Raw genomic sequence first — 144179 nt, 5'->3', positions numbered from 1 at the left:
TTTGAGACATGTGAAATACATGCTTTGGATATGGATTTTCCTGCAATGCATCTGTCAAAATGACTATTTTGGGACATACAGACTAACTTATTCCCTATCATGGTATTATATACAGCACTGCTTCTGACCATGGAGATCATTTCACAGCAAATGAATTATGAAAACAGGCTCATACTCACGGAATTCACATGTCTGGCCATGTTCTCCAACATCCTGAAGCAGCTTACCCAATAGAATTAAGAAATGGCACTTTGAAGACTTAGTAAAAGTGACAGCTTTGGAACGTGGGTCATTTTTTTTGCAAGATGGAATATATGCTTTAAATTAGTGACCAATATAAGATTGTCATCTTCTCAGAGCCACAATTCATGGGTCTGGAAGTCAAGGGGTCAAAATTGGAGTGCCTCTTCTCCCTATTACCCTTAGTAAGCTTTTGAAAAATTTTTGTTTCCTATCCCTGAAACTTTGGGCTCTGGTGTTGTGGAATTCTTATTTCCACGTGGTCCACAGCAGTGGTTCCATCTATACAGATGTTGAGGCTGCCACGTTGGGTTATCCATGTTAGTCAATCAATGGACAAAGGAAATGGTTACTCTACTGGTGACTGATTTTGAAATTTAAGGCAGAATTTTGATTACTGCCAAGCAGTAGGGTAAGGAGGAGTATCTCTGGAATGTAGAAAATCTCTTAGTGTGCTACTTAGTACTCCCATTTTCTGTGACTGAAGTCAATGAAAATCTACAATTACTCAATTAGAGAGAATGTAGCTCTTGCTCTAGGGAATAATGCTTGGATCGTCTCAGCAGGCAATGAACCACAGCTAGTTGAGCTGCTTTCTAAGGGCAAAGATATAGAGAATAGACAGTGAGAGGAGTTAGTTACAAATATCATCTACCGCTATGAGAAAAGCTACAGAAACAAAAACTGCAATAGTTATGAGTAGTTATTTTCTTATTGTAATATAAATATTTTTTGCTTGTGTATGAATGTATATTTAAGAATTCCCCCTTTATTTTTCCAGTGCCAACTACAATAAAGCACATTAATAGTAGTTAACTTTGTATCTCAGTATTTAAGTTATAAAGAGGGTAATATGACTCAGGTTAAAGAATAATGAACATCAACCAGAGGCAGAAAATGGATTTATTATCTTTTTTTAGGGAAAGAGTAAGCTTGTTTTCAGTTGCATGTGCGATAGCTGCATCGTGTCTGGTGGAAACATGACTCCATAATTGTCTTTGTCTCTATTTAGAAGTTACATAGGGTTTTTACAGGCCTGTTTGGGTGCAGAGTTTATGAAAACCATATTGAGGTGGCTTTATTATACATACATATAGATATGTATTCTTGAAAACCATGAGTATAGATATATACCATGATGTGTATGTGCACACACACAAAAACACACACACGTGTGTGTGTAATGTGTATATATATGCATATACAACATGGTGTGTGTGTGTATATATATACACACACACATATACTCACATATACATACATATAGTATATATACACATGTGGCATATATATATGCACACACATATACATATACATTTACATATACATATACATGTACACACACATATATATACCTACATGTATACACATATATATACGTGTGTGTGTGTGTATATAGACATATAAAACCAGCTGAATTTCCCCATAAAAATACTATTTATACTATTTACTTATTTGTGAATAAGCATAGAAATTGACCTTCCTAGTTTTAAAACTTGGAACTTACATTTGTTTCGTGAGTTCCTTCCTCAGGAAACCAACTGTATTAGTCAGGGTTCTCTAAAGGGACAGAACTATTAGGATGCATGTATATATGAAGGGGAGTTCATTAGGAAAGTGGACTCACACAATCACAGGGTGAAGTCCTATGATAGGCCGTCTGCAACCTGAGGAGCAAGGAAGCCAGTCCGAGTCCCAAAACCTCAAAAGAAGGGAAGCCAACAGTGTAGTCTTTAGTCTGTGGCTGAAGGCCTGAGAGCCCCTGGCAAACCACTGGTGTAAGTCCAGGAGTCCAAAAGCTGAAGAACTCGGAGTTTGATGTTCGAGGGCAGGAAGCATCCAGCACAGGAGAAAGATGGAGGCTGGAAGACTCAGCAAGTCTGCTCATTCCACTTTCTTCTGCCTGCTTTATTTTTGCTGCACTGGCAACTGATTAGATGGGGCCCACCCAGATTGAGGGTGGGTCTGCCTCTCCCAGTCCACTGACTCAAATGTTAATTTCCTTTGGCAACACCCTCACAGATACATCCAGGAACAATATTTTGCATCCTTCAGTCTAATCATGTTGACACTCAATGTTAACCATCACACCAACCCTGAAGCAAGGGACTGAAACTCACCAGATCACCTCATCCAGTCAATCCAGATCACTCACTCATCCTGATTGTTTCCCTAACCCTCTCTAATTCCTGTTTTCCTGCATGTAGCTACATCCCTTCCCTACTATATAAACCCCCTAATTTAGTCAGTTGAGGAGACAGATATGAGATTGATCTCCCCTTCTCCTTGGCTGAGAATAAAACATCTTCTTCTCTAGTAATACTTGTTATCTCAGTGATTGGCTTTCTGTGTTGTGAGCAACAGGGCCTAGACGGAACCCCTAGCATTTTAGCAACATATTACATATATAATACATATACTGGGTTTTCAAGAGTACATGTGTAATTTAGCTCTAAATTATATTTATTTTAGCTCTAAATTATGTTTTCTAAAATTCCCTTTTCCATACTTTCTGGCTGAAGTTAGCCATAAGATATGTTTCATGTGAAATTTGGAATGTGAGCATGAAGCAGCACCCACCTTAATTTTATAATCAGAAGGCTGGTGAAGAAGCACCAGGTGCTGTTTCAGCTCACACATGTTGATACTCATCAGCTGACTCACCTTGTTGGCGTGGTGGAGCAGCTTGCCAGGAGCTGTTCCACCCTCCCCAACGATTGAACTAAATGCATATTTAGTCTCATAATGAAGTTTGCCAACTTTCCCCAGAGGACAGAAACATGATCAAAATTGGAAGTGGTGAGAGACTAACATGTTTTCCAATCTTTATGTAATTAATCACAATCTGCCTTTGCTCTCTCCAATTTTATATCCACTATCTACTTTTTCTTCTTCATTGCCTGACTGTCACACTATAAGGTTTAGCATGAAAAAAAAAAAAAAGACTTTTAGGGTTCTTTAAACCATCTTTCATGGTTATATGCAGTCAAATCTTTGTAATATTACACGTAAAAGTTCTGCTTCTCTGAAACCTGCATGATATGTAGGCCTGCCAGATGTTGAATGTTATTATGAAACTTCTATATTTTAAAAAGTAAATTATGGGAGTATGAACAGACATAGGAGTACAGTAGAAAACGTAGATGTGGGAACATTTCATATGGAAATTTCATGTGGGATAAAAGTAGCATCTCAAATTAGTGGAGAAATAGTGATCTAGAATATATGATGTTGAGATAACTGGAAAGTTCTTTGGGAGAAAAGATAAAATTGGATTCATATGTCATGCTGTATACAAAGCTAAATCTGAAATGGATCAGGAATCTAAATTTTAAAAATGGAATCATACAAATACTGAAAAAGGAAAATATACAAGCACTAGACAGGTGATTTCCATGAAAATATAAATTCAACTACTGATTTTAAATCACTTATTTTCTGTGTGAATGTGGGCAGTTACAATTTCCCACAGGTAAAATATGAATAATAAAAACATCTAGCACACAACATACTATAAATATGAAATATGAAAGTGCAGGTCAAATGTACATGAGCATATATCATGGCCAGAGTAAGAACAAAAAAATACTGTAATCATTATTTTTTGTTGTTGGTAATAGTAATAGCAGCAGTGGCATTGGTAAGGATACAAGCAGGTTCAGGATAATTTTAGCCTAAGGGAAATTGATGACTGATACCAAGAACATGTGAGTAAAAAAATATGGCTTGAAAACTATGACTGTAAAATATGTAAACATTTTTTGGAACGAGAAATGACTGTTATCTGATTAGTCTGGAAGGCCTGCCAAATAAAATTCAAGAGATTTAAAATAAACTGTGATAACATTTTGAAAGACACATCGAGTAGGTTTTATGAAAAGTAGTTAATTAAAGTCACTTTTAATGGAAGATCCAAAATCTTAAAAATGTTATTAAAATTTTCTAGTAATATCACAGACACTAATTAAAAGACAAGATTTATGAAAATTACTTTTGTATTTAACTCTCTTAACTATTGAAAAGAAGCCAAACATTATTTTCTTCTTTTAATTACAACAGTTTCATACACTCGTTAACAAAACAAGTTAATATGCCTTACCGCTTTTTTTCTAGTGTAACAATATGTGTACAAATTTGAAATTACCACACTTTCCTCAATAATCTTTAATGAAGATATATCACTGCTAATCTCAAACAAAGTTCTCTTCCATATCATAAAATTGTATTAAAGACTGATACACAAGGCTCTCTGATTAAAGATGCTGGTACAGTTGCAGTTTGTTTCTCCTAGACAAGCCTATTATATAATCATGCTTTATATAATGCAATAATTTATTTAAAAAGTACAATTTACTTAAGAGATATAAAGGAATATGGAAAAATGATACTTTAAGTAAAGATTAAAGTCTGGGTTAACAAAAATTCTGATGTACTGAAATAAAGCACAGAATATAGAATTGTATTTGTGATCATTTTAGTTTAGCTAAAATGTTTTAGTTTCTTTTTTTTTTTAGAGACAGTGTCTCACTTTGTCACCCATGCTGGAGTGCAGTAGTGTAATCATATCTCACTGTAGCATTGAATTCCTGAGCTCAAGTGACCCTTTCACCTCAACCTCCTGAGTAGCCAGGACTACAGGTGCACACCACTATACTTGGCTAACTTTTTAAATGCTTTTTTTTTTTTTTTTTTTTTTTGTAGTAACGAGGTCTCGCTATGTTGCCCAGGCTATTTTTTCAAATATTTAGAACTGGGATTTCCTGTTTCAAATTACCCTGATAGCAAGCCTAGAAACCTTTCTCCCCAATTTCTCTAATTGACTACCCATGGAAACACTGAAATAAATGAAAACTTCCATTTACACAAACAGCAATCAATTTTGCATCAGTGGCACCGTCTGAGGAATGTACGACAGTTGTTCCCCCTTATCTATGGGGGATATGTTCCAAGTCCCCCAGTGAATGCCTGAATCTGCAGATACTACCAAACCCTATGTTTACTATAATTTGTCTTATATATACACTGGAGCAAAATTGTATTACATTCATCATCCCCTGGCCCAGGGGATAAATATAGTTTAATTAATCAATTAGGCACAATAGGATATTAAAAGCATAACATAATAAAGTAAAATAATGTGGTACTGTAATAAAAGTTATGCAAATGTGGTATCTCTCTCTCTCTCTCAAAGCATTTCATGGTACTGCACTCACCTATTTTCACACTACAGTTGATCATGGATAACTGAAGCCCTGGAAGTGAAACCATGTGTAAAGGGGATGTATTGCATCTAGATCTTCTCTATAATGATAAAAAAAGGCACAAAGGATGTAAGTAAGTTGCCCTATTAGTAAATAGTGAATGACCAGTCAAACACAAGCAGTCAATTCTGGCATTTACAATCTGCATTGTTATACTTTAATACCTCTCCAACACGCAAAGAAGGCAGGTGGGGTTGAGAAAACTATTGTAAACATTATTCTTCTTAGCACACACATATACACATAGACACTCCCCTCTTGAAACAAAATGGGGAGATACTGTGAACCTCCCAGTTGGGCAATCTGTCAACTTGCCATACCATATGAGCCCCTTATGGCTCTCCATTTGGCATTCATACATCTATTTGAATTCTAAAATGAATAGGTTAATAAATAGGATTTATTGCAGAAGGAGAAACACAAACCAAAAGACCATTAAAAAATAGAAGGCGTAAGAGCTCCTAATCCACCCATCATATACAGGAAAGCACTGAGGTAGGCCAACTTTTAAGATGGCTCCTAAGATTCCCTTCTGCTCACAACCCGTATAATCCTCTCCACTTGCCGCTGGGCCAGGGGATGATGAATGTAATACAATTTTGCTCCAGTGATTAGGTTATGTTATAGGATAAAGGTGACAGGATTTTCACATGTAATTAAGATCGCAAATCAGTTGATTTTTGATTAATAAAAAGTAAACTTGGGGTTTACCTGACTTAATCAGGAGAAAGCCCTTTAAAGAGGGCGGGGAAAGGCACTTTAATAGTGGCCTTCAAGCAGCAAACAGCATGTTGTGAACTATTAAGGAGAGAGGTAGTCTCTAGGAGTGAAAACACAAACAAAAAGAATTCTGCCAAAGTCTCCAGGGAGGTTGGAAGTGCCTCTTAACCCTAGTCAAGCCCCCAAATGAGAGGGCAGCCTATTTGGACACCTTGGTATCACCCTCGTGAGACCTTAAGTAGAGAACACAGCTAAGCTGTGCCCAGTCTTTTGACCAATGGAAACTGTGAGATAATAAATGGGTGTTGCATTAAGCTATTAAATTTGTGAATCTGGAGCATAGAAAACGAATACAAGGATGTTGGGTTCAGGCTTTTGTTGGGGCAGTCTAGGTCTGAATTCCTATAGGGAGACCCCTTTGGGTTTTTTGTGTGTTTTTGTGTGTGTGTGCGTGTTTTTTTTTTTTTTTTTCTTTTTGAGACAGAGTCTCGCTCTGTTGCCCAGGCTGGAGTGCAGTGGTAAGATCCTGCCTCTCTGCAACCTCCACCTCCTGGGTTCATGCGATTCTCCTGCCTCAGCCTCCCCAGTAGCTGGGACTATAGGTGCCCGCCATCACGCCCGGCTAATTTTTGTATTTTTAGTAGAGACAGGGTTTCACCATATTGGCCAGCCTGGTCTCCAACACCTGACCTTGTGATCCACTTGCTTCAGCCTCCCAAAGTGCTGAGATTACAGGCGTGAGCCACCGTGCCTGGTGACCCCTTTTTTTTTCTCCCTCTTTTAATAGAATAAGCCTTGTCTGTGGTGAATGTACAGGCTGCTTGGCACCAGGCTGTCTAGAATTGATGTGCCAGCATTTTAGGGTACTGGTCTGGGACCTTGAGAACTATGAGAAGGTGCAGTTTTCCCTGATGAAGGAGGGACTTCTCATTCTGTTGAATAATTGGGGTTAGGTGAAGTTTTCTCTATGGGAGATGGAGAAAGCACATGCCAGATAGGTCATTGACTAGGAAAACCTGGATGAGTGTCTGAGTGGTTTTCACATAATCCTAGTCACTGCATTCCTTTCTCCCACTGTCTACCCCATCAGTTGTTACCCACAGTTACAGGAGTGCCCTTCACAAAATAGCATAATTATTTCTTACACAGTGCTCTTTGCTGTTTGGCCAAGTTCTATCCACTGTCTTGTCGACTAACAAAAAAAGTCAAGCTTTTAAAAAATTAAAGCCAGTTTTTATTCAGAAGTCTTACAGAGGACGAAAGACCAAGGCCTAGACCCGAGGAACAGTCCTGTACGACTGCTCCAACAAAGCATTTGAGCTCACAGTTTACATACAGGTGGTGAAGATTCAGTATGTGCAAAATCACGTCAAAGTTTGGGCGTAACAGTACATCTGCTTATAGATCACTAAAGCACATTTGGTTATATAGATTGCAGAAGCATAATCACTAACACTGGCTGTCAGATGTTATCTTATGTGCGGGGAAAGGCAAGGGCCAGTGCCATTGTCTTTTAAGGAATATAGTAATTCAGGCAAGAGACATGGGGGGGTGTAGTTCTCTATCCTGTTTTGACTTCAAAGTATCTTTCCAGAGAGTTACACATCTTCAGAGTAAGGGGCTTTATGAAATTATGCTGGAAAGCAGCAATGAGCAAACGTGGATTCTTATGTTTCCTACTTTGTCTCACAGTTTGCTCCTGAGACTCCTATATGCATTGAGAAGTAGCAATGATCCCTAAGAACAGGGAGTAAGTATAGATCTGGAGGTGGGGTGTTGTATGTACCAGCCTACAAGGAGAGACTGTGCATAGTCCCACAAATAAGTGTCATCACTCTGACTCTACACAATAGAAGGCTCATTATCACTTATTCCCACTCTTACCACAATGGATAGGATATTTTTGTCTTCTATTATCAATGCTTTGCACTTCGACAGAAAGATGTCGTTAACTTTGTCTCCAAGGTGCTACCATCTTATGCTCTGATGAATATCTCAGTCTTCACCCATGAGATACAAGAATATTCACATCTAAGTAACATAGTAAGAAATATGATTGAGAAGCAGCAATGCTCCTTAATAGCAGGGAGCAAGTACGGAGGTGGACTGGTGTATTTAAGAGCCTGCAAGGATAGTGTGCATAATCCCACTAGTAAGGGTCTGTTTTCACTATGACTTTACTCAACAGATGACTGGTTATTACTTAATCCCACTCCTACCAAATTGATGGGATATTTTTGTCTTCTCATACCACTGCTTTGCACTATGGTAGAAAATATGTTATTAGCTTTTGTTTCCCAGGTGTTACCATCTTATCTTATGGTGAATATCCCAGTCTTTACCTATGAGATACAAGAATATTCACGTCTAAGTAAAGTAGAGTTTGAGATCAATAACAGAAGAGGAACCATGAAAGTTATAAATGTAATCATATTGATTTTGAATAGAATATTTCAGGGGAAATAGTTAATGCATCTTACAACTTCTTTTCAAATTTAAATGTATGTCTATTGTGTTGTATTTCCATATGTTATCTGTGTTTTTTCATATTTGACTTTTACATATATTTTTTAAGTAACAGAAATGTTAAATTCAAAGAATGGGTATCTTTAATGCATCTCTAAATACTTTTAAAGAGCCCTGAAAATATCCTTACTTTACTACCTCTTTTCCAAATGCACATCTCATTAGCTATGTAGTTTGATTTATTTTTTCTGTCCCATAATAAGTTGAAGGTGTATGAATTAAGATTTGTATATAATCATCTAAAGTAATAAACTAAAAGTTTTTCTGAGTTGCGTCTTCAGATGTTTTTGTCAGATAAAAACCATCATAAAAACCCTGCTAAATGTAGCAAATCTATGTATTATAATCACTTCTCCTCAAAAATATTTCCTCCAGTGTTAAAAATATAAACAAACTAGAAAACTAAAACACCTATGCATTATCATTTCAATTTATAAACCTTCAACTAAAAATAGAGGAAACTCATTTATATAAATTAAAAACAAATATAATTTAATTATACATAGCAAGTATAATTTATACATGTACTTTCAACCTAAATGATTTTATTATATTTATTATATTTCATGTTTAAAACCAAGAAAATTCTTTATTTTTGATTTATGGGTTTTCATTTTTTAAATTATTTCCTAAAACATTTAAAATCCTTTTGTATATTGTTATCATATCTAACACATAGCTGCAAATGACTGTCTTTTTGTTGGTTTTTGTACACACAAACAATCTGTGTTATATTGTCAGAAGAAAATATAATTAGAGGACTAAGTTTAAAGTATATGATTTTAAGGAAATGACAATTACATAAGTATAATTTTAGAAGATGAGGCTTAAATTTGTTAAAATATTTAGTTATTTTCCCTAGGACTTGTGAACATGAGTTGTCAATTACCTAATATGTACAAAATTGGTAGTTGTTAAGGCCAATCTTTCAGATTTGTTCTGAACTCAAGAAACCTATTCTTACTAGTCTTTCCCCCAGGTTCTCCCTGTTACATTAACAGGCCCACATTGTACCTTGTTGTTACATGAAGCTACCTGCTAGCCTCCTCTTAACTGCTTGTCACCAAAATCTCTATTGTTTTGAGAGAAAACTTAGGCTGGAATTTTCTTTGCTTTGTTTCAAATAAAATCAGGTGGCTGGGGGACAACTTTAGATCTCTGTCTGTTACAGCCTCCTTCTCCCTAAGAAAAATCTCTAAGCCACTACTCTGGAGCCCGATGTAGAAACAGGGGCTGGTTGATTGATTTTTCTCATTTTCACCGGTTATTGTTGTTTTACTGGGAAGGGTCCTCAAGCCACAATTCCAGAAGTCATGTTTCTGAAAGATTTTCAGAAAAATAACTTTTAAATAAGTTCAGAGCTGGAGTAAAACAGAAGCCTGTAAAACACAGCATGGGCAGGCTGGGCATGGTGGATCACACATGTAATCCCAGAACTTTGGGAGGCTGAGGCGGGCAGATCATGAGGTCAGGAGATCGAGGCCATCCTGGCTAACACGGTGAAACCCCATCTCTACTAAAAATACAAAAACTTAGCCAGACGTGGTGGCCGGTGCCTGTAGTACCAGCTATTCGGGAGGCTGAGGCAGGAAAATCTCTTGAACCCGGGAGGCAGAGGCGGCAGTGAGCTGAGATTGCACCACTGCACTCCAGCCTGGGTGACAGAGCGAGACTCTGTCTCAAAACAACAAAAACAACAATGACAAAATAAACACAGCATGGGCAGAGTAAAGAGCATAAGCAAAGTTTCAAGAGAGATTGTACCTCCAAGCATATTTAGAGAATAGCAAATAGTCCAGTTCTGTAGAGACGTCTAAATACATAGGAGAGTATTGAAAAAGGGACTGGAAAGACTGCTGGGATCGTAGTTTCTGCTGAGGAGTCTAGAGGGATGCATATTTAATTTTGTAGACAAGGTAATATCATTGATGACATTAACATAGTAGATTAACAGTTTGCCAGGCAAGATTTCAATAGCTTCCATAAAAGATAGATAGAGTAATGTATATTATAATCAAATGTTAATTTATTTTATATATACATATATGTAATTCTGAATTCTAAGAATAACAATCGGTATAAGAAATCACCTTCTTGAAATCAGTTTCAGAATTTCAGTAAAATTAAAAGCTTGAAACGAAGAGAATTATAAACTTACATCTCAAAGAGATCTCATCTTCATAATGTGAAATAAATTCCTTAATGAACAATATTCCTCATTTAATTTTTTCATTCTCATCAACATTATGGATGTAGTGTGTGCTCATGTAGTGTGGAGGAAGGGGTTTCTTGGGTGAAAGTGCCACTCTGGGCTCAACTTAAGTAAGGAGTAGACAAGTCTGTTTCTTTACTCATCCATCTATTGAACTCAGTCTCTTTCAGTTCTCATTAGGGAAGCTTAGAAAAGAAATTAATGTCCAGACTGGACAATAAGAGTAACATCCTGCCTTACATCACGGGCTCAAAATCTGTGAACTGATACTAAATGAGGATCTGCAAAAGATACGCAGCCACTGCTCAGAAAATCGTACAGAAATGAAGCATTCCCATGAATGATTTCTTCCCACAGGAAAACGTTATTAACCATCGGATACACCTAAGTATATGCAGCACAGGGTGAGTTAAATGTTCACACTATCGTGAAGAGTGATGCAGATGTTTTCACAGTAGTTATTTAATCTGTTCACACCCACTTCGACATGGACTTCTTCTGTGAGGAGTGATGACATTCCGACTGACACAAATTTAACAACTTCCATATGGAAGTATATGAAAAAAAAACAAATAAAGTGCTGGTTTGTTTGCTATACTGTCACTGTTTTCTTTCCTTAACATGGTTGCTGACAGTCAAAATTGAAAACATGCTAGGCTTCCTCAGCACCTGATATTCAGGAGTCACTGCATATCAGAGGCAGAGATTCTGTGACAGGTGAGGAGATCGTGGCGAGGGAAATGGAAGGGTTCAAAAACATCTGAGGCCAAGGCCACTTGTCTAATGACAGAAAAATTGAGGAAAGAATGCTCAAGGTTTCACATCTCTCCTGTTATGTAGCATCGTTTAAGAATTATGCCAAATGACTGCTACATCATAAAGGAGGAAGGGATTTTCAAAGCATGATAGGACTTATATTTCTATTATGGTAAAAAAATGCTTAAAATTCACTGCATTGTAAATTGACTGCAAAAAAAAAAAACATAGAGCTATCTTTACAGAAATGAGTGATTCTAGATATGTGAGGACATGAACTACATATATGATCTTTTCATTAATGTTTACTTAGACTGCAGAGCAAGTTAACTTTTATATTTTCATTTCTTTTAAAACTGAAAATTTGGGGAGATTTCTGGTAAATTCCTTTTCGGTTTCTGATTAATGACTTAAAAATAAAACAAACTTAGTAAGAGTTGTGGGGTCTGGTTTTTTGTTTGTTCATTGGGGAAATGGAACATTTAGGTAGGAAAGGCAATAGAATAACCTGTGTTCTAACATACATCATCAGACTTTGCCTGGTACAGATATAAACATACCTTCAAACAAAGTGATAGAAATGAAAATAGGAAGCGGCAGAATCAGAAAGATTGCAACAGAAGCTAAAATGAATTTATACAACAGAACTCATGTCCCTGAATTTATTTAAGAAAGAAGATCCAATCTTTTTTTTTTTTGGGGGGGGCCAGGAAAAGAATTAAACCTACCTAAGATCAGTGACAGTTGTAGAATTAAAGATATTCTTTAACACCCAATTTACCCATCCAGATTATTTACTGTATTTCTACTGATGTAGAATGTACTACTTATATAGTACATAGATTTGTTTATATGTACATTAATCCTGTGAGCTAAAAAATTGCGTTTTTTTATTTTACCATTTAAATACATAAAAAAGAGAACACTATTTGATTGTGTACATAGTCAAATTCCCTATAGGCTTTATTGTAATGTGAATTCTTATTAATTTTGATCTATTCTCCATATTTATTGCTCATCCAAATAACTGCTAATGCATCTTTCCAATAAAATAATTTTATTAATAGTTAATAAAAATGATACATAATTTTGTTTACATATTAATTACACAAGTCAAATACCAATTGTAATTATTATATACAGATAGGTCAATATTTACAATAAATGTGAATCTTATTTTTTGAAAGTTACCTTTTTTGATATGTCCTAATTTTACCCACATTTTAAAAAGTGATTTTTTTAAAAAAAGGAAAGCATTTAAGATAGAGTTTACCATAGCATAAAACATGATTAAAATTAAACTGGTGAATTACAAATTTTGAGGCCTGTTGCTTCAGGAATTAACCTATTCTCACAAGTTTATGCTGTTAAAATCTTACTCCCCATTAATCCTTCTGTGAAATTATCACAGATTTGTAATCTTACTCCTCAGTAACTGTTCCAAACATTTATTGTACTGTGTATGTCTAGAATCCGGGGTAGGTGTAATATAGTCCTCAGGCCAAATTTGGCCCACCAGCTTTTCGTATGGTCCTTAAGCTAAGAATTGTTTTTTACATTTTTAAAATAGCGGAAGTAAAAGTCAAAATACTATCTATGGCCCACAATATTTATTGTGGCCCACTGAAATATGGCCCACTGAAATATTTATTGTCTGGTCCTTGATTAAAAAAAGTTTGCCCACCCCTGGTTTAGACTATATTCTGCCTTTGTCACTCGGTCATCTATCTTTTGAAGAAAAATCAGGAATATCAGTACTGAAAGTCTCTCGATTAACTCCTTGCATCTGCAAATTTCTTCAGATATTATATTTTAAACAATAAATATTTTCTTCTCCATCTTAGAATAATGATTCCATATTTCTGACCTCCTTTTACTTGCATCCACTGCTGGCTAGATATGTCTCACCTTGACCAGGACTACAGGACAAACAAGTTAAAACCACAGGGAGGTAGCCAATCTTCAGTGTTGACCAATATTTTTTAGTGTATTGTAACTTAAATATTAACAAATATAAAACCATATATAAAAACCAATTAAGAACACTGACATGAAGTAATATATCATTATTTTAAAAATATTGATTAGCTGAACATGGTGGTGTGCACCTGTAGTCCCAGCTACTAGGGAGGCTGAGGTGGGAGAATTGCTTGAACCCGGGAGGGGAAGTTGCAGTGAGTTGAGATCATGCCACTGCAGTCCAGCCTGGGCAACAAAGCAGGACTCTATATAAAAAAAAAATTATATATACACAAATTTTATATATAATTATATAATTTCATATTTTTATATATTTAAATGTATAATATACATATGTAAATATGCATATTATATACATATGTATAATATGTATATATGTATACAAATAAACATGTATACAAATAAAATATGTATAAAAATAATATACATATGTAAATATGTATATTATATATCAAAAATATATGTATAATATGTATAATTTTTACATAACAATTTACATATTATAAATATATAATGTACATATAGTTTATTATATAATATTTATCATAGAATATAATTATATATAATTTTATGTAATATATAAATATATATTTTACAGTACAGGGTATATATATAGCTTGCAAAATAATTGCAAGATTTTATATATGGTAGAGATTACTGGAGTGTGCCTCTACATTTCTGTATTATTTTCGGAATCAATTCTTCAACCCCATTTCTCTACTGAAATTTCTGTTAGCCTTCGGACAGCTTATTATGAAGTTACTTAGTTTTCAATTAGATTGCATAAAACAGTATACATTATTTATCTGTTTTATTTTTTGTCTGTGATAACTGAAATATTAATTACAACTAAAGCAATAGAAAACAAATATACTAAAGTAGTTTGTTTATAGCAGGAAACATGTAGCAGAATATTTGAATACTAATACATGAAACGTAGTAGTTTGAAACATGTAGCAGAATATTAAACGGTATCATTATGAGAGCTAGAATGTTTCCTATTACACGTATGGAGTATATCTGAGTGCATGCGCATTGTAAAATATTAAACCATATATATGTGCCAATTTGCAAATAATTTTTAAAAATTTATTTTGTAGAAGATAAGGAAATATTTTGATGCTGAAAATTAAAAGCCACTGAATATTGTGATTTTCTAATGAACTTATAAAACCTGCTCATTAAATATGTAAGATAACATATACTTCTAAGAACAACGGGCAGGAAGGGCAATAAAGAGATACAAAGTTAATTAAAACGGCCAATATAAAGCCTCTGGCAAATGCAGCCAAATGGCAAACGCAGCAAAATGGAACTTGCTGAAGTTGTATCATAAATAACTTGAATGTTTAATTTTTTCTGTATGTGGGCACTGGGCACGTTTGGTGAAAAGCAAGATTTGATGTGCCTGGACTACTTACTCTAACTCAAAGCACCACAGGACTTAAGCTCCCACCTTCTTTTACCTTTGAATGGGAGCATCACTGCTGACATTAATTAACACATTTTATTAACTGAAAAAAGGCACATAACCTCGCTCTCTTGTAAATTGATTACTGAACCCTAAAGTACTAGGATTTTTACTTAATCTAAGCTTTTGTATTCCTTTCATCAATGAATCCTATTAGTTCCTATACCAATTCATGACAGTCTCAGAAAGTCTATATTCATGAACAACACTTTGTTCATTTTATAAATATGAACAAAGAGTCATAAGTAATACGTCCATCAAAAATGTGCATGGTGATGAGAGGGAAATGCTAGCAGAAATTTTAAAATACACTTAACTTTAGAAGGAAGAAATATACTTTATATATCTAAACAAAAGCAGAAAACGTCTATTTTTTTCTCACTCTTCTCCTTCACTATCTTCCTCTCTTACACACACACACAAACATGCACGCGCGTGCGCGCGCACACACACACACAATCACATAGCATTGGAAGAATCCATCATAAAGACTAAGAACACAGAACAATGGAATAATAGAGTAGTGCAATTAAGATTGATACTTGAAAAACAATTATGCAATTTCCAATAACTATCCATTTTTATGTTGCTGCTAGATTGTGAATCTTGCTAGTGATGTTTTTGCTAGTATTGTTACTAGCAAAAAAAAAGATAGTATTGTTACTGTCTTTTATTAGGAAAGCTGAGATAATGAGATGAAGTACATTGAGAAAAATTGTAGAGCTGGTACATTTTGACCCATAATTCAAACAGGTAAGTTTGATCCAAAATAAACACACAATCTGGCTTATTGAACAGCAGAAAAACATGAACTTTTTATTTAGAAGATACTGAGAGAAAAATGTTTTCTAGGCATTAAACCTATGCATAATAACAAATAAAACTCAGTAAATTTAAAAATTGGATACTGGAAATGTAAGCCACATGAAGAAACGACTGTGCATTTGTGCAGGGTAAATCCACAACATATTCTTTTTCCTTCACATAGGTTCCTTTTTGTCAGAGAACAAAATATAGGCAATATCTGCCTATTCTAATAGATGAAGGAAAGGCAAAGAAATGCAATAAATTATTGTAAAAATATATATATATAATATTATTTTCATATATAATAGTCAATGTCAATTTAGAGGTCATTCTATTATTAATCCTTATGCTAGGTTCTTTGTAAATGCTATTCATACAACAATGAAAATTTGACATTATTTACATTATTATATAAATTAGAATTCAAATTCACATAAGCAATTGACTTAATACTGAGATATTTTGTCTCTGAAGGGCCATGTAATTGATCCTTTTGATCAGTGTTTTTAGCCAGAAGTATTAAATTCTTATCTCTGCCATCTCCCTCACTTTTATAAATATTCTTTTTCTTTCTTTCATCCTCACATTCACTTCCCCTCACACTCTCCATCTCTCTCTCCAGTAAGTATTCACAAAACATCTATTTGCATACACTCCAATACAGTACCTACGAGCCACTTATGTCTGCTGAGCCTGTCAAGTGTGGATTATTTAGATTGCAAGCTGTCATAAATCTAATATACACACTGCATTTCAAAGACATACAAAAAATAGAATGAATTAGAATATTAATAATTTTAACTATTCATATTCTGGATATATTGGATTAAAATATGTATTATTAAAATGATTTTCATCTGTTTTTGTTATACTTTTAAAAATATATGGATTTTAGAAAATTTAAAATTATATATATGGCTTATATTACATTTCTATAGGGCAACTTTGATCTATTTTGTAACTAGATATCATTCTAGACATCAGAAGAGAGAGTATAAAATCAATATGTGCCTGCATTCAAACAACTTACAGTCTAATGGAGAAGCTAGATATATAGAAATATGTAAGAATAATTTTTTCAAATACAAGGGAAGATAACAGAGTTTTATGAGGGTATATAGATAGAAGGATATGTAATAAATTAGATGGCTATGGAAGTACCTCTGGGAAATTGATTTGTGGGTTTAATCCAAATGCTCAAAATCAACAAGCTTTTCAGAGAGGGGTAGCAAGTTTGTATTTCCTTGCTTCTTTTATTTCTCACTCCTTTATTTTATTTGTTCCTTTGCTTTTCTTTAAAAATGGTTAAGGTACAGAAATTTTTAAAAATAATTTAGTAATGCAGTTGTTATACATAACACAGAGAGGTCCTGTGTACCCTTTTTTCCAGGTTCCTATAATGGTAACATCTCAGTAAACTGAAGTACAATATCACAATCAAGGTATGACATTGAAATAATCAAGACAGCGAACACTTTCATCACTACAAAAATTTTCCATTTGCCCTTTTATAGCCACATTTACTTCTCTTCCTACACTCCAACTTAATTCCTGACAACTACTAGTTTGTTCTGCATTTCTATAATTTATCATTTTAAGAGCATTATCTATCTGTCTATCTATCTCATCTATCTATGTGTCTATCTAGCTATCTATCCATCTATCCATCCATCCATCCATCCATCCATCCATCCATCCATCCATCCATTTGTCAGGGACTTTAAAAATAATTGCTTAGCATAGTTCCTTGGAGATGTTTCCAGGTTGATGCATGTATAAATAGTGCATTGCAGCAGGGTGTGGTGGCTCACGCCTGTAATCCCAGCACTTTGGGAGGCCTAGGCGGGTGGATCACAATGTCAGGAGATTGAGACCATTCTGGCCAACATGGTGAAACCCAGCCTCTGCTAAAAAAAAAAAAAAAAAAAAAAAATATATATATATATATATATATATATATATATATACACAAAAATTAGCTGGGTGTGGTGGCATGTGCCTGTAATCCCAGCTACTCGGGAGGCTGAGGCAGAAGAATGGCTTGAACCAGGGCATAGTAAGTTGTGGTGAGCCGAGATCGCGCCAATGCACTCCAGCCTGGCGACAGAGTGAGACCCAGTCTCCAAAAAAAAAAAAAGAAAAAAATTCCATTGCTTTTTACTGTTAAATACTACACATTGTGGCTGGCTGCGGTGGCTCACACCCCTTTGGGAGGCTGAGGCGGGTGGATCACGTGGTCAGGAGTTCAAGACCAGCCTGACCAACATGGTGAAACCCTGTCTCTACGAAAAATACAAAAATTAGCTGGGCATGGTGGCGCACTCCTGTAATCCCAACTACTTGGTAGTCTGAGGAAGGAAAATCGCTTGAATCGGGAGGCAGAGGTTGCAGTGAGCTGAGATCACACCGTTGCCCTCCAGCCTAGGCAACAGAGTGAGAATCTGCCTCAAAAAAAAAAAAAAAAATCACTCATTGCTATAAATATAGCACTTTATTTAACCGTTAACCTGTTTAAGTACACCAGACTCTTTAACAAGTTTTGCCGTTATAAGCAAACAGCTACAAACATTTGTATGAAGGTTTTTGAGTGAACCTAAGTCTTCACTCTTCTTTGATAGATGTCCAGTAATGCAATTGTTAGGCCCTCTGGTAAGCAAACAATAAACAAACCTGTCAAATTGTTTTGGGGTGAGTTGTACGCTTTTGCCTTCACAACAGCGATAGAGGAGTGATCCAGTTTCTCCACATCTTCCACAGCAATTGGTAGTGTCATTTTTTTTTGACATACAAATAGGTTTATTATCTCATTGTGGTTCTAATTTGAACTCTCCTAATGGCTAATGATATAGATCATCTTTCCATAAGTTTATTTGCCATCTGTTTATCCTCTTCAGAAAAATTTCTGTCTGTTCCCCATTTTAAAATTGAATTATTTTTTACTATTGAGTTTTGAGGATTCCTTACATGTTTTAGATACAAGTCTGTTACTGGATGTGTGGTTGGCAAATATTTTCTCCCACTCTGTAGCTTGTCTTTCCAGCCCCTTAGTACAATTTTTTACATAACAAAATATTAGATTTTGATTAAGTCCACTTTATGAATTTTTTCTTCTCCGATAATATTTTTGATGTCATCTCTGAACTCCTTGCCTACCCCTGGAACTCTGTAGATTTTGTCCCATATTAGTTTTTAAAACGCGTGGTTTTACATTTTGTATTTAAGTCCATGATCTAATTTGTGTTCATTTTTGCATTTGGTATAAGACTTATGTCTATTTTAAAAATACTTTTAATATTATAAAATATGACTATATTTTTAATTATAGACTTTTGATGCATATTTCTATGTTTTCTTGGTATATTGACCCTTTTATTATTACCGAATTTCCCAATCTGTGTCTAGTATTTTTATTTGCACTGTGGTCTACTTCATCTGATATGATATAGCCATTCCTGTTTTAATTAATATTTTGGTGATGTATCTTTTTCCATGGTTTTATTTTTAAACTTCCTATATCATATTTGAAATGAGTTTCTTATATACAGCATATAGTCGGATCATAACTCTTAATAGCCTCTGCCAATTTGTCTTTTAATTTTTGCATTTAGCCATTTACATTTAATGCATTTAATAATCTCTTAGGGCTTACGTCTTTAATTTTATTTTCTAGTTTCTGTTGGTTCTTCTCACATTTTTTGCTCTCTGCTTTCATTTTTCTGCCTTCCAGTGAGTTACCTGAAATATTTGGCATTTTGTTTTCATTTAGCTATGATAATTTTGTGTGTGTGTGTGTGTGTGGTCACTGTAGATATTGTATATCACAGTTTACTGGTGGGGTTATTTTACTGGTGTGAGTAAGCTATACAGACTTTATGTTACGTTTCTTCACTATCCTCCTTTTAGAATATAATTAGCTTAACTGCATCAGACAGTGTTAACATTGTTGTTTCAAATCAGCAACCTATTGTAAGAAAAGCCTATTGTATTTATTCATATTTTTTTCTTACCATGTTCTGTCTTCCATCTTGAGATTCCAATAGACCTTTTTTTTTATTTTTTTTTTAAATAATAATGCTCTTTCTGTTTGGAGAACTTCCTGAAGCCATTCTTTCAGGATAGGTCAAACTGGTAACTGGTGTTAAATACTTCATCTGCGGATATGTTGATTTCTCCTTTATTTCTGGAGTACTTTTATTTTTTCTGAGTATAAGATTCTGAGTTAACAGTCTTGTCATCCTCCTTGAAAAATGTTTTTCCAACTCCTTCCGGTATCCTTGGTTTTTGATGATAAATCTGTTGTCTTTCAAAATGTTTTCCCCTTATAGGTAAGTTGTCAAATTCTGGCTACCTTTCAGATATTTTTGTCTTCAGACTTCAAAAACTAGACTAATATGAATCTTGATGATGTAATTTCTTGTGTGTGTGTGTTTTTTTTAAATTGGTATTCTTCCAGTTTCCTATAATTGTAGGTTTATAACATTGCCAAATTTTGGAAGTTTTTAGCCATAGTTTTTTTTTTTTTTTTTTGAGATGGAGTCTCACTCTGTCACCCAGGCTGGAGTGCAGTGGTGTGATCTCAGCTCACTGCAAGCTCTGCCTCCCAGGTTCATGCCATTCTCCTGCCTCAGCCTCCAGAGTAGCTGGGATTACAGGAGCCCGCCACCATGCCCGGCTAATTTTTGTATTTTTAATAGAGATGGGGTTTCACCATGTTAGCCAGGATGGTCTTGATTTCCTGACCTCGTGATCTGCCCGCCTCGACCACCATAAATTTTAAAGTACTTTTTCAAGCTTACACTTTCTTTTCCCCTTCTGATATTACAATGACAGAAAAGTTGGACCTATTTTCACAGGTTCTCAAGGCTCTGTCCATTATTTCTATTCTATTTTCTCCATGTTGTCCATATTGAGTCATTTCTCTTTTATTATCTTCCCATTCACTTGTTCTTTCCAATATCCCTTATGATTTCCTGTTCATCTTATTTATTTTTATGATTATTATTTTGATAATTATATTTTTCAGTTCAAAACTTCCTGTTTGCTTCTTCTTTATACTGCATATTTCTTTGCTGATACTTTCAAATTTTTGTTGTTTCAATTTAGGTTCATAATTGTTCATTGAAAACATTTTTATCACGATAGCTTTAATTCTAGAATATCTGCCATCTTGGATTTTACATCTATTGGTTGTTGTTTTTCATTTGGTTTGAGTATGACTAGTGATTTTGATTGACACTTGGACTTTTTATATAATGTTATGAGATGCTGAATTTCATTTAATGCTGTTTTAACTGGACTTCTGTGATATCATTCCTTCAGAGAAGAAAAGTAGCAAAAAACACTGATGAAAAGCAATGAGGGTTGTTGATGGGGCATGATGATTACGGAGTTTCAGAGGCCAAAAAAGAATGAGGAATTCATTGTGAAAAATAAGAAATAAAGGTTAACAATATGAAGACTGAACTATAGCCATTGACTTTGGCAACATGGAAATCAATATTTTTGTTGGAAAGAGACATTATTGTTTGAAGGTCTTTTGACAATCATGAGAGGAGATGATTTGGGGGTAACATGGGGAGTGAAAGACAAGTGAGAATGCATGCATCATATGTAGACAGCTCTCTAAATGATCATATGAAGACAACCCAGGAATAGGATCATAGCTTGAATGAAGGAAGGTGAGTTTTTAAGGTGAGTTGACTTATTTTAAAAATGATAGCATATGTGATTGTAGAAATAATTCAGTAGAGAGAGTTTAAAATGCATGAGAGAAAGTGTTTGCTGAAGGTGTCACATATGTGAGAAGATAGAAAAAAGTCTAATCTCTAGCACTGGAAGTACAAGCCTTTGGCAGGAGCAACATTTTCCTGTTTTATCAGGAGGGAATTAGGATAAAATAATATAGGAATGTATAGATATTTAATGATGGCTAGATACACAGTTTTTAAACTGCCATAATTTATTTTCTCAATGAATAAGATTGTTCATTTTCTGAAAGGAAGAGCAAATGAGAAAGCATATTTGTAGATGTGATAAAAATAAAAAAGGCAGGAGATAGTGCCTGCAGGTAAATGAATATGAGTTTATTAAGGAAACTCAGTGAGACACTCAGACATGTTCAGGGCCTATTTTTATCTCAAAGCATTTGGGAAAAGTTATTGACTATGATTTATCAATTGTACACTAAAAAGCTTTTTAATTTTCTGAACTTATTTTTATTATATTGCTTTCTAGTATATCCTGACTCTTGCTTAGGAAATATGCCTAAGTCAAGGGAGAACAGAAAACATTAAATAAATTTCTTAAATATTTAAGCATAGTAACACTTTCATATATTTGGAATAGATACAAGTAACTAGAAAATATATAAATATAATTTTTTGATTAAGATTATTGTAGCATCTGATTCATGGTTTATAAAGAGTCAGAATAGAAATAATATAACATGATAATAAATGATACAATATGCTACTTTGAACTATATTAATAAACCTCTAAATATTATTTTATAAATCTTTGTGCACACAAAATCTTACTGTTTTAAAAAATCTCTTCTTACTCAGAGTAGTAATATGTAGTAAAATAAGAAAAAAAAACTTTGCATTCAATACAGGAAGTTTGTTATTTTAAGTTCTTGCTTGACCACCTATATAATATGTGTTATGTATGCAGCTTTGTGTTTTTCATGAGATTTTCTATTCCAATAAGAATTGCTGGTGAAATTAAGGTTACTGTCCTAAATTTCAATTAGAAGCCATTGGTGTAAAGCGATTTTAAGGATCATTTACTTGACTATGGAATAAATTCCTTTTAGTTGTTAGAAATTTAATTTTATTTACTAATGATCGCATCTTGGATGGATATCACCACAGCTCTGAAAAGTGAATTTACATTGTGTGGATAAAAGGTACACAGTAGACTTTTTCATTAATTTGGTCCATACAATTTTAGATAACAAAAACTCTGTCGTTATTGTCTATTAAAATGTGATCTGTTATTTTTATTTTTATTATTTGTATTCATTTACTTAATAGTTACAAGAAAGAATTTCATTGATATTTATAAAGGACTTCAGAATTAAAAAGAAACCCTATGGCTATCTGGTCTGACCCTATCATTTTCCAAATAAAGTTCTTATGAAACATACTAATCAAAAACCATAAATTATATATGCCAAATGTCAATGTTACATGATGACAGATCCTACACTAGAACTCAGGTGTTTACATCTCTTACATTTTCCAATATACTTACTAGTTGTGCATTCTTAGAATAGAAGAGATTACAGGAAAATCAAAACAAAACAGATTTTCTGCTCTACAATTAAATGTTATGTGTTGGAATTTTGAGGGTTTTATAAATAATGCCCATCTTCCTTGTCCTCTGTCTAGATTTGAAACTGAGTGATAAATAAAAGGAACAGTTAGAAATGAAAACAGCACTTCATGATAATAACAATACTTTTAAATTGTGGCTTAGGTCTGTGGATATACACAAATTACAATTATATCCCCAGTCACTAGCTAATCCCACTTGTTGAACATAATCTGCAAAAACTGAAGTGTAGAATTACAGAATTGTTTTTAGTAGACAGATCACAAAGGGAATCAGGAGAGCTTGAACACTAATTCTTTGTTAATCTTACTGAATATATCTGTCAGATAGTTTGTTTCTTTCCCATTTGCAATGGCTTGAATATGACTTTTCCCTGCCAAAACTGACATTGGAGATTGGTCCCCAAAATAATGGTGTTAAGAGGTGCTGAGACCTTTAAGAGGCATTTGGGGGCCAGATGTGGTGGCTCAAGCCTGTAATCCCAGAACTTTGAGAGGCTGAGGCGGGTGGATCACCTGAGGTCAGGAGTTCGAGACCAGCCTGACCAACATGGAGAATCCCTGTCTCTACTAAAAATACAAAATTAGCTGGGCGTGGTGGCACACGCCTGTAGTCCCAGCTACTTGGGAGGCTGAGGCAGGAATATCGCTTGAACCTGGGAGGCGGAGGTTGCAGTGAGCCGAAATCATGCCATTGTACTCCAGCCTGGGCAACAAGAGCAAAATTGTCTCAAAAAAAAAAAAAAAAAGGCATTTAGGTCATGAGGGATGCTTCATGATGAAGGGGATAGTGCCATCTTCTGGGAGTGTGTGAGTTCTCGAGCTTATGGAACTGGCTTAGATACCACAAGATTGGGTTAGAAAACACAGTTGCCCCTCGTGTTTTGTCTGTTTGCATGCACTCCTTCCAAGTGATGCCATCCACCATGTTAGGATGCAGCATGGGGCCCTCACCAGATGCAGCTGCCTGATCTTGGACTTACTAGCTTCGGGAACCCTGTGCCAAATAAACCTTTATTTTATAAATTACCCAGTCTCAGGTATTTTGTTATAACAGAAACAGACTAAGACACCTAATGGAGGTCAGTGAGGAGGTAGGACAATGACCAGGACAATATTCTAATGGAAGCTCCTTTCCATGCAAAAGTGAAGAATAGAGAAGAAATATTCCAAACATACCAGATATTGTGTGTGGGGTGTTGGGGTGATGGTGGGGGAGGTCTTGTTACTTGAGTCTCCCTAAATTCGAACAGTATTGTGCTAGGCATGATGTGGTTGTGGTGAATATTTTAGAAGTGCAATTCCTATACATTCTGAACAACTATTAGATTGGGGACTTAAGGAAATAATCTCATCACATACATAAACATACACATACATGCGCACAGACACAAACACACACACACAAACACACACACAAAATCTCATTCATTTTCTATCTTCACCAAACATGGGATTTATTTTAGACATGATAGAAATTAGGCCATGGTTAATAATCTGCCAATACCAACTAATAATTTGTTAAGTAATATACAATCAGCAATATTTCACAACCAAGTAACTAATATTATTAAGTTGAAAAATATTTTGAAAACCTATATTATGGACGATATTAAAATACATTATAAAAATAAAATTTGGGACAAAATTATACTTTATTACTTGAATAATGTATATTCTGAAAGATTCTCTCAATCATTGATAATTTTGTTAAATGATTATTTAACTCTCAAAATATGCCCTTTTGTCTTTATAAAAATAATTAAAGAATCTGTTACCAGAATTTGGTCTGTTCCTTGAACTTCCAGATATGTTTACTTTCCATGATCTGTCACCCAGAGTAACCATGGTGCAATTCATGCACTTCATAAGTCTTTGGACTATTTTTTTACATAATGTTATGAATTTCATAGCATTCTAAATATGCTTTTGATAGTATGTTCATGAATAGATTTATCCTAAAAATAATGACTGAAGAGTCAAATAATGACATTTAATATAGAATTTTATGATTTGATTCCACATATATCATTTAGAATTTAAAAAACATGTTATTATGAATATCTCTTTAATTTCCCATATTCAATTAATCACAATATTTTACAAATTACTAGTGCATTTTCTCCTTCCATTTCTCACAGCCACCATTTTTGTCCTGGTCTTCATTTTCTGGATTAATACTATATGACCTAACAGAATTTCTGCCTGTGTTGTTTCCACTCTCCAATCTACCACACTTCTGCCAGTGTAATTTTTTTTTTGAAGTCTGGTATGATTAAGTCATGTCCATAGTCAAAAATCTTCAAAGACTTGAAATAACTTTCATTATAACATTTGCCCTCAGCTTCACACATAAGTTCCTTTAAGATCTGATCTCATTTTACCTGTTTAGACATTCTTGTCATACTTTGACACAGTACTTTAAATCTCTGTATTGCACTGCTTGCAGTTCTTCTTCCTGAAAAAGTCTTTTGATCGGTTCATGCCCCATCTTTGATTCCTGTTGAAATGCTTATTGTTCCTTAGTAATTAATGTAAGCATACCACTGGCTGAAAAATGTGGTTGGGTCTTTCCAACACATTTCAGTTTAATTTATATTTTTCCTCTTTTGTTCTTTTTTTTTTCTTCCACAATACTTCCTTCACCACCGGCTAAATTACCACTTTTCATTCTGGAAGTTGAGTTCACTTGTTTGTCTCCTTTCTCTATATTTAACCTTTCAAAGTACATGGCTCAGGAAAAGTTTATGTTTGTATTCTTAGTACATAGTTGCTGTGTCTGGCATATACGTAGATAACCTTCTGTTTCCCTATTTACTCTAATTAAGAAAACTAATATATGTCAATTTTCATAAGTCTGTTTATATTGGGTTTGTCATACTACACAATTCACCCTATTATTCCTTTTACTCAATAGAATTTTTGAACATAAAAATATTGCTTTTCTATTATTTAAATAAGAATTAGTGTGTATATTCAATAATTTCAAAGTATTGTTATAAAAAAGTGACAAAATACTGATGAATTTCATAAAGAAAAGCTTTTACATTGTTCCTAAACTTTCCATTTTGTTTCCATTTATAACTTGCATAATATATCTCTTTTTCATTCTAGGTATATCCAAAGATGTGAAGTAGGAAATTCGATATTTTTCTTATTAAATATTTATTAGGAAATTTATGATTTATGAATCTTACCCATTTATACAAGAACTGGCTGAAGTTAAAAAGACAAAATTAAAATTATAAAAACATCATCTATCTAAAAATACCATGTTCAAAGTATATGTTAAATGCAACAAATATATCAGCACTGGCAGGATAGATAGAGATGCAGGTGTATTGACAAGGTGTTTCCTTAAAATACCTCTCTTGAAATTGTGACTTTGCATTTAACTAAACTATTATTATTTTTTAAAATAGTGTTAGCTAATTTTACTGAAGACTTATTAAATAACAGAATCATTTCCAAGCATTTTAAAAAATTTACTCTTACAAAAATTTCACTTGGTAAATATGATATACACATTTTGCCAACAGAAAAACTGAGGCTGAGGACAGTTAAATAATGAGTACAAATGATACATCTTATAAGTAGAAGATTCAAAAATTGAGCCAAGATATGTCTGATTCCATATCCTGACTCCACAGAAAGCTCTAGATCAGAAGCCATTTAATATAATTGCCTCCGACATTTTTGTTGTCTAATACATAGTTGCCCCCAGCCATATGCCACTTGATATGTGGCTAATGTGAACGAGGAACTGAATTTTCACCTTATTTAATTTTTAAAAAAATTAAGCCTTAATTTGAATATCTATTTATTAGTGGCTACCATCCTAGACATTGTTCAGCTTCACTCAAATGATCCACTGCAATTGATACAGGAGCTTTTCTGGGGACATAATGTTACAGATTAGCTTTCTATGTTCTTTCTGGTGAATGCCATCAACATTCTCAAGCAGATAGAATCATCTGTTGGATAATTGAAGAATATGAGGTTATTTGGCAAAGGGTGCTAATCCTAATCTTGCTATTGTCCTTTGGTTGTTGTTTACCAGAGAACACACAGTACTGGGATTCCTTACTGATGCCAAGTTGACTTTGGGTATTGAGAATATGTTAAGTAAAGTGAGGTTGCTGGTATTTTGGCTTTCTATTGAAGGAAATCAAGCTGGTCAAAAATGGACTAACGTCTGGGCTGGGCGCTGTGGCTCATGCCTGTAGTCCCAGCACTTTTGGAGGCTGAGGTGGGTGGATAACCAGAGGTCAGGAGTTCGAGATCAGCCAGGCCAACATGGTGATAGCCTGTCTCTACTGAAAATACAAAAATTAACCGGGCGTGGTGGCAGGTGCCTGTAATCCCAGCTACTCGGGAGGCTGAGGCAGGAGAACCTCTTGAACCCATGATGGGGAGGTTGCAGTGAGACAAGATTGCACCATTGCACTCCAGCCTGGGCAACAAGAGCAAAACTCTGAAAACAAATGAACAAACAAACAAACAAACAAAAAACCTAACATTCAACATTTATACATCAGTAACAAACATGAAAAATGAATAGAAGTCCAGGCACAGTGGCTCACACCTGTAATCTTAGCACTTTGGGAGGCCAAGGTGGGCAGATCACTTGAGGTTAGGAGTTCCAGACAAGCCTGGCCAACATAGTGAAACCCCATCTCTACTAAAAATACAAAAGATAGCTGGGCATTGTGTCACCTGCCTGTAATACCTGTAATCCCAGCTACTCAGGAGGCTGAGTCAGGAGAATCGTTTGAACCCCAGAGGTGAAGGTTGCAGTGATCCAAGATTGTGCCACTGCACTCCAGCCTGGGCGACAGAGTGAGACTCCATCCAAAAAAAAAAAAAAAAAAAAAAAAAGGTTTGTGCTTTTCCTCTAAGGTGCATCTGACTGTACTTGCATCACTTTTCTTGAATGTTTTCAGATCTCCAGTTGGTGATAGTGGAAATATAACAATTCTAAAATGTCCTTACTTCTTTCATTCATACTTGAAAGATTAAAGCAGGTCTCCTCAACCCCCAGCATAAAGCATTTTACCTCTAAAGAGTTAAACCTAAAAAGGTATAAATATAAGTAAACAAAGTGATTGTTACCTATGTGAAAATGTTTTGGATTACAAATTGAGAACAACTCATTCAGAATGACATCAGTATAGAAACTTTACTCACATTCTACTATCTCCTAAAAATACTGAAGGTGGCAGGAGAAATACACACGAGAAAACAATAAAATAGACCATAAACTAAAATAAGAAATTGGGAAAAAGCCCTAGTAACCTCAATGTATACTAAACAGGATTAATAAAAGACACACCAACACAAAATAAACTAATTACCATATTTTGTCTAATGCTATTATGATGTCAAAACTCAAAAACGTGGATCAGAGAAACGTCAGAAAAACATCTCATATCTTTCCAACTGAATCTGTGTACTCAAAGACAGGGTTTATATTAGAAAATTGAACCTGGTTCCTCTCAAAATATCACCCAACATTCAAAAGAGAAAAAGAGTAAAGGAAATAGGGAGATAGCCATGTTAGCTGTGACTTCTATCCAGGAAGATGTAATCGCTATGAAAAATAGAGGCAGTAATGAGCAAAGAAAGGGAAAATCTTTCAGCAGAACGTGCTGTAGATTTTTTGTTCATGTTTGTCTTCAGTTCAAACTGCTGGATAAAAATACAGTGGGAGTCTAATAAGCCATTAACTTTTTTTTTTTCCCCCCCAAGGACAGTACACTGGGTAACGTCCTCTGGAAGGTGGGAGTTTAAATGAAGTATTAGACATCAATCTGATCTCTGCCTCAACTGGGACTCTAAAATACAAACCATATGGAGCAGCAGGGCAGGGTAATTCATTTCAACAAGTCATTAGACAAACCTAGAAGTCTGAATGATATTAAACGTGGTAAATGTTGGTTAAAAAAAATCAAACATAAGACATAATGCTGGTTGAATCCAACACATTTCAAAGGAAAGGCAAATAAAGGAAGGACAGAAACATGAAGATAAACAAAAGTAAAGCAGAAATCTAAAAAGATTTATTGACCGATACGTAAGAGAATTCCACAAATTTTTAGCATCAACTAGAGTTTGAGAAACAATTTGTCCCTATGAAACAGGAGCATATAGCCATAAGAACAAAGTTTAGATAACAAAATAGGAAAATATGAAAGTGCAATTTAAAATAAAATTAAAATTAAGTGGAAATGGATGAGGTATGGCAGATTTCTAATGAAACTAAATGTGTTGTATAACATTGATTCAGTGAAATAGACAACAGATTTAATTATTCAAAGGGAAATACAAAAGCATAAAGAACCTTACATTGAAGATATTAAAAAAGATAATAGATAATAAAAAACAAAGAACCCTAAATTTGTTGAAAAATTGCAGACAGAACAAGTTGAGCAGAAGCAATAATTTCATTAAAGATAAAATTTCTATTTGGAAGAAAGACCAATGTGTATGTAGATGGAAAGCAACTGCCACATTCTTGGCAAAATATAATTTTTCTAAATTGAGCTTATACGGTTTTAAGAAAATATATTGAAAACAATAATATTTCTATTTGTTAATAAAAGTTTTACTTTGAAATGTATTGAAGTTTCTTATATTGGAATATATATGATTCCCACAGCAAAAAAAAAATCTAGTATTTTTTGAATATTTCAAATATTCAAACTTAAGTACTCTGTGGATATAGAGGGTACGAGGGGCCAAGATGGCTGATGAGAAGCAGCTGCCGTCTGTGCCACTAACAGAGAGGAATGAAAGCAGCGAGTGAATTCAGCACCTTAGACTGAAATATCCAGGTTCTCACATTGGGACTGACTAGGCAGACAACTCAACACATGGAGAACAACAAAAAGCAGGAGGGGCTGACAGCCCAGCTGGGAGTGGCATGGAGCTAAAGAACTCCCACCCCTAGCCAAGGGAAGTGGTGATTGATTGTGCGACCCTGACCGGGAAACCACACTTCTCCCACGGATCCTTGCAACCCATGGACCAGGAGATCCTCTTGTGAGCCCACGCTACCAGGGCCTTGGGTCTGACATGCAGAGCTGTGTGGAGTCCCAGCAGAGCAGCCACTTAGGCACACACAGAGACTCAGGAGTTTTATACACTCTGGCCCCAGGATCCCCAGCAGGGCCAGAGGTCTGTCTGTACATTTCCCTAGGAAGGTGGCTGAATCCAAAGAGCCAAGCAGCATTGTTCTGTGGGCCCCATTTCCATAGCACCTCAAAAGGTAAGATCCACTGGCTTGGAACTCCAGCCAGCCAACACAACTGGCTGAGTCTGTCTGAGACGGGAGGGCATTCCCTGGGTGGAAGGGGTGGCCGCCATTTCTGTGGTTGGGTCAACTCAGCATTCCAGGTCTGCTGGCTCTGGAGAGTCCAGGTGGTTCAGATGAGTCGGATGAGGTGGGGTGTCCCCCAATGTAGCAGCACACCTGCTTTGCCAGATTATGGCCAGAATTTTTTTTTTTTTTTTTTTTTTTTTTGGAGGCAGAGTCTTACTCTGTCCCCAGGCTGGAGTGCAGTGGCGCGATCTCGGCTCACTGCAATCTCCGCCTCCCCAGTTCAAGCAATTCTCCTGCCTCAGCCTCCCAAGTAGCTGGGACTGCAGGTGCCCGTTGCCACACCTGGCTAATTTTTTTTTTTTTTTTTTTTTTGTATTTTACTAGAAACGGAGTTTCACCGTGTTGCCCAGGCTGGACTGGAACTCCTGAGCTCAGGCAATCCGACTGCCTCGGCCTCCCAAAGTGCTAGGATTACAGGTGTGAGCCACCACGCCCAGCCCATACTGCTTATTTTCAAACAGGACCTTGATACATTCTTCCTCACTGGGCAGGACCTCCCAGTGGGGGGACTTCAGTCACTCCAGCCAGGCTTATATGGGCAGAATTCTGATCTCTCCCCTAGGATGGAGCTCCTGAGGGGGAGTGGTGGCCACCATCTCTGAAGTTTGTCAACTCAGCTGTTCCAGCCTGCCAGCTCTGGAGAGTCTGGGTGGTCCAAATAAAGAAGGTTCCCCACCAATGCAGCACACCTGCCCTACCATAAAGTAGCCAGACTGCTTCGGTAAGCAGGTCCCTGATCCCGTTCCTCCTGACTGGGCGATAACTCCGGAAAGGGGTCTAAAGATACTTCCTATAGAAGTGTCTGGGCCGGCACCATGTCAGTACCTCCCTGGGATGGAGCTTCTAGAGGAAGGAGCAGGCCACCATCTTTACTGTTTCACAGCCTTCATTGGTGATACCTCCAGGTATGGGAAAAAAACAAGGCAACTAGAGCCTGGAGCAGACCCTCAGCAAATCACAGCAGCCCTGTGGTTGCTAACAGTCAGTGGCCTAAATGTTAAAAGAAAAGCAAACAGAAAACAATAACATGAACAAAAAAGACCCCACAAAATCACAATTCAAAGGTCAGCAACCTCAAAGATGAGAAAAAAAGAACAACGCAAAAATGCTGAAAACTCGAAAAGCCAGAGAGCCTCTTCTTCCCCAAATGATGGCAACACCTCTCCAGCAAGGGCACAGAAATGGGCTGAGGCTGAGATGGCTAAATTGACAGAAGTAGGCTTCTGATGGGGAGTAATAACTAACTTTGCTGAGCTAAGGGAGCATGTTGCAACTCAATGCAAAGAAGCTAAGAATCATGATAAAACAATACAGGAGATGGTATGCAGAATAGGCAGTTTAGAGAAGAACATAACTGACCCGGATGGAGCTGAAAACACATGAGAACTTCACAATGTAATCACAAGTACAAACAGAAGAATGGACCAAATGGAGGAAAGAATATCAGAGCCTGAAGACTATCTTTCTGAATGAAGACAGGCAGACAAGAATAGAAAAAAAATGAGTGAAAAGGAATGCACAAAACCTCCAAAAAATATGGAATTATGTAAAAAGATTGAACCTATGACTGACTGAAGTACCTGAAAGAGATGTGAGAATGGAAATAAGTTGGAAAACATACTTCAGGATATCATCCAGCAGAACTTCCTCACCCCAGCAAGACAGGCTAACATTCAAATTCAGGAAATGCAGAAAAGATATTTCCTAGTAAGTATCTTACTAAAGATACTCCCCAATAAGATACTCCACAAGAAAATCAACTGAAGATACATAATCATCGGATCCTTCAAAGTTGAAATGAAAGGAAAAATGTTAAGGGTAGCCAGAGAGAAAGGCCAGGTAACCTACAAAGAAGCCTATCAGACTAACAGTGAACCTCTCAGTGGAAACCCTGTAAGCCAGAAGAGATTGGCAGCTAATATTCAACATTCTTAAAGAAAATAATTTCCAACCCAGAATTGCATATCTGGCCAAACTAAGCTTCATAAGAGAAAGATAACTAAGATTCTTTTCAGACAAGCAAATGTTGAGGGAATTCATCACCACTAGGCCTGTCTTGCAAGAGATTTTGAAAAAAGCACTAAATATTGAAAGGGAAAACTGTTACCAGCCACTACAAAAACATGCTGAAGTACACAGACGAGTGACACTATGAAGCAACCACATAAACAAGTCTGCAAAATAACCAGTTAGCATCATGACGGCAGGATCTAATTCACACAAATCCATACTAACCTTAAATGTAAATGGGCTAAATGCCCCGATTAAAAGAACAGAATGGCAAGCTGGATGAAGAGCCAAGACCCACTGGCCTTTTCTCTTCAAGAGACCCCTCTCACATGCAAAGACACACATAGACTCAGAATAAAGGGATAGAAGAAAATTTGCCAAGCAAATGGAAAACAGAAAAAAGCAGGGGTTACAATCCTAGTTTCTGACAAAACAGACTTTAAACCAATAAAGATCAAAAAAGACAAAGAAGGGGATTACATAATGGCAAAGGGTTCAATTCAACAAGAAGATCTTACTATCCTAAATACATATCGTAATCAGTCAGAAGATCACCTCACTTCTGCCAAGGAGTTTAGCAGGGCTCCCCGGTGGAGAGAGGTCTCTAAGGAATGTATAAAATTTCTTCAATCTTTAATGAACGTTTCATTATTTCTCCAAATGTCTCCCTGTTCTTGCACCTTTTTATAAGTCTATGGTGGCCAGCAAAACTATTTTTTACTATTTGTATTTTTCTTTATGCCTAATTCCTATTTCTATTTTTACTTTTTTTCCATGAGCTTAAGAAGGAAGAAACCCTTTAACACCCCAACCTCTGGCTTCAAGCCCTCATTCCCCTCTTACAAGGAACAAAATGGTAAACGTTTACAGCACTGAATTCCCAACAGCAAATGACTAGTTCAGAATCCAGAGCAATGTTAGTTTAGTTTTCATGTGTGGCAGAGGGAAAGATTGAATACCCAATGGCTGGCTACAAGAGAGGAAGGAAAGAAATAAAAAGATCAGGACATGAATGGATTTCAAATGTACTGCCTTACTTGTCCTAAAATGATACTATTTTTTAAAAGGCTCCTAAGTCATACAATTTAAGGGTAAGGCTGTGCTTTGCATATTATATCTATGGCTATGTTTTCAAGACTAGAGTTACTGAGCATGGTGGCTCATGCCTGTAGTACCAACATTTTGGGAGGCTGAAGAAGGAGGATCACTTGAGCCCAGGGGTTTGAGATCAGCCTGGGTAACAGGCAACATAGCAAGACACTGTCTCTAAATAATAATAATAATAATAATAATAATAATAATAATAATAGGAAGAAGAAGAAGAAGCTAGCCAGGTATGGTGGCTTGTGCCTGTAGTCCTAGCTACTAGAGAGGCTGAGGTGGGAGGATTGCTTGAGCCTGGGAGGTCAAAGCCACAGTGAGCCATGACAATGCAATTGCACCCCAGCCTAGGTGACAGAGCAAGAGAGTGAGACTATGCCTCAAAAAAAAAGTCACCACTAATCATCTTTGCAAATAACTGTATGGTGATGAATAATGACATACTAATGATGTATGTAAAATTTAGTGGCTCTATTTTGTTTCAGAAATTATGCCTTATTCTGTATAATTCAGTCTATTTCTCACAATTCCTGTTCTCATCTTTCTATCACGGTATTCTCTCCACTGGCTTCATCCTTTTACCTCTCTTTTATGACTTCTGGCTTCTCTTCTGATGTTCCTGAGCTCTACGTTATTTTGAAGGGTGTGCCTGTATCAGTGCTTGATGTTGAGCCAGTTCACTAAATCCAAAAGGGTAAAACACCAAGGTGTTAAGTTAGGTAAATTACATTCTAAGGGAACTGATGCATACATGAACAAAGCTCAACTAGGGCTGTTGTTTTGTTTTCCGCTTTTTTCTAGTTGTGTTTTGTTTTTCTGGATGGGATATTCTAAGTTAAAAGTTTCAATAAAAAGTAGATAATACCTGAGCAAATCTCCACTTCTCAGCCTGAATTTTTATACATATTGTTGTTTTTAGATGATAAAATATGATACATTTCATCTTCAAAAGTATTTTTTCTCTCTAAAGGAATTCATTTTGCTAAGGTTGCATATACTCATGTCTGAAAAGGTGGTTTATTGGACTTAGATTGTATGTTTCAATAGGAAATATGGAAGTACAAATACTTTGGTTAAAAAAACTTTCTTAAACTCTGTGATTTTCACTTATTGTTGCCTTTGTGTCTGCCAATCCTGACAGAGGAGCAGCACAGTCACCTTTGTGCTAGCAATGCATTAGAGGAGAGGTCCCAAAGATGCTTTGTCATTACGTAACAGTACACAATCCAGGAGACAATCCGTTCTCCATGAAAAAGGGGATGCTATTGGAAGTAGTAAACCTCAGTGTCCTGTGATTCCAAAGAAATGAGTATCTGCTCCTCTTTTGAGGTTGCAGCTTTTCAGATAGAATGGATTTTAGCCTGAGCATCAAAATTAATAACTGTCTTGGGAGGCCAAGGAGGGCAGATCACCTGAGGTCAGGAGACCAGCCTGGCCAACACGGTGAAACCCCGTCTCTGCTAAAAATACAAAAATTAGCTGGGTGTGGTAGTGGGCAACTGTAATCCCAGCTACTTGGGAGGCTGAGGCAGGAGGATCACTTGAACCCAGGAGACGGAGGTTGCAAAGAGCTGAGAGTGTGCCACTGCACTCCAGCCGGGGCGACAAGAGCGAGACTGCCTCAAAAAAAAAAAAAAATTAATAACTATCATTTGATTGTTGTTCCGCCTATGCCTGGTAGCTTTTAAATAATTATCATGAAGATAATCTTTATTTTCCTTCTTTTGCAGATAGTATTTTCATATGCTACAATATTACTACTATATATTATGTAATAATAATTACTACTCATATTAGCTAATAACACCTATATTTTGGAATGATTCAGACTCCTTCTCAGGAATTACCTCATTTAAATCTTAATAATATATCAGTGAATTTCTCATCCCCAATTTTAAATATGGAAATGGGCTCGGGAAGACCAAATAACATATTTTAGCACCAAAATGCTAGTTTGTGATCAAGCCCAGACATAAGTGTAGATTGTCTGCATTAAGAGCTTTTGTTATTTATCAGTAGTCCTGTTGTTTCTTATATATAAAATGCAAATCTTTGAGTTAAAAAAAAAATTGTTAGTGCCAATTGTAAGACACTCTATTTTGATGCTTTGTCCTTATGTGAACCTAAACTATGTATATATATAGGGAAGAACGAGGGTATCTAACACTGAATGAGCACTCCCTGTGTGGGAAAAACTTCCTAGTTACTTTTGCATACATCACCTCAATTCTTTTTTTTCACAACAAACTTTGGAGTTACATATTACCATCTATTTTTACTTATGAGAAAACCAAAGCACACAGAGGTTAATAGAAAATTTTATCTTTCAAAAAGCCTGTGATGCTCATCTGCAAAGGATGGTGAATAACTTCTTATTTAGTGGAAAGACACAAGAAGGGGATTTCCTTGAAAAAGAAGTTAAAAATGTTATCAAAAGCAGTCTTGTATTAGGGAATTTTATTATTAAACACTCTGACTCCTCCTCAATAGCATAATGTTGATTGCAATTCATTCTAGGTTTCTGATATATTCTGCTTATCCATACATTTTTGTTTTTTGTTACTGTTAATGCATTCTATAAATATGTAAATATTATTTATTTATTGTTGAGGTGGAGTCTCACTCTGTTGCCCAGGCTGGAGTGCAATGGTGCGATCTCAGCTCACTGCAACTTCCACCTTCTGTGTTCAAGCGATTCTCCTGACTCAGCTCCCTGAATAGCTGGGATTGGTGGTGCCTGCCACCATGCCTGGCTAATTTTGTATTTCAGTAGAGACAGGGTTTTACCATGTTGGCCAGGCTGGTCTCGAACTCCTGACCTAAGATGATCCACCCGCCTCGGCCTCCCAAAAATATCCTTTAATAATGGTACTTTTTCTGCATCTATACCCATGTTCATCAAGATTTTATTTCTAGTTCTTATGTTATATGACACCACCTGTTTTATGTCAGATTAAGGCAGATTCTGAAATCTGGCAATAGTTAGCAAAATGAAGCAATAATTTGTTATTACACTTAAAATATTAATAGATGAGTTTTAATCAATTAATTTTATTAATAATTAAGCTATGTCTTCAATAAATAGACTGTAGTTATTTTCAAACTTATTTACTTTTTACAGGAAGTATTATTTTCCCAGATCTGTGTCTTAATTCTTATACATATATTGACAATATTTAGCCTTATACATTTTTGCTGTAAGCTGTTCTAAAATGTTGTGACAGCAGAGATATACACACATTCAAATATGTGTAGACATGTATCTGTATCCATGCCTTTGCCACACTTAAAAGTGGATTCTTCTCTTTAATTCTTTTCTTAAATTCTTGCTTCTTCAGGAAAGTGCTACTATAATAGCTAAGTATTAGAAAATGTGCATATTTAAAAATAATAAAAAAAATCAATGATTACCATGTTGAATTTCAAAATGTACAAGGCATGGCATCAAATGTCTAAAAATAAAAAAAATTAATGTTGTGGATCTGAATCTCCACTTTTATTTTTTAACTTGAAGTTGCATATAACTCTGCAACTTCCATTGTTTATATTCCATTGTTGTTTATATTCCATTGGCCAGCATCACACTAAGATTGAACAGTGTCTGTAGAGGGGATGAAGCATTGTGCATTACTGCATTCTGAACTAAGCATTGGAATTTCGATTTCTTTATAATAATATGAGACAGATTTTCATTGACTCATCCTATTTCTGCCAGAAAACCAAACTAATTAATAAATACTAGTAAAGAAAATTGTTACTAGAGTTTTAGTTAGTGCTAATTCTAAGGCTATAACAGCCAGGAATTTGTTTTATATGATTAGCTACAAGATATTTTCTAGATATGTGGTTAATTATGACACAAGGTTGAAAAAAAGCCTTGCTTAAAAATTACTAGCTACTTCATTAAACTAGAGCATTATATCTGGCAATCTTAACATTGTCATTTAAATTTGTACATTTCAATAATGAAGTTTTTAAAGTCATAAATGTCATTACATTTTACATTTACACAATTTCCAAGTTGTGTAAATATTTATTTATTAAAGTGACTCTTCACCAATAACTTAATCTCCTGAGAAGATTGTTATATTTACTGTGATCTTATAAAAACCCCACAAAGCAATATAATTGCCATCCAGATGGAATAATAAAAATAATTTAAGGATTCATCACATTTTCCCACTAAATTTTCTGCTTTATCTGTAGTTAGTCTTGATTTAACTGTGCACTAGGAGTCAAAATGACTAATGCAAACAGATGTAACAAATGGCAGCTCAATGCACAAGCATGGGGAATTAGAGTTGCAGTGCCTGGCCTAATCATTTCACATGCGGATTAACCTCAGAATAAAAAGGGATTTGTTACTATATATTAATGGATTATTATTATTATTATTTTTTTTTGAGACGGAGTCTCGCTCTGTCGCCCAGGCTGGAGTGCAGTGGCGCGATCTCGGCTCACTGCAAGCTCCGCCTCCCGGGTTCACGCCATTCTCCTGCCTCAGCCTCCCGAGTAGCTGGGACTACAGGCGCCCGCTACCACGCCCGGCTAGTTTTTTGTATTTTTAGTAGAGACGGGGTTTCACCGTGTTAGCCAGGATGATCTCGATCTCCTGACCTCGTGATCCGCCCGCCTCGGCCTCCCAAAGTGCTGGGATTACAGGCGTGAGCCACCGCGCCCGGCCTGGATTATTTTTAAAATATATTATTTTTCTGTGTAAATTTTCACTAGCTATTCAGAACAGTAACTTATTTTTATCACATCGTTTTCTAGAATAAAGAACATGAGAAAAATAATGAAAAATGAAAAAAATTCTTGGTTTAATTCTCTCATAGATTAACTATGCACAAGATGAATCTCCTTATATTAATTATGTATCATAAACACTAATAATTGTTAATAAAATATCACTAATTCTGATCTCTCCTGTGCTAAGTTATACCTGGTTGTCATTACTGAGACACTTTACTTCCAGCCTCTGTATAGTACAATTTCTGTGCTGATCCTGTCTGAGACAGGCTTTTACTTTAGAAATTTGATCACTGCAAATTCAAAAAGCCTACAGCTTAGCCTTGTGTTACTCTGTGCTCCACCTTTGGAATAAGCATTAGTTCCCATATGACTAATGATTAGCAGCCTGCAGTGGATGCCTATTTAACACAATCCATATACACCTCCTTTATCTTGGCACATGGTCCTATTGACAGTTATTTTTGGACTTGCTATGAAATAACATGTATTATATTAAATTTCCAGGTCAAGACCCAAGAAGCTTTGCCTCCTCCATGTTTTCTGTTCTTATTTTACATGTGCATTGAACAGATAAATACCAGTACAACGTCAAAGTTGTTGGCAGAGACATTGGACAGAAAGAGCCTCAGCACCTGAACTACCCATGGAAAAGACTAACCAACTACCCTGTAACAGGATTATCAATAGAGTGGAAATGTACTTCACTATGCCTAGTGTTTGTACTATCTCATTCTGTTTGTTACTGCAATCTAATCTACTCTCCCTAGTACATAGCCAAATTCATTCTCTTTAAGGTTAACCTTTTATTTCAACATTCTTTTTGAATACTCCAAATGCATTTGGTTCATTCCAAATGGACCAAAGTGTGTTTTTCTGAGAACAGAGATGACATGATTAAAATAAATTAAAAATAAATATTTCTAGTGTAAAGACATAAAAATATAGGATTAATTAATGAATATTTATCTTTTAACTACTTGCATTAACATATAAACATAACATGTTAATGGTTTGAATGTTTTCCTACACATTTAAGGGCTTTAAAAAAACTAATAAATTTTTAATGAAGTTAAAATATGTGCAGCACCATAGCAAGTATTTAGAAATTTTTGTCTTGCTAATTTTTAAATCATCACTGAATTAAAATAAGTAAAATATTTATAAAAATACAACTATTTTTAGTATAGATTAGGAGAAAATTTTTAGAATTTGTTTTCAATATAATATTCAAAAAATGAATTATCTGCATACAGAATAAGGGTCTCTTCTTGAAATTTCCCCTTTCTTGTCACTTATAGATTGATATTTTATAGAAAATATCATTTTTGTAATAATGGTTGTCTCATCGGTAACATTGTATTTGGTTCTATCTTTTCCAAAAATATATTGAGAAGTTGACAAGCAATTAAGATCAGAAAATTGGAAATAAGTTATATCATGAGTGATTTCTTCTTATCAAAACATATATTGAAATGGTAGTCACCAAAAGGTAAAGAAAACTCAGAATAAATTGGGTGCAGATTGCAATGCTGTACTTGGTGCATTTGTTTTTCTCAGTAAAATGTTTCAAACCGTAAGGTATATTAAATTAGTAACTACACTTCTTTCTGTACTAACTTGTACTTAGAAATCTATTCAATCATGGTATCTATTTGCATTTGACTAACCCATAAAATTAATCTATAACTAAGAACACTTTTATACATTGCAAGTGAAAGTCTTTCTGTTATTTACACGGCTTGTTTTAATGTATGGGTGGTGTAGAAAAGTCTGACTCCATTTCTGATGTCTGCCGACAGATTTAGAGCCTCTGTCCCTGTTCCCCCTCTTCCTCGCATTTGGGATAGTCAGTAAGTCTGTTGCTCTTTCCTTTGACACCAGCAGGAAGTTCAACCCACATAAACCTGGCCAGTGGAGGAACACTCTTCCTGCCCTATTCTGTAACTGCAAAAAAGGTCAAACCCAGTTGCTCTCCCTGGGTCTCTCCAGTCATTTTAGACCTTGTGGGATGTTGCCCTGTTCTTTCCAGGACATTTCATGATAGGAGTCATACCAATTTTTCTTACTTTCTTGGAGTGGATGTATTGTCATCGGGCTCAAATCCAACCTACTAAGTGGGAGGGGCTCCATCCTATATCCATGAGGTGATCACAGAACAACGTATTTTTATGTTACCTATAAAGATGTGTCTCCAATACCTAAAGTAGTCCCCAGATTGATTGTACCCTCTGGATACCAGCATATATGGCATCCCTAAATCGCCCTATTCTCATTTTCCTGGCTGTCTTAGTAACATCGAACTTTATCAACCAGCTTATACAACACAAGTAAACCATAACTTCAGAAAAATCATAACAGCAGGATTAAGCATAATATTTAACTCTTACCATTGTGTCTAATAAATATAAAATTTAAAAGTATGTTAAAAATGACTGTTGCCCACATATACTGCTACTTCTTTCACTGAAGTTGGATTATACTTTATCTATCATAGAAAAAATTTTTTCTAACTCAGTCTGCCAACAGGTCCTAGGGGCAATGCTATTCCAGCGGCAGTGAGCATTTCCTATGCCCTGATCTTGGTTGTAAATACTATTCTCTCATTAAAGGAATTCAACCTTCTTGGAGAAACAACTGATTTTAGAGCTGGAAGAGGAAAAATACAAGATGAGCCTGGAACATCTTCTAGGGCCAAAAATCAAGGAAGTGGTCAAAAAACAAAAGGATGGGGAATGCCAAAGGGGCACAGGTGCCAATTGAAATAGCTTCAAATAGTCAATTTGGGAATAATTTGAGCCACGATCTCTTCTAGAAAACTAGTCAAATTCACCACACATGTGATGCCTGTCCTCCATCCTTTCTTCCAGCAAGAGCAATGGACATGACATCTAGGATGGCCATTTGAGGATTTGATTTAAGAAATAAAATTATAGTGTTCTAAGAAGCCACAACTCTATTAGTTGGAAAGAGACTATATAACAGAATGCAGAGACAAAGATCGCAGGTAGGCGGAAATTGATTTTGTAACCTAGTGGTGAGCTCGCCTTTGCTGAGCGACTTCAAAACTAATTCAGATGTAACAAAACTTCAGATGTAACAAAACTTCAGATAAAACAAAACTTCAGATGTAATTTTTGCATCTGATAATTTGCACTTAATTTTCTCCATCTGAGAATAACATTGATCACCTGGTGAACTAGATGAAGCTCTAACATAACTTCATCTGTTAATATTTCCAAACCTTAGCTGAATGGATCCTCCATCTTTTCTGCTTCTATAGGACCTAAAATAGTTGGTGTGTTATAATTATTCATGTTTTCAACTAATATCTAGAATCTTTGAGAGAAGGATTTGTGACATATTCACCTTTATAAGCCAACTCAATGTGTGGAACATAGAAGCCTATTGATGAGTGCTGAAAAAATCAAATTACAGTCTTTTCTTAATGAACATATGTCTGCCACGGATCCAGATCAAAGATTTTATGTACATTTCAATCAGTAGATCATAGTAAAATGAGCTAGTTAGCCTCAGAACAGGACCAGAATTGAGCTTCAGAATTACTGGTAATTTGCTGTAGGAAATTCTCCTTAAGTAAACTGTCAACTGGCTGTCAGTGTTTATATCATTTTGTAACTTACAGTTTTGTTGCTCTAGATAATATTCCACATTAAAGAAATTGTTTGATTACTGCTAAAAACAAGATCCACAATGCTCAGACGAGACAACCAAGAAAGCGTTTTTTATGAAAGAATGACTGGCTTCTTTGTATGTATGCACATCCTTAGAGTTTCAGGAAACCGTCCTTCTACTTATCTTCATAATAACCTCACAAATAGAGCACATTCTAAATTTCAATTATCTTTTTAAATGTTGAAAGTGATTTTAAATGATATATCTTACTTTACAAGTGTCGAAAATGAGGTCCAGAACAACTGAAATCTGCCCCAAATCACATATTAAATAGATTTAGCTGAGATTCAGAACAAAGGTGACTGACATTAATTTGGTTGTTTTCATCTCAAATATGTAGCATTACTTATATTTCTTTAATACAATAAGTATAACTATGTATAAGATAAATAATCCCTGAGTACTTACAACTAAATAAAACATTACTAATAAAATATATATTGAGCAAGTGTCACATTATAGACAGTGCACATACATTCATATATATAAGCAATTTAAACAATAGCTACAATCAGCTGCTCTTTTCTGAGTTACTGATTTTTTTTTTTCCATTCATGAGAGCTAGAATCTTAATAAAACTTAGGCATTGTATTTAGCACAGGGTCTAATTTCTAATTTCATGGTTTTATTTATTGAAAATGAAGAGCATAGGTTAGGGACTTATTTGATCACTGGTTGGTGTTAGGGCGATGTGGATGTGTGATTTGGAGGTTAGGCATCACTTTTATTTTTGGACTTTCAGCCAGCATGCCCTCTGAGCATAAGAAGCACAGGGCTATGTGTAGGGATCATCAATAGAAGGCAATTAAGTCACACGGAGCCAAATAGAAGTCTAGAGATCTTGCTAATGTTTTCCTGTGTAACTACATGCGCCCTATGGCTAATTACCATAGTATCCTTGCCTTAGAGTGCGATAATTCCTCCTTTTTCTATAGGAGAGGATCATTATAGCATCTGCTTTGTCTACACGCTTTACTTATGCACAAATTTGTGCTGTTTCAGGTTGAGGTTGCTCAAATAGGAGAAAAGGAAAGCTCCCAGGAGCTGCAGTGTCATACTCCTGCTGATAAAGTTTCTTGACTATAGCTCAGCTGAGATTTTTAGTTTCCACAGCATAGGTTATGTAACTGAGGGTAGAAAACGGCTACAGAATTTGCTTTGCTTAACATACACATTTTTTGATAAGTGAACTTAAATGTGTGTAAAGCAAACCTAACAGTATGTAAAATGGGCATCATCATTAACGTTAGGTTTTTAAAGAAGATAGCATAAACATTTAAAGTTATACACTCTAGGAATATCCACTCATATTTTAGTAAATATTAATTTTTCTTCCATATAGTACATTGGTATTCATCCTGATATTCATGTGTTGTAATGCTAAAATGTGTGTGTATTTATGTAATTTTCATAATATAATTTTAGAACCAGCTTACTGAACTCTCGAGAAAAATAGCACCTTCTCATCACCATCAATTACTATAAATTACATATAAATCATTCAAATATTCTCTTACCTCAACTTCTTAGATCTTAAGCCTTCCTGTGAGAAGCTCTGAAACTGAAATAGCAGCACTTCCGGGTTTCTCAAAATGGAGGTAAGGTAGTTAGTCTTTGTATCACAGATTAGATAATCATTGGATTCAGGACACCTGAGACCAAGTTCTATCTTGATTGAGACAATTGCCTGCAGACAAGAGCAAGTCTCTGAGGTAGATGCAGCTGTGAAGTACTGGCAGCTAATACGCCCAGCAACTAAGACAGGCACACATCAGCCCAGAGGAAGAGATCTGGACAGAACCTGACATTATGTACTATATTCTCCACTTTGTCCCACTCACACCCATTTGCTTATTCTTATCTTTGAATAAAATTCTAGTTGGTGGTGTTACTGCGAAACTTACAAGGAAACAGTTTATGAGAAAAACCATAGCCAATATTGCAATTGATTTAAAGGTAATAATTACAATTTACTATCCCCTTATTCCATCATCTATTCTAGATTTCTCTCCCTCTTAGCTAGCACTTATATGGTCTAGGTAGAATGCTTTGTGACAGGATTCAGGCACATAACCTTGAGGATTTAGCCTCTGGCTACCTTCATTTCATCATGCCATGATGACTGCATTTCTGTGTGAATTCACAGTTGAAATTGGGCATGTGAACCCAAAGTATGCCCTAGTAGATCACCTGAGCACCCATAACATTCCTCCCTTCCCCTGTTGTGTAACAGCAGCCCTGCTTTCCCTAGTGATGAGAAACACTTACCCTTCCTGTTATGGTGACCTGTTAGAGTAGGTAGCTAGGCAGACATGAGCAGGGTGGGAGAGACCCCAACCAAAGAATGTCAGGTGACCATCAGGTGATGCTCTGGAGTTTGTTAAACTGTCCCTCTAAAACAATGATTGGTTGCAGCTGATGCCAAGGAAAGACAGTCTCCCAAAAGATAGAAAACACCTGAAGCTGGTGATCAGCAGCTTCTTGATCAGATCTCAAGAGTTGGGTGAACGGGCTCAAGCATGTGCACTAAGAGACAAAATGGCAGAGTTTAACTGATATATGATCTTCTTCTAGGAACACTCGACTTGTAAGGGAAAATCACCTCAAATAAACATGCACACAATTTCAATAAACACACCGCACGTGCAGTCCTTCCTACATACTAGAAGACCACTGCACATGCGGACAGCCTGCCCCAAGAAAAAATCAAGGGAGAAGAAATGCAAACTTCAGAAAGATGCCAATGTATAAAACCCCAAATCAAAGGTCAGACAGGGTACTTGGATCTTTCAATTTGCCTGTTTGGCCCTCTTCCAAATGTATTTTACTTCCTTTTGTTCCTGCTCTAAAACTTTTAAATAAACTTTCATTCCTGCTCTAAAACCTGCCTGGGTCTCTCACTCTGTCTTATGTTCCTTGGCCAAATTCACTCCTTCTAGGAGGCAAGAATCGAGTTGCTGCAGACCCGTACAGACTTGCCACTGGTAATATCACTATACCTCCCAGTAAAAGCATTTCCCCTTTGGGAAGTAGGACATCTAGAAGTATATTGCTTTACGCTTGGGGAATGGAAAGTACAATCCTCCAATGGGTCACCAGAAGGACGGTGCATGATTAATCCTATTTCTACTTCCACTCCATTGGTTCTCAGACACATGGAGAGGCAAATGAAAAGTTGAATTCTATCCTGCCCACAGCTCAGACAAAATCAGTCCATCAAGGCCATGACATTGCAGGAAAGAAAGAGTTTAATTGACAAGAGGCTGTCCGCACCATGCAGGAGAGGGAGTTAAGCCTCAAATCAATCTCATGGAAGGCTCAAAGGTTAGGGGTTTTTCAAAGACAGTTTTCTGAGGAGGGAGATAGGGTATGAGTGCTGATGATTAGCTGGGGATGCAATCTTAGGGGTGGAAAATGGTCCTTCTGCACTGAATCTGTTCTTGGGTGGGATTGACAGGACTGGTTGAATCACAGGTCTCGGTGGGGCCACCCAACTGTCAGAATTGAAAAAGCCTGAAAAGACATCTCCAAGGCCAATCTTTGTTTTTACAATAGTGATGTTATCTATAGGAGTAATTGGGGAAGTTGCAGATCTTGTGACCTCCAGAATAGCGGCTGGTAATCATTTAACTATGCCTACATCTTAGTAGAGTTCAGGCCCTTCTCATTCTCATAACCTGGTGGCATTTCATTAGTTTTTCAAGACTGGTATAGTTTTGGGGAAGGGCTATTATCATTTAAACTATAAACTAAATTTCACTCAAAGTTAGCTTGGCCCATACCCAGGAATGACTAAAGGCAGTTTGGAGGTTAAAAGCAAGATGGGGTTGGTTAGATCAGATCTCTTACACTGTCATAATTTTCTTCGTCTTATAATTTTTGCAAAGGTGGTTTCATCCTCATCAGCATCAGATACTTAATGAAGATGAATGGGATCTTAAGACTCAGAGCTTAAGATAACTCTGCCAAGATGCAAAGAAATAGGCCCTTTTCTCAATTGAGAAAATGTGACCTAAATTGAGAAAGGGGGCTATTCCTTTGCATCTGTGCATGAAAAAGTTATTGTTCACCACCATCTCCAGAAGCTGATAGGTGGGTATTTAAGCTCTTAGGATATTTCAATAGAGCATCACGGCACCCCTACAGTAGTAATATTTAATTGTGATTTTTAGTTTGCATTTCCTTATTGACATGAATTTCAGCATCTTATCAAAAATTTCATTGTATTTTTAAGATTCTCTACATGCATACTTATTGTTTCTATTCTTATTAGCTATTTTATTGATATATGAATGATTAAACTAGGATTATGAATTTGTATTTTTAGTCCTTAATTCGTTTGAATTTTGCTTTGTACAATTTTAAACTATATTTTGAAAGCAAATAGTCTCAGAATTGTTAATATTCTTGTTGAATTGATGCCTTTTAAATATATTAATGTCATATAACTATACTTATCTACGTAGTTTTGAACTTTGTTTTATAATGTAGAGCTGCAGTGAATATGCAGAGGGAAATGAAGCTAGACAGATTTTATATTAATTTGAACAGGGAGCTATAATTTTGGAATTGTAAATGTAAATTTTATATCTACGTCAAACAATTCAAATGCTAAGTAGGACAGTAAAAAAAAAAGTAGTAGGGCAAAATGCAATTTCAACAGTTAAATTTCAGTGATTTAAAAAATATCCCCCTCACTCCCCTCCAAAATACAACTACTCTATTTTGCTTCCTGCCAGCAGCTAAGCTTCTTAAATTGACACCAGTTTTTTGGGTTTTTTTTGAAAATGCAGAAAGGGGAATAAAAATTTTCCTGAAGACTAAGTAAATAGAAAACAGTTCTACACCTTAATTTAGAAATCAGTTAAACACTTTTATCTGTGTTTTTGCAATGTGTACATACTGGTTCAAAGTAGGTAATTGTGTATTCTGTGAGTAATCAGTGAGAGAAAATATAGGATAGAAATGTTTGTTCAGTGCTCAAATTAAAATGATGGAGATGGAACTATGGTTTTCATCAGTGTTCATTTTAATTACCATCTCCTTAAAAAAACCATTACCACACTACAAACTTCAAATGTTCCATCTTTCTCCTATTAGAGACATTATAAAATATTTTCTGTGCTTTCAGGTTTTTTTTTGTTTTTTTGTTTTTTTTTTTGAGACGGAGTCTCGCTGTCGCCCAGGCTGGAGTGCAGTGGCGCGATTTCGGCTCACTGCAGGCTCCACCCCGCGGCTTTCAATATTTTTATGTGGTTAGATTCCACGTATAAAAACCAGGTTTAACAAGGAGAAAGAAACCATTGGCATTAAGTTAGAATTCCAAATAGCTGGTTGTATATAATTTGTTTCATGGAAAATTAATATCAAATTAACTTAATATATCTACCACATATTTTATTTTGATACAAGTTTACTGTTTACTGCTTTCTTGTTAAAAGAGTAATAGAAGAAAATTATAAAATATTAAATAATTAGATCTGCCTGAAAGTCATGTCAACAATCTGTAACATTTGAAGGATTTCTGAAATGCACTGTGGCAAAGACCTGGAAGTACACTGCTCAGATCTCTCTTGCAGAAAAAAAAGCTGCTGCGTGGAGTGGAATCAGCTGACAGCCCCAGCTCCTGTGCCTTTGTATGTAAAATTTATATCAAAAAGGTAAACTGAGGCACGATAAAAATTTTAAGAAAGTTTATTTGAACAAGTAGCAATTCATGAATTGAGCAGCTTTGAACTGGAAGTGGTTTAGGACCTCTGCCAAAGGAAGGCAAGTGGAAAGCTTTTGTAGCGGAAACAATGCAAAAAACAATTTAAAAAAGTATTTATACAGTTTTTTTATTTGGTCTACTCTACTAGAAAGTTCCTAGTTATATATGTTGGTGTCTCATAAACTTGTTTTTTTTTTTTTTTAGTTTGTTTTCTGTTGCTTATACAGAATACCTGAGACTGAGTAATTTATTAAGAAAATAAATTGATTTCTTACAATTATGGAGACTGAGAGGTTCAAGGTCAACGGTCCACATCTGGCCGGAGACTTCTTGCTCTGGTGGGTTGAGGACTTTCTGCAGAGTCCCAAGGCAGCTCAGGGCATCACATGTGAGGAGGCTGACTGTGATAGCTCAGGTCTCTCTTCCTGACTTCTTATAAAGCCACTAGTCTCCCTCCCATGATAACCTATTAATTCATTAACCCATTGATATATTAACCCATTAAAGAATAATCGACTCATCAGGGCAGAGTTCTAATGATCCAATCACCTCTTAAAGACCCACCTCCAAATACTGCCACAATGGAGATTAAGTTTCAACATGAGTTCAGGAGGAGACAAACATCCAAACCATAGCACCATTCAAAACAGACAAGAGGCCTGTAAAGTCCGTAAATGGGCACTTCATATATCTCCACTAATTCATAAGCATAAAGTTTCTAATAATTCCATAATGGAATGAACTTCAGTAAGACCTACAAAAAACTCAGAATGTTTAAGAAATTTATATCACTGGGAACACAATTACTCGGACTACAAAGGAAGAGACAGCACAACATAAAAAATACTTTGGACCCCCAAACTACTACTTGCAGGAAGGAAGCTGAGAAAATTATTTGGCTGCAGACATGCGCTACATTTTATGTTAAAGGAAGGTGAATTTAAAGGCTAGAACCCAAAGCCCAGAGAGTAGAGTAAAGATTAAAGGAGAACATCCCCAGAAAAGAGTGGGTACTAATTAAGAGATTGCCAACACGTGCCCAGCTGGGTTTCAGAATTGCTACCAGTGACTGCTTTGTGCCTCTTTTCCCCCTTTAAGAATGCTAGGGTCCAAGGTGGTTTCTTTATACTGACGGCATTATTGGATGTTGAGATCACCAGCGGTAGATACCTTGACAGGACTTCCAATGAAGAGAAATGACATTCGAGAAACAGTATCCCAAATATAGTACACAAGAAGCCTCATCTGTCCCTAAATCTGAAATACATGACAGGATCCTGAAGCTCAAACCTAAGATTAATGATGTAATAGACAATAAATTATCTATTACATTATACCAATGATGTAATAGATAACACTTCTGAGGATCTTGGGAGAGTCTGAGTCTATTAAGCATGTGGATAAGTATAAATAATTTGTGGTCAGAAAGCAAACTGTGATTGTTTAAAAATAATTGGTAAATCTACTGATGTTCTTTCTCTCAAGATGGGGTTTATCTCCCCTTGAAAATAAGCTGGCCTAGTGACTCACTTTACCCAATGGCAGGTAGCAGAACTGACATGGTGTGACTTGCAAGTCTGTGTTGGAAAGAGTGAAACAGTTTCCATCTTTCTATTGAGATGGAAAAGTTTCCATCTTTCTATTGAGAGAGTTTTCCTTTTTTTTTTTTATTTTCAAGTGGCCACATATTATTCATCTAATTATCCATCCAATTATCCTTATTTTATACCACAATAAAAAGTTCAATAAATTCTAACAGTTCAAAATAGCAGATATCACATTCTCTGAGGTTCAATGAATTAAAACCAAAAATGTATATTTTGAAAATACACATATGTTGTTTACAATTAATTGATATAATATGAATGTGGTAAAGGTGATGTTAGATATGAATTCTTAACTAAATATGGAGACTAATGTGCCTGCTACTTTGGAGGCAAATAGTCAATAAAGATTTGCTGAATAAATCAATGCATGCATGCTTGATGGAGACATGAAAGCATTTGAGGTGGTATAAGCTTAAATAAATAAGAAATGAGCTGGGAATGCCTATGCCATTACCATGCCGAAATATAAAGAAGTTCATATTCTGAAAAGAAACATTTTTAAAGAGTTTTCTTCTTCTTTGACCGTATTAATTAACAAATCAAAGCACAGATATAGAATCAGAATGTGCTACTAACTGACCTAATATAATATTTATTTGACTGACCAATTTTAACTTAATGAAATTTGTAAGAGTGTTCACAATTTTGGGTCTAATACAACCAAATATGAATAAATAAATGTTATTTAACCCAAAGCCCTAAACAAGTACGAAATAAAAAAAAATACTTTGGACCCCCAAACTCCTATGGTCAGAAAGTAAAGTGCCACAAATCTATCTTTTTACATATTCTTCTCACCCCATTTTCTCACAAAAGGGATAATACATCCTAATTCAGAAGAGCCAGCACATTTACATGTTGTCTAAGTATCTTTCGTATGTCTTCATATTCATATCTGGAGATACTTCAAACAAAGTATTTCAAATAAAGTGTATGTAACATCTCCACACAAAAATAATATATAATCTAATTGTTTTGCTCACAAGCTTCCTATCTGAAGAAAGATTCTATTTAAACAAAACAAGAACCTCTTTTCCTGTTTTAGATTACATAAAAATAAAATAAAATGGGCAAAACTGTACCCATGTTCATTTTATCTGTTAATGTTCTCAAATAGAAACTGCTTTCTCCAGTTTTGATTGTTTCCCCGTCTGTGGAGACATAATACTTCAAAGAAATGAAAAGATTTCTAGCACAAAATACACAGCATGAGTCCATTCAACTGACCACAGGATGCTGCTACGTCTCTGCTGGATTGAAACTTCAAACCCATTAAACAGAGTGGAAGCATTATAACTTCTGAAGTCCAAAGTTCAGCAGGGAGTGTTTCAAGATGCTTCCTACCTCTAATTTTCTCTAATAACACAGAGGCCGTTGTCATCTCGTAGGGCACAGTGGTCAATAACTGCCGAGATTCTCTGCCTGTAGTCAGTCAGATAATAACTTATTTGCTTCATTAATTGGTGAAACAGCAGCGACTTTTAGTGGGGATGGAAAAAGAAAGAAATATTGCTTTGAAATATAAAGTTATATGTTTTTATTTTGAAGTCAGAAAAGATTATGTTAGGAAGTTTTGTATGATAGTGTCACCTTTCAACCCCTGCTTTTCCCTGCTGATTGTAGATAGCTCTAAGGTGGGACAAAATAAATCAGTCACATTTTGTGAAACTGACCCTTTCTTCTCTTGCCACGTAGGATAACTGAAGTAACGAGGGAGTGCTTTCTTTCCAGTTTTCCAGCTGTGTTTCTAGCAAGCAACCTTCCAAATGCATTCATATTTGAAGACATTAGAATGATCACATTTTCGGAATAATCTGTATTACAGAGGCAATGGTTTAAAAAAATGTTTTTTTTATCTCTGTCCCCAATTTCAGTGTCTATATATTATTAATTTATATGTATGTATATATGTTTCTGTGTGTATATATGTGCATGTGCGTTCTATCTACCCAATGAAAACACTGATTTTTAATTACTGGTAAGGCCACTGCATAGTCCCTAAGTATCTGATAGTTGAATTACTTAAGCAGATTAATATTGCCGCTTTTATTTGGCACTAGATTTAGAGATAGACAGTGTATAAAGATATATACTTTTTGGTGAATACTCAATCCAAAGTCAAACAATACTTCCTTGTTCTGATTTGGATAAAAAATATTCACCTGTGAAAATAAGTTCAAAGGGTATATATATCTATCCATATATACATATATAGTCAGGCCTCTGAGCCTAAGCTAAGCCATCGCATCCCCTGTGACCTGCACCTATACGCCCAGATGGCCTGAAGTAACTGAAGAATCACAAAAGAAGTGAAAATGGCCTGTTCCTGCCTTAACTGATGACATTCCACCACAAAAGAAGTGAAAATGTCCTCTCCTTGCCTTAACTGATGACATTACCTTGTGAAATTCCTTTTCCTGGCTCATCCTGGCTCAAAAAAGCTCCCCCACTAAGCACCTTGTGACCCCCACTCCTGACCGCCAGAGAACAACTCCCCTTTGACTGTAATTTTCCTTTACCTACCCAAATCTTATAAAACGGCCCCACCCCTGTCTCCCTTCACTGACTCTCTTTTCGGACTCAGCCCGCCTGCACCCAGGTGAAATAAAGATGAGTTAGTGGGTGCAGTGCACTAGCATGTCACATGTATACATATGTAACTAACCTGCACATTGTGCACATGTACCCTAAAACTTAAAGTATAATAATAAAAAAAAAAAAGAAAAGAAATAAACAGCCTTGTTGCTCACACAAAGCCTGTTTGGTGGTCTCTTCACATGCACGCAAGTGAAATATATATATATATGGATATATATAAAACCACTTGTATATTTTTGTTAGTTTTTTTCTAATTATATTCTTGTTTGCTTTTTTTATCATGACAAAATACATATGATAGGAAATTTACCATATTATTTATTTCTAACTATATTCCTCATTGTTACAATAAGACCCTCAGAAACAGAAGGTGTGATCTTTGGAAAGGCATCTTTTCTTTGTACAGTTAAAGTATTCACCAATAAAACCAAATTAATCTTATGGAGTAGTATGCAAATTTTAAAAGCAAAGTGTTGGAGGGTAGTAAAATAATACATGTTCTTGAATTTTAAATTTAGGTTAAAAATCAAGTTTTTCTCAATTTACATACATAGATAAGATACCAAATATACCTAAAGGCATTAATAAAAATTTGATTCCCATCTACTCCTCCCTCATATCATTCAAACATTTGCCAGAGGCAAATTAAACTCTTCTTTATTTATAAATATATAAACTTGCAAAACCATTTATTGGTTTATAAATTTTAGATTATTTTCTAAGGAATGTCTCCAATGAAAGTTGAAAATTTACTTCTGAAATCCCTACTCTCTACTTCCTCCCTATCCCCTCCCCCAAAAATATTTTATTAAATAATTAGACTTCACATCATTTAGGTTGAGTAGTCAACTATGACCTGAGAGCCTTCATGAGTAATGTTTGCTTTTCCTGAGGTTAATAATGATTAGGTTTACATTTTTTCTACTTTTTCATTCAATTATTACTAATTTTCCCAAATGCACCAACATTTAATCATAAGGTAATAAAAATATTTTCATATTCGCACACGTTAGTTGTGTGATTCTCCAATGAGAATATGCTATGGAGCCTTTCAGTTTCCCTGTCCTGCAGATTGTTTCCCCTCTTATTCTTTTATGCAAAACTTGTTCTGGGATTTCATTTTCCTGCTTTTCATTGACCTATTCTCTGTTTTATTGATCACTTATTTATCTTTCTTGAATACATGTGAATATAATATCTGCAATAACTTCCTAACTAAGGGTGTTTGCAAGGCACAGTTTTTGCATGCTAATTCAACAATATTTTCATTCTCCTCTTACACTTATTATACAGCAGTCCCTGCTGTATGTGAAATGAATACGTTCCAAAACCCCCAGTGGAGGCCTGAAACTACCAATTGATTTTCATCAGTGGGAACATGCTTCTGTTTATGTCTTCCATCCACAAATTTAATGTCTTTTCCATCTTAACTAAGCACTTATCATACACCATAGCCATAATTTTTGCAGTTTGAGGTATGATAGAAAAACTGGCATGAATTTCTTTTTCTTTTCTTCACAAATTAACCGATAGAAATTTCATTCTTACTGTAGATCTTGGCAAACGCGGCATATATTTTTTCTTTCTTAAGTAGAGAACTTTCCCCTTTTCAGTTAAAATAAGAACTTGATGGCTTCTCTTTGGTAGATCTGAATTGCCAGCATCACTACTCTTGCTCCTTTAAGCCATTATTGAGTAAAATAAAGGTCACCTGAACAACAGCACTGCATACTGTGACAATCTGAGAACCAACATGGCCACTCAATGACTAACAGGGTTAATACGCTGGACAAAGGGATGATTCCTATCCTGGGTGAAATGAAGCAAAACGATGTGGGATTTATCACGCTATTCAAAACAACAGGCAATTTAAAATGTATGAATTGTTTATTTCTGGATTTTTTCATTTAATATTTTCAGACCACAGTTGACCAAGGGAAACTGAAACCGCAGAAATGGAAACTGTGGATAAAGGCTACTACTCTTTATACTTAGCATAGATTACTAACATAAAAATCATTTTCACCAATAATTTTAGTACATTTGAGTTATCTTCTAGCTTGTGATGTTAAGAAATTTTACCATATTTTGATTTTTGGTGTTTTGTATGTGGCTCAGAAAATATCGATATCTAAATACTTTCCTTCTCTCCATATTTTTGGCCCCTCTGTCTTCTTTGATTACCCTCATTTCTAATTGTTTGTCTCCCCAACCTCATGACATGTACTAAAGCTTTACTGACTTCTTTGACCCTTGATAACAGCTCACTACTTTTATTTACACCAAGAAGAACTAAATGTCCTGAGTGAAAACCCAACTGAGATGCTCTCTCCTGTGTCTTTTCTCTACATAATCTTGGCCTCTAATGTTCTGACTATCTTAACATATCTCTAAACCCTCAAATAGATATACATATTTTTAAACATGTTTTTATACTTTCTAGATCTTTTTTTTTTTGTCAGAAATTAGTTTGTTAAAAGCTGTACCAGCAAACCTTTAGGCATTGATTAATGTTGGAATGAGGCAACAAGAACAAATTCATGCACTCTGATCCAGGTTAAGATTATTCCTCTTCCAATATTCATTTATTTAATAACTGTTTTTAAAAAATGCTCCAAGTAGCACCAGGAGTTTCAATTATATCTTACAGACCTTTTCCTTTCATCTTATTATTTATTTAGTTTTTCTAAATATTTACAGAACAAAAAATATGCACATTGATTTTTTTTAACTGTGTTAAGCTGTGTTTTTGTATTTATAAAACCAGAAAATGTACTATTTGGATTATGTATACAGGTTAGTCATTGAGACTCTTTGGCTAAATTTACCTAAGTTGCGACAGAAGACACATGACAAAAAATTGAAATGCATTTTTCCTGGTCACATTAATCAGGGTGCAAATGACAATATCATTTTAAAGACATAAAATGGCAGATAATTCAGTCATCCCATCATTTAGAAATATTTTAATAATTTGCCTCTAAAATATTTCAGACTATATTAAGTATATTATTACATATATTAAATATATTTTATGTGATTCTGTCACTGTTTATATAGACTGAATAAAATGACAAGCACACAGGAATGAAAAACATTGTAAGTAATTATATTTTTTATTTATGGAGAAAATACTTTTTAATAATTGAACTTTGTTGATCATGCTTAATATCATCAGCATCCAATTTTATAACAAAATTTTACAATTTGATAACATTTCAAATATTATACCATTGTCATTTCAAATGGTATATATATATATCTATATGTGTGTATATATATTTCAATTCACAATGTCAGCAAATGTACCTTTATAATAGAGCAAGCAAATAGAAGTCTTTAAATGGAAATTGGCTCTACTGAATAAATTCCACTTATAGAGTCATTCAGAAGAGTATTTCTATTATAATTTCCCATATGATTCTCACCTCAAGAAGAATAATGAATTGTAATACTAACGTATTAAAAAATAAAATTCTAGTTTTAAGTATTTAAACCATAGCTATATTAATCCATTCTCATACTGCTATAAATAAATACCTGGAACTAAGTAATTTATAAAGAAAAGAGGTGTAATTGACTCTTCGTGCCACAGTTACAGGAAGCATAGGTGGAGAGACCTCAGGAAACTTACAATCATGGTGGAAGGTGAAGGGGAAGCAGTCACATCTTCACATGGCCACAGCAGGACAGAGAGAGAAGGCGGAGATGTTACACATTTTTAAACAACCAGATCTCCTGAAAACTCATTTACTATTATGAGAGCAGCAAGGGCAAAGTCCACCCCCATGATCAAATCACCCCTCACCAGGCCCCTCCTCCAACACTGGGGATTACAATTCAACATGAGATTTGGGCAGGAACACACATCCAAATCATATCAATAGCAATGTAACACACTTTCAAATTTTGTTCAAGTTTCACATAAATAATTCTCCAGATATCACCCTTTCCAAATCCTGATAATCTGATGATACTTAGTTCCTCACCTTCAAGAGAAACTAACACTGCTACACAGGATCTTCATCAGTCAACATATTAAAAATGTGTGTATGTGAGATTTAGAGAAAACACTAATAATGGTATAGAGGTGCATAAAAATTACCAGTAGAGCTTTGTAAAATAGTAATAAAGTTTCACGTTAAACATTTGAACCCATGTGTGTATTTTCATACCTTCTGGAAACCCACTAAAGTTGTATTAAGGGATAGGAAAAAATATGTACAAGGACATATAGAGACACAGTGAAGAAAAAACAATGATTGACTAGTGATACTGACCACATTTTGAAGGATGAAAATAAGGAAGGGAAGCAAATCACCCCACAAAATCTAGAACCCTGTAAGTTTCATGGCTAGGAAGCCCAAGGAAGCATAAATCATGATTTTAAAGTTTGGAAGGGAATAGAGTTAATGCTGTACGATGAGCAGCTTGGATCCTCATGTTCCTTCTCCATCCTTATGCTGGAGATAAAAGAGTATGTATCATGAGCAACTTAAACAAGAGCCTTCCACCTACATACAGTGTATGCAGCAGAGAAAGTGGGTGAACTGCATGTTGCTTCATGGAAATCCTCCATCTCATTCTGTATTCCACTGCAATCTGGAATTCTGGCAGTTGAGTTTACATGAGCATTTATGCATGTACACATATTTGGGAATAAACAAATTGGCATTCCCCTCACTCACCTCCCTCAGAGAATCAGAATTGCCCATGAAAAAAGACCTATATCTATTGTCATTTGGGAATTTCCTTAACGAAAGCAATTTTCTGCCCAGTCATTTTGCTGAGTCACACCACTCTATAATTCTCAATATTATGCAATACACTCCAGTTTCTTTTTAATGAATTTCCTTGAATGTCTGCTGGCAGCAGAGAAGCACCGAATGTTAGAGTAAAGATTAACACATGAAAAAGAGACCAAAATAAATGAAACAGAAATTTGGCATAATCATAGACAATTCAGGAAGCCAACAAAACAAACAATCCAAAAACACCTTTAACAATTTTATCAGTATACCAGAGATATGAAAGAAGGTTCATTTACAAAACAAGAGCATATGCCTATTTTTGTTATTTTTTTAAGGCAATGCTAGAATGACATTTGGATAATGGGAAAAAAATGATTAAAATGAGGGTCAAAAGGAAGTCCAGAAAATTTCTTTCTCCTAGAAACTAGACCAAAATATCAAAAAAGCTAGAAAGTTATACAAAAGAAAAGTGGAGAATTTATTCAGAAAGTTTCCAAAATAGAGAACAGAAAATTCAGAGTAATATATCATTCAGATAAGTCAATTAAAAATATTTTTCTCAGGTGAAGACATGAGTTTCAGAACTAAACTGATACACTGAGTTTCCAGTATATTGAAAGAAAATAGACATAAAATAAGGTATGTAATGGGGCACTGCCCAGGTCAGCAATCTCTTCAAGACTGAATTGAACATTTCTCCCAGTCGCTATGTGCCTTGACAGCTCACAGCTTGTAGAATTCCAATATCTGGCAATTACCTTTGGCCAAAGGGGGCCACCTTACTGAAATGTCCACTACCTCCACCCCACCCTGCTTCCTGGAGACAGCACTCACTTAATGCTGGTCAATATAGAAGTTATAAAGAATTTTTCCTCTTGTCACAATTGGGAAACACTGTGCAGGTCTAATTGCCTTGAAGATAATATTTTTTCCATTTTTTTCGCTTTCTTTTGCTCCCCACAATGTGTTAATCCAGAAAGCATTCCTCAATATACTTTATGCAAACAAATTCTGCTGTTATAGTCTGCTTTCTAGAGCACTTACCTTGCAACTAACATAGTATAATTTTAGCAACAAATGGTAGAGAGCCTGATATTTTTATTGTCAAATGCAATGTTAACTCTTATTCAATAATAAGAATAAGAGCAAGAACACTAGGAACTAGAAAACAATTTAAAATGACCCTAGAGTTCCTGGTGAACTTGACTTTCAAGCTCGAGATATATACCCAGTTTATATATCAATTCAATGAGAAAGTAAAAATATTTTCAAATCAAGATTCAAAATTTTATCTTCCACACACTGATATTAGAAACTTATTTGTATGCATACACACACAGATAAATAAAAAATACAGAGGGAGATAGAGAATCAGCATAACAAAGAATATACCACAGAATAATTGAAAATAGATTTCCATAGATTTCCATATTCAGTGATTTTTTTTCCCTAAAGTCAATTGCTGAATTTTTAAGGGTATGGCATCCAGCTGGAGAAAAACCAAAACAAAGAACTAAAAAAACAAACCTCAATAGATAAGTAGCTTTCATAAATTCTTGTTTATTATGAAAACGAAAAGATAAGACTCAGAATAGGAAAAAAATATTTTAGATCAAGTTGTAACAAGAAATGGAACGCATACTGTATATAAAGAATACTCCAGTTTCTGCAGTAAGAGGAAAAACAACAAAACTGAAAATGCGCAAAGAAACAGAAGCTTCACTAAAGAAGGTACATGTATAGTAAATAAGTACATAAAAGATTTTTCAACATTAGTCATATGACATATGCAAATTAAAATCAGGAGATACTACCACATATCTATTAGCATGGCTAAAATCAAAACAATGACCATGCTAAATTATGGCAACAATGTGGTGCAACTGAATTTCTAATGTATTGCTGGCATGAATATAAAAATGTGCAACTACTCTTAAAACAGTTTGACATTTCCTTACAAATCAAATATATAATTAAAATTACTGTCTAATCTAAAAATTCCACTCCTGATTGTTTACCCTAGAGAAACACAAATGTATGTTAATCAACAACCTATACTGAAATATTTAAAAGGAAACATTTCTTCATAATCTCACCAAACTGGAAACAAATCAGAAACAAACGTGGTCATCCATTTAATGCAATACTGTTCAGCAATAATAAGGAATGAATGGTTGATACACACAATAACTTAAATGCATCATAAAGATATTACACAGCGTAAAATATGTCAGTAGGAAAGGTTTATAATTTGTGTGATTCCATATATGTGACATTCTCAATCTTCCCCAGAAGATAAAACCAGGGTGATGGAGAACAGAGCAGTGGTTATTGCTGGGGGTTAGGGATGAGGAAGGGTGTTACTATAGAAGGGTGACATGGGGCATGGGGGTGGTTTGTGGAGTAATAAAATTGTTCTATATTCTAAGTGTGGCAGTCGTTACACAAATCTATTGATGTGTAAAATGTATAGAACTCTATACCAAAAAGTCAATTTTATTAGTGTGATACAAAAAAGTTAAATTAATGGCAACGAAAATAAAGAATAAAGAGGAACAAAAGTAAAGAAAAGAAGGAGATAAACAAAATAGATACTAAATAGCAAGGTGGAAGATTGAATCCAAACTACTTATGTTATGTTGAAAAAAATGAAATACTGTCATTTTTTTGAAGAGATTAATTATATACATTTTATAAAGGAGACCTTGGAATAGAAGAAAACTAAAAAGTGTAATTAATATCATTAAACACTAAAGAAAAGAAAGCTGAAATATCTTTTTAAATATCATATGTGGCACACTGACCAAGGCTAGAAACATAGAGGGATATTTCATAATGATAAAAAAAAGTAATTCAACTAGAAAATTGTACTGGTAACTTCAATATATATGAAACAAAGTTTAGCAAAAATAAAAATAGGAATACATGTATTTACAACCACATTGGCAAAATTTAAGTATCTCTGTCAATCGTTGGTTGATCAAGCTGACAAAAAGATCAATGGAAACATAGATCTGAACGATTCAATTAATAACAACTGTTAGATTCAACCAATAAATTTTCCTGATTGAGACAAAGTCAACACTACAGCAAATGAAAAAGTATACATTGTTTCAAGTTTACCTAGACGATTTATAAATATCAGTATGAGGAAGTCCTAGCTAGAGCAATCAGATAAGAGAAAGAAATAAAGGGGATCCCAGTTGGAAATGTAGAATTCAAATTATCCTTTTATGTAGATGATACAATCTTATATTTGAAAACAACTAAAGACTACACCAACAAACTGTTAGAACTGATAAACAAATTCAGTAAAATTGCAGAGTCCAAAATTAACATACAAAAATTAGTAGAATTTTTTGATGCCAACAGCAAACAGCTATTTGCAATAGCTACAAATAAAATTAAATATATGGGAATTAACAACCAAAGATGTAAAAGATCTCTACAATAAAAACTATAAAATATTGATGCAAGAAATTGAAGAACATACCAAAAAATGAAAAGGTATTCCATGTTCATGGATTGGAAGAATCAATATTGTTAAAATGTCCATAAGACCAAAAGCAATCTACAGGATCAATGCAATTCCTATCAAAATAGCAATGACATACTTCACAGAAATAGAAAAAAAAATAAATGTATATGCAAGCAAAAAAGACCCAGAATAGCCAAATCTATCCTAGGTAAAAAGAACAAAACTGCAGCAATCACAATATCTGACCTCAAATTATACTACAGAGCCTTAGTAATCAAAATAGCATGGTACTGGCATAAAAACAGATACGTAGACCAATGGAACAGAATAGAGAGCCCAGAAATAAATACAGATATCTATGGGGAATTAATTTTCAACAAAGGTGAGAAAAACCTACATTGGGGAAAGGGCAATCGCTTTAATAAGTGGTGCTGGGAAAACTGGATATCCACATGAAGAACAATTAAACTAGACCCCTATCTCTTGTCATGTAAAACAATAAAATCAAATGGATTAAAACTTAAATCTAAGACCTCAAGCTATAAAACTACTAAAACAAAACACTGGGAAACTCTCCAGGACATTGGTCTGGACAAAAATTCCCCACAAACACAGGCAACCTAAGCAAAAATAGACAAGTGGGATACACCAAGTTTAAAAGCTTCTGCACAGCAAAGGAGACAATCAATAATGTAAAGAGACAACCTACAGAACAGGAGAAAATATTTGCTAACTATTCATCTGACAAGAGATTAGTAACCAGAATATATAAGGAGCACACAGAACTCAATAGGAAAAATTCCAATTAAAAATAGGCAAATAATCCAATTTAGTAATAGGCAAAAGTTCTGAATAGACATTTCTCAAAGGAAGACATACCAGTGGCATGCAGGTATATGAAAAGGTACTCAACATCATTGATCATCAGAGAAATGCAAATCAAGACTACAATGAGCTATCATGTCATCCCAGTTAAAATGGCTTTCACTCAAATTACAGGAAATAACAAATGCTGGTGAAATATGGAGAAAAGGGGAACTTCATACACTGTTGGTGAGAAAGTTAGGACAACCACTATGGAAAACAATTTAGAAAACAATTGTCTTCAAAAAAACTAAAAATAGAACAACTATATAATACAGAAATCTCACTGTTAGGTACATACCCAAAAGAAAGAAAATCAGTATATGGAAGAGAGATCTATACTCCCATGTGTATTACAGCACTGTTCACAACAGCCAAGGTTTGGAAGCAACCTAAATGTCCATCAACAGATAAATGGATAAAAAAAATGTGGTACATATGTACATTTCTTACTTTTCAGCCATAAAAAGAATGATATCCTGTCTTTTGCAAAAACATGGATGGAACTGGAAGTCATTATGTTAAGTGAAATCAAGCAGACACAGAAAGACAAACTTCACATGTTCTCACTTACTTGTGGGATGCAAAAATCAAAACAATTGAACTCATGGATATAAAGTAGAAGGATGATTACCAGATGCTGGGAAGGGTAGTTGGTGGGAGTGGGAGGGATGCGTATGGTTTATGGGCACAAAAATGTAGTTAGATACAATGATTAAGATCTAGTATTTCAGAACACAACAGGGCAACTATAGTCAACGATAACTTATCATACATTTTAAAACTAAAAGAGTATAAATGGATTGTTTGTAACACAAGGAAAGGATAAATGCTTGAGGGAATGGATTCCCCATTTACACTAATGCTATTATTGCATGTTGTATTTCTGTATCAAAGTATCTCATGCATGCCATAAATGTATACATCTATTATGTACCCACTAATTGCTTTTTTAAAAAAGTATGAGCATGACAGGGCATAGGAAGTAAATCTCAGCAAATTACAAAATATGGTAATCGATTAGAAATTATCCATCCACAGTGGAATTAACCTATTCATCAATAACAGGCAAACAACATAAAAAATCATCAATGATTAGAGTAAAGCAGCATACTTCAAAATAATCTAAGTGGCAAAGAAACCACAATGGAAGAGATAATATTTGGAATTGAATAATAAAGAAAATACAGTGTTTTAAAATTTGTTAATTAATTATTAGAGGAAAATTTTTGCCTTGAATGCCTATAACAGAAAGCCTGAAAATCATTACTATAAATATGTAACTTACGATGCTACAAAAGTTAAACAGAAAAAAGTATTAGGAAAATAAAGATATATAGAAATATGTTCATAACCACCTTACTATATGCTTCTCATAACCATTAGCAGAAATAAAGACCAAATGGCCATTAAGGCTACATTAATATGTTGTGGTGTATTCTTTTTTTTTTTTTCTTTTCTTTCTTTCTTTCTTCTTCTTTTTTTTTTTTTTCTGAGGCAGAGTTTCACTCTTGTCACCCAGGCTGGAATACAAAGGCACAATCTCAGCTCACCGCAGCCTCCACCTCTCAGGTTCAACCAATTCTCCTGCCTCAGCCTGCCAATTAGCTGGGATTACAGGTGCCCACCACCATGCCCAGCTAATTTTTGTATTTTAAGTAGAGACGAGGTTTCACCATGTTGGCCAGGCTGGTCTTGTACTCCTCAACTCAGCTAATCCACCCACCTCAGCCTCCCAAAGTGCTCAGATTACAGGCGTGAGCCACCGCGCCTGGCCTGTTGTGGTGTATTCTTGCAATGAATTGTAGAAAGAAATGAGAATTAATATACTGATGCTATACATAACAATTGGATGAATCATGCAAATGATAAAGGTGAATAAAACATAAAAGCACACTCAAATTGCTCTAACTCAGCTTACATCGTGTTAAATGTAGCCAAAACTAATGTGTGGTAACAAATCAGTTTATTAACTAGCTCCGAAGCCTTAATAACTGAGGAGCTGGGCTTCTGTTATGTTTGGAAATATAATTCTTGATCCTTCTGTTTACATAAAATACTCATGAAGTTGTCCAATTATAGTTTACTTGTGCATTATTTTGCATATATTTTATACTTCAATCAAATAAACATGTACATACTATAATTCAATAAAAATGCTTCCTTAAAGCGAACACTAATAATTTTCACTATTCTCATGGATCTGTATTTCAAATACTGTATTTTAAGGCAGATAATGTCAAACAGATCCTCTAAATCTGGGAAAAAATCTCTGTAGCTCTTTGTTGGTTACACAATAGGACATGAAAAGAAACTTATTTGTATTATATAGTCTACTCATGTAGTTGTATAATAAATAAGGACTATATAATTTACTGAATTACTTTGAAATCAAGTTAATGATTATCCCAATGTGTTCTATTTACAATGAGGTCCAATATTTCCAATTAGGTTGAGTAGCTCTCATGATGTGAAAAAAAGCACTGCAACTTTCAGACATTTAGTTTGCTCCTCTATCCTTTAACAATTAGTACTGTTTTGAGGGTGAGAAAGCGCTTAACAATTCTCTAACCTTCTACACCAAAGAATATATACATAAAATATTTTTCTATGTAGGAGCAAGCACCATTTCAAGGGACACAAAACAGGCTATTTCAGCATCGCCTCTGCCTTCACAGCCCTTGCCGATCAAGTAAGTGGAGCCTGCTGTTTACATTGGTTTATTCACTACAGGGAGGGGTGGTTTCCAGTTGATGTGTGTGATTGCTTTTCTGTATACAATGTAAACCCTGGAATTTTGCAGCTTTTAAACGGCAACCTGAGGTAGATTATGTCTTCCCCAGTAAGCCTGCCAATTTCAGTCTTTTTCAGAGGATAAGAGATAAGACACAGGGGTGAGAACCAGGGGGAAATCATCAAAGAAGTGTAAAGAGAGCCAGGGCAGAGAAAAGAGGAGTGAAAAATAGAGATCACAGGGAAAATATTCTTGTTATGCATCAGCTCTTTCTTAAGTGGGTAAGTATGTTTTCAACTTCAAATCCTGTGTTGAATCAAATACTCTTCTCAGAGCTGTGTTTCCTGCTGATGATATTCTTGTTCCAGACTCCTGTTCCTGCTGAGTGAGTTTTGCATTTTTATAAGGGCTGATTATAAAATGAGTGGCCTTAAATCTGTTGCTACCAAGGGATGCCTGCTAACGGGTTTAGTCTGAATTATTGAAATAGTAGGATAAATAGGTCCACTCAACCATGTGTTTATACCTTTCTTCGTTTCATTTTATATCTTATTGACAAAACGGTGCCAGATTGTCAGGATTCACAGCAAATTATTTGGTATTTAGGATTCTCTAGTCCTACATGTTAATACCCAAAATTTCAGGAGCATGTTATTTTTCTGAACAAGTGAAAATATGTCTAAAAACAAGGTATTTCAGAAAATGTGGAATTACTTTTTTCCTTTAAAGCGCTCAGCTAAAATGATTTAATGTTCTTTGTGGCTGATGTGCTCTCTTAAATCTGCCTTTTATTTCTATGGAAGGTGTCACATAGCAAAGTGATAGATACAGTTACTGAGATGTTAACTGCACAGTAATTCACAACTCGAAGAAAATAATTAGTTAAAATAGTAAAGGATGAACAATGGACCAGGTAGGCTTCAAGATGGGTAATGAGTACAATTTGGATTGATTTTCGAATTGGTGGCCGCGTACACCAATCTCTCCAACAATGGTTAGTGATAATAAGATTAGCCTTCCCATATTTTTTTCTGCATGATAGTGTTTGTCACAGTGCTTATTTCAATTGGAATGTGGAGAAACATCAATGTCCTGCTACATTACTGCCAAGGCAAGGGTGAAAAATGGGCAGAAGATTCTTGTCCCCTTCCTCTCTTCTTGTATCAGCAGGTAAAATTTCACATAGCACATTGCAGAATTAATGATCTTAATAACATTTTAAAATTAAAATCTTAATGTGAAAAAAATCACTTTCTTAAAATGTATTAGTATTTCTTACTCTATGATATAGCATATATCCCTTACCATATTAGGACACATTCATTCGTCTCTGTATTTTATTCTCGTCTCATCACCTGCTGCAAAGCCAAAATATTCCACAGGTTCCAACTTCTCCATGTTCTTGAAAATGGCATAATTTCCACTTTTCTCCTATGTTGAGTACCCCTAAACACTTCTAAAAACTTGGCTTAACTGTATTCTCCCATTTAACAAAGCCAAAATATTTCCACGTAGTATTTCTATTCACTCTAACCATTGAATTGATTTCATTAGTTTCCATTATATCGTTCATTTTTTCAATGTCCTGTAATGTAATTTTTGTCATAAATCAGTTGTTCATCTATGTGAGAAACTACATCTCAAATATCTTTATTGTTCCATTGCTATATTTCCTTGGGCTTTTATTAACACTCTAACCTTTATTTGAGAAAAAAAAAAAGCCCTTTTATTTGAAAATTCAGAATAAAATTTCCAACTGTTGTTCTTCATGACTTTCATGGCTCTTCTTGGCTGGCATATACTTTGCATTCTACATGTTTTAGAAACAATGTGTATATTTTTCGATATATTCAGATTTTCTTTGAGATTAAATTGACACTAGGTCAATTTAAGGAAGATTGATGTCTTTATAGTATTGCGTCTTTCAAATAATTAATGTAGAAAATATATGTATCTTTCTTAATAAAGGAATTAGACTGTGTATTTTGTATAAGTATACTACAGAGGTTTTGCACATTTATTAGGTGCATTTTATTAAATGATTTTTTTCTAGCAATATTTCTTGCTTTAAAGCCTTCTCATATATTATGATAGCTACATCAACTTTAGTCAGTGTGGGTGTGCCATACTTTTCAATTTTTTGACTTTCTTGCATGTAAAATATGTTTCTTATAAGTGAAAATTTTTAATGTAAGATGAAAGCCTTTGTCCTTGAGTACTTAATACTTATGCATGATTTATATTTCTGACATATTTATATTCAAATCTATTATTTCAGTATATTATTTTTATTTCTTTATGTCCTATGTACTTTTATTTCTTACCTTTCCTGATTTCATTATTTTTTATTCCATCTATCTCTCATAGTTTTTTGTTTAGTGACTATTTAATTGATACTATTTACTTGCTTTATATATTAAAATATAATTAGTTCCTTTGCCACTTCTCTATTTTTTTTTTTGCAACCCCTCAGCTTAGGTACTTCTTCTAACACATATTTTCTGTGTGTTATAATCCAAAACATATTATTGTTTCAATTATTACACGTTTTTGTTGTCACTGATACAATTTTTATTTAGATATACCCACACATTTATATTTCCTCTTGCTCTGCATCCCTTTATCTCACATCTAAAATTCTATCTGGATTATTTTTCTTCTGATTAAAAAATAAAAAACGCTTTGAAATTTCCTTCAGCATAGATCTATTGAAGAAAAAGTTATTGCTCTTATCTGTGTGAAAATGTATTTTATTTATTTCATCTCCTTGTCTTTTTAAGCATATTTTCTCAATATATTGCATTCTGTTAGTGGTTATTTTCATTCAGCATTGAAAAATTTTCATTATACGGTTTTCCAGCTTCCATTGTTTCTGCTGAGAGATCAGATCAGACGTTGTTCTTATTACAGGCCTTAGGTGGACCATTGATCCTGTGAAGGCAATATATGTTTTCTATTTGGCTAATCTTAACACTTTATATTCTCTTTGTTTTTGTGTGCTTATAATTTGATATGCCAAGGTGTGATTTTTTGCTTTAATTTGCTTCAGATTTATGGTTACTCTTGATTCTCGATTATCTTCAGTGTATTTTAAAATATTTTCAGCTACTGTTTTTGTTTCAAAAAGTTGAGAGACTGCCCCATTGTCTCTCAGGTTTCATTATGGCAATGCAGTTACAGATATTTTAAATTTAACTGTAGTATACACCAGTTTTGAACATGCAGGCTTCATTATGGATATTCCTTCCAGCCTATCTTCTAGGTCACTAATCATCTCTTCCATTGTTTAATCTCTTATTCCAGTTTTTATTTTTTCTTCATTTGCTTATTGTATTTTTCAATTCCAAAATTTATGTGATTCTTCACTCTAATTGTCATCTTTCCAAAATACTCCCCTAACACTTAATTTTTTGACCCTATCAATTAGAAATATAATAATTTTATATATGTGTGTATATATATATAATTATAATTATTATTATTTTTTGAGATGGAGTCTCACTCTGTCATCCAGGCTTGAGTGCAGTGGCGCAATCTCAGCTCACTGCAACCTCCACCTCCCGAATTCAAGTGATTCTCCTGTCTCATCCTCCACAGTAGCTGGGAATAGAGGTGAGTGCCACCGCACCTGGCTAATTTTTTGTATTTTTAGTAGAGACAGGGTTTCACCATGTTAGCCTGGATGGTCTCCATCTCCTGATCTCATGATCCTGCTGCCTTGACCTCCCAAAATGCTGGGATTACAGGCATAAGCCACTGCGCCCGGCAAATATTTATATTTAATACCTGTATTATCTGCTTTTATATGGATATCTTCTATTGTTTGGTATTTGTTCTTGTTTCTTTTTCGATTATACCTTGTCATTACACAATTCTACTTATTTTTAAAGCAGTACCAGATATACAATCTGACACATTATAAAGATATTTTAAGACTCTGAATAATGCCATCTCCCTTCAAAAATGATTTTTGTTTTGGGCAGGAAGCTGGGCTCCAGTTGGTTCACTTCAGGGGTGCTCAGTCTTTTGGCTTTCCTGGGCCACATTGGAAGAAGAATTGTCTTGGGCCACATATTAAATACACTAACACTAATGACAGTTTATGAGCTTAAAAAAAGTTGCCAAAAAAAAATCTCATAAGTGCTTTAAGAAAGTTTACAAATTTGTGTTGGGCCACATTCAAAGGCATCCTGATCCACATGTGGCCTGCAGGCTGCAGGTTGGACAAGCTTGCTTTAAACCAATAAATGATTGAGTGTTTTAAGCTAGGTTATTAACAGTTCACCTTATTAGTAGGCTTTACCCCTTTAAGGCTCTAACTAAAGTCATGGATTCTTACCAATTCCTTACTTTTCTTAGGTCCTGTGAACTTCAGGGTTTTTTTATTTTTTAATTTTCTTAGTTTTTTTGAAATTGATAAAAGCCAACTGAATTTCTATAAAACAATTTTTTAAATACATAGTACTATAGAGTGAAAAATGCAATGATTTCTCGGTTCCTTACTATTGTTATACCTTCACTTCTAAATCTGAGCCCTGCCAGTTCTCTCTGCCTTGGTATCCTTTCCAATAACTTTTAAAAAGTGCTTACACACAAAGAGACACATTTTATTCATTTAAGCCTATTGTCCTCAGTTTAGTGGGGTTTTCAAAAAGAACATAGTCCAACATTACCAAAAGTGAAATCTTATCAAATGTGGTCAATATGTTGCTTCATGATTCTGCTATTGACTAACTTTCATTGAATTGTTTTTTAATTAATTTCTTTACTTATTTTATTGTTAGCTGATCTTCAGAGATGACTTTTAAATTTTTATTATATTTTTAAAAAGAGTATTATATGTGGTGGCATGGTTTTAGAAGCTTTATTAGTATGTTTAATAATTTTTAATAATAAATCATTATTAATTACTGAAGTGATGTATTTTTTCCTAGTCATGCTTTCCAAGTGTACAATCAATCTCAAAGGAATATTTACATTCATTTATGGCCTGTGGATTCTGATCTACTGTGAATGGGTCTAATCTAACTCTTAATAGTTAAAAGAGACTGTGGAATTGGATTTTGATATCCCTCAGAAGACATTAACCCATCAAAACAGAGACTTTGCTTCCTTGTTCTTTCTCTGAGATGGTGGTAGAGTTTTAAGTCTGTTAAACTGAGAATTAAGATCTCTGATTTTCTCAGTTTTCTCAAGCATTTACATTTCCACTGCCAATAGGAAACTAATAGATAACTTAATAGAGCTGTGTTGGGAGATGTCCCAAAAGTTCATATAACCTGAACTGAGTAAGGGTTAATAGTTTGGGCTTTGATAGGCTGTTTCCTGAAGCATGGCAACTGTGCTGAACTCCACAACCTGTGAAATTAAAATTTAACTGGGAAAACTCTTCTATCATGAGATTAATTTTTAATTCTCTAAAAATGAACTGTTATTACTTAAGTAACAAGAATATTTTAAGAACAATTTTAAAGGTTAGTTTTTATACTAAGTTGCAGTACCCTGACACAAGAAGCTATCATGTAAACCTTTTTTTCTTTTCGAATGTGGCATTTAAGTGTTCTGTTTTCTGCATATTTTGAACATTTTAGGCTTGTCACTTCTAAATATTAGACATTTCTGAATGGACACTCTCTTCTTTAGTGTACATTTTCTATATTTGAAACTTCTGGTTCTTTTTCCATTCATCTTCTTTTCTTAGTAATATAATCCTAAATTGAATATGTGCTTATCCAGTATATCACCCAATGTTTCTTCCAAACAGAACCCTAGAGGATTAAAAAAATCGATAACCAAACAATCAAGTGAACAATGTTTATGCTTCAGTACTGCCATTCTTTTGTCTCTGTAGTTTTTTTTAATTGCAACAAGATCTCTAGATTACTTAGCTGCAAGGATTGGCTAGTAACGGTGCTATCCAAGTTTCTTTTTCAGAATCCCAATGAAAAATAATATATTATCTCTCTATGCACATCTGAGTATCCTCTACTTTTTGCAGTTTTTAAATACTGCAAACACAAGTATCCCTTTCTGCCACCAGCTTTCCTGCTCCATGTAGGAATGATTCTTTCATCTGGGTTAATATGCTAGTCACTCAGCTCCAGATGAGAAACATGATAAATTGGAAGTGTCCCTGGAAGAACAAATTCAATACTATTCACGAGTTCAAGAGCCTTCATGTTAGTGCTCTGTCTAGTTTAAGGCGAGCTTGATCTTATTCCAAAAATGTCCCCATATCCCCAATAAAACCAGCTCCTCCTTGCTTCATTCTGCCCAACAGGCCTATAAATTCATTTGTGATATGTGGTCTTAAACAAGACCAATTATGATTGTCCTGCATGAACTTGCCTCACATATGTCATCCCCTTTTAAAAAGGCTTCCTTTTCTGCAAAATAAAATGAAGTGCTAGATATAACGGATTTAAACAAATTTAAAGCATTATTATGAATTCTTAAAGTAAATGTTGCTAACGAGCTAGTCACATAGCACCAGAAAAAATAGGAGCAAGGGATAATGGTTTCCAGGAAATAATGCAATTTAAAATAATACATAGAGTACAAAATTTAGAACTCTGTGTATTTATAGTTTTCAAATTTAGAACTTAGAGAACTCAATGTCTAGAAATAAAACTGATTTTCTATTAATAATTATTTTATTTCTTGATGTTGAGTACAAGATAATAATCACATATAGTGAAAGTAACTGATTTTCTGTTTATTTTTAATTTCTCTATTTTCTTTTACTGGTAACTAGAAAGTGTTAGATGCATTCACACAGAAGATAAAATCTATGTGGAAATAAATGAACAGTCATTTTAAAACAGTATGCTCTAGGGCTGATTTATGGCAATTTAAGATGTTTATCACTCTTTCTTAGTTCTTATTCTCTTTTCATTTTTATATTGTGACAATACAGACCACACAGCTTCTGGGTAGGCATGTCAAAATGCTGGAAGCCCAGACAATATTAGTAATTTATCCTTGGTAATCAGCTTCACACATTCTGCTGAATTCAGTTCACTATAGACTGACTGGTACACAGTGTACCTTGTTATTGCATGTACAATTCGAAAAATTACTTAGCAGAAATAGTCTTTCTCTTGCTGAAAATGTTGGTTTAGTTTGCACTATAAGACATAGTCTATTTGGTTGAAGGAGAATTATTTAATTTTCCTGTAATTAGAATTTATGAAAACCTAAATTTACTGGCATACTATATGTAAATTATCAAAGTGATGTATAGATTGTTGTCAGGTAGCTGACTGGCTAGCTGCCCTGAACCCAACATGGCTACCCTAACACTACCTTTCCTGCTGGACTTCAGGCAAAATCACTCAATATTAATAGCTCAACAGTTCTACAAATCTGTATTTGATTTTGTGCTTTATGAGTCCAGCTGGTTGTTAAAAGTTGAAATAAATAATTTTGCCTAAATTAACAGCATTCTTGACAATCTGTTTTATGATATTTACCCTTGAATCCCACTATGACTTATAAATTGGAGAGGGTTGATTTACTCTGACAGGGGAAGGGAGAGAAGGAAGTGGTAAGAAGGTAACTCGCTAGCTCCAAAGAAAGGAGCATGACTAATCAAAGCCCAAAGTTGATGTTATTGGCCATGTTTTCAGAAACCCTTGATTTACCTAACTACTTATTTCAGCATTTCTTATATATTTTGTGCTTCATAATATGTACTCAAGTTAAAACAAATGTCATGAAATACAGATATATCTGTGTGGAAGGAGATAAAATGAAGAAAGGAACTTAAACAAACAAGAGCCAGAACTTAATGGTTTTGAGAATTCTATCCTCCTCAGAGAACGACTTATGCTAAAATTAAGTAATGGCTTGAACAAAGATCAAATCCAGAATACTGCCAGGAGAATGTGGTTTAAAAAGAAATCTATATCCAGGTGTGGCGACTTATGTCTGTAATCTCAGCACTTTGGGAGGCCAAAGCAGGAGGATCGCTTGAGGCCAGGAGTACCAGACCAGCCTGGGCAACAAAACAAGACACTGTCTCTACAAATTCTTTTTTCTTTTAAATTAGCCAGACATTGTGATGCACACCTGTAGCCCTAGCTACTGGGGAGGCTAAGATGGGAGGATCTCTTCAGCCCAGAAGTTGAGACTGCTGTGAGCTATGATTGCACCACAGTTCTCTAGCCTGAAAGAGACCCTGTCTCAAAAAAAAGAAAGACAGAAAGAAAGAAGGAAGGAAAGAAAGAAAGAAAGAAAGAAAGAAAGAAAGAAAGAAAGAAAAAGAAAGAAAGGAAAGCAAGCAAGCTAAGTGTGTAAGTGCAACTCCTTTTTTTCAAACACCTCAAAATGATTACAGGTGGAGTCTTGTGCCTCAGGATCTTCTCAAAGCATGAAACTTGAGAAAGGTTTACCTTGAAGAGATTTGAAGGATGGGGAAGCTGGATTTTGTATAATGGGTAGAATCCCAAGCTCATGATCAAGAAACACTGCTTAAAAGTGCTGTATACTCAGGAACATTCCCAGTTCGGGCTGAAGAATAACAGTCAGTGTGGAATAAGGAGAGGCCTTTGGACCCCGTAATGCTACATGCAGGGAGCCAGCCTGTCTCACCATTATATTTTTGATGTCTAGAGGCAGGTAATGTACTCCTTAGTTTTACAAGTACAGACTAAAAGGATCTGTACTTACCGTGTTATAATTCGGGAACTAGAATAGAGGCAAATTATTCCCATTTGGATCTGATGAATGGAAAGATTCTGAGCTTTCAGATGATGGTATAATGAGAAGAGGTTTTGGGGGACCTGAAGTAGAGGAGTGTATAGTTTCTTTGTGGAAGGAATGTGTCATTAGGAGTTAGAGGGATGACTATGGTAGGTAGCTTCTAACACAGCCCTGTGATCCTTGCCTCCTAGTATTCATGCCCTTGAGAGCCCTGGATTCTATACCTCTGTCTAATCAATAAAATAAGGCAGAAATGATGAATGTCACTCTTAAGATTAGATTATCAAAAGACTGTGGATTCTGTCTTTGGCACTCTTAAATTTTCTTGAGTTGCTTGCCCTGAGAGAAACCAGTTTCAATGCCACATGAAGAAGCTGATGTGAAGGACAGAGAACTGAATAATTAATTAAATAACTAATATTGCTGAATGTTCATGTAAGCCAAAATGATCTATAGATTAACTGTGGTCCCTAACAAAATCCAATGTAATTTTACACAGAAATAGAAAAAACCATCCTACTGTTTGTATGGAACCAGAAAAGACGCCAAGTAGCAAAAGCAATCTTGAGCAAAAAGAAGAAAGCTGGAGGTATCACATTCCCTGATGTCAAAATGTATTATAAAGCTAATGTAATAGAAACAGCATGGTACTAGCATTAACAAGAGACATTTCAACCAATGAAATGGAATAGAAAGCCCAGAAATAAACCTAGTTATCTTCTATCAATTGATTTTCAACAAAGGTGTCAGAAACTCTCACTGGCAAAATGACAGTCTCTTCAATAAGTGATGTTGGGAAAACTGGATATGCACATGAAAAATAACTGGACCTTTATCTTTTTTTTTTTGAAACAAAGTCTCACTTTGTTACCCACGCTGCAGTGCAATGGTGTGATCTTGACTCATTGCAACCTCCACCTCCCAGATCCAAGGGATTCTCCTACCTCAGCCTCCTGAGTAGCTGGGATTACAGGCACCCGCAACCATGCTCACCTAATTTGTGTGTGTGTGTGTGTGTGTGTGTGTGTGTGTGTGTGTTTAGTGGAGACAGGGTTTCACCATGTTGGCCAGGCTGGCCTTGAACTCCTAACCTCACTGGATCTGTCCACTTTGGCCTCCCAAAGTGCTGGGATTATAGGCGTGAGCCACCTTGCCCAGCCGGGACCTTTATCTTATGCCATAGACAAAAATCAAATAAAAATGGATAAAATACTTGTGATAGTTTGGATGTTTATCCTCCTTAAACCTCATATTGAAATTTGACCTATTTATTACCACTGAACTGTACACTTAAAAATGGCAAAGATGGTACATTTTATTTTTTTTAATAGCATGTTGCCTTCACTAACAAATTATTTTTAAAAAGAAATTTGATCCCCAATTTTGGAAGTGGGACCTAATGGAAAGTATTTGGATCATGGAGATGGATCCCTCATGAATGGCTTGGTGCAGTCCTCTTGATAATGAATGAGTTCTTGCTCTTTTAGCTCCTGTGAGAGCCAGTTGTTAAAAAAAAGCCTCGCAGCTCTGCCCTTGCTCTCTTGCCAGCTCTTTTACCATAAGAACTCTGCATACTTTGGCTCCCCTTTGCCTTCTGCCAAGTGGAAGCAGCCTGAAATTCTCACCAGGAGCAGATGCTGGTGCCATTCTTCTTGTACAGCCTGCAGAACTATGAGCCAAATAAACATCTTTTGTTTATAAATTACCCACTTTCCTTTATAGCAACACAAATTGACTAAGAAAACACTTAAATGTAATACTTGAAACTATAAAGTTGGTAGTAGGAAACATAGAGGAAAAGTTCACAACATTGGCCTGGGCGATGATTTCTTGAATAGAACTCCAAAACTACAGGCAACAAAAGCAAAAATAAACAAATAAGAGTGCATCAAACCAAAAAGCTTCTGCATGGAAAAGGAAACAAAAGACTGAAGAGACAACCTACAGATAGGGAGAAAATATTGACAAACCATGATTCTGTTAATGAGCTAATATCCAAAATGTTTAAGAAATTTCAACTGAATAGAAAGAAAACAAATAACCCTATTAAAAATGGGCAAAGGATCTGAACAGACATTTCTCAGAAGAGGAGATGTGAATAGCCAATGGATACTTGAAAAATCCTCAACACTTCTAATCATAAAGCAAATGTAAATTAAAGACAAAATGAAATATTGCCTCATACCTGTTAGAATGGCTATGATATAAAAGGAATAGTGACACATTGGTGAGGATGTGGAGAAAGAGAACTTTTGTATACAGTTGGTGGGAATGAAAATTAATTTATTTTGGAAAATGGCATAGAAGTTCTTCAAAAAACTAGAAATAGAATTACTATGTGATTCAGCAATTCCACTTCTAGATATATATTCAAATGAACTGAAGTCAGTATGTTGAAGAGAAATCTGCACTCTCTAGCCAAGTGTGGCGGTGCGTGACTGGAGTCCAGATGCTTGAGAAGCTGTTGTAGGAAGATCACTTGAGCCCAGGAGTTTGAGGTTGCTGTGAACTGTGATCATGCCACTGCTCTCCAGCCTGGGCGAAAGAGTGAGTGAGATCCTTTCTCAAAAAAAAATAATAATAAATAATATATATATATATATGTATATATATATACTCTCATGTTTATTTTAGCATTATTCACAACACGAAGACATGGAACCCACCAGACTGTCCTTCATTTCTTTCATTTATTCATGTCTGGCAATGAATAAATGAATGAAAAAAATGATATATTATATATATACATATACACGATAAAATTCTATATAGTCTTAAAATATAAGAAAATCTGTCATTCAGAACAATATAGATAAAACTGGAAGACATTAAATTAAATGAAATATGCCAGGCACAGGAAGACAAATACCATATGATTTTACTTATATGTGGAATCTAAAAAAAAGTCAACCTCATAAAACCAAAGAGTAGAAAGATGGTTACCAGTGGTTGGGGTGGGGCAGGGGAAGAAATGGGGAAAGGGGATATGCTGTTCAAAGGGTGCAAAGTTTCAGTTATACTGGAGGAATAAGTTCTACTGATCTACTGCACTGCATGGTGACCACCATTAATAATAATGGTTTGTATATTTCAAAATTGCAAAAAGAATATATTTTTAACTTTCTCACCACATAAAAATAATTTGATGGAGTGACAGATATGTTAGTTAGCTTAAGTGAATCTTTCTACAGTGTATACATAGATCCAAACATCACATTGTACCCCATAAATATGCATAATATTTGTCGATTAAAAAATAAAAATACATAAATAAGTAAATTAAAAGAAAAATCGTATATTTATTTGCTACTTAAAATATATTATAAAATTAATTTTGCATGTTTATTTGTGCTTCTTTTAAATATGGCCACTATAGTGTGCTAAATTGTAACTGTTCTTTGTTTAATATTTCTACTGAACTACCTTGGTCTAAAGCATACATTTCCATAAAGTTTAAAAGGGAAAGAATGGAAGTGATGACTTAGTAACAGAAGCTTGCACTTTGTCCAGAAAGCAAGAAAGAAATAGAGGACTAGGGCTGTGGCAAAGAGAGGCTAATACAGTGCTTCCTGATACTAATTCATCTTGGCTGTATAGATAACATACAGATTCCTAGATCTCACGCTAGACCTATGAAATCAGCTTATATAAACTCTTCCCTGTTATTCATCTGATTATATTATATTAATCAGCAAGACTTAATAATTAGCAGAGTGTTCCAAATCCAATATTTTATGAACCAAATCTTTTTGAGGTGCTTCAGTGCATATTAGTCTGCTAAACCTGTGAAAACAAAAAACCACAGATCAGGTGGCTTATACAACAGACATTTATTTTATCACAGTTCTGGATGCTCAGTATCCAAGATCACAAGTGTCTTCAGGTTAGGTTTCTCTTAGGACCTCTTTCCTTGGCTTGCATATGTCCGCCTGCTTGCTGTGTTCTTACAGTGCCTTTCCTCTGTGTGAGAGCAGCCCTGGTGTTTCTTGATCGTCTTAGAGTGGTATCAGTGATATTAATTTAGAATTTCACCCTTATGACACCACTTAAACCTATTAGGTTGTTGCAAACATAACTGTGGTTTTGCCATTAAAAGTAATGGCAAAACCACAGTTATGTTTGCACCAACTTAATAATTATCTGTTTAATAGTTCTGTCTCCAAATACAGTTGTATTGGGGCTTAGGTCTTCAGCATATGACTGTTGAGGGGACAGAATTTGATCCATAACCACATGTATTTAAAAAGATGTCTTACAAATAACAAACCAAACCAAAAAAGCAAACAAAATCTGACTCTCTCTTCTAATTATTCCATCTGTACAGTGCTTATCATTTACTAAATTTTGCACTAGCTCCATTGTCAATAAGGAAAGACACTTACATTCACTTTTCTACTTACCAGTCATAACTATACTTACTGAATTTTCAATTAATAATGCCTAGTCTCAGGCTGTAAAATGTAGAGTCAAATGAACTTGTCCTACAACCAGCTAATACCTGAGGTTTCTAATCTTTAAATTAACATATTTTCTTTCCTTTTTCTTAAATCAAATGAAATAATACTAGTAAAAGTGCCTTGGAAATATTGCTTCACCTAGAAAGAATTATTGCTAAAATAAGTCAATACAAATTTTCAGAAAATGGCTTTGTCATAAGTATATTGCTGTACATTTACTGTTAGAATTGTGTATTAGACTCTGCTATGCATTGCTTTGAAGAAATACCTAAAGCTGGGTAATTTATTTTTAAAAAAATGGTTTAATTGCATCACAGTTCTGAAGGCTACACAGGTAGCATAGCTCCGGCATGTACTCAGCTTCTGGTGAGGCCTTTGACTGCTTACAATCATGGCAAAAGGTGAAGGAGGAGCTGGCATCTCACACATAGAGAGTGGAATCAAGGGAGGGGAAGATGTCACACTCTTAAACAACCGGATCTTGAAAGAACTCACTATCAGGAGGACAGCACCAAGCCATGGGAAATCTGCCCTCATGACCCAAACACCTCCCTCCAGGCCCCACCTCTAACATTAGAAATTACAATGCAACATGAGATTTGTCAGGGGCACATATTCAAACTATATCACATTGTATTGCTATGTGTGTACATGCATGCATGCATGTGCCCATGATTGCTTGTGAAATGAAGAAGCCTCTTAGGTTGAGTTCTCCACAATCATGTCCCAAATAAGAATTTGCCTTTAAAGGACTTCTTAAGAAACTGCTAGAGGCAAAACTGATAAGTAGGTGAAGGAAATAGGACAGAAAATGAGAAATAGCTGAGCAAATTTGTGGTTTGGCAAAGTCCCAACCTTAGGTACTTCCTGCTTATTGCACTTGCAGGCACAGCAGGTTAGTAGTTAATGGGTAATCCAGAGAGAAGAATAGAGACAATTAGTAGTAAAATACTTAGAAACCAGAGGATGAGTACACAAAAAGAAAAAGAGGGATTAATGTGGATGTGGGTGGAGGACTGAGGTTGGCTTAACTTTGTAGATGACAGTGGAGAATATCTTTCTAGACTTGGAACGGCACTAACTAATCATGCCCTTCCCACTTAGCAATGCAGCATTGTTCTTTACTCAAATCTAGATGAAAAGGTTTAAATACAAATATTCTCAAAGAAAGATGAGAAGCTGACTAGAATATTGGTGCAAATTTTCCTTCTACCAGATTCTTTTAGATTCTTTCTTCACATACACAAAAGATGGAGACTGAAAAAGAGAGGAACATTAAAGGAGTAAGGCTTTCCCAAGCAGCAGTGTCTTCACAATTTGCCTGGAATTTTTTGGTCTCATTTATCATTAATTATGGATATGGAAGTATTTTATTTATGTTGTTGGTTGTCTTTGCTGTTTCACACCACAGTTGACTTTTAGTGTGCATTTTGCACTAAAATTCTTTGCTAAGAAGAAATTCAGAGGAAGTTTAAAATGCACACTCAAATTAAGTCATATTATTCATGATAGAGTCAATAATTAAAGGAATTGCAAGGTAGATTATAGTCTTAGGTTTTCTTTAAAATCTAAATGCTAAATTCAATAAAATGTCTTCATTTTGATATGATCTGTTTTCCACAAAGTATCCATAGTCTGCTAAGCATAGAATGTTAGCGTTGAGGCTTTTTCGTTTCCGTAATTTGGCAAGTGGGAGGGACTGGTGCCCAGCAGTTTCTTCACTCCTGTAGCTTGGTGAGTGGAAAAGAGTGTTACAGCTCTTTTACTCCCACCACCTGCAGTTCAATGAGTGAGAGCGTTACAGCTCTTTTACTCCTGTAGTTTGGCAAGTTCCAGGTTCTTGTCCTGCAACCAAGAGGAATAAGGTAGGTGGACACCAGAGAGTGAGTAAGGCAAAGTAGAATTTTATTGAGTGACAGAAAGAAAGCTCTCAGCAGCAAGAGGGGGCCCAAAAGTGGGTTGTCGTCTGTGAGGCTGAGTCCAGGATTTTGATGGGCTTGGGATGGGGGAAAGTGTGCTGATTGGTCCAGGGGTGGGCTTGGATAAGGCAACATTTAACTGGTTAAAAGACATCATTCAGAAGGAACCATCTGAGAGAGAGTGATTAAGACAAGTATAAAAGTTCTCACTCTGGTCATGGACTTTATCTGAAACTAGCAGATTGGCTTTCAGGCTTTCGTGTTTGGCCTGAAGGTCAAGTTTCTGGACCTGCCCTGTCTGCCTAGGAATTTGTCTGTCTCCTGTCACTATCATTAGTCAACTCATAAATGAACAAAATGGCTGAGTTTTTGTAAAGTCAAGAATAACCCACAATGGACTAAATAGGTTTCTGCCAAATTCATTGGTTGAAATCCTAACTACCGCTGTGATGGTATTAGGAGGTAGGGCATTTGGGAGGTAATTAGATCATGAGTGTGGAGCTCTCATGAATGGGATTAGTGTTCTCATACAACAGGGCCCAGAGTTCTCTCTAGCTCTTTTTTTTGTTCTTTTGTTTTTGTTTTTTTTTGTTGTTGTTTTTTTTTGCCTTGTGAGGGCACAACAAGAATGCACCAGTTGGCATCTTGGAATAAGGTCCTTACTAGATCATGACCATGCTGGTGCCCTGATCTCCAACTTCCAGCCTCCAGAATGTAAGAAATAAATTTCTGTTGTTCATAAGCCACCCAGTCTATAGTTACATTGTTATAGCTGCAGGAGCTTACTAAGACAATATGATAAACTTATTTTTAACCATTATCTTAGTTACACATTCAAATAATAAAGTCAATATTTTTCTTTTAACCTCCAGACACTTTTTCAGTGGGGGATCTTTTAAAATATAAAACAATGGGCTCAATTGTTAACCTGAAAAGAACTAAACTTTTTAATTGTGTGTCCAGAATTTTTGTAATTTTCATGTTCAGATTTAGTTGAAATGGTATTGTGATTTATTAACTAAAATAATTTCATTCATAAAATTAGAAAAATATATTAAAGAATATTCTAGTTGATTATGTTGGTTGATATAAATGGAAATCCACTGAAATCTTTCTCAAAAAAAGAAAGATTTCATGTATATGAAAACTCATCTCCTGAACTTCAAAGTACAGGTCTCAGAGATTAGAGCTGGAAAGTAGGAACTGAGTGACTCCAACTTTCAGTGTCTAAGTGGTTTCTCTTATTTTTTTTTTCTATCTGCATTAGCCTTGTATATTGCCCAATATTGTCCCTTATCCTGACTTTACATAATCATTGTTTCCCTTGAATAGTCATTTTCTATCAGCAGTCATTGCTGTGTCTCAGTACAAATACTAAAGAATGAGGAATTTTACATCTTGACTCTGAATAAAATGTCCCTCATTGGTTCTATCAGGTAAGCTGGAGGCATAGATTTGGCCACATAGCCCTAACACTCCTTAATTTATTTTTTATTTCCCCTTGATACAAAAAGATGTGAAAGATTACCATGGATCAACAGTCACACAAAGCTATAGATTCATTTCTGACCCAGAGAGACCTGAAAGACATATCTAACTACAGGAAGGGTACAGAGTCAATTCTTTCTTAAGTAAAAGCCTAACTGCAGTTGTCCTTAATGTACTTTTTTATATTTCACTTTTTAAATAATTTGGAAAATACATTTTTAATTCCTATGTCAAGTACCCAGCAGTTATTATTATTGGTACATTATTCTCTTAAAGTGCATTGAAAGCCAGTGAACTAATATCTGTCCTAGCTTTCTATAATACCTGCTCCATTTCAGTCTGATGGAATGTAAAGCTACACCCTGAATTTTTATAGCATAAGCTTCAATTGATACAAATATCAATAACATATAACTGAAATATAGATAATGAAGACTTTTTATATTTTCTCTTATAATGTCAAAAGACACATGAATTGATATAGTCTTACAACAAAAAGATCTATTTCATTATCTCCTAGAAACATGTTAATATCTTTGTCTGTTGTTTCAAATATAAAGAAAGAAGTTTAGCTTTGGTGAACAGCTTTCCTTATAGAGTGCTTTAAATCATACAGTGTTAATTAAATTTATATTTGCTACTTTTATTTAAAGAACTCCATAGCAGTAGTAAAGGGTAGTTGGATTTTTATACTTTTTTTTTTAACTGGCCTCAAAACTTTCTTGAGAAGATGGTGAGCTTTTATCAGGACTTTTTAAAGAAACTGTATAATTTATTTTCCTACTTTTGATTATATTGGCTAATATAATACAAGCCTGTAAAATAAGAGTATTTGGGCTTCTTGGTAAAATGGAATAGAATTATATTACTTTTCTTTAGTACAGGATGAGATTTAATTGTGTTCACTTCGTAAAGATTTGCAATTTGAAGATAAAATCAAGGACAAAGACATAGTAAGTTTCAGAAAATACATTTTATTTAATTTATTTAATTCATTGAGCTACATAGTCATGTATTCTCTGATAATCTTAACAAAATTTAAACTGCCTCTTCTCTAACGGCCTAAAAAAAGTTTCAAGAACAATATTTCAAAAATGGATATTTGGATAAATGTCCATTTTAAACAGTCAACATCTTGTGTTTGAGATGATAAATTACTTATATGACTGATGGCTTACTTCTTCCTTGTAAATTTATACTCAGCTGTTACTTTATTGATTTGTTTAAGGAATGCTTAAATATTAATGCCTTTATGTTCAATTCTGATAGAACTTGCAATGCTCTTGTATCTATTTCAAATTAACAAGGAACTTTTTTCCCAAATTTCACACAAAGAGCCTAAGTGACTACTTTCTATTTTTTCTGAAAGAATAACTACTAATTAAATGGGGGGAAAATCCTCACAACTTATCCCAGTTAAAACCATTTCTTTTTAAATTTAAATATTTACTTACTAGGCAGGTTTTACAAGATCGTGAGGCTATATCAAGCCATATGCCTGGGAGAACTATACAGTTGGGTATTTCTCAGATTGGTTTTATACTGGGAGATAAATACAGACTATATTGGATTCTCTGAAAGTCATGATGCAGCTTAGATGAACATTACATGATACTACTATTCTTTTTCCCCTGAGTCAGCCTCTCCGGAAATTTCAACAAGCTGTTCTACTGGCCTCTATACAGAACTTGGCAGGGGTTACAGCTAGCAGTATGCAGCAGCTGAAGTCATTTCTGTTTGATAGAATCCATAAAGCCAAACACTGTAATAGCTTTCCTGATGGAATTTTAGTGGGAAGCTCTTTGTCTTGTTACCATTGCCATTTACACTCAAGCTGGACCTTCACCTGTGGGGAATGATCATGATGCTCTGTGGTCTCTGTTTCCACCTGTGACCCCTGATCAACTGTAGAGTGGCAATTTTTCCTCAAAGTGAATTTGATACTGGGCAAAAATGCTGTCAGAGAAAGTTCTCATTCTCTAAGGACCTCTCTGAATTGTAGCAGTGGCCTTCTAGAGTAACAAAAGGCAAGCTCCTAAGTTACGGGATGCTTTTTTCCCTGCTCTAACCTTTAGGGTAGGCCATTGGGATGAGTGTATAATCTACAGTGGCCACCTACAACTTCAGAATAACATGCTAGAGCAGAAAAGAACATAACATTGGAATAATTTGGATCTTCTCTTTCCTTCCTAGGCTTGATTTTAGCTTTATATATGTTCTTCTTGTAATTGAACCAAAGGTAATGTTCAGCAGTGTTTTGGGAAGTTTTATTCTGAAAATTTAAAATTGTTCCCTGAGAAATCCTTGTGACTACTTTAAGTTCAGAAGCATTCAAAAAACATTAGCTTAGACTACATTCCATTTGAATAACTGATTACCCCAATGTAAAATAAAATTAAATACGATAGTATTTAATAATATGAACCTTCAAGGCATGTATTTCTAAGTTCACAATGTTGTTTTGAGGCTTTAAATCACATCTGATATTGCAATGATGCCCAGGTCCAAGAAGCTCTGTGAACTGGGTCATGCCAAACCACGTTAAAAAAAATGGTTTAAGTAGAACATGCTTTATTTTCTAAAAGGTTTACATATAATTATATATATAAAATATTTAAATATATATAATAAATTATATGTGTGTGTGTATGTGTTTGCATACTTTTTTTAAAAGGAGTTTATTCCTGGTCACCATGAAATCAGTTTTAATGTTACCACATTTCACTTAATATTTTATTAGGGCAAATTCAATGAGCAAAGTTTAGATCTGGCAATGCTGTTTGATATTATAAATATTGGCTTGACTTAATTGAAAGTTATATGTGCATATCCAAAAAAGTAGAATTCAACCCAGTTTTATTACACTGGCAGTAGAGTAATGGATCAAATATAATAGCATAAAATCTGAGTTTTGCGTGGGTGGCAAATTGGCTATGCAATTAATGGATAAAAGTTCTAAAATACAACAAAATTGATCAATATGATAACTGACCATTGGACCAACTATTATATTTATAAAGTTAAATGAAGAAATACTGATAACATGTCACAGAAGTGCAGGAAAATTTAGTATACTTACGTAATTTTAGAAGAAAAATAAAGCTGAAATTTCATGTTAAATCTAAATAATTGAAAATCGATTAAATTATTCAAATCAAAGACAACTGATAATAAAACTGAAATATTGGCCGTGGGCAGTGACTCACGTTTGTAATCCTAGCACTTTGGGAAGCCGAGGCGGGCGGATCACGAGATCAGGAGATCGAGACTATCCTGGCTAACACGGTGAAACCCCGTCTCTACTAAAAATACAAAAAATTAGCCGGGTGTGGTGGCGGTTGCCTCTAGTCCCAGCTACGCAGGAGGCTGAGGCAGGAGAATGGAGTGAACCCGGGAGGCGGAGCTTGCAGTGAGCGGAGATCTCGCCACTGCCCTCCAGCCTGGGCTACAGAGAGGGACTCCGTCTCAAAAAAACAAAACGAAACAAAACAAAACAAAAAAAACTCTGAAATATCAGCATGAGAGATAAGTCTATTTTATGTTTTAAACAAAAAGCCCAAAATTAAAAAATTTAAATATGAACCTGAACATTTGCTAGTTCATTTTATAAATGCTAGTTACTAAATTATAATTATTGAAATTAAATATAAGTTAAACTTATGCCTGAGTATTATATTGTAGATTTACCAAAAAAAGTTCTACCACTACTTAGAATAAATATAGAACTATAACAATGATGCTATATTTGTTATGAAACAGCAAGTAATAGTAAAACATAAATTACTTTAAAAATGTGTAAAAACTCATTGTTCAAGGTTTAACCCAACTTTACCTTACTTTAAGCTGCTTGTCACTAGGGGAGAATGATAATTAGAGGGAAATATTATTAAAATAATTTTACTAATATTAGTGAATGTAGTAACAATAAAAGTCTGTCTCCTAACATGACTATCTCTATATTCTTTTTTTCATCATCTCCAATCACCCCTCTTTTATCTCACAGAAAATGACAATACTGCAAAAGCTTAAAATCCTTCTTTTGAGTTACTTAGAGCTACATTCTCAATCTCTCAGTCTTTCCAAATCCCAAAGACATATTTCTACCCTCATATGCATTTCAATAACTACTTGCTAAAGTCCCATCTTTCATAATTTAAGAATCTATGCCAGGAATTACGTTGAATATAGAAAATGCTCCCATCTCTCCCTTCTTAAATATTTTGAGTTTTAAAGAATGGGAAAAACTAGAATTTGCCCCTAATCCACAGAAATATCATATAATAATATTCTTCCATTCAATTTGTATCCTCTGAATCCTTTCCTGAGTAAAAGCGGGTGTATATGGTAGCTTCATAGCATTTGTGAAGCTATTCTTTTTACATTTCATTTACTTTGAACATTAAATATCGAGAAAAAATTTTCATATTGCTAGCTTGAGGAAGGCGTGGGAAGAGTCCAGGGAAATCACATTATTTATTCTTCTCTTGTTTCTTTCAAGATAAACTCTTAAGCTTTGGTTTGAAGCCTGTGGGCTATCATACACCTGACCACACTTATGTCTGAATTTACCCTGTTTCAGATTCCCTAAGATTCTTGAATCTATAAATATAAGTCCCTCACTAAATATGGAAACATTTCAGCTATTATTCCTTACATGTGTTTTTTTTTTCTGCCCCATTCTCTTTCTTCCCCTCTGAAACTCAAATTCCATGGATGTTAGATATTTTGAAATTATTTCATCTATCTTTGAGGTTCTGTTAATTATTTTTCTTCAATCATGATTCTCCGTTTTCTTTATATTGGATGTTTTCTGTTGACTTATCTGGAAGTTAACTTTCTTCAGTCATATCCGTTCTACTACTAAGCATGCCCAGTGATTTTTTTTTAATTTCAAATATTTTATTTTTTGGTGTAGAATTTCATTTTTAAACTGTTCCGCTTTTCTTTTGTTTTTGTTTCATTTTATAAGTGTCTCTGTTTGCTCAATCATTCTTTCTCTTTACTTAGTGTGAAAGTATATTTCTTCACCTCATTGAGTATAGAAATAGTAGCTGCTTTAAAATTCCTAATAGTTCCATGTAATGGGTATAATGTGTAATTTTGTGGTTGTCTTCTATTGATTTTTTTCCCTTGATCATAAGTCACATTTTTCAGGTTTCAATTTTGACTTTTATCTAGAAACTGTAAATATTATTTTGTGTAAACTCTGTACTCTGTAGGAACTTTCTAAAATACTGTTGACATTTTTGATTCAGCACCCATTTAATTTGATTAAATTCAATTTTCAGCCTGCCACACTTGAGGCAGGCACTGGTTCATATTACTAGACTGTTTTTATTCTTAGCTCCTACGTGCTTTCAGTTTCCTGCACACAGGTAGATTAGAGTCAATGAGATACGGTGAGTTTTAAACATTTGTAGTTGCTGTTTCCTGACCTGTTTTCATGTGGCATTTCTGGTAGCCTTGGTTCCCTAGATCCCTCTCTCAATCTCCGCCCGGAGAAAGGAATTGTTTCTTTTCATAGTGTTAGATAGTTTATTATTGTCTGTCTTTATTTTTTTAAGCCTCTTTAAATTATTTTGTTTTAAGTGTGCCTCTTGTATATTGTTTATATTTGAGTAATGCTTTGTAAACCAAATAGAAATTCATTTTTAAGAGACGAATTAAAATATGACTTCTAATGTCTCAACTCTCAACTCTGTCATATTACTTTTTATCACAGTTACTGTATTTTATATAATATTACCTCTGTTTCTTTTTCTATATAATATTTCCTCTGTTTCTATGGAATTGGTTTCTTGTCTTTTTATTTTATTTACTATTTTAGAAATTCTGTATTTTTTTCATGGTAGTTAACTTTGAATTTAGGACATTTTGTAGTGTTCTCATTTTTCTATATTTCACTTAAGATTTCATATCTGTTATTTCAGGTTTTGCTGGAATCTACATACTGCCTATAGAAGAGTGTTAATCAACTTATTCCCCTTTCCTCTTTTCCTCTTCATTCTTCTGCCATTTTTAGTGTTATTTCTATTTATTTCGGACCATAAAATATTTACATGTTATTCTTTCACCCCATCCCTTCCTTTATTTTAGGCTATTATTAGTTCAGAGTTTCTTTCTTTGAAATTGTTGAAAATGCAATGACATGGCTCTTTTCATTTGTATGCGTTTGAGAACTGTGATATTCAAATATCTTGTCTTTTTATGTTACTGGATTTTTTTTCTTTGGATACCTAAGGTTTTTTCTTTTTGTTTTGTTTTTAGTAGCTTAGTAGTTCTTTGTTTTTGTTGCTTTGACTTTCTAGTAGTTTGACTAAAATGTATTTCAAATTGATTGTTGTGAAACAATTTTCTCAGGTACCCCGTGGACTAATTAATTTGTTAACTCAGGTCTTCTTCTTCCTCCTCCTTATCTTTTGTTACCTCCTCCTCTTTCTCCCCCTTCTTTATCCGCGTTCTTGTCTTAATTTTCCTCTTCACTTTTTAATCATTGTGGTGTTTTCATGGATTAGGGTGTCAACTAATATTTGTGTCATGTATTTTATCTTTTTTCAGGAAGTTATGTTATATACATATTGGCTCTTTTTCTGACTGCCTTCATCTATACTTGCTCAAAACACATTTACTTGTTTTTCTATCTTATTTGCATAGTTGCTTCCCTGCTTTTCTCCATTGTCCCTAAGATTTAGGTGTTTTTTTTTTTTTTTTTGGTTATATAATCTCCTAGGTTACCTTGTAATTGAATATTTAATTCTTATACCAAATATTTTTTCAAAATTAATCTTTTTAAAAATTTTGTCTTTAATTTTATTTCTTACTCTTCTTTTTCTATTTCTTTTCTTAGTGTTTGAGTTGTTGATCTACATTTTTTTCATATCACAAAATACTTGTTTGAGCATATTTAACTCATCAGAGAGTTTTTATATTTTTTCTATAATTTTTTGAGAAATTTATATGTATACATCTGACATTACATTGGCAACCTACTTTTTGTTTAATTAGTTTTAAGTATAATAATATAATTATGAATTTGCATAATTATATAAAGGTTTTGAGAATGTTTGCTGTAACCATGGCATCTCAGCAGTAAATGACATTTAAAAGAGGCACAAATAGTCACCAAACTGTGGGAAGGAACGAAATAAAGGAATAGGAACAAAATTAAGAGATCAGTAAATTTATAAGGTGTGCTAGTATCTGCTTTATTATCTCAATATTAGATGTTTTAATTAGTATAATGTTTACTAAATATACATGGACATCATAGCAGAGATATTTACCAAAGTATGCTAAAATATCTAAGTAAAATGAACAACTTTCATTAGCTGAGACTATTTAATGCTGTTACTTCAATCTGATATGACATATTGTATAATAGGCATGAGTCTTTACAGTGATAGAGATTTTGGCTTCATGCTTATATTTCACCTCTAATTTTGCAAACTGACAAAGTGTCTCTCTTTAGACATCAAAATGTAAATGGTATTTGTACTTTCCTCAGAGCTCTTCCATATTTTACAGCTGTTTCTGAGAAATATGCTCAGGGTTTAATCACTTGCTTCAGAATGGATGAAGAGACAGGTGCTCTGAAAGTTATAGGTATTTAAAATAGAGCTTATGCTGGGCTATGTGTGAGCATATTTTAACTCTTATGCCTTCATGAGACAACAACTTTCTTTTAATCTCTCACCAAATACAACTGGATACACTTAATTTTTTATTCTCCCTGCTCAATTTCACATTATGTTCCTAGTCCCTGACATAACAAAATACACAAAATGATTCTTGAATACTAAATAAATACAAGTTTATTGTTTGATATATGACAGACTAAAACACTGTGGAAAATAAACTTCATATATAGTATGACTTGAGCATCACTCGTTCTTCCTAAATGTGCTAACCTTAACAGTCATCAAGATTCTTGCAACCAAAACATCATCAAAATATCAAGTAAACATTGGAGTATTCATTGATCACTTAATAAGAACAAGCTTATATATGAAATGTTTAGCTATGCATTTGATATATAAACATCTTTCTGTTATTCATTTTATTTTGTAGAGATTTTTCTGAAATATTTCAATTGACTTATTTGAAATAAAAAATACACGTTAAAATAATAATTAAATTTGAAGTTATATACAATGGAACTCTTTTTCATCAATGTTATAAAAGCAACTAATATCTACATGTTAGAAGTTATAGTTTTAATAATGCATTGATGAAGCAATGTATATTCCAATTATTTGTCATCCCTCTTGGAGAAGAATTTTATTTTGGCATTGGGCAGGGAATATATTTTTGTTGCAGGAAGTATGGACATGTTCAAAGAATGACGGTAGCATATCAAATGAACAAAGAGGATTTTAGAAGGGACTTCTGCTAAGAAATTTTGGAACAATTTGAGCATCAATCTTAAGAAAGGTATTGATAGATTATTACCTATCAATAGCTTTTCAATATCAAAAGCCCGTAGTCCAAAATGATGAAATAAGTAAATGAACAAATAAATGAGGAATAATGGAAAACTCTTTTTAACAGAATAATGACATATAATAAATATAGAATAGATAATTGGAGTTAAAATTCATCCATGGCTGCTAAAACTAGTGGATGAAAATTTGAAGAGAAATGGAAAATTTACATAGCGTCAAATTATTATGTTATAAATTACTTAAAAATTATAAGCAGAAGAGTGATCATTTTACAGAACAGAAAAATTGGAGACACTGTCCTAAGCAAGAGGTTGAAACTACTATGATAAATATTATGTAAAACGAATATTGTGTGACACGATGTAAAAAAATACAGCATTGCTTTTGTGGCATTTATTGCAAAAGTACAAAAATGAATATAATAAATCCAATTTGAAAAACGTTTTAAACAATACTGATTTGTATTTTTCAACCATGAAAAAGGCTAACAATGGACAAAATAAGATTAAACGAAAAAGGTCAGATAATCGTTTCAGATGATAGTAGACTGAAGAGACATGGAAACTAAATGCTTTGTGTGACCTTGCTTTGCATGATCCTACATAAATAAAACAGTAATTTGGGTCATTATACAGATAATACATGAAATGTGATTATTTTATCTGGAGTAGAAGAAATTATTATATCAATGTTAATTTTCTTAATTAAAAAAGCGTATATATGTGTACCCATATATGTACACAATATATAGATATTACCTCAGAGAGAGAGGGAGACAAATTGAGAGAATGATAAAGCAAATAGGAAAAATGTTAACAATTGGTAAATCTGAGTAAATAGTATTCAGGATCTCTAGTGCCATTCTTGCAACAGTTTCATAAGTTTTAGCATACATAAAAACGATATGTGCACAAAGTTTTTATCAATTAACATTTTATATTATTTTTGTTAATGACAACTGTATCTATAGACATTTGACAAGTAATACATAGATCTGATAATTCCTTACCTAGATGATATGGTTTGGCTGTGTCCCCACCCATATATCACCTTGAATTGTAGCTCCCACAATTACCACATACTGTGGGAGGAACCCAGTGGGAAATGATTGAATTACGAGGGCAGGTCTTTCCTGCACTGCTCTCATGATACTGAATGAGACTCACAAGATCTGATGGTTGTAAAAACGGAAGTTTTCCTGCCCAATCTCACTCTTTGCCTACTGCCATCCATGTAAGATATGATTTGCTCCTCCTTGTCTTCTCCCATGGTTGTGAGGCTTCCCCAGCCACGTGGAACTGTAAGTCCAATTAAACCTCTTTCATTTGTAAATTGCCCAGTCTTGGGTATGTCTTTATCAGGAGCATGAAAATGGACTAACACAATAAAATATTATTTTATATGTATATCTATTCTACTTTGTTTAATAAATTATAAATTCAACTAGTTTAAATGCAAAACTGTTTATTGAAAACAATTCATGATGGGTATTTGTGCTTAACTGGCATATGGACACTTGGCGTTCTTATAGATCAATTTAATGGGAATTGTGGTCTCCCAAAAATCATTTGCAAAGTTTATTGTATACTGAATTTGTCTGTGGAGATATTTTTTACATTTATATTACATTGTTAAAAAGTATATTACATTTTTCAAGAAGTATTGGAACAATTGTTAGCCCAACTTTCTTTAACCACTACCCCAAGTTACTTTTTTTCCTGGTACAATGGAAAAAACTTATTTTTGTCATTATACTTTGCACACTCTCTATGTAAATTTACTACGTATCATAACATATGTATGTGTTTGTATGTCTGTGTTGGTTTGGTTCTTTTCATCCTTAAGATCATATATCTGGTGTTGTTATTTCTTTCTAACTCATTGTGTTAGGCTGCTCTTGTATTGCTGTAAAGAAATATCTGAGGCTGGGTAATTTACAAAGAGTTTTAACTGGCCCACATTTCTGCAGGTTGCACAGGAAGCGTGACACTGACATCTGCTTGGGTTCTGGGGAGGCCTCAGAAAGGTTTTACTCATGGAAGAAAGCAGAGTGGGAGCTTACACATCACTTGGCAAAGGCAGGAGCAAGAAGGAGTTGTGAGGGAGGTGCCACACACTTTTAAATAACTGGATCTGAGGTGAACTCACCCATCACCAAGGGGGTGGAGGTTAGCCATTCATGAGGGATACACCTCCATAATCCAAACACCTCCCACCAGGCCCCACTTCCAACACTGCAGATTACATTTTAACATGAAATTTGGCAAGGACATAGATCCAAATCACATCACTCACCAATACCTGTTTTTTAACAATAAACTTGAGTCATCAAAACTCACAAGTTTGTACCACCAGTTGATATTTCAGCTATTGACTTTGAGAATTATGCATTGTAAGGAAGGAGAAATTGAGATGAATGCCCATGTAGTAGCATATACAATATTGTATTTTGGATCAGCTCTGTGCTAGTGGAATATAGAGATGCATTAAAACAAAAGATGTGATAGCACTGCAAAAACATTTTTTTACTTTAATATTCCTAATTTGGGCCAATTATTATACTGTAAAACAAAAATCCATTTGCATTTTATCTCGTTAACTGTTAATACAAAATATTCTCTTTTATGTCAATTTTTAAATCTAAAATAGTGCACATAGGCAAGGCATAGTGGCTCACGCCTGTAATTCCAGCATTAGGGAGGCCAAGTGGGTGGATCGTTTGAGCTCAGGGGTTAGAGACCAGCCTGGGCAACATGGCAAAACCTCATCTCTACCAAACAAACAAACAAACAAACAAACAAAAAAACAGGCGTGGTGTTGTGCCCCTGTAGTCCCAACTCCTTGGGAGGTTGAGGTGGGAGGATATTTGAGCCTGGGAAGTTGAGTCTGCAGTGAGCCATGATCGAGCCTGGGCAACAGAGTGAGAACCTGTCTCAAAAAAATAAATGAATAAATAAAAATAAAGTAGCGCACATAGCAGCTGGTTCTCCACACAAACTCTGAGAAGTAGGTTTTGTGAAATATTCATAGAAAGATAAATCATCTACTAGATAAAAATTACATTGCAAGCATTAAAACAAAATGTATATTCTGAAAAATTTAGAATATTACTTTATGTAAAATTATTTTTTACATTTTAAAAAATGTAAAATGTAATTCCAAGCACATAGTAAGGATACAGAAACATCTATTCATTGACTGTTCATTTATGGTTTGGTGGAGTTCTATGTAAATATAGAATACATGCTTTTCAACTCATATTTTCAACTAATCTTTTAAAAGTATTTCCATTGCATATTAAGGATAGTATATCAATTCAAAAAATATCATTTCAATCCCATTAAATAATAATGGCATTAATATATAAAATAAGTTATCATTTCAATCACTTTAAAATATTTCAAAATGCTAATCTATTATCTGAAAAGAGCAGTACACAAACATTAGTTTCACATATTTATATTAATATGAGATCTAAAAATGTGGTTTGTTTTTAATTAAAGATGTTGACTATCTCCATGTGTATTTGTGTCTTTGTATGTGTGTAAGCTTTTCCTCTATGCTTATTTTGCTTTAAGTGTTCAACCTGCAAGTTAAAATGTTTAATATAATGTTATATTAATTAATATTTAATAATGTTAATTAACTCTCACTTTAATAAATAGCTTTCCTTGTTTGTTATTCCTCTAATTTTCCGTTAAAATCTAAATTTTCATAAAGAAAATTATACATAGTTTCAATGCTACTAACAAGTTCGGACAGCTTATGTTCATGATAACCTGCCTTGTTATTTTCGTTAAGTGAAGTTCTGTAAGAATGTGATCATCGACAATCTCTAGTAACTGGGCAAATAGCATAGCTTACTGGAAGAATGCATAAAATATGTTTGAATCATAGCCATTATTGTTTTGCCAAACAAAATATTAAGGAGCATTTATCTTACTACCTTGAAACATGCAGATAAATATTTCTTTTGTGTACTTTATCATCTTTCTTTTTTCCTCCATTCCTCCCTGTCCTGTACTTTTTATTATTTATGGAAACAAATCACTGACATTTTCAAGATACACATGGTTCTGATTAATAATTTGATCAATATCAGACAGAATGATACATGCAAGAGAAATAAATTTTGATTTAATCTCTGCCTTTTTTTTTGTTTTTTTTGGTACAGCAGCTTAACCTTTCGCCTAACATATGAGTATCCTAATTTTATAAGTTGGAAAATGACAGGCATGTAAAATAACTTTGCCAATATTTTCCAGCAACTAGCAGGTGGTTACTACCTACTAGTGGTGCTTTGAACACATCTGTCTGGCTGAAAACCCATGTTGTGAGATACTGCCTCTCATGTGATATCTATGAAAACAATTAAAAAGGTTAAGTTTACACCTCGTCAAACTCTTGGGCTGACTGCTATCCTATTTTTTGTGATATGGTAGTAATGTATGAAAAGAAAAACAGGCTTGTATGAGTAGTTCACTTATGCTATTGCAAGGTATCAAGTTGCAAAGAATTCTTATCTTTCACTCTTCTCTACTTATTATTCAGTACTACAAGTCTATTTCAAAAAGAAATGCTGAGTGGCCACTCTTCTTTGGTAGTAGTTTTAATATCTTTGTTTATTCCTAGTATTCCATAGGAATTCCATACCTCAAACCCACAATGGCTTGCAAGAATTTCTGAGCACCAGGCAATGTTGAGATCCTTGTGTAACCCTGATGAGAAAATTTACATGTAAAAGCCTGAATGTCAGTTAGCTGAGAGGCAAATTGTATCTTTTTATCCATTTTTATATTAACTACTTAACAACCAATTCATACTCAATTTTAGCTTAATAGAAATGTTTAATATGAGCCAAATGTGAAAAAAAAATTATATTTATTAAGGTATGATAATCTTTACCACTCTCCAAATTAAAACAACTAAAAAACCAATTTCCTCAAAGAAGATGCTATAGTTAAATTATATATATTTAATTTCTCAATGAAAATAACAATATATTTCAGAAAACATTATCTTCTCAAATTTGTCAACAAATTTAATTTGTAATTCCTGCATAAAAGAGTTACATGTGTTCAACTTCTTCTCTCTTATTTCACTCTAAAAAATGACCTTCAGAGTGTAATGAATAATGGATTACTTTTTAAGAAATTGTTCAATGATTACTTATTTTCCTCTTATAGGCCATTATACATTGACTAATTTATTTTGGCAATAATTTAAAATATTTCATATATATTACAACTAATTATATATATAAAATAAATAAATATATAAAAAGAATATATATATATATACATATACATTCTTCCTCCAAAACTCACATTAGCAATTTTAATGTTTGAGAAAATTAAAGCCATCATTTGCCTTAGTTTAAAAATGATACAACGCTTTTTTTTTTTTTTTTTTTTTTTAGACGAAGTCTTGTTCTGTCGCCAGGCTGGAGTGCAGTGGCGCCATCTCAGCTCACTGAAAACTCCGCCTCCCGGGTTCAAGCGATTCTCCTGCCTCAGCCTCCCGAGTAGCTGGGATTACAGGTACCTGCCACCACGCCCGGCTAATTTTTGTATTTTTACAAGAGACGAGGTTTCACAGTGTTGGCCAGGATGGTCTCGAACTCTTGACCTCATGATCCGCCCTCCTCGGCCTCCCAAAGTGCTGGGATTACAGGCGTGAGCCACTGCGCCCAGCCGTTCAGTTTTATAAATATCCCCAAATGTTTACTATTATTTCATGATTAATCATTTACATAATTTTTCTTTCTCTCTCCTATATTGGTTTGTTAAATTAATTGAAAACATAACAGAGGCGTCCTCCCGGGGATGGGTAGCCGGCGCCCACCTGCCCGCGGACCAGGGAGCCGGGGTGCCTGCGAGCGGGGGACGCCAGGCGGGGCCGGTGGCGGGACGAGGAGGAGGAGAGCGCGGGCCGGCGTTCCCCCCGGGCGCAGCCGACGGGGACCCAGTCGCACTTCCTGTGTGAGCGGCGGCCCAGCCCTAACCGCCACCCATCCCCTTGTCTCCCTCTCTGAACCCGCCCATCGTGGGTAGGACACTCAGCCGTCACCGCCTGCTCTGCTGGCCGCTACCTGCAGCAAGATAGGGCCGCCATCGCCTGGCGACGACAAGGAGGAGGTGGCTGCTGGAGCCGGGGCACCCGCCGCTGCTGGAGCGACAGGTGATTTGGCTTCTGCACTGTTAGGAGGAGCACCAAACTGATGGGAGGTTTTGTCAGCCACACCTACAACTATAAAAGATGAAGCTGGTAATCTAGTACAGATTCCAGGTGCTGCTACTTCAAGTGGGCAGTATGTTCTCCCCCTTTAGAATCTGCAGAATGAGCAAACATTTTCAGACGCAGCAGGATCAGATTCATCAAATGGTACATAGTCCAATCAACAGATGGTCGGCAGGTTCAAACTGGTTTCACAGGCTTTTCAGATAATGGAGGTATAAATCAAGAAGGCAGTCAAATTCAGATCATTCCTGGCTCTAATCAAACCTTACTTGCCTCTGGAACACCTGCTAACATCCAGAATCTCCTACCACGGACTGGTCAAGTCCAGGTTCAGGGAGTTGCAATTGGTGGTTCATCTTTTGCTGGTCCAACCCAAGTAGTTGCTAATGTGCCTCTTGGTCTGCCAGGAAATATTACGTTTGTACCAATCAACAGTGTCGATCTAGATTCTTTGGGACTCTCCGGCAGTTCTCAGACAATGACTGCAGGCATTAATGCCTATGGACATTTGATAAACACAGGACAAGGTACGGATAGTTCAGACAATTCAGAAAAGACTGGTGAGAGAGTTTCTCCTGATATTAATTAAACTAATACTGATACAGATTTATTTGTGCCAACATCTTCATCACAGTTGGCTGTTAGGATACATAGTATAGGTATATTACAACAAAACACAAATAACTTGACTACTTCTAGTGGGCAAGTTCATTCTTCAGATCTTCAGGGAAATTATATCCAGTCACCTGTTTCTGAAGAGACACAGACACAGAATATTCAGATTTCTCCAGCACAGCCTGTTGTACATCTACAACTTCAAGAGTCTCGGCCGCCAACCAGTGAAGTCCAAATTGTGCAAGGTATTACACCAAAGACAATCCATAGTGTGCAAGCCAATGGTCAAAATATATCACAACAGGCTTCGCAAAATCTTCAGTTGCAGCTGAATCCTGGAAACTTTTTAATTCGGGCACAGACAGTGACCCCTTCTGGACAGATAACTTGGCAAACGTTTCAAATACAAGGTGTCCAGAACTTGCAGAATTTGCAAATACAGAAAACTGCTGCCCAACAACTAACTTTGACACCTGTTCAGACACTCACACTTGGTCAATTTGCGGCAGGTGGAGCCTTCACTTCAACTCCAGTTAGTCTAAGCACTGGTCAGTTGTCAAATCTACAGTTACAGTAAACTCTATATATTCTACTGGTATACAGCTACATCCAGGAGAGAATGCTGACAGTCCTGTAGATACTAGGATCAAGGAAGAAGAACCTGATCCTGAAGAGTGGCACAACTGTGTTGTGACCACAGTTAAGAGTACACGTGGCAGATGAAGAAGGGGACCAACAACCTCAAGAAGGAAAAGGACTTCAGAGGGTAGCGTGCACCTGCCCCAACTGTAAAGCAGGTGGTGGGAGAAGTACCAATCTTGGGAAAAAGAAGCAACACATTTGTCGTATACCGGGGTGTGGTAAAGTCTATAGGAAGACCTCACATCTGAGAGCTCATGTGCATTGGCATTCTGGACCACGCCCTTTTGTTTGTAACTGGATGTATTGTGGTAAAAGATATACTCGAAGTGATGAATTACAGAGGCACAGAAGAACACATACAGGTGAGAAGAAATTTGTTTGTTCAGAATGTTCAAAATGCTTTGTGAGAAGTGACCATCTTGCCAAACATACTAAAACACAGCAGAATAAAAAAGGTATTCACTCTAGCAGTACCGTGCTGGCATCCGTGGAAGCTGTGCAAGATGATACTTTGATTACTGCAGGAGGAACAAAATTTATCCTTGCAAATATTCAACAAGCTTCTGTTTCAGGAATAGGAACGGTTAATACCTCTGCCACCAGCAATCCAGATACCCTTACCAACACTGAAATACCTTTGCGGCTTGTCACAGTTTCTGGAAATGAGACAATGGAGTAAATATTACACAAACACATATTCATTGTGGTTATTTTTATACAGTACTGAGAAGAATATTGTTCCTAAGTTCTTAGATATCTTTGTATTGATGTGCAAAAATTTTTGGATTGACAGTAACTTGGTTATACATGACACTGAAATGCCTTACTTTGTATGATATTCCATAGTATATTAAAATGGTACAATTGCATGGATTTTGTAGATACTTTTGGAATCTAGAAGAAATGAAATTTTACCACGTTATATAAAGAGAAAATTGAATTTAACAATACGAATGGTAGTCTAACCAAATGCATCAATCCTGTGTGGTTTAGTGTAAAAATGAGAACATGTTAGTATTTATCTATTGTAAGATAAAGCTGGTGGGTGAAAGAAATCATGTTATGATAAAAATTTTGTAATTTTCTTGATGACTGGAATTTTTATTATGCATAACTGACAAATCAAGTGTCCACACAAATGTTACATAGTGTAAGTTTTACTTAGCTTATCAATTTGTTGTTTCGAAGCTAATTATTTTAATTAGGTTAACTATCTACAAATTTTAAGCATTACTCTGGTAAGATTTTGAAAACTACGTTTTAACATGGAACTCTAGGGATAGTCACCTTTTAAATCCTGTTGAAAAGCCATGTTTAAGATTTAACTTGCCAAAACAATGTCTTGTTAATGTTATTTCAATAACAAAATTGGGCAACATAACCAATGTTTAAGGAAGTTTAAAATGTATAGCTTGAGGCATTTGGATGGTAAGAAAATGTTATAGTGAATTATCCCTTTTCTTCAATATTGGGGGACCAAAACAATAAGGCGTATCGCATCTTAGCAGTGATTTTTATCCAATTTTGTTTTCAAAAACCATATGTCTGCCAGCGCCTTAAAAGCCATCATGTAAATTACCAGTAAATTATAACGTATGCAAACATAACCAAATCACTTTCTTAGTGACGATATTCCAACCATTTGGATATTAGTCATAGAAAAACTAGAGGTTTTATCATTGTTTTGTCTTTTTTTTTTTTGTCCAGGTAGTCAGTCTGCACTTAAATATCAATCATTTTCCTTTTTTGCTTCTTCCCTTAAAATTTACATGTATCTAGTACATTTAATTGAGAACGTATTTTTTATTATGCTCTATTTTCTTTTTATTTTTAAATTAGTTTATATTTTCAATTAAAAAAATGTACAAAATAAAGCTACAATGCTGGTCATGGAAGAGCTATACAATTTTCCTAAATGTATACCTGTAACTGCAGCAGTTAACCTATTGCAAAAATTTGGAATTCTGTTCATTTGTTATTCTCGAGACCATCTCAAATTTAAAGGCGACCTTAATGTACGTTTAAAGTGTATTATAACAGTGTGATAGTTAATAAAACACTATTCCTTTTTCTTTTGAAAAAAATAACAGAGGGATATGGAGTTCAATATTTATTTTAATTGTGTACTTTTCTGTTATTCAGCAATAAATAATAAATAAGCAATAAATATGTTTTATATAGGCGAATGCAATTTGCAAAAACTTAGACCAGACATTCACCGTATTAGAAAAAGGCAGGATAATTTTATATTGTTGTAGAAATATACTTTATGGAATACCCTATTGAATCTAAGCATTAGTGGCTATTGCTGCTTCTTAAATTTTCATGCCATGAATTCAAAAATACCTTATATATTTCCTTAGTTTAGTGTTCCAGTAGTTGATAAAAGATCCAATGAAATGAAACTAGGTTGGGTATCAAAAATTTAAAAGTTTTATTGACAGAATGGTATTATTCTACAATAGATAATTTCCCCACTGAAACTGATAGTGATTTTTTAAAATCTTATTTGAAGTATTACAGTGTACAAATAAATTCTGGTGACTTTTTTCATTGAGAGTAAAATCATGCTATTTGATAAATATAATTTTTTTTTTTTTGAAGTGGAGTCTCGCTCTGTCACCAGGCTGGAGGGCAATGGTGCGATCTCGGCTCACCACAAACTCCGCCTCCCAGGTTCAAGCAATTCCCCTGCCTCAGCCTCCTGAGTAGCTGGGACTACAGGTGCACACCACCACGCCTGGCTAATTTTTTGTATTTTAGTAGAGACGGGGTTTCAACATGTTGTCCAGGATGGTCTTGATCTCCTGACCTTGTGATCTGCCTACCAGTTTTTATAATTATGTCAGTGAATAAATTAAATCCAAGGGTTTAAAAAAATTGTAGATGCTCATATACACTTAGTTATATATACATTTCTGTACATCAGTTCTATATGTTACACCCATCATTTGAGTCTCATATTTAATCTTTAGATGTTTCATTCTTTCAGATGTTTGAAATATGAAGGAGAGTAGATAACACCGTTAAATGATTAAATTAGCCATAACTACTGAGAGGTTTGTGTATAACCTGGGTGTAATTTGCAACTCACATATGTCTTTTGCCAAAATCCCTTGGTAAAATAAATGTAAACTAGGATCAGAAGGATCAGGGCTTGGGTAAGATGAGACCATTAAGGTGCAAAGTTTAAGGCACAAGATTCAACCGAATGCAAAAACATCTGTCATCAAAATAATGACTTTTCAGAGGATGGGCTGACCAGATGTCTCCAATCTGGAATTTGCCTCTTAGCCTGTTGTGCAGATGTGGGTTGATTACACGGGATTGGGCAATAGCAGATGGGGCTTCATATTCAGTAAAGAGCCTGAGCATTAGAATGGATCTGGATACAGGCTTTTGAGGTGGTGCATCTGTGCAAGGTGGGAGAGTTGGTCAGGACCTTGAGGGCAGGTGGAAGCAGAATGTCTGTACAATGTTTCTTATTGATACTGTTCTAAATAAAGAAAAAGATGCTAACCTTACTGCCAAATCCTCGAGAAAGAAGTGTACTCTTTAGGTGAGGACTTCTCTGATAACAGAGAGTGTAAACCTAAGTTAATGGTCAGCCCACATGAAGTTCCTCTTGTCAAATTTTATGATTCATTACACCTGAAAAGAGAGTATTTCGATAGCAAAGAGAAAATGAAACTAATGTTGAATTATTGAATGTATCTAATTAAGCAGTCTGCCAGTTGTTGGACATTTAGGTCATTCCAGGTTTTCCTTGCTATAAACAGCCTAAGGATGAGAGAACCAAAAGCTTAACTCCAATACAGTCAGAAGTAAAATTCTTTCAGTTGAAGGAATGAACATTTTTATTCCCATCATAACATGTAACAAATTTTAGTTCTATATCAAAAATGGAAAATTGGAGTTCTTTACTGATGATGGGAAAGAACAAAAAGACAACATCCCCTTGTGGTTCAGAGTGATAGTGAAACCTGAAAAGGGAAGGAGAATCCCCTAAACACGGGTGCAGGAATCCCTACTCTCCCTTTCTCGCCTCTTGTTAATTTTCCTTCTCGCCCTGCTCTGCCTAAGCTGGAGTCATGGACTTGTGTGTTCCCCACACAGACTTGCACCAGGCTGCCATCTGGTCCTGGCCCTGGCCCTGGCCCAGTGGGCACTAACTATCCTCAGTTAGCAGATCTGGCAAGTCCTTCTTGGCATGTGTCCTCTCAGTCCATGCATGGTATTTAATGATATGAACCTCACTTTTCTGAAATTGCACCCTCCTCTTCTGGCTTCTAGGATAACTCTGTCTAAGACCACTCTCTGTTCTTCCCATCATCAAATGCTGCTGTTCACCACGGTGCTTTCTCTGACTTTCCTGACAAATTCTGTCTTTCACAGGGCGAAAGCTTAGCCACGTGATGATGACTCCGACTGAATTCTCTATAGAGTCCCAGGACAAAATTTTCAGTTTCTAATTGTATGTTCTCCATCTTGCATTTAAAAAATTTAAATACATTCCTTTCTCTCCTGATTCAACTAAAAAGAAAAAAAAAATTGATCCCTTTGCCAAGTTCTTTCAATTAATGTTATATTATCCCATTCATTTGGGTTTGAAATCTCATAGCTGTCTTTAACTCTTCTTTATTCCTATATCTAATCAGCCACCATCTCCTGTCAGTTCTATTTCCCAAAAAGGGTTACATTTTGGTTATTTGAGGCTGAATTATACATGGTTGAGGCTGAGCAGTGAGCTGGGACCCCTTTACCTCTCCAGCTGAGAGCATTTATTGGCCAACTGTCAAGCGGGAAAGCAAGAACCCAGGAAGCAGAAGAGCTGCCTTTGATGTAAGCAGAGAAGAGAGATCAGAACTCTGTTTGGTCTCCTTTTCTCAGCCTCCTGCCTCCACCTAAAGTCACATATACTCCCAAGGCTTGACCCATTCCCAAAGTGAATGATCAGCATTCATCCACTAACCAGAAGCATGTCCCAGCTCTCTTCTGTGTCCCACCATTAGAAAATCAAAAGCTGACTTTAGATTTGATTTAGTTGTAGTTAGGAATTAACAACTTCTTTGTCACTACCAATTTCTCCTAGTTAATGGAATATGAGTGGTAATTCTAGAATCTTTTATCTCCTTTCTTACTATCATAGCCCCTATTCAAATCTTCAGATTCTCATATCTAGATGATTGTAGAAATAGCCTACTGGTCTTCTCTGCTTAGAGTCACATTCCAATTCAGCTCCCATCTTGCATTATTCTAACATACACCTTTGATCATACTGTTTCTCCACCAAAAGCTTCAATGGTCAAGTACTGAACCTTGCTTATGTATCATTTACATTGCTAGTATCCCTGCTATAACAAGTTCTTACTTACTCAGAATCAGTTTAAAATGTAGTACAAAACACACATAAACTGACAGTAGCTCAAGTGCCCACCAATAAGGAATTGCTAAATAAATTCTAGTATATTCATGACATGGGATAATAGGAAGTCGTCCATGATATGTAATAATAGGAAGTCATTTGAAAGAATGAGATGATGGCTTACAAATATATCTACCACATATCTTCCTTGTTTTTATGTTTTATAGGAAAACAAAAATTTAGGAAGAACACACACCAAACAGTTATAACCCGTAGCTACCCGAGGAGTGAGATTAAGAGGAAAAGAAGGCTTCTATGTTAATTGTTTTATAAGCGTCTGTGTTCTTAAAATGTGTTATAGCTTGCAGGTATTATTTTAAATATCAAAAGCCAATAAGGGTTTATAAATTCATTTGTTATCTGAGAGCTTCATTTAGAAATTGTTATCATTATATTTTTATTTGGGATACATTAACATACGTGCATGTATAAACCTAAGATTTAATAATATAATGTACTCACTAGACTGTGCTCATTAAAGCCAGAGTTTACATAATCCAAAAAAATAAAAGGGGACAATAATATTGCAAGGATTTGGGATGTCTAAAGTGGCCTATAGAAATACTTAGATTTGAATCTCAAGTTTAGAAAGCCCTGAACCCCATATTGAGATCATCTGGAGACTTGCTCAATTAGGAGAGGCCATCTCACTGCGTGTGTCACTGAGGCAAAGATGGCCTCAAAAGCGTCCAGCCTGTGCAGTTGCCCTGGGCTCCATGCTCAGCAGTGCCGCATGCTTGATTTAAAGCTCTGCTGTCAATGTCTTGACATTCTTATTGGATCCGAAAAAGGAGCCCCACGTTTTTGTTTTGCACTGTGCACTATGCATTACATAACTGGTCCTGCATAGAGATGGGTTGTGGTACCTGTGCAGGAAGGTGAAATAGGAAAGATGATTTTCTAAGTATGCAGCAAACATGGAATCATACTAAGTGATACCTTATGCTATTAAAATTAATAATGTGAGAAAAATACACTTAAAGTTTTGAAGCTAATTTTTATTGTTTGAGAGCAACATCCTCTGAGATGTGGTGAAGGTGATAATGTAGTCAAGTGGATATAAATCCTGCATATTTACCTAGAGATCATACATTAAGATATGAGGCCATGCAACATAGTTAAAAGGGAATATGGAATTAGATGATATTTCTCTAAAATACTAGCTCAAGCACTTACATGCTTCTTGACCTCAGGCAAGTTCTGTGTTCCCTCTTGATCCACTGAAAAATTGAGTACTAATGCCCATTTATGAGGCAGCAAACAGGTAGCCATCAAAAATGTGTCCTATGATGGTGGCCCCATAAGTGTCTTAAATTATTTAATTTTTTTCTAACATTAAGCAGAAGTAGATTTTAATCCCAAATACAGATTACTGGCTTTACTGAAAAGAAAGAAATTTTGACACAATTGGGCCAGCATGACAGGAATCCCCTGAAGCTAATGCCTGCTTGCTTTACAGAAGATTGTCTCCTCCACTTTGAAACTTTTCCAACATTCCGTATTACCGCCCCTGTCCTCTTCATCCAGGTGCCGGGTTATTGTAGACATCTATGTTTTATTCCTGACCTACTTTAGACGTTTTGAGAGAGAATTAACGAGATAGCAAAAGGGACATGCTCAGCACATATTTAATGCTAAACAAAGGAAAGCATAGAAAATTGTGAAGGCAATGCTGCTGCTGCTGCCGCTATTTGATAATGACATCCTGGTTGACTAATATTATATAATCTTCATAACAACTCTAAGAATTAGACACTAATAGTGTCACCTTTGTAACAATATGTAAAACGATTTTTAAAAGAGGTCATAAAAACGATTTTTAAAAGAGGTCATATAAATTTCCCAAACCCACAGAGCTAGTAAGTGCCAGAGTTAAGATGAAAACTGAGAAAGTCTGATTTGAGAGTTTTTCATTCAAGTGCTGCTGTTACTACCCCTACTCTAATTTAGTAGTTATGGACGTATACTTTCAAATTCTGCACAATGGTAGAATATTCTGATTTTAAATGAGTATTAAGCTGAGTCTTATTAATTTAAAGCAAACAAATAAGTGTAAATGCAAGGGTATTTATTATTGAATACTTAATTTTTATCCCACATAACTTATATGCAAATTATAGGCAAAAATGTATGTTATTGAATAGAGGTGAGAGAATATCCAGTTTAAACCCCTGAAATCTTAATATGTATATATCTCAGATCATCATAATAGTTTCACACAGCTTTTGCATGTAATTGTGCATAAAAATGCAACAAGTAGCTTATTGCAGGTTCTGTTAAACTAATTTTCAATAATTGTTCTGTTCTTCTAATATTTCTCTCGTCTGCACCCCTTCCTCTGCTGTCTTTCATTATGATTAAAGAAATAGTTTTAATTATAATTTTAATCTGCTTTAATATAAGACTCCATGCCAAGCTATTAAAAACTTGTTAACAAATACAGATGATAATGAAGAAAATATTTGCAAAATTTAATGTAAAAAGTTTAAGAAGTAAAAGCTTAATAGCCTGATATAGAATGGAAACCATAGTATTTTTGTATGCGGCAATATTAAAGTAATCCTCAAAATCATAACAGGCTGGTCTCTATGGTTTGCTCCCTTCCTGCATGAGCCAATTGTTTTCATAAATGTCAATAGTGATATGGCTGAAATACTGTAGCAGTCCAAGTGTCTCAGTTTTCTCTGCATTGACTTGATTTTTCTATTTGCTTTTTCCCTTTGTTATCTGATCATCAGATAGCAGGAATGATTCCTGTATAATATTCATTATTGGATTCTGACCGTATCCTGTGGTGCAGGTCAAAGTCAATCAATACATTGTATCTTGAATACCTCAAAGGATTTCAGCTTTAATTAGCACATTTCATAATTTATAAAGAATTGAAGCATTAGCAAGTTCATAGTAGTGGTCAAGAAATATAGGCAAATAATTTGACCTTGATGATATCACAGAAAATTATAATAATAACAAAGTTTAGTCAAGGCCAAAGGAGAAAACTGGGCCTTCAGAGTTTAGTATAGTCTTATTTACAACATATCGCACTAATGATTGCACATATAGTAAAAGCGTTTTTTTTTCCCCTTGCATAAGGAAAGGAAGATGTGTTTTTTTCATGAATACATTTTAATGCAAAAATCCTGTTGTATACAATCTTGTAATTGATTACTTCACTTACTGAATTATTAGCACATAATTCTGGATTAACAGTGAAACTCCAAACAAGTTTTATATGTATTTACACATTAATGTAGTGTTTCTATTGTCTCTTTTGAACAACTAATGCCTTAATCAACCCAAGCTATGAAAAATAAAAGACACTATATTCAAATGTAAGGGGTGTTGCATATGTGTAAAAACATTAATTAGCTAATTCTTCAATAGGAAAACTTTTGATAGAGAAAAAGTATCAGAACCAACCAACCAAATAATAAACACAAAAACAACTGTGCTGTTTATTTTTCTGCCTAAAACTTTTGTTATAGAAAGGTTTAGTTTGGAGTTTTCAGCCAGAATAAACTCGAATCAGCTCCCTAACCTTTTTTTTTCTTCATTTTATCCCATTAAATGCAATGGGGCCCACTACGCTCGTTATAGTTACTACTCTAGAATGAGAATACAAGAAACAAAAAGCAACCTTTAATGGGTTCTTGTGCCCTAGGAATTGATAAAAATAATCAGTCAGCTGCTGATTCTCTTACCGTTTTTTCTTCTGATGTTGGCAAGTTTGCTTTGATTTGGCCTTTTCTTGCATCAGAGACTCACATTTGAGCACTGAAAATGGAGAACAGGAGGGCAAAGGTTGGCAATGGAGAGCGGGAAGGCAAAGGTTGGCAATGGAGAGTGGGAGGGCAAAGGTTGGCAAAGAAGGCCCGAGTGTCTGCTATGGTTTTAGACCAGCCAAGCCCATTGGGATTAGAGAGCCTTTCTCATGGTGCTGACTGAGTTACTGCAGTTCTGGGTTAGACTGAGAAACAACACCATGTTAAATAGTAAAGTAATATTATTTATTTTAGCATCTTTGGTGTCTGTTTTTTCCTTAGTTTTACTCCTGTTCAAGCGGTAATCATGCTTCTGAATTCCAAGGCTAAATATTACTTCAATATTTACTCTTCTTTCATTATTACTTTGTAATAGGTTAAATAAATTCTGATATCTTGAAAATAACCAATTAAATGAGTACTTTTTACATGCAATGGTCAAAATAAGATCCTTTGTTTTAATCCTAGAATGATACTAAATTACTCATCAGAATCACACGAAATAATAAGATCAAGTATTTTCCCTTACACATAGGCAAAAAATTTGGAAAACTGTTACAATTTAAATGCACTCTAATATATTCTAGCTTTGAGGGATACCTGAGTGATAGAAATATTACTTTATCCACCATATACAAAAACAAAAAACAGGTAAATTTTGTAGTAGTTAAAATTTACCTGTCATTCTGAAAGTAATTAAATCAACCAAGAGGAACATTTTTGTTTCAAGGTCACAATTTTGATTTTGTCGATTAAGAGACAAACTCTGTAAAATATTTGAAAAGATTTATTCTGAGTGAAATGTGAGTGATTATGGCCTATGACACCACCCTCAGGAGACTCTGAGAATGTGTGCCCAAAGTGGTCTGGTGCAGCTTGGTTTTATACATTTTAGGGACACATGAGACTTCAATCAAATACATACAAGGAATACATTGGTTAAGTCCAGAAAGGTGGGACAACTTGAAGTGGGCTTATAGGTACTCCAGCTTACAATTAGGTCTAAAAATTTTCTGGTTGACAATTGGTTGAGTTTATCAAAAGACATGGGATTAATAGAAAGAAACGTCTGGCTTAAGATAAGAGATTATAGAGAAATTTTAATCATGCAGATGACACCTCCAGGTAGCAGGCTTCAGAGAGAATAGATTGCAAATGTTTGTTAATGCTTCTTAAAGGTCTCTGTTGATGTTAGTGCTGCAGAGGTATAATGAGGCATATCTGACCCCCCACTTCCTGTCACGGCCTCAAAGTCTCTCAGGTTAGATTTTAAAAGAGTGCCCTGGCCAAGAGGAGAAAGTCCATTCAGATGGTTGGGGCAGGGCAGGGGCGCTTAGAATTTCATTTTTGGTTTACAATTTCCGTACACCTTTGGCTTTTAAAAGTAATGAGCCATGTGTCAAAGAAATAAGAAAACATTGACTTGAAGAAGCAGTAACAACATAATTAGCTTCTAGAGATCCAGAATTAAAATATTAAAATTTAAAAACAATATATGACTGTGTTACCTGTGGGAGAGATCAGAGTTACCCTGAGTTACCAGCGGCATATCCGCATGGGTCTGCAGCAACTTCAGTCCTTGCCTCCTCAGAAGAAAGAATTTGACTGAGGTGTGTCAAGCAGAAAAAGAGACCAAGACGAGTTTCATAGCAGGAGTGGAAGTTTATTTAAAAAGGCTTCAGAACAGGAAAGAAAGGAGAGATCACTTGGAAGATATCCAAGAGGGCGCCTGAAGGTCACAGAGAGAAACAAAAGGGTGTTTAACATTGATCATGCGGCTTTATGGGCTTGCCTGTTTCCCAGGGTTCTTCCCTTATGGTGGGCTTCCCGCATGCGCAGTGCCTTCCTTAGCCTTGGGAAATGAGCACGCTCAGTGTGTTTACGATGTTTATGCATATCCATTTGAGGTTTTCTTCCCTTTTTTTGGTGGAGTGTACCCAGAAGCTCGTATTTCACCGTTTTGTCTCAGTGCGCATGCTCAGTTTCTTCTCCCTGGCATCTGCATTCAGTTAACACTTTTAATGTTAATAGCTGTTAATCATCAGGAGACAGCCTCTCCCTGGCACTCTGGGTGGGCTGCTGAATTATCATTTTTAGAGAGTCAGTGTGATAATTGTCAAACAATCACCTGATATTCCTATTGAGTCCGGGGAGAGCCCCCTCTTACCCTGCTCATACCTATCTAGCTACCTGTAACAACTGGGCTTTAAGTTGACTGTTAGGACCTAATTTATTCACTTATTTATTAGGACCTTATTATTCACTTATTTATTTAGATGTCACTTTTTTTTTTTTTTTTTTTTTTTTTGAGACAGTCTTACTCTGCTGCCCAGGCTGGAGTACGGTGTTGTGATCTTGGATAATGCAACCTCCACCTCCCGGGTTCAAGTGATTCTCCTGCCTCAGCTTCACCAGTAGCTGGGGTTATAGGTGTCCACCACCATGCCCGGCTATATATATAAATATATATACCTGTATTTTGGCAGAGATGGGGTTTCACCATGTTGGCCAGGCTGGTCTTGAACTCCTGATCTCAAGTGATCCACCTGCCTTGGCCTCCCAAAGTGCTGGGATTACAGGCATGAGCCACCCTACCTGGCCAGATGATACTTTCTAAATCCTATTATTAGGATTACATTGAGTTATTAGATTACATTTGTAAAATTAACTGCTTAACAATATTAGATCTTTCAATCCATGATCACTGTATATATCTTCATTTTTAAGAGTGTCTTTGTTTCTTGCATCAACATTTTATACTTTCAGTGTGGTGATCCTGGTCATATTTTATTAAATTAATTTCTAGTATTTTAAAGTGATATTTGATGTTATTGTAATTTATTTTTATTTTTATTTTTATTTTCAATTGTTTTCTGCTAGCAAGTAACTATGAAATTTAGGCCTGTATGTGAATCTCATAGTCCATTACTTTGTCCAATTGACTTATTAGTTCTTGTAACTGTTTTGCAACTTTTTGTAAGATTTTGTATGGACAGAATCATGTCATTTGCAAATACAGAGAGTTTTCCTTCTTTCTCTTTGATGTTTACATACTTTATTTATTTATTTATTTATTTATTTATTATTTTTATTTTTATATTCCTGACTAGAAACTGCAGAACAAACCTGAACAGAATTGGTGAGAGCCTGCCAATATCTTGTGCTTCATCCGAGAGGGAAAGAAGTGAACAGTTTATTGTTGACTATGTGCTATAAATTGTTCATAGATCTTGCTAGATAAAGAAAGTTCTCTTATATTCCTAGCTTGTCGGTATTTTTAAAAATCATGAATGGATGGTATTGTTTTCAAATTATCTATATGCATCTATTAAAATGATTGTATGGGTTATACTTTATTTTGGTATAGTGGTGAAATGCTCTGATTCCATTTCGTATGTCAAATTGATCTGAATTTCTAAGAAAAACCTTACTGTGTTTTAATATAGGGTTCTTTTTATGTATATCTGAGTTTGATTTGCTAATATCCTGTTCAGTATTTCTGAATCTGTATTCACAAGCGACATTGCTCTGCATTTTTGTCTCTATCAGATTTTATTACTAGGGTTATGATGAACTAATAAAACAAGTTAGAAAGTTATTCTTCTATTTCCTGAAAAGTTTTATATAGGATAATCTTTCAGTATTTTCTAAAAGGAATTGTATAAGAATTATGACAATTCTTTATTAATGGTCTGACAGAATTTAAGGAGAAAGCCATGTAGTTCTGAAGTATTTTTTTAGAAAAAGATTTTTGATAACAAATTTAATTTATATAAGGTGTACATTTGTAGGAATGGTGTGTGTATGTGTGTGCACATTTATGCATACGTGTGGCTATACAGATGGTCCGTGGCTTGCAAGGGTATGACTTCCGATTTTTCAACTTTATGATGCTGAGAAAGCGATATGCATTTAGTAGAAACTGTACTTTACCTCCTATATGACCATCCTGTTTCTCACTTTCAGTGAAATTAATAAGTTACATAAGTTTAATAATAAGTTACATAAGATATTCAGCACTTTATTATAAGATAGGCTTTGTGGTAGATAATTTTGCCCATCTGTAGGCTAATGTAAGTGTTCTAACCATGTTAAGGTAGGCTAGGCTAAGCTATGATGTTTGGTAGGTGATTGATACAGTCTGGCTCTGTGTCCCCACCCAAATCTCATTTTGAATTTGTAATCTGAATTGTAATCCCCGTGTGTTAGGGGAGGAACCTTGTGGGAGGTGATTAGATTTATCGAGGTGTTTCTCTCATGCTGTTCTAGTGATAGTGAGTGAATTCTCATGAGATCTGATAGTTTTATAAGGGGTCTTTTACTTCTTCACTCTGCACTTCTCTCCTGCCATGTGAAGAAGGACATGTTGGTTTCTCCTTCTACCTTGACTGTAAGTATCCTGAGGCCTCCCCAGCCATGCAGAACTGTGAGTCAGCTAAACCGCCTTCCTTTATAAATTATGCAGTCTTGGGTATTTATTCATAGCAACATGAGAAGAGACTAATACAGTAGGTTAGGAATACTAAAGGCATTTTCAACTTATGATGTTCATAATTTAGAATGGGTTTATTGATAAGTAGCAACATCATAGGTTGAGGACTATTTGTATAGAGATTTTTTTCTTCTTGCATCATTTTTGATAAATTATATATTTTTAAAAGTACGTATGTCATCTAATTTGCTAGATTGCTGTCATAAATTTATTCATAATAATCTATCACTTTCAACTTCTGTAGAATCTGTAACGATAACCCTTCTTTCATTTCCAATACTGATAATTATGTTGTTTGCTTTCTATTTTTTAGTATATCGATTTTGTTAATTACTATAAAATTGTTTTTGTTGTTTATAGATTATTTGCTGTTTTTTTATATTTTGTTGATTTTCCCTTTTATGTTATAATTTACCTTTCTTTAACTTACCTTGCTGTTTCTTTTCATACCTTTTAAAGTGAAAGCTAGGTAGGATCATCGAAATTTAGATATATCACTATTTCTAAAACAGGCATTTAAAGCTGTACTTTGTCCTTTATACAATTCTCTTGTTGCATACTACAATTTTCATGTTATATTTCAATTAGCGTTTATTTCAGTATAGTTCTATTTATCACTCAAATCATCAACCTCTTTACTTTTTTGCAGTTTCTCTATCACTTGATGACTAGTTTTTAAGTCAATTTTTGCTTAATATATTTTGAAACACTATTATTAGGAGCATACTCATTTATAGTTGTCTTTTTCTTAAATTTATTTTGGTATCATTGTGAAATATCCTTCTTTATTTCTGATAATACTTTTTTTGATATTAATATTCCAGTCTACCTTTCTAATAATTATTGTTTGCATGCTTTATCTTTTTCTAACTAGTTATTTTTCAAATGTCTGTCTCTTTACATTAAATAGCATATTTTATTGACAGCATATAGTTGAGTTTCACTATTTTGTCCATTCAGATAACATGAAACTTTTTATTCCAGTGTATAATGTAGTAATGAGACAGGAGGCAGTTGGGGGCTGGTTAGGTAGATTGAGAAGGAGGGTCTCAGGAAAAGGGCAGAGATGGACAATGTTCACAGGAACAACCATGGGACAGTACCTACAGTACCTACCTTCTTCTTGTGCCAGGACATTGCTCAGAAGAGACTGTCCCAACTTAGGCACAGATGCAATAAATGAACCTAAATGTCCTTAACTTAACCCAGCTTATTATAATGTCATTAACATGACAATAACATTGTGGTTTTAGCCCCCACCATGGGTTTTGCTTAGGCAAAATAACCGAGATGTAATCATTCTGGCCAACTCCAGGCTTGCACAAATACAACACCCCTAGGAGGGAATTTGCCTCTCTCATTCCGGCAAAACCCACAGAAAACTAACTGGCTTCTGCCATATAAAAGACCCAGAAATCAGTCCCATTTCTGGCAACCTGCCTTCAGGCCCCTTCTATTTGCTGAGAATTTTCCTTTTGCTTAATAAATCCTACTCTACTCACTCTCCAGTGTCCATGTGCTGTATTTTTCTTGGTTGTGGGACAAGAACTTGGACATAGCTAAACTAGGGACTAAGTAGACTGTAACAGTGATATTTACTGTAATTATTCATGTAATTGGATTTAGTTATACTTAAAAAATTGTTTTGTCCCTTACGTTTTTATTCTTATATATCTCTTTTCCTGCGTCATCAGAAATTCCTTTAAAATTTTTTATTAGCTTTCGATCTATATGTCTTTGCATTGTTTTTAATATTTAGTCTGGAATTTGTATCATACAATCATTACTTTTCACATTTTAATTGGGGTTCATATTGTACAACTTTTAAAAAAGGGAGCAAATGAAATACACACAAACACATGCATAAGATGTATATACATTCTCTCTCTCTCGATATATATACACATAAGAGATACACATAAGTATATCTGTGTATAAGTATATATATACTTATATAGATACATAGGTCTATGTAGATCTATATATTATTGATATAGATATCTACAGATACACCTATATAGATACATCTATAGATATATACAGATACACCTATCTATAGCTATCTATAGATACATCTACTTATAGATGAACCTAAATGTCCTTAACTTAACCCAGCTTACTATCATGTCATTAACATGACAATAACATTGTGGTTTTAGCCCCCATCGTGGGTTTATAGATGTATCTATAAATATATCTATCTATATATAATTTATTTCCCCCTTCAAGTAACACATCCATTCTTGAAAAATGTATATATCTATGAATCTCTATAGATATAGATATATAGTTATAATTATAAACACACTATTAGAAGAAGAAAAAATGCTACTCCAAATATATAATAATTTTACTTTGAAATCAATTTCTATTTTAATTATATATGTTTTACAATTTTACTCATATATTTAGAAAGATAGCTATAGATCTATACGTTTTTCAAGAATGGGTGTGTTACTTGAAGGGGGATAATAAATTTTTCTGTAATATATTGACTTATTTTTAAACATGGATATGCAGTTTTGTGATTTATAGCAAGCTAGTAATATGTGAGAAAAATGTAAAAACTATCCAATAAAATATAAATTGATTTCGAAATAATAGTATTATATATTTGGAGTAGCATTCTTTTCTTCTGCTAATAGTGTGTTTCTAAAATTATATTCTTTATTTGGGAGTATTTTACTTGCCTATATTTAATTATTTTAAACCTTTTATTAACTGTTATGAATATTGTATTAATTATCTTTAATTGTCCACATAATAGTGAATCAAGATTTTAAAATATAACAGCATTGTAACAAAATTGGATATACCAATGACTATTTTCTGACAGTAGCATATTGATATAATTTTTATATACATTATTATGCAATAAAAAGTCAAGTTAATTGCAAGTAGAAGTTGAAAATCAAGTTTAAATTAATCAAAAATTTAATTAAACTAAATGATCTTTGACTAGCAGCAGTTTTCTTGGCTGAGGGTTAAAAAATAAAACCGCAATAGAGAATTTTTTTTAAGATGGAATCTAGCTGTGTTGACCAGGCTGGAGTGCAGTGGTGTAATTACAGCTCACTGCAGCCTCGACCTGCCAAATTCATGCCATCCTCCCACCTCAGCCTCCTGTATAGTTGGGACCACAGGTGAATGTCACCATGCCCAGCTAATTTGTACAGAAACTGAGTTTTGCCATGTTGCCCAGACTGGTCTCAAACTCCTGGGCTCAAACAATCCCCTCGCCTTGGCCTCCCAAAGTGCTGGGATTACTGGTGTAGGCAAGGATGCCTGGCCTAATAGAGAACATTTTTTTCTGTACTATATAGCTTTCAATATAGTGGGAGTAATAGACAAGTATAAAATAATCAATTTGATATAGGGAAGATTAGGTTAAACATGAGAAGAATATGTAAATTAGACTGAAGGAATAAGTATATTTTGTATTATGTTTAAAACTTTGTGTAAGGAGATATGAATAGTTGAATAAATTACTTGTACAGGAATTACTATCATATCCTGCATAATGAATTCTCAACAGATAGAGACATATTCCAAAGTGCCTCTGTCTTAATCTTAATAATTAGTGGGATTCTAGACTTCCACAGGTCAATTCTACAACTAGCCCATTATTTCTGCGGTTTTATAATTTTTAAATATAAATACGTAAGACTTTTCTTTGTTGTGTAGATTATGAAAGAAAACTTGAGAAAATTAATTCTTAATACAAACAAAAACAACAAAATGCATTTCTGTATTTATATTTAACAATAGTCATTTCAAAAAATCTGTTATGATTTGTTTTAAAAATAAATTCAATGCATGAACTAAAATAGTGCTTATTAATATAGTATTAATATCCAACAACACTGACATAAATATATTTTTCCTTAGGGATTATATGTTATTATTCTGAGATCTAATTTCTAATTTTTTTTAGTGCTTAAGTTTTGAAATTGTGCTTGTGATGCTTCTTGCTTTTCCTTGTTCATTTTGTTTTATTGATATTTGTTAAGAAGCATATTGGATTGGCTACTTTAGCATAAGTTTTCTTCTTCTTACCTAGCAAACATCTTAAAATAACTTATATTCTCATCACTCAAATCAATATTAAAGTTATTTTATGAAATTTACATGCTACAGACCCTTTTTAACCCTGGTCCTATTCATATAACATTTACAAGTCCTTCCTACAAAAAAATTGCTAGGCCTTTACCCTGAAAAGAAAGTGATATTTTTAGCAGCTGAAAATAACAGGCTTTGCCTTATGATTTGATTTCATCTTTTGTTTCTTATATAAAACTGTACTACCCTATTTTCATAATGTTTTGATCAACCTATATAGAACAATGAGCACTAATTGACTAATCTCGTCTTCAGGACTTCTGTTATTATATGCTCAACAGAGACTGTTTTATAGATAATTTCATCTCCAACAGTTTTTTTTTTTTTTTTTTGTAAAAACCTCTGCTTTATACCTCCTGTATCAGTAGATCTCAGTCCTTCTGAAATAATGTCTCCTTGTAATTATAACAACTGTGTAGTTTTATTTAGTGACATGAAATCCATGTGTTCTAATGAAGGGATAATGAAAAAAAAAGGCCCTCATTTAATAATACCACAAGGCTAGCACTCTTGCAATATTTGTTATTATAATATATATGGTATATATTTTTTTACAATATATTAATGATATCAGCGTTTCAGGTATCAGGTATCTGCATCTCCCACTGCATTCTTTGATCATCTTGAAACAGATATCTGTTATGAATAAATTGACTTCAGTTCTCAGAACATGACAGATAACTTTGTTATTACTCATAGTTTCAGTGTTCCCCACCTACTTTTTTGTCTAGTGCATATCTACTCATGCTTTAATATTATGCTCAAGGGCAGCCCTCTTTATATTTTATTTAAATCCCAGATAGATTTTACTGCCACATTATTTTTTATTTCTCCTGGATTTTACACAGTGGGGTTCTGAATGGCCAGTAACTATCACCCTTTAATTTCTTTCTGTCATTCACAAATATCTGAGAACAAACACATGAAAAAGATACCAAAGAGAGAAGATAATACTAATTGAGCAGATTAGAGTCATAGCTTTGGATACAGAGATGGCTAATATTTCCATCCCTTCTCTCAAAGGGTTGCTGACACAGCTGGACATACACAATGCCCTTGTGAGGGAGAGTCAGCAAGGTGAAATTGACACAAAGGGTGAGCCAATATATTCTATGCCAAACACACACCTTTTTGTTTCCAAACTCAACAATCAGTTAAGTCAAAATGGAGAAAGAAATGCTAAGTCAGAAAGACACCAGTGAAAATTAAAAAAAGTGAGGAATGAGGAATATATGTTCACGGTAAAATTTCATGCCATTGATAAGGTGGAGAGAGAATTTAGATAAAGAGAGGGTTATGATCAACTTTCTCCAAGATACATAGTTTAAAAATGCAGCAGTCTTTCAGCCAGTAGAACAGAGTAGAGCTGACCTTGGCCAGCTGACCTGGGCAGAATGAAGCAACTCCTGCCACAGAATAGCATTTCATCCTTGCATCCTACACTGGGACCATCACATGCTTTTGATGAAAGTCAAGAATAAATCCTAATCTCAGCTCATACAAGACATTAGAAATGCCTTTTTCTGCTATTCCTACTCCCATTTAATTGTGTCTTTTGATGTTTGGCTGGGAGCTTTGGCCTGGATCCCTGTGGAATTTGCCTGATTCGTTCACTATATCATCCAAAGCTGGACACACACCACACACACACACAGATACACAGACACACACATGTACATAGACAGACACAGAGAGAGAGAGAGACTCTAAGCACACACTCTGTTTATTCCACAGGTCGTTGTGCCTGCCCTGCCTGGGTGTTTTTTCAAAATCTTGTGGATATGAAACTATAGATGGTGTTGTGACCTCTGCTGCAGTGGCTTGGAAATTCACTGGCAGCGGGAACAGGTGAGGTTGGGGGAGGGAAAAAGCAGCTTAGAGATCAGAGCATCCTGAGTAGCATATTTGGACATCTGGAATTACTTCATAAACTGTTTTTTGGTGAAGTCCGTATTACTGAAATCAAAACAAATTAATTAATAGTTGGCCCTAGTAAATTATTTGGTAGAGAAGTAGAAGATTGGGTGTATATGACACTGACAAAACGGACATTCTGCATTCAGGCATTTTTGAGCACAAAATATGAAATCCCAATGGCACGTGCATGTGTATAAATAATATACTCCAATTCATTTGTGGTATAAATATTTGTAAACCGTTTACAGTGTTAAAATATTAGATATGTGTGACTAAATTATAAAGATCTTTGCCAACCTTGAAGAATTTTAGGGTACAAAAGAAAAGAGTTAAACATTATTTCCTCAATAATATTTGAGTTTAGGCATACTTGTTTTCGGAGTATGTTCTTTAAAAGGAAAGAAAACATTTGTTCAATTGTTTCTATGAATTATTTTCAGTAATTGTCTTTGAACACTGTGTATAATTCAGCTCTGTGGTAGACATGGATACACTATAGAAAAGAAAACCGTGCCTTTAGGGATTTATAGTCAAGTGAGGGAAATCAATATTAAAAGTAATCTCTCTCTCTGTCTCTGTTTCTCTCTTGCATATACACACTCACTCTCACCGGTGTCAATTTCATAAAAAATATGAAGTGATGCAGAGAAAATATTGAAGGGGACCAATTCAGTGTGGAATTCAGAGAAGGCCACTCTGGAAAATTACTTCATATGCTAACATATGAGGTGTGAATGGAGGTCCGTCAGTCTATGATAGAGCTTCATCACTCTAGAACAACTCTCTTCTGGAGATGAAATAGGAGGCTCAGTAATGCAGTTATGGAAGGGACATAGGCAAGTGTCAGTTATCTTGGTAGATTTCTTCAAATAATTATTGGTCATAAAACTCCAAAGATGATAGATTGCTCCAAAGGTCTGTGTAAGCAGAGATAGGGCAAAGAATTGAGAGTAGGATAGCCAAAGACAATGATGTGTCCCAGAATAGAAATGGAAAGAAATTAGACGCTTTGGTAATATGAAAGAAAAAGACATTATTATCCAATAAGAATTTGAAAGACATGAATAAAAAGAGTTAAAAATGTGTGACATAAAGCAAATTCATAATTTTAAAAATGCTTCTGGGTGTAAGATACATTGAATATCGCCAAGCAATTAATAGATGTTAGGTCAAGACTTTCAAATAATTAATTTATACTTTAAGCAAATTCTTTCTTCTGAAAAGTTCTCCAAAAAATAGTAATGTGACATTTGGAGAATTATGTTTAAGATATTATTGTAGAAATGATAAACTGAGATTTTGGTCAGCAAAACAATTGCAAGGGTAACAAAAATACAATAAGTCTTCTGAAGAAGTCAGTGTTCCTAAAATAATTGGTCTTCATATTGAATTTTCATAAAGTAGATATATCGATTACTTACATAAATTTTGACAGAGTTATTCAATGTACATTTACAGAGAAATGAAATATAAATCTCTATTAAATAAATAAGTGAATTAGTTTGAAATTACTCCATTGTTTTGGTAGCATAATTTTTAAAAATTGACAACTAGAATATAACACATTTCTAAATTTCTTAGATTTACTTCGTAAACTTAACAGTATACAGAAACATTATTGATTATTAATAATTAAATGGGAAAATTTTTGAGAAAATAAATCATCTTTTTTTGATCTTTTTGAGACCATTGGCTTACAAAGCAAATCTAATTTTGCTTACATAGAAAATAAAGAAGGGAACAAGCTTTCAATGCCACAGGTTTTGGATCTGGAGCTTTTTTAAACAGAGGTGATTGTGGACACAGGGAAACGTAAAATGTCTAAGGCTGGCTCCAGCATTTGTCATTGGAGGATTGTGATATTAAGATTTTATAACTCTATATGATTGACATAAGGTTATCAGGTAGAAAACATGAATTTATAGCATGTCATGATTAGCAACAGAGGCAAATAAAAACAGCAATATTATCTCTTTGAAGGAGAATATTTTTCTGTTTTTCTTAAGTTTTAGAGTAAGAAATATAAAACTTTTGGCCTGTAGATTGGCACAGTATTCAGAGCTATAGTAATCCCTGCTGGTTAAGATTGTTTAGCTGCCCCAAATTCTTCCCTTCTGGTCTCAATGAGATGACAAGGTAGTTGAATATGCACTTCATTGCCCTTCTTCAGGGATGAAATTGATGAGCAATAGATGGAATATGCTCCACTTCAGAAGTAAACGTATCAGTTAAGCTTGTTCAGAAATGCTCATGTTTGAGAAACAATTCCAAATAAGCAATCTGAAAATATGAATTTGTGTGTATAAAATATACATATATATGTATATATATTGTGTGTGTGTGCAGTTTAACCTCATTATTCATGAATTCTATATTGGTGAATTTGCCTATGTAGTAAAATTTATTTGTAATCCCAAAATCAATACTTGCAATGTTTTCGTGGCCATTTGTGGACACGTGCTAAACAGAAAAAATTGTCTCAGAAGACACACAAGTCTTGTAACATTGCTGAGAAGAGGCTAAATTGTTACAAACACTGTGGCAAGCTTCTTGGCAACATTTACTAAATATGTATATATGAATATTCCTGCAATATTCTCCTGGAAGATACTCAGCAGGCATGCATATCTGTATATAATAAATGACATTTATAAGAATTTTTATATATGCATTAATTATAAAAGTCTCAAATTAAAAAAAAACCATCCACCAATAGATGAATAAATACATGTAGTTAGGTATAATATATTAGTAATGCAGAATAAAATATCACAGTAAAAAATAAACTGCTACTGCACAAATTTTCACTGCTATATTTTATTCCATATTATTAATATACCAAGATGTCACAGCTACACTTGGGAGTGTCTTTTGATGAATATCAAATGTTCTTAATTTTATTATAACCCACATTATCAATCTGTTTTTTAGGATAGGTTCATTTGTACCCCATTTAAGTGTTTTATGATGCCAGTGTCCTGACAATATTCTATGTTTTCCTATAGAAACTTTAATGTTTTATGTTTTACATCTAGATAGTATTGCATCTGAGGTTAATGGAAATAAGATTAATTTTCACTCATGGTCCTATTGACCTGGCTCTGTTCACTGAAGGCTTGTTTATTCCCATGACTGTTCAATATCCATTTGTTCTAAGTCAAGACTCTGTTCGTCTGGGCTTGTTATTGATCCTATATTATATTGTGTTGGCCTTTTTTTAATATTTCTGCAAAAAGTGATTTGTTAATTAAAGCAGGTTTTCATGGGTCTTGTTATCTGGAACTTGAATTCCTCCTGCTTAATCTCTTTGTGTTATATTTTCTAGGCCTTTTAATTCTCTAATAAATTTTGGACTCACCCTCTCAGTTTTCACATACACAAAACTATTGAGATTTGGATTGAGATTATATTCTATATATGGATCAAATCATAGAGAATTAACCTTATAATATGAAGTCTTATAACCCATAATTTTTATATATCTCTCAACTGTTTTGCTCTTTTAATATTTTTAATAATATAAGTTTTCCATGTAGAAGTCTTATACATTTTTATTGGATTTATTTTCAAGCATTTTATATTTTATGTTGTCATTTCAACTTAATTGAATTTAGTTTTTGAATTGTTTATTATGTACAATGGATTTCTGTATATTGAACTTTAATCAAGTTATGTTGCTGATCTCACTTTTAATTCTTTTTTATGTACAAAATTATGCCTGCAAACCATAGCAATTTTGTTACTTTTAGCTTCTCATAAATTATATTTACTTTAATGTATTATTGAAATAGCTAAAATCTCTGGAAAAATGTCAACATTGAATAGGAATTGCAGTTAATATTTTCTCCTTTTTTATTCCTAATATCAGTAATTTCTACTTTCTCACATTCTAAATCTTCCTCAAAATTTGGGCTTAGTTAACTTTTATTCTTTGCTTCCTAGTATACACACACATTTCCCAAGCATTCAATGAAACACTAATTTTCTGCTGTTGTGAAGGAATTTTGCATTTGTAAGTAAAGTCCAAAGTCAGTTGATTTAAGACAGAGAGGTTATCCTCAGTCTCTCTGATCTAGTCAGTGATCATTTTAAGAGTACCCTATTTTTCCCAGAAAAAGATATGTATTATGAGAGAGATTTGATGTGAGATTCTCCACTGCTGACTTTGAAAATGGAAGAGGCCTCACATGGCAAGGACCTGAAGTAGCCTCTGGGAGCTAAGAGTGATTGACCATTGTCCTGTGGCCTCAAGAAAATCAGGAGTTCAGTCTGCAACTACAAGGAGCTGAACTCTGCCAACAACCTCAATGACACTGGAAGAACACACTGAACTCCAGAGAACACAGGCCAGGCCAATACACTGATTTAGCTGTGTGAAACCTATTGTAGATAACCCAGTTGTGCTGTGCTTAGACTTTTTTTTTTTTTTTTTTTTTTTGAGATGAAGTATTGCTCTGTCGCCCAGGCTGAAGTGCAGCGACACGATCTTGGCTCACTGCAAGGGATAATCAAACGATTATCCTGCCTCAGCCCCCTGTGTAGCTGGGATTACAGGCACCCGTCACCATGCCCGGCTAATTTTTGTATTTTTAGTAGAGACAGGGTTTCACCATGTTGGCCAGGCTGGTTTCGAACTCCTGACCTCAAGTGACTGCCCGCCTTGGCCTCCCAAAGTGCTGGGATTACAGGCGTGAGCCACCGCGTTCTGCCACTGTGCTCAGACTTCTGACATAGAGAACTGCGAACTAATAAATGGCTTTTACAGCACTAATTTTTTGTTAGTTTATTACACAGCAATATAGAAAACTAATAAAGATCAAGTGATAATGAATTGTTTGCTTCTAAGCACTTGATTTAGATAAATCCCACAGGTTTGTTCATGTAATTAAAAATATGTGTAATTTCCACTGTAAGTTCTTTATTCTTTTTTAGTGATTACTCGAGATGATAGTATGCATTTTTAAACTGATATTGATAACATTCTTTACTATTTCCTTGATAATGCTAAGCTCTTAGTAACTGCATTGCACATCCTTTTGTCTGTATGCCATTGTTGACATGCATTTAAATTCTGTATATATTTTAAATACAATAGCTATAATTATTATTTTTATTTCACCAATTAGCATACATTTAGATATTTCCAAATCTTTAAGCATTATGTTAGTCTTCAGTCATTTCTGCCTTTCTATTATTTGTTCAGTATCAGCTTTCTTAGGATAGGTTCTTATTTACTAGTACTTATTAGTATTATTTTTTGTTAGCATATTCTCTCTAATATTGTTTGAATGGAATAATTTTTTTTACCTTCACTTTGAAAATATATTTATTTTCTATATAATGAATTATCATTTGATAGATTCTCTGTCAATACTTTTAAAATGTTATTCCACTCTTTACTTTTTCCAACATATCTGTTGACAGCTCCCAGTCTTCCTGCTTCTCCTTTAAAGGCACCTATGTGTTTTCTCTGGCTCGTTTTAAAATCCTTCCCTCCCCTCTTTCTTGAAATTATTAGCTTTTTTTTTTTTTTTTTTAACAATCTATCCCTCCTTCTTGGAATTATTAGTTTTAAACTGTTCTTTAATAACTCTAATGAATTTTGAAAAATTCCTGTCCCAAATCCCTCTCAATATTGCCTCCGCATCATTCTTCCTTTCTTTTCTTCTACTGCAAAAATAATTACACAAATGCTATTTTTTAATTATTTTTTTATTTTTTTATTTTTTAGATGGAGTCTCGCTCACTCTGTCGCCCGGGCTGGAGTACAGTGGCGCCATCTTGGCTCACTGCAAGCTCTGCCTCCTGGGTTCATGCCATTCTCCTGCCTCAGCCTCCCTAGTAGCAGGGACTACAGGTGCCTGCCACCATGCCTGGCTAATTTTTTGTATTTTTAGTAGAGACGGGGTTTCACCATGTCAGCCAGGAAGGTCACGATCTCCTGACCTAGTGATCCACCCACCTCAGCCTCCCAAAGTCCCGGGATTACAGGTGTGAGTCACTGCGCCCGGCCAACAAATGCTATTTTTGCTTTGACCCTTTTCCTACTTATATTCATTTTTGCTTTTTACTTTCCACCTTTTGTTTTGAACTTATCTCCAAATTCACTCTCTCTTATGCATGCCTAGTCTACTGTTCAGCCTATTTGTTTTTTTATTTCACTCATTTTACTTTTCATTTATTTATGTTTTAAAATAAATGCATAATAAATTTATGTATTAAATAAAAATTCTCTATGAAAGTTTATATCCTATAATATTTCTTTTTCTTTTAATAGCTAAACTTTATTTTGTAAAGATACAACCCCTGTCCTTGTAGACAAATACAACCTCCCCAACTATCAACATCCCATACCACAGTGGTACACTTCTTACTATTGATGAGCCTACCTTGACACATCATTATTACCCAAAGTCTGTAGTTCACATTAGGACCCACTCTTGGAGATGTACATTCTGTGGGTTTTGACAATGACATATATCACCATCACAGTATCATACAAAATAGTTTTCTTGCTCTAAAAATCCTCCATGCTCTTCTTATTCACCTTTACTGCCCTCTACAAGCACCTGCAACCCAACATCTGCAACCATTGATCTTTCACTCTCTCCTTTGCTGTCCTTTTCCAAGATGTGATATAGTTGGAATCACACTATGTACTCTTTTCAGACTGGCTTCTTTCCCTTAGTAATGTACACTTAATTTCCTTCCATGTCTTTTCATGGCATTTAGCTCATTCTTTTTAGCACCAAATAATATTCCACTGTCCATTTGTACCATTCATCTACTGAAAATAGAAAAACATATTTTCTTCCAAGTTTGGCAATTGTGAACAAAGGTGCTATAAACTTCTATGTGCAAGTTTTTAAGTAGACATAAGTTTTTGATTTCTCTGGGTAAGTACTAAGGAGCATGACTGCTGCATTCTTTTTCTTTTTTTTAATTTGTTTTTCGACAGAGTCTTGCTCTGTCCCCCAGGCTGGAGTGCAGTGGCACCATCTCGGCTCACTGCAACCTCTGCCTCCCAGGTTCAAGCGATTCTCCTGCCTCAGCCTCCAAAGTAGCTGGGAGTACAGGTGCCCGTCACCACGCCCGGCTAATTTTTTCCATTTTTAGTGGAGATGGGGTTTCACCGTTTTAGCCAGGATGGCTTCCATCTTCTGACCTTGTGATCCACCCACCTCGGCCTCCCAAAGTGCTGGGATTACAGGCATGAGCCACTGCACCTGGCCGACTGCTGCATTCTATAGTAAGTGTATGTTTAGTTTTATGAGAAAATATGAAACTGTCTTCCAAAGTGGGTATACCATCTCGCGTTCCCACTAGAAATGAACGAGAGTTTCTGTTGCTCTGCATCCTTGTCAGCCTGAAGTGTCAGGGTTCTGGATTTTAGCTGTTCTAATATGTGTGCTGTAGTATCTTGTTTAATTTGCGGTCAAAGACGATCCCGCAGTAGTGGTGTGACATTCTCTTATCATCCACATTGGTGACATGGTCTTCTTTTTCTTTGTTTTAAAGTGCTATTTTGGGTTCAGGGGTACATGTGCATGTTTGTTATATAGGTAAACTCATGTCCAGGGGGTTTTGTATACAGAATATTCCACTGTGTGATCGATTCAATATCTAGACCACCTGTCCATCTTTGTCTGTAGTCCATATGACTTATTACTTTCTGTTCATTAATTTCTAATTATAGGTGTGTCAAGTAACAATTGCTTAGTCTAATTGGTGTGTTTGAAAAACTGGTAATTTAAGGTTTTCTCTGGTATGTTCTTTCTCCAGAGAAAATTTATTTTTACTCTCTACCATATACTTAGGCCATTTTATTCAAACTTGATAATGAGCTTGTTTGATGTTACCTATCATTTGTTCCTAAGTGGTCACACATTTCTAGTATTCGATTTCACTGAGAGCCTCAACTCTTTAGCCTGGGCTTTCTATTAAGACTCTTCCTCATTGATAGGCACTGTATGCTCATTCTTGTCCTCCCACATCGTAACGCTGTTGCAATATTTTATAGGATTTCTAAGTTCTTAATTTTCCTTATTTTCTCTTTGCATTCTTACAGTTCGGTCTCCCATTAGTGAAACAAACAAGCAAGCAAACTGTAAACATTTCAAAGAATAAAGCACCAAAGATGACACCTACTTTCAAATGACTTTTATTTTTTTCTGAAATCTTCGGCTGCCTTGTTTACTCTCTGGTGCATTCAAATAGATATTTATGCTGCTGGTATTCAGTTTATTTCTCAAAGAAATATTGATATGAAATAGGCATAATTTTCTTTTTTAAAGAATTGATTCTCTTTTCTCCCCTCACCATCCATCTCTGATTTCTGGGGAAAGGTGATACACAAGACCTACTTCAGGCAAAATACTTTTGGATAAAGCTGATCAGGGTTCACTCAGAAATATCTGAGTTGTAAATTTCTTGTGTTATCTTTTGTATACTGGAAGGGAAAAAAGAGAACATTGATGGCAATAAAACTAAAATACAGGCTTGTTATCTACGTCAAAGAAAATGGTCTAATTATAACAAGAAAGAAAAAAACTTGATAGAAACATTCAAAAGGGGAAGGTTAATTAACCAATCAATATTAAAATGACATCCAACTTAAAAAGAAAAATCTACTGTCAGTTAATTGTCTTTTTCTTTCATTTGAAAGCATTATTTAAAATGGTCTGATTCCATATAAAATTCTTTGCTACTGTTTAGAATCTGGGAATCTCACACATGGTATTTGTTTCTATAAATAACATTTATTATAACAAACATTTCTAGTTTGTATTTACATTAAACAAATGTATTCGAGTAGAAGCTAAGTCAACAGTTTACCCAAGTTTCATAATGGAGAATACCTATGCTCTGAAAATATTGTCAATAGGATCCTGAAGGCATAGACTGAAACATGCAAGAAAAGAATCTAGGAGTTCTATTATTTATACTGACAGTGTTTATACCTGAGTATTTTTCATTTGGGTCAGGCATTTAATTTTTCTGGGCCACGTATTTTCACATCTATTTTATAATTCAAAAAACTGAACCAGATAATTGTACAGTCTCATTCAGTTCACACATTCCATTGCTTCCTGGATTGATGCCTAATTCAATAATATATTAATCACCACACCCCAAGCCATCAGGGAGTGCTAACTAATGGATGAAGGAGAAGCTGAAAAGTATAGTTTCCAAAAGCATAATTTTATACAGTAAAGAATTCACTGTCTCCTTAGCTTTGGTGTAGAAAATGAAAAGCCCACATTGAAGGGCTGCCAAAATATTTATACATAAAAACAAAACCCAGACACTTTGATTCTGTATCTACACAGAATCTGTTATAAGCTAATATGGAATATAGTTATTTCTTGATACAAAATATTAAAAAATCTATTTTAATCAGAATTCTTGGTTATGTGATAAATACCATGAAACTTCATGGTACTGCATATATAAATTATATTTAATCTTTTTTTAATAGTGTGACTTTTACTTTCTCATATTTCTTTTAGCATCCCCTTTAAAATATTTTTATTTATATTTTGTGACTGATAATGTGTTTCTGCTAAAGTTGGGTTCTTATTAGGAGACTCATTCAACATTTTCGTTATCTACTCAAATTAAATGATGTTTTGGTGACTTTCTATCAAAATACTGGCATAAATTACAACAGCATCAATAGAAATACCTAATGAAAGAATCGTTATGCACAGCTTTATATATTTTATTCAGATTAATTAGATATCTTGGAACAAATAATATATATTATCTAATGATTCATATATATGAAATTATAGTTACTTTTTAAACTAAACATTTGTCAATATTTTAAAGTCTATGATCAAAATTAATATTTATTATAAAAGGGTTGTATAATAGTTACAATTTTTGCTCTTAATATCATCTAATAATTAAAATATCTGCATATTTTTGGTGACTTAGTCATTGGAGATATATTGTTATTTTTAAATAATAGCATTCTCTTTCTTTCCCTTGTTAATTAAAACATTCATGGTTTCCTCTGATTAAATCCACCTTTTATATACTTAAACATAGAAGGCATAGCTCTTTGGGGAAACAAATAAACAAGGTTGATTAATATTGTCTTCATCTAGATTCTCAAGCACATTCCTTCTTTGCCTATTGAACTGACTTTTTAAAGACTCTAGGAGAAGATACAGGATGACTGTTTTTGTCTTTTGCATTTTGAGGCAGTATATTTATATAAACATGAGCATATATATGTAGAGCCTGATTGTTTCAAACTGAACAAATCCATTACCTAGATAAAAAACAAGACATAATTAGCATTGAAGGAACCTGGCATTACATCCAAGGGTTAACATTATATTGCTGACATAGACTAGACTTTTGTTTCCCTGTTTATGCTTTACATAAACAGAGCCACATGCTATGTACACTTTTGTGTGTCCCTTTTGTGCTCAATATTATGTTTCTAATCATGTAGTTGTAATTTACATTTTCATTGCATTCCATTATGAAAATATATCACAACTTATCCATTCTACTGTTGATGTGTATTTGGGTCATTTTCAAGTTTGTGTTACTATAGTAGTAGTACTATGAGCATTTTAGAGCACTTGTTTTGGTGAAAGTGAGTCACACGGCCAAAACTAGAGTTGATGTTACAAATTAAATACTGAGAGGCATGATTCATTGAAAGCCATCCAAACATCGATCAACAATATATCATGCTATTTTTTTCTTTTTTCTTTTTAGAGACAGGGTCTCACTCTGTTACCCAGGCTGGAGTGCAGTGGCACAATCATAGCTCACCGTAACCTTGAACTCCTGGGTTCATGGGATTCTCCCACCTTGACCTCCCAAAGTGGTAGGATTACAGACATGAGACATCACGTTCAGACCTACAGTGCTTTTGATTGACAAGAGTGAGAAAACAGCATTTCTGAAACTGGTCATCTAAATATCTACATTCCAAGATTTTTCTATTACAAAATATAATGAGAAACACATTTATAATAGCAACAAGAATATTTAAATAACTTAGAATTATTCTAAAATGCAAAGGAAAATACAATGCACAATATAAATTTATAAAAGGCAATGAATATGTATGTATGCATATGCATACATACATACATTATGTATACATATATCCATGCAGTGTGTGTATGTGTCTGTGTGTATATATATACATATCATATACCTATATCATACATCTGAGGTACATATGATATATACACCACATACATATATATCACATACATATATAAAATATATACATATCATATATATGTGTGTTTACATAAATATATATGATATGGTTTGGATCTGTGTTCCCACCCAAATCTCATGTTCAATTTTAGTCCCTAATGTTGGAGGTGAGGCCTGATGGGAGACGATTGGATCATGGGGACGGGTTCTCCTGAATGGTTTAACACCATGCCCTTGATGGCTGTCCTTGAGATGGTGAGTGAGTTTTCATGAGATCTGGTTGTTTCAAAGTGTGTAGCACCTCCCACCTCCTTCTCTCTCTTGCTGCTGCTCCTGCCACGTAAGATGCTTGCTCCTGTTTTTCCTTACATTGTGAGTAAAAGCTCCCTGAGGCCTCACTAGAAGCAGATGCTGCCATGCTTCCTGTACAGCCTGCAGAACCATGAGCCAATTAAACCTCTTTTCTTAGAAGTTCCCCAGACTCAAATATTTCTTTATAGCAATGAAAGAACAGACTAATACTACATCCAACTTTAAAACTCAAGTTAAAGATAATTTCTAGGTTGAATATTGCATAGGTATCTAATACTGATGTTTTTTTTCCATATATATATATATATGTATGTATATACACACACACATATATGTGTGTTCATATATTTGATTTTTTCTTATTGAATTGAATAGGATGTTAATTACAGATATATGCGTATGTATGTGTGCACATACACAATCCCAAAGACTAATTTTAAAAATAATTGTATTTTGGTTTTTTGATAAATACTCAGGTCATCATATTATCTTTATGTTTTCTATTTTTATGCTTGCTTCCTTTGTTTTTTATACAAAGAATTCTCCACCTAAACAAATGATGTGGAAAACATACCACTATTTTTCTTTAGTCTGAAACAAATAATTCCCGAACAATCAATCCTTCATGGTTTGATAAATACTCTCTTTGACTTCTCAGCCTGAGTCATTTTTATGTGATTATTTTTATTCTATTTAAATTCATACCTTGACTACATCTGTATTCAAGTTGCTTGTTTTGAATTCTCTTTCAGTAAGTGAATTCTCCATGGAAATTCTTAATTTCACCGGATTTCAAATTGATTGTTAAAGATTCATACATACATTCACAAATCATTTCAATCCTCCACTCAATCTTATGCATGTCTCCTACTCCTTAAAAATGTGATAATTGTGTTTTCTTTCATTTGTTTTTGGTAATATTTGACTATATTAATAATCTTTTAAAAATATTTATGCTATTGGTAAAATATATTATTTACGTTTTCTACAGGGTGACCTCAGTAGAGGGAGTTTTAATAATCAAATGGATAGAATGACCTGCTCTGTGGATACTGGTCATCCTCTTTCACCAGCCACCCCTCTCATCGCCTAGTGAGCTCATGAACATGGTGATCATCATGGCAAGGATGGTAGTTACGTGTGGGCTAAGTAACATGGACTTCCACTCACTAAGGCTGCTGTGGTGCAGCCACTGCTGAGTGCCCCGGTTGCCAGCAGCAGAGACCAACACTGAGTCCCTGATAAAGCACTATTCCATGGCAAGCTGATTACATTAGACTAATTGATCACGGAAGTAGCAACATTTTGTTTTTATCAGAATAGACACTTACTCTCAATATGGACTTACCTTCCCTTCATGTAATGCTTCTGCCAAAACAACCATAATATATTATGGTTTTTCGTAAATACTCAGGTCGCCATATTTTAGGCATTGCCTCTGATCAAGGAATATAAATAATCCCATAGTTGTTGAATTTATTCATTTTACTATGTTCCCCACAATCCTGATAGTGTTTGATAGAAAAGTGGAATGGCTTTTGAATACCAAGTTACAATGTGAGCTAGCTGGCAATATCTTGGAGGGCTAGGATAAAGTTATTCAAAAGGCTTATATGCTCTAAATCTACATCCAATATATAGTACTTTTCTTCCCCATAGCCAAGATTCACTGGTCCATGAAACGAGGGCTAGAAATGGGAGTGGCACTACTCACTATTTTACCCAGTGACCAACTATCAAGTTTTGCTTCTTGTACAATTTTATGTTTTGCTAGCGTAGAGGTCTTAGTTCCAAAGGGATACGTGATTTCACCAGGAAACACAAAAATAATTCCGTTAAATTAAAAGCAAGGACTATGTGGACGCTTTGGGCTCTTCATGCTTCTGAATCAACAGGCAACGAAGGGAGTTATGGTGCTGACTGAAGTGACTGATCCTCACTGCCAATAGTAAATTAGACTTACTGAACAAAGAAGGAAAGAAGTGTATGCCTGGAATACAGGAATTTTTATTTTTATTTATTTATTTATTTATTTTTGAGACCGAGTCTCACTCTGTCGCCCAGGCTGGAATGCAGTGGCGAGATCTCGGTTCACTGCAAGCTCCGCCTCCCGGGTTCACACCATTCTCCTGCCTCAGCCTCCTGAGTAGCTGGGACTACAGGCGCCCGCCACCACGCCCAGCCGGAATGCAGGAATTTACAAAATTTACAAAAATTTTTTTGTATTTTTGGTAGAGACGGGGTTTCACCGCGTTAGCCAGGATGGTCTCGATCTCCTGACCTCATGATCCGCCCGCCTCTGCCTCCCAAAGTGCTAGGATTACAGGCGTGAGCCTCCGCCCCCGGCAGGAATGCAGGAATTTTTTTTTTACCGTGTCTGTTAGTATTACCTTGCCTTATGATTAACATCAATGGAAAACTAGAGCAATATTATCCAGGCAGGACGACTAATGGCACAGACTCTCAAGAATGAAGCTTTGGGTCACCCTACTAGGTAAAGAACTGTGACCAGCTAAAGTGTTGCTGAAGGAGAAGGGAACACAGAATGTTTAGCAGAAAAAAGTAGTTAAAAATACCAGGTATGACCATGTGAGTAGTTAGAGAAATGAGGACTTTAATTCTCATGAGTACTTTTTCCTTACTTGGTTATGAATACGTGTGTGTATGTATATATGTGTATGTGTGTATGTATATGTATTTTATTTCCTCTCTTAATCTTTTATCAGATGATTTAAGATGTATTGACTTTATGCCACAGTAATTAAATATTGTTAATTTTGCATCACAGGATATAAGTTATGGGATATCAAAGAAAATCAGGAAATTTACCTCCTCTTCTGGGGAAAGACTAGTGCATTTTTGTTATATGAAGAATATTTTGATTGTTAGGAAGAACTGTGATCTTGTTACTGGCTTCATCTGAAGATTAGGCAGGGTATAAAGAGATATATATAGGTGCCAAATTGACTAAGGGTGGACTTATAATGGTTAATCTTATCTGCCAATTTGACTCGGCCATGGGAAACCAGATGTCTGGTTGAACATTGTTTCTTCCTGTCTCTGTGTGTTTCCAGAATAGATTAACATGTGAGTTGATGTACTGAGTAAAGGAGATGCCCTCTTTGATATGAGTGGACGTCATTCAATCTGGGGAGGGCCTGAAAAGGCCAGAAATGAGGCATAAACTCAAACTCTGCATGATTCTTTAAACTAGGACATCAATCTTCTCCTATCCTCAGGGATTCTGCTTCTTAGTTCTCAGGCCTTCAGACTTGAACTGGAATCTACACCATTGGCTCTCTGGATCTCAAGCAGTCAAACTAAACCACCAGCTTTCCCAGGTCTCCAAGTTACAGATGGCAGAATATATGACTTCTTAGTCTCCATAATTCCTTGAGTACACCCATACACACAGATGCACACACACACACTATATATATGTATATAATCTCTTATTGGTTTTGTTCTCTAGAGAACCCTGACTAATACAGCTACCCTAATGAACAGGAAAAAAAAATGGAACAATCATAATTGTTTCACTCATAAGAGGCAATAACTTAATTGGTAACAATTTGTTTATGGTTTCCAAAGTACTGAAGTACATGAGCAGGCAAAATTAATGGCCAGGTCCAAAGAATCCTAAATTGAGGGCTATAGTGGAATCCCAGATCCTCTTCCAGTTTGAAACCAGAGCCATTCCATGGGCTCTTTTTTTTTTTTTTTTTTTTTTTTTTGAGATGAGTCTGGCTTTTTCGCCCAGGCCGGAGTGCAGTGGCGCTATCTCTGCTCACTGCAATCTCCGCCTCCTGGGCTCACTCCATGGGCCCTTTTAAATAAAGAGAAGGCTGAATTTTCTTAAGAAAGAACTCAGTGGAAATTGCAAAAGTAATCTTGCAGATAGGCTTTTCCAAAGGAACTTCAGATGTTTTCACAGTGGAAAGCATTGGAAAAAAAAAAAGCATGGACATGTTATCTCAAAGAGATGCTGATGCTTAGGGACCCAAAACACCACAGTAGTGCACCAGCCAAAATTTGGGTTTTTCACTAAGATGATAATTGAAATATTTGCCTAAGTTTGTCTCATGATGGGCCAGCTGTTCTGTAATCTCATCTTGTTATTGAGTGATATGCTCCATATGCATACTTGCTAACTTGTAGAACTCCACATTATTCCTTTACCTTTGGAGCGAAGTTCATTATAATAGGATCAATCAAGTGAACTTTCTTCTTGACTAAGTCAGTACAGTGAAACTAATATCACATTCATGGAGAAATTGTAGAAAAAAAACATCACAATCAGAGACTTGAAAGGTATAAGGCTACTGATTTTTCTAAAATGTGTATTTCACTTCTTTGGCTAATGCAAAACTGTTTGAGATTATTTTAAGTTTAATCAGGTGCTATCCCTAATTGAATCTGCAGCTCCACATGTACTACAGAAAACTGACATAATCTCTGGAAACTTGTTTGAGGCTATCCATCTGTCAAATACAATTAAAAAAAAATTAATGATAAATATCACCAGGCATTCTTTTTTTCACCTAGCAAGACTAACAATAGAACTTTATTGTTTTAATTCACAACAACAATACCTTTTAGGGACTAAAAATTTCACAAGATATTAAATTGTTTCACTGTATTGATGAAGTTAAGCTACCTGGATTTTATGAGTGGGGGTTGCAAGCAACTTAAACACTAAGACATGTCATTTCCAGAGCATGAGAAAATTCCCAATAATATTCCAGGGTCTGGAACCCCATTTAGTTGCCTGGATCTCAGAGGTTTGCAACAGCTGAGATATAACCTTTAAATAATAGGATAAACAGCTCTGACTTGGACAGCTTACTACTATGAAACAGAAATATTATGTATATCATGGCAAGGTAAGGTAAGAAATCACAGTGTAGACCCTAAAATCATTGAATGCCCGATTTTAAACAGTAATTCTTCAGAGAAACTGATTCTGGCTTATAGCTAGATTCTGTTAGGTATTGAATGCCTGATTTTGGCTTGCTATGAGACCCAATAACCTTAGCTGCACATAATAACCATCATTTTGGATGTTGTATGATCAAAATTGCCATTAAACCGGGTATGGTCATCAGCTCCCCATCTTTAAGTGGAAGTGCTATATATGAGGTACTTCCTTCTGTTGTATTGTCAAATTTCCCTGTATTCATCCATACGTCCTCCTGGACAGTTCCTTATCACCAGAAAAGCTAACAATTGGTTTACAGATATTCCTACGAGATACCCTATCCCTTGTTGAAAATGGAGAAACTGAAGTCATTGTAGAAATAGCTTGAATGAAAGTAGAGAAAGTAAAATTTCCTATCTGCCAGAAATTCTAGTCATTCATGGGGTTGTCCACTTTAAATAAAAAGAGAGATTGCCATAAATAGAAATCTACCCTTGTTATGGTTGAGGGTCTCCAGGTTCTTGGCGTATTGAGCAAAGAATTGGACAAAATGCACAAACAAAGCAAGAAAAGAATGAAGCAAAAAAAGCAGAGATTTATTGAAAATGAAAGTACTCTCCACAGGGTGGAAGCAGGCCCGAGCATAGGGGCTCAAGAGCCCTGGTTACAGAATTTTCTAGAGTTTCAATAACTTCTAGAGGCTTCCCATTGGCTACTTGGTGTATGCCCTTTGTAAATGAAGAGGATAAAGTCAAGTTACAAAGTCATTTACTCAGTATGCCCCCTAAGTAAATGGAGAGGATGTTACTGAGTGTGTATTGTCTATATAAAAGGAGAGGATAAAGTGAAGTTGCAAAGCCATTCACATTCCTGTCATTGCTGAAGTGTTTCCATTTGATTTAGTTCTAGGAAGTCATCGTAAATTGGCCTTATGTTCCCTGCCTCCAGACCCTATTCTCCTGCCTCACCCTCATTAACAGGCAAAAGTGATCTCACCAAGATGGCCTGACCACTTCCCTCAGCTTGACAAATTGTAGAGAGGTGTCTTTTTGCCTTTACAGCCCTTACAAAATCTCTGGTTAGATGACCTAACCAGAGAGATCTCTCACCTCATTTTTTTCAAAGCATTTAGTTTAGAAAACTTGTAATTGCAATTTTTTTCTGTCCTTTTGAAATATAAGGTTTTTTGTTTTGTTTTGTTTTTCAAAAAGCCTTTTGACAGTTTACAACCCAGTACTTTCTTTCTCAAGGATCTCAAAGCCATCCCTTTGAAATGTAACCATTAAAAAGATAGTGTTCCTATGCTAGTCTCTGAAGGAAGGTAGGGGCCTAACTTCAGAGGGCCCCTTGTTCCAAGTTGTAAAACTATCTCCTGTCATGAAGATAAAAGAAAGTTTACTTTACTTTTGGGTAAGACCAATTACCAAATATGAATGACATATAATCCCCTCATACCAGCTTTTAAAAATTCTCTCATTATTTTTGTCTTCAGTTCAGGTTGCTTTTTTGTTTTTCTCTTTCATTGCAATAGCCTTAAATAGTTTTCCTTAAATGTTTAACTTTGTCCAGTAACATTTTTACTTCCACAGGTCAAAGACTTGGAAGCAAAAACATTATAAAATTTAATAACAGAAAGTCTGAAAAATCCAGTCTGTGGAAGAAACTCTGTGAATGGCCATATATTTTCAGAATATTTTTGTCTGTGTGAATGTACACACACACACACACACATCTTCAGAAAATGCTTTTAATAACTAGTTGAAGAAGACTCCATTATTTGAAGGTCAGTCAGCTTTTTTTTTTTATTCTACTGATACTGGGCTTAGTCAACTGGCTCATAAATAAAATGACCATGTTGATAGTGATGGATCTTATTCACAAGATTAACCACAGGGATTACCTTTTACAAAAGTTTATCTAGTTATCACCAGTGACATTCCTGACTATCCAAATGCAAAGGCTAATGCTGACCCTGAGCATAACACCATCCTCTGATAAACATTCTGCCATCTCTTGGCAAGTTGATGAGTTTGGGGTCTTTCATCACGGAGGAGTGTGAGTTTTCCTTTTTTTTTTTTTTTTTTAAAAAAAAAATGCTTTCCTCCTGGAAGACTTTTTCACTTCAAACCAATATTTAAATGCCTTATTCTCAGTTATTTTGCTCTACAGGAAAATACTTCAAATCATTTACAACAAAGGAAGTGAGGCAATGTACTGACACCGGTCATAAGTGATTGCCGAAAGACTTATAAAAGATGCAATTATGTCGTCAGGTGGTGGTTGGAGTGCCATACTACACGATAATACTCTTTGAATAACGGTATGGGTCTGAGAACAATGGGGCGGAAATAAAAGCCATAGAACTCTAAAATCATTATAATGCAAATACGAGGGTGTACACATGCTCATGAACTCATAGACAAAAAATAGTTGGGAAATATATCAAGTTATGTCTCCATGAGTGTGTCTGTGTGTATAGAAAACATTTGGACCTCTATATAAGTGTGTAATTATCAATTTTTATTGGATATGTATTTATTTTAAATTAGAACCTGCATGTGTTAAAATGCAGGTGGGTTTGGTAGCCATTAACACCAAATCCACTATGTGCCAAGCTTTTATTGTTCTAGCGTGTCACTTCATACACGTTAGATGCTCATTTACTGTTTCTGGAAATAAGATTAAAAGTGGCATATAAGAGAATAAATTATAGCAAATCAGTAGTTATTTTACAACACTTTGTTTCTTAATTATTTTATATTTTGTTTTGGTTAAAAAATCTATACTAATCATACTCCGCAGTGACTCAAAGGCAAGATAATCACATACAAAATTACTTACTGTGAACCATATGATTCTTTTACCCCCTGCGTACATAACAGTTTTCCCCACTTTGCAAACCTAATCGTTAATCAGCGTGGATCTTTTCGAAATTACTTGTTTACACTAGTGGCTATTGAGCTACAGAGTGCACATTCTATTAAAGTGACCCAAAGCCCTCACAGCCAAAGCAGAAAAATCGTGCAAAATTGCATGAGAGGGAACTGACAAATGCCTGTCTAGACACCCTGGGAACATTGGCATCATGAGGTTACTTATTAGGTAGACCCCATGACATCAATGATGACACTAATAATAGCTCTGGCCTACATAGAACTATGTCTTTTTAAAGGTGATATGAATACATCATATAAAGAATAACTAGCTTCAAATTTAAGTACAGTGACAACTGTATCTTGAAGAATTGATCTGTGATTTTCTCCTCTGTTTTCCTGTGGCTCTCTATTCTATCACTACAACTCCTAGCCTTGTGTATTTTCTTCTCCTAACACATAATGAGATGCCATATCTAAGATTCAAAGAAAAGACAGGGAACTGAACTTTTGAGAGAGAAATATTTACATAATTGCAATAAATATGTTTTTTCCTTTATACTAGATATGACTTTGCTTGGAGAAAGAAGAGGACTCATTTGAGGAATCAGGTAAACTGAAGAGAAAAGATATGAGAAGGACAGAAAACTGCAGGGAGCTGATACACAGTGTGGCTGTTTTCTGTCAATGAGCTCCATTTAGCCAGAGACAAACCTTGCAACCACCAGTTATCTGATAGGTTTCCTGTGGACAGCCTCCTATGTGATAGTCATGCACACTGCAAGCAGCATCCTTTTCCCATAGCAAATGTAGTCTTGGGAAACATGAGTATGGTTGCTATTATAGGAAGAATCAAGAGAAATGTTCCCTATGAATTAAAAAAGAGAATACCCGAAGTAATAATGAATAAAATCACAAACAGACTATTTGAAACAACTGGCAGGAGTGATGAACCCTGGTTAATGCCATGAAAGACAAATAGAACATAAATAGGCAAAATTTAAAAATCAAGGTGAAAATAACTGTAGACAAAAAAGAAATTCTTAAAAATCCCAAGTAACAGTTTTGCACAACTTAAAGCAATTAAAATGAAAATGTGAATTTAAAAGATTTTCAGAACAAATATATAATTCTAACCACTAAATTGAAAACAGATAACTTTGCACTCTATGAAAGTTAAAAATAAAAGAATAAGTATTTGTAGGCATTCAAATTTAAAGATAAGGAAAGCAAAGTTGATTGGTTAACTGAATATCATATTAGGTAGAATTAATGCCAAAAACATTTCATAAGGTAAATACTGAACTTTATTCTGCTAAATGTTACAATTCACAATTTAAAAAATTATACCTAACTATGCAACAAATATAAAGGCAACATTTGATTCCTATTAGAATGGATTAATTGAATCCATTAATTAAGGAATTAAGTGGTCAACAATAACAACAACAAAAAAACTGAAAAGAAGAAAAACTGAAAATTTAAGAAATATAACCAATAAGGTAGATTGATGATATGCTGTGTGTGCATATGTAATATGTGTATGTCCATGTATACACAATAATTATTACCAAAAACAAGAAAAATAAGTGTTATATAATAATTGTAATACAGTGATATCTTCTTAACTAATTATAATAGAATTAGAAATCAATAATGAATCAGAAATCAAATACAAGTTTCTATCTGAAATTTAACACAAATCTTTCTTTTTCAATAGCTGTTATGTCAAAGGAGGTTTTAGAAAGAATGATAATTGAAATACTAGTTACAGGACACTTGGGTTGAATGCACAGCAATACTCACAGAAAATTCTGTACCTTGTATGGTTCTTTCAATAAAAATAAATTATGAAATCATACAGATGAGGTGTGCAACTCAGATTATTGAAAAGAGAGCACACATTTATAGAAGGAAAAAAGAATGACAAAATGATAAATATAAATGCAGAAATTAAGAGTTACAAAAGAGAAAAAAATACGTAATTAGTTGAGAACCAAAATTCCAGATTATATGAAAAATAAAATTAAATTCTAGCTAACCTAATCATGCAAAAGGGAAAATGCACTAATATACAAATGTAGAAAATATTCTGACTAAAAAAAAGAACTGAACTAACTTCAAAGATGACGTTCCAGTTGACACAAGAATGCATCACATTCAGAATTTACCAAAATGAAGTAAAAACAAACATCCTATCAATTTACATCACTAGACATGGTCATCTTTGGCATTTATTTGCCAGGGAAATCTAGCAGCACTATCATTTTTTTTCTTTCTCTCTTCTTCTCTTCTCTTCTCTGCTCTTCCTTCCTTTCTTTCTTTTTCTTCTTTCTTTCTTTTTTTTTTGAGACGGAGTTTCGCTCTTGTTGCCCAGTCTGGAGTGCAATGGTGCCATCTCAACTCACTGCAACCTCTGCCTCCCGGGTTCAAGAGATTCTCCTGCCTCAGCCGCTTGAGTAGCTGGGATTACAGATGTGCACCACCACTCCCAGATAATTTTGTATTTTTAGTAGAGACGGGGTTTCTCCATGTTGGTCAGGCTGGTCTAAAACTCCTGACCTCAGGTGATTAGCCCACTTCAGCCTCCCAAAGTGCGAGGATTACAGGTGTGAGCCACTGTGCCTGGCCAGCACTGTTACTTTCATAGTGTTATATGAAATATGCTTCCCAATGATAAAGTGATTATAAAAATTCCCATGCATAATTGTCCACGAGAGCAAATTGGAAGTCATCTCTGGTTGTGATACACCGATTACTGATGGCCTAAGAAAAGTGCTGAGACATATGATGGCCGGTTGCAATGCGACACTGGAAATAACCTCTGGAGAATATGGCTGTGTTCAGAATGGAACTATTTACAATTGGCAACGGAGTAATTTCTATCACTATAGTGGCAAAATAGTAAGAAACTATATCCACAGTTAGATTTTCTCAATGTTCAATAATCATTTGTATCCTTAGGGGCTGTTTTAAAGCATATGCCCTTAATCATGTAATTCAAAATATGGAATGGAGCCTTTGAAAAAGTTGTTTTTTAGAAAAGGTAATATAGTGTTAAAACATTTAAAAGGTTCAAAATAAAACAATATAAAATAGTATAAACTGAAAACCGTCTTATACACATTTCTGTCTATCCCATATCTACTTCCCTGACCCTGGAGAAAAAAAAAAAGTAAGTTTCGGAAATTTTTTTCCAATATTTCTTTATGCAAATAAAACATATTTTTTTATTTCCTCCCCTCTTTGTAGTGTATAACATATGCTGTTCTCAGCCATCTGTATGCCCTTTATCAATGTATCTTGATAATTTTTATACAACTGTAGTGATCTTCATTTTTGGGTGTGTAGCTGTTAAGCATTCTTTTTTTTTCTTTTCTTTTCTTTTTTTTTTTTGAGATCCAGTCTTGCTCTGTGGCCCAGGCTGGAGTGCAGTGGAACGGTCTTGGCTCACTGCAACCTCAGCCTCCCGGGTTCAAGCAATTTCCCTGCATCAGCCTCCTGAGTAGCTGAGATTACAGGCACCTGCCACCACCCCCAGCTAATTTTTGTGTTTTTAGTAGAGATGACATTTCTCCATGTTGGCCAGGCTGGTCTCCAACTCCTGGCCTCAAGTGATCCACCAGCCTTGGCCTCCCAAAGTGCAGGATTACTTGAATATTCTAATTCTAATAAGTGGTTATAGCGTAGTATATTTTAAAATACCCTTAAAGAGAAGCACTTTAATATTTTACATGTTATTTTGTTACTTCAAATAATATAGCAATAAATAATGATGTACAAATATAATTGTGTGTGTATATGGGTCTAATCATAGAATAATTTTTAGAGGAAAAACTACAGAATCAAAAGGTTAATTATAATAGAAGTTGGCAAATTCACCTCATTGAGAGTTATATCATTTTCCATTCTCAAAAGCCATGTTTGAGAGTGCCTGTTTCTCCACAACTTCATGAATAGAATGTGCTGTAAACCTGTCAACTTTTGGATAGTGCTAATCAGATGGAGGAGAAATAATTTCTCTTTGTAGCTTTAATTTTCATGTATTTTATTATGAGTGAGGTTGAGGACCTTTTCATATGTTTTCCTATGATTCATATATTTTAATAACTGTCAGTTTATTCCTCTTGTATACATTTTATTAATGAGCTATTTGTTCTGTTATTGATGTCTAAGAGCCATTTACATTACAAAAATCAATCCTTTGTGGCATGGGTTTCAATTTTTGTTTTTTAGTTTGCTACTTATTGTTTGCGATTTCATTTATTTTTTTAAAAAATGTGTAACTTTTATTAGTCAAATGTATCAAAAATTTTGTTGTTCCTGTGTTTTTTGTTTGTTTGTTTGTTTTTTGAGACAGAGTCACCACTGTGTCGCCCAGGCCGGAGTGCAGTGGCACCATCTTGGCTCACTGCAACCTCTGCCTCCTGATTTCAAGAGATTCTCCTGCCTCAGCCTCCTGAGTAGCTAGGATTACAGGTGTGTGCCACCACACCTGGCTAATTTTTTGTATTTTTAGTAGAGAGAGGATTTCACCATGTTGGCCAGGCTGGTCTCAAACTCCTGACTTAAGGTGATCTGACCACCTCTGCCTCCCAACCTGCTGGGACTACAGGCGTGGGCCACCGCGCCTGGCCATAGTTCCTGTTTTTAGCAGTGATTAGAAATACTTGCTCAACTTTAAATTAATATAAAAATATACAGTTTTCAGAAATTTTTATTTTGTTCTTTGTTTTCCCATAACCATTGATTTAAATGTTCATCTATAGTACCACTGATTTGAGATTCTAACTTCCTTATATATAAAATTGCCATAAGTACTTGAGTCTGTTTTTTTGAGTCTGGAATTTATATTCTGTTCCAATATTCTGTTTGTCCATGTATTTGATAGAGCCATACAATATAAATTAGGCAAAGACAGCCTTTCCCCTTGCTTTACTCTTTCAGAGAGATTTTGAAAATATGTTCGTGATTCTTTTCTTATAAAGTTAGAAATTGTATATTTTTAGAAAAAATGATAAATGTATTGAATTGCATTTGAATATAATAATTAATAAATAGATAAATGGCATGTTTGTCATGTTTATCCTTTTTATTGGAAATTATGGGCAATTTTGCATTTGTTCAAATGTAATTTTTGTTATTCATAAGTGTTATAAAGTTGATTTTTGTTTAAATCTAGAACTTTTTTATTACATTTATTTCTAGACTTTTTGTTTTTTATTATGATTAGACAAATGATATTTTCTTCCATTACATTTTCAAACTTTTGTATAGCAGGTTACTGATGTATGTACAATAATTTTATGTACCACTAATGGAATGTGTTTATTTATAGTAAAAGTTTTTAATTAATTTTTGGACAAAAATAATATTTTTAATTTGAGTATTCATAAATGTTTACATATGTTGATATTAAAACATTTGTACCTATTTCTATATATCACATTCTTTCATTAGCTTAAAGTCTATAGTCCATCATAGAAAATGTTATTTCTTCCTAATATTAGTGGAACTGCTACTAATAAATAATGCGTATTTACTAATTACGATGCTGGCTTAAGAACTGTGTACACATACAAAAATGGGCACACCACACATCTTTACAATTATATATGTGAAAAATGTATGTATGTGTTTGTATGTATTGTGCAGGTAAAAATATACACATTTATATGAAGTGAAATGAATGAATGAATTAATTTTAACTTTTAAGTTCAGGGGTACATGTGCAGGTTTGTTATACAGGTAAACTCACGGGAATTTGTTGTACAGATTATTTTGTCACCCAGGTATTAGGCCTAGTACCCATTAGTTATTTTTCGTGATCCTCTTCCTCCTCCTAACCGCCACCCTCCAGCAGGCCTCAATGTGTGTTGTTCCCTTCTTTGTGTTCATGTGTTCTCATTGCTTAGCTCACACTTATAAGTACAAATATGTAGTGTTTGGTTTTCTGCTTCTGTGTTAGTTTGCTAAGGATAATGGCCCACAGCTCCATCCACATTCCTGCAAAGGACATGATCTAGTTCTTTTTTATGGTTGCATAGTATTCTGTATTATATATGTACCACATTTTCTTTATCCAGTCTATTACTGATTGGCATTTAGTTTGATTCCATGTCTCTGTTATTGTGAATACTGCTGCAATGACCATATGTGTGTAATTGTAATTTCTTTTGTGCATATGTCTATATATGTACAGACACACATATGCATGTAAATATACACAAGCACATACATACATGATACAAGGAAATATTTACTAATACTAGTCTATTTAAGGGCTTTATGTTTTAATTAAGAATTATTCTGTTTTGCCCAATGATTGCAAAAAACTACGTTTTCAATCTTTAGATCCACTAGTATTATAAATTGTGTTTAAATAGCTCTAATATTTAATGATTCTTAAAATACACAGTATTCATGTAATTTTATGTTACTTACACATATATTTATATATGTATTTACATATATATTTATAGCTGGTACTGGTGCTGATTCGTGGTCTCTATCTCTCTAACAGCCTTTTTCAGGTTTTGGCATGATAGTAAGGCCTCTAATTTTTCCTTGAAGCCCTCATTCTCTTAATTCCTTTGAGCAATACACTAGTCTCTTCATCACTCCTTCATCTTGGGCCTACTAATTTTTTTTTATTTCTATGGTATTGAGTGCTCTTATGTAACTATGCTTTTTAAATAGACTTAAAAAATAAATGTTTAATTAGTCCAGATACTATTAGAGTTTTCAAAACATGTGTTTTAACTCTGTAATATAATGATCAATTCTGTCTAGTTCTGTTTTAAAATGTGTAATTTAAAATTTTAAATTACGGCAAATGATTCTGTTGACAGCTATACTTTAAAACGTTACACACATTTTTCAAATGCTTAAGGTACAGGGGAAAAAGGCTTGTAGGTTCCATGAATAATCAAGAGTTCAGAAAACATATTTTCTTGTCTTCCAAGCATCCTTTCCAAGACTTCTTCCTGTTTCAAGATACAAAGAAAATTCCTAATTTTAGAATTCCAGTAAATCTATCTCAGGGCTTTCATTTTAAATACTGGTTGGTTAAGTTTGGTATAAAGTTATACTCATAATATTTGCATCCCTGTGGTATTTGAAAGTAAATATGATTTCCTACTTTTTCTTTATCTGTTTTAATATTACATTATGTAAAAAATGTGCATATCTACAAAATTATAGAGAATAGTTTGGAAGGAAGGCAACTGGACATGTTCAGAGCAATGCCGTTTTGTTTCTGTTTGCCATTTTACAACTGCCTGACCTCAGAATGTACTTGATGCTGCAGACGAAAATTGCTGACACTGATAAAAAAGACTTTGTGCTGAGAACTGAATTTTTCTAAACCTCAGATTCAAGGGATTTTTTTCTAGAAGCCAATGAACTGTTATGATAACACTTTACCACCAATCAAAATAGTAGGTTTTGAGTGAGCTATTGAGTACTAACTTCTTAATTCCTTTAAAAGTCAGACTCAAAAATAGCTGGTCAGGACACAATTTCAGATACCTCTGGAATCTGTGTTTCTCAGTTGCCATTGTAAGACCAACAATAAACCCCTTTATTTGGATTTCAGTCTCTGTTACTCTTTGGTTCAGAATAGTGTAATGTGGCACCATTTATAGACTCCCCCGTTCAAAAATCATTAATCATGGCCAATCATCAGTATCTTTGCTCACATTCTTTCATTATTTTATGTTAAAGTAAATCCTAGATATATGTTTTAAACTATGGATAATGCAATAATTATCTCTAAATTTAAGGACTATTAAAAAATAACCAGAATATCATTATCACCCCTAAAATATTTAGTAATAATTAATTGATATTTCTTAATACATTTCAAGTTATTAGTGTTCAATATTCAATTGCATGACTGCCATTAGTATATTAAATATAGTTCATTTATCTTTACAAAACTCAGATTCTTATAATCACTCCATAGAAGAATATAAAAATATTGCTTATTTGACCCATGGCTGCAGAACATATTGTTGTGTATAGGTTTGTTCAACCAACTCTCTTTGAGATAAACATTTAAGTTGGTTCCATCATTTTCTATGAAAAATAGTCCTGTAATGAAGAGATTTGTGCATCTGCCTTTCTATATATTTAGATTTTATATTTAGATAATCCCTTGAGGTAAGATTGTTGCAACAAATGTTAAAGGATATGTAAGATTGGTAAATGTTAACACATTCCCTTCATTAGATATTTATAATATTTCAAGAAAGAGCTATTTTCTCACAACCTCACCAGTAGAGGACGAGTTCAAACTTCTGTCTTTGCCAATCCAGTATGTAAAATTTGGTATCACAATATTTTTTAATATTTATTTTTCTTACTGTAAAATGTGAAACACTTTAGATTTCGGTGAAGAACGACTCACATCGCATTTCTTTTTCTGTGAATTGTCTCCTTTCTCTTTCCTTCCTTCCTTCCCTTCCTTCCTTCCTTCTTTCTCTTTCTTTCTTTCTTTCTTCTTTCTTTCTTTCTTTCTTTCTTCTTTCTTTCTTTCTTCTTTCTTTCTTTCTCTCTCTCTTTCTTTCTTTCTTTCTTTTTTCCTTTCCCTCCCTACCTCCCTCCTTCCCTTCCTTCCTTCCTTCCTCTCTCTCTTTCTCTCTCCCTTTCTTTTCTTTTCTTTTCTTTTTTTTAAG

The 144179-nt window shown here is 34.6% G+C and overlaps 1 protein-coding gene, 1 long non-coding RNA gene and 1 pseudogene across 6 annotated transcripts; 2 read left to right on the top strand and 1 right to left on the bottom strand.

The window, feature by feature from the left end:
• Positions 1 to 51083: 51083 nt before the first annotated feature.
• Positions 51084 to 53823, bottom strand: LOC129136855 (uncharacterized). Its single transcript, XR_008538869.2, has 2 exons — positions 53708 to 53823; positions 51084 to 51375 (listed from the first exon to the last, which is right to left on the bottom strand). It is a non-coding gene; the product is annotated as an uncharacterized LOC129136855 (long non-coding RNA).
• A 59-nt stretch (positions 53824 to 53882) lies between these two features.
• On the top strand, positions 53883 to 136948 carry LOC107968076 (zinc finger protein 283-like). Of its 5 annotated transcripts, XM_063792276.1 has the most exons (12): positions 53903 to 54035; positions 55220 to 55258; positions 63869 to 63944; positions 65029 to 65156; positions 67477 to 67598; positions 94414 to 94534; positions 115312 to 115383; positions 116023 to 116136; positions 128702 to 128819; positions 134218 to 134411; positions 134798 to 134948; positions 136067 to 136948. In XM_063792276.1, exons 2-5 carry the CDS (start codon positions 55247 to 55249, stop codon positions 67504 to 67506), a joined length of 246 nt encoding a protein of 81 aa, XP_063648346.1. In that variant the 5' UTR covers positions 53903 to 54035; positions 55220 to 55246; the 3' UTR covers positions 67507 to 67598; positions 94414 to 94534; positions 115312 to 115383; positions 116023 to 116136; positions 128702 to 128819; positions 134218 to 134411; positions 134798 to 134948; positions 136067 to 136948. The 5 variants fall into 5 exon arrangements, 3 of the variants coding, with proteins under 3 accessions (XP_063648346.1, XP_063648344.1, XP_063648343.1); XR_010150537.1 differs by lacking the exon at positions 55220 to 55258 and having other exon boundaries at positions 53883 to 54035; positions 67501 to 67598; positions 128702 to 130289; XM_063792274.1 differs by lacking the exons at positions 115312 to 115383; positions 116023 to 116136 and having other exon boundaries at positions 128702 to 128969.
• LOC467296 (transcription factor Sp3-like) lies at positions 95713 to 97170 on the top strand (annotated as a pseudogene).
• Positions 136949 to 144179: the final 7231 nt, after the last annotated feature.

This window comes from Pan troglodytes, chromosome 14 (genome assembly GCF_028858775.2).
Source record: "Pan troglodytes isolate AG18354 chromosome 14, NHGRI_mPanTro3-v2.0_pri, whole genome shotgun sequence".
NCBI classification, from domain to species: Eukaryota; Metazoa; Chordata; class Mammalia; order Primates; family Hominidae; genus Pan; species Pan troglodytes.
The sequence above is the reverse complement of the archived record's forward strand: the minus strand, read 5'-3'. Positions and strand labels throughout refer to the sequence as shown.

Coding starts and splice junctions, on each gene's coding strand:
- LOC107968076 (XM_063792273.1), top strand. Junction 63,945..94,413: donor TCACAGCCCTTGCCGATCAA/GTAAGTGGAGCC, acceptor TTTTTTTTTTAG/ACGAAGTCTTGTTCTGTCGC. Junction 94,535..116,022: donor CCGAGTAGCTGGGATTACAG/GTACCTGCCACC, acceptor TTTATTCCACAG/GTCGTTGTGCCTGCCCTGCC.